Source organism: Cupressus sempervirens, chromosome 6, assembly GCF_028749045.1.
Source record: "Cupressus sempervirens isolate cs-2001-9-10 chromosome 6, ASM2874904v1, whole genome shotgun sequence".
Lineage (NCBI taxonomy): Eukaryota > Viridiplantae > Streptophyta > Pinopsida > Cupressales > Cupressaceae > Cupressus > Cupressus sempervirens.
The window spans coordinates 178,775,846-178,920,024 of record NC_143123.1 but is presented as its reverse complement, the minus strand read 5'-3'; the positions used below and the strand labels follow the sequence as shown (position 1 = coordinate 178,920,024).

Here is a 144,179-nt window from a genome sequence, read left to right as displayed (position 1 = left end):
CTCATCTCACCATTCATACTCATCTTAAACTCATTTTCCATTTCATCAACAAAATTATCACTTGCTTCATCATTGCCTCCAAAGATTATATCATCAACAAATATTACAATGATCAATAATATTTTTCAATTTCTTTCAAATATAAGTTAATGTTTGTCTTACCTTTAGCAAATCCCAATTTTTCCAAATATTTATCCAACCTTTCATGCTAAGTTCTAGGTGCTTGATTTAGATCATACAATGCTTTCTTCAATCTGCATACCATGTTTTTTTCTTTTTCCAAAGGAAATCCTTTAGGCTATTTAATGTAGACTTCTTCTTCAAGTTCTCAATTCAAAAATGTTAACTTTACATCCATCTGATACATTTTAAACTTCTTACTTGTTTCATAACCTAGAACATTCTTATTGCTCCCATTCTAGCAATAGAGGCAAATGTCTCTTCATAACCCATACCTTGTTGTTGTGAATATCCTTTGCATACCAATATTTCTTTATTCCTCACAATTCACCTTATTCATTCATCTTATTTTTTAATACCCATTTAGTTCCTATAACATTCTTGTCTCTAGGTCTAGGAACCAATTTTCTTGTCTCATTCTTCAAAATCTGATTTAATCATTTCTTCATTTGTTGAATCCAATGATCTTCCTTGCATGCCTCATCTGTGTTCTTTGTTCAACTTGAGAAATCAAATATAAATCCTCATGTACTATGTTTCTTTTCATCACTCCATTGTATTTTCTTCCAATAATATTATCGGTCAAGTGATTCTTTGTCAAATTCATGTTTGTTGTAGGAGTCGCTACTTCAGTTCTTATCTCTTCTCTTGGTTCATATATTTGTTCTTCTCTTTTTTCAATAGTTTGAACATCCTTTTGTAATTCATCATTTGTCTCAGAGAAAGTTCAATATTCTCTATAATGGGTTTAGAATTATCTTCTTCTTCATCAATAATAATTACTAAAGTTGTTTCTTCCATTACTTCCTCTTTCTCAACCAATTCAAGCTCATTATCTTTATTATCACTATCACTCAAGAATATTTCCATACTTTCTTTAAATTCTTCATCATCATTAGAAAATTAATTATTTATACTGTTCCTTACTCTCCTATGACATCTGGATGAAAAATAACCAAATTCTTTACATGTCTAACAAAAAAAATATTCATACCTTCTGACTCTCTTTTCATAAGTAGAGAAATTCCTTCTTCAATCTTCTTCTTTTCATTAGATCTAGATCTATCTTCACTTGTGCTTGCATTAGTAGGTTTATCCTTTTGTATGTGACAAAAAGACTCTCGATCTTGAAACTTAATCTTCTATTCTATACATAATTCTAATATCTCACCAAGGAACTCCATCATATAAATATCAAAGTTAACTCTATCATATTTAGGACTTTCTTTTCTAAAGTGACTCACCATTTATCTCCCAAAGTTGTTAAGATTTTTTTTCAAGGACCTAATGCTCTAATACCAATTGTTAGAAAGTAAAGTTCACCAAGATAACTAAGAAGGTGGGGTGAGTCAATTATTCGACTAATAAAACATTTATCAACCTTATTATTCCTTAAGCATTTGAAGAATATAATTAGAAACCATAACAAGATACTCATAAATAATAATACCAAATATGTTAACCAGGGAAACCCTTGATCAAAGGGAAAACCTTGGTGGGGATGGTACCCACAAAATGATGTACTAATATAAATGTTCCTTGTAAGAGGATGGACAATGTTGGAAGCTAATGAAATACATTCAGTACATATCAATCCCTGTTAGGAGACTTTGAATCCCTATTAGGTTACTCAAACTCTATTAGGAGTTGTAGAAGATAGATGGACCCATTGTAAAAATAGCTTCATGAGCAAGACCACTAAAATCACTATCCAACTAATCTATATATTATTCCTTACTGAGTAATAGAAATCTATAGCTCCTTCTATTTCCTCTTACCAAACTTATGCTCTTCTGATATTGATACTAGATCAAAAACTTCACATTCAATAATCCCTTGGATTGCTTACTTGCATTTACCAAATACTTCACAAATCACACACTTGAATACATTCATCATACACTTCTTCACAAGGAAAATAACCTTCCCTTATACTATATCCTTAAAACAATTCTTTGAGTTGGCCTTAAGACTTTCCCAATTAATTATAATAGGACATCGTTAAGACATTACAAAACATTACATCTTTTCATAATTACAAATTACTGTCGGCTCACGGTCTTTACAACTTTCCATATGTGCAACCTCATAACTTATGCACTTGCTGACATCATCATTAGGCTATCTATTGTCACTATATAATTGCACTCATCACAATTATATATCAGTAAAGATATACAAACTAATCATCATAAACTACTTATCAAGTACTCTATATGCTTATTATCTTCTATAAATCAAGTATATCTCCTACATATCTTTGACTCTCTGTATATGTACTTATCCACATCAGTTAATTAAATCTCTTGTCACAATCATTGTTTCATGTATAGGTGGAATCTTTATGAAGAGTTATGGTAAAGGGTTGTGCTTTGTCTTCTAGTTGTGATATGTATCTTCTAATAAATTTTAGTCTCCCTTGTAACCCTCTCATTTGACTAATAGTACAAGGTGGTTTCATGTCCATTATGGATTTTACCTTTTCAATATCTATTTCAATTCCTTTAGTCAAAAAAATGTATCCCAATACCTTACCTAATATGACACCAAATATATACTTCTTTGGATTGATTCTCAATCTAAATTGTTCCATTGAATCTAAGATTGGACTTAAACCTTGAAGATGTATTTTCCTTTGCATTTCTTTAGCCAATATATTATCAACAAAACCTTCCATGGTCTTGTGCATCATAACATAGAAGATGGTCATCATTTCTTACTGGTATGTTCCTCTAGTGTTTTTCAAACTAAAGGTCATAAGACTCCAATAGAATGTCCCCCAAGCACAAGTGAAAGTTTTTCTTTTCCTAGTATTATGGTGCTATGTTTATATGGCTATACTCATGGAATCCATCCCTTAGTGAATATATTTCATACCCAAATATCATATCCATTATCATATCTATGTGTGGTGGTGGGAAATAATCCTTGATACATTCCTTATTCGGATCCTAAAAGTTAGTGCACGCTCTTATTATTTGTCTACTTTGATACTAGCCCTATATTGGAAATCCACTCAATTTAGTCAATTTCTCTTGTGAACCCTTCTTTTAGCAACTTTTCCAATCTTGTTTTATTAATAATGCTACATGAGGATGCATTTTTCTTAGCTTCTACTTTACAAGTTTCACACCAGGTGTAATAGACAAATGATGCATTATGAGATCAAGATCAAGACCCAACATATCAAAATATGCCCATGAAAAGTTGATCTTCCTTTTTCTTGAAAAATATTGTGAATTCTTATTTTTCCTCCTTGCATAGGGATTGAGCCAAGTGTATAATTTGTGGATTTTCATCTATTGCAAGGTTCACTAGTTATGTCAATTCTATCAAAACTAATGATCACTCCTAATAATGACTCAGGAGAAATCCAAATACCTCATCTTAAGGTGACTCAATGAGGTTTTCATCTTTAGAAACATATTTTGTTTTTACTATTTTGGGTTTGGATATTTCCACAATATGGTTTCCTCAATCAAAATACTTATCATTTTCCTTCTTAATTGTGTGACTAAGATATTTGATATCTTCTTTTTTCATGTTCACTCTAAGTTCTTTGATAGGAGATGTTATAAGTTCGATTTTTTTTAGGTAAAAAGTGACAGCATAATCATTTTGGAACATAGGGACTTCAATGGACTCATTTTGATAGGTCTAATTAATTATCTTGAGATAGACAAGTGGAAGATTGTTGACCAGTTCTAGTGCATTCATAGTAAGATTATCAAAAGTGTCGGCTAACAAGTTGAGACCTAGAGTGATCTGATCCAAAGGTGTGTTAAAATCACTTTGGGACCTAACATCATTAGTAGAAGACATATTAGTATAAGTAGAATCTAACTTGTTAGACCTTTCACCTACTTTGAATGGTTTTTCATAGCTATGAGCCATATCTGCATCTTTCACACTAGTAGCATCCTAAAATGAATCAAACTCATGTTCATGGGAATTAGTACTATAGGGAGGTAAATTGAAGTGCTCTACTATAGTCATGGGTACTCATTCTCCAATTTCATTATCTGTTGGATCATGTTCAATTCCTTTAATGTGTTGAATGTGGCTAGATTCCCTCATTTGAAATTTTTGTGGTACATATAGTTCACCTTAATACCTTAGGTTATTTTTTTGTATAGTATGCAATTGTTCTTGAGTAATCTAGTAAACTAAAGTTGTTTCATCAAAGTCATCATCTCTTTCATTTGTACTGACTTGAGGAGTTCGCTCCTCATGGTCATGGAGCATGTCATAAATGTTTCTAGAAATAGGATAAGGAAAATGATCTTCCTCATCCAAGCTCTCCAATTGGTTCTCAAGGAGTGGTATAAATTTTTTTCTTCCTAAATAGAATGATGTTATTTTGAAACCAAGACCTATTGTATCATTGGGCCTTCACAATTCAATCTCAATCAAGTCTATCAAGCATTTTGTATTCCTCCCTACAAGACCCTTTCCTTGATATCCCATCCTTTTAATTACTTTGTAGCCTCTTCCATATTTCTTAGAAAATATCTCACAATGCTTGACCTCTTTATCCATGTCTTCCTCTCTATAGAGATGTGCTAGAATAGATTTCTCTTCATCTTCATCTTCTAGAGGTATAGTTTCATGTATGAAAGTTCCATTGTGAATAATTCTTGGTTGAGAAGTAGAGGAATTCTTGTCATTCAATGGTCTTTCATAATAACAAGGAGATGGTGGGAGTGATGTTAATGAAAAAAATTTCTAGTTTGTATTACTCCATTCATGTGTCTTTTAGTTTAAGAGATATCTTAGCATCTTTTAGCTTAGCCATATGGTTATTTGTAGATTCTCTATTATGTGGCACAAGTGTATCAATAGATTGTTTAAGTTCATTACAAATATAGCTAGAATCTATAGGTACAATCACTTCTACTCTATTATAGGAAAACTTAATGTATTGATGGTACATATAAAGTACCACTTACATCTCATATATCTAGAGTCTTTCCAGTAGGATATTGTAGGATAGTGATAGATCTAGCACCTAACATATTACATATCACTCTCCACTGGTCAAACTCTAACAGGTAGCACAATCGGTCTTTTGGACAACCTCTCTTCTTTTTCATAATCTTTGATAATGATTTTTTTATGAGGATCAATTTCATGTTCATAGAACCCAGGTTGGTGTATTAGATTATGAGAGTAGATGTCAATCTCATCTTCTCTATCTACTAAAACACATTTGATGCATGACTTATGGGTCATGGCCTCAATATGAAATGCATGGTTATTCATGTAGGAACATCTAAGGTCTATTCCATTTACCTTAGTAGTTTAATGCATGGGCATCCTAGTCATCGCATTATCTTGTTGATTCTATTGGTTGTTGTTGATTTAGAGACATTGCCGAGTGCTAGTAATTATTTAGTCATTGCCAAGTTGAAGTTTTTTGACATCGTGTTAACATACTAGTTAGTGTGTTATCCCATTTATTCTTCCAGTATTGCCCAAGTGATCTTTCAAGTGCTGAGTTGGTCAGTTGTAGTATTAGCCGAGCATGCAGTGTTTGTCAAATCGTAGTATTTGCTAAGTTGCAATGTTGGCCAAGTTATCTGGTATTGGTCGAGTGTTCCTTCATGTACTGAGTGTTCCTATTGGTGTCGATTGATCCTATATGTGCTGAGTTTTAGTATTTTTCTTGGTCCTTCTTTGACCAAGTTTTCTATGCCTATTTCCAGTTTTGGCCAACCTTGTGCGTATTTAATTTTGTGATGGGTATTTTATATTTGTTGAGAGCCAACTTCGGTCTTGGGTATGCATTTAATGTAAGGGTTTATTTAGTTGGTAATGTGTAATAGGATGAATTTTGGTCGTGCAAGTATTTAAAAGGATCTTGGGTAACCATAATTTTAGGATTCATGAAGAAGTTATTTTGGTTGAGGAGTCTTAGTGTGGAGTAGCTTGAAGATAGAAGTTTGTATTTGAGTCTGCAGATCTATTCTTCTTTGAAAGATGTATTCTTCTTTGTAATGGTCATAACCTAGAAGGTTTTAGTATAGGGCATGTTGGATGTAAACTTCTTGATTCAAATATATGAAATATTGTCTCTCTGGATTTGAATCTTATTCCTTTTGTTTATTTTTTGTTGTGTGTTTCTTTGTTGGTTTCTAGTTTCTAGATTACCTGGTTTTAGAGCTCAGTGTTCTTGAGTGTGCAAGTAGATCATTGAAGTGCGAGGTAGTTTGTGTTAGGACCTTGGTTGGATGAATTTTATTTGAGAAGATTTTAATTTTGAAATTTCTATCTCATTGGTGAATTTGGCGTAGGGTGGTAGATCTGTGGATCTGGCATGCACTTGTAGAGGATTTACCAATTGATCATTGTTTTTATGTGTAAAGATGGTTTGTGGAAGGAGAGATTTGGATCTAGAATCAATCAACATGTTGAGGAAACCTGTAACTAGAGTATAAGCTATTTAGTTAGTGCAAGACCACAAGAGAAATGAGTATGATGCTTTTTCGGATGAATTACATGAAAGTATTGATGATCTGGAAGAGTCTAATTTGAGTTGACATATGAGTATTAGAAAGAAGGTTGTTTGGCCGGTTAAAGAGATTATGAAGAGAAGAAGATAGATTATGGAAGTGCATGATGATTTTGTTGAAATGGATGAAGTTTCTTTTGGTTTTCACAAGAAGATGGATAGATCTGACATGGAAATTGCAGAGCATCTTGTTGTGCACAATGAGATTGTTGAAGAAGAGAATTTTCCTTATGTTGGTAAGGATTTGGATGTTGTTATTATTCAGGATGATGTTAATATTGAAATGAATGTGATTGGGGACTTATTTTTTGTTGTAATTGCTAATCCAGAGTTATATGTTCATTCTATTATGGATGTTATTAATCTAGATGTTGCTTGTGGTAAGAAGATGGATTTACTTTCTAGTAATATGGTTGAGGGTTTCAAAGGTGTTATTGATGTGGATTTATATGATGTTTTTTTTGCTAATATGGATTTGAACTTATATATTGTTGTTGAGATGTTGAAGGATACAGATGTTGTTACTAATGTGGATTTTGATGATGTTGTTGATCTATATGTTTCTAGAGAAATGAATGTTTTTCTTATAGATTTATATGCTGCCATTATTATGGATCTAAGTTCATATATTATTACTGATTAGGTTTTTTATTTGGATGTTGTTGTTGATTTGGTTTTCATATATGAGGATTATGTTATGGATGATGGTAATGATAAGTTGTAGATAGAGCATTGTTCTTTTCAGTTGATTCTATATGTTGATTGGTTGGATGAGATTCTAATTTTTGGATGGATGAAGCACAGATGGTTGATTTTCAGATTTGATATTTTATCCATGATGGAGTGGAAACCTTTTGTGAAGATGAAGCTGTGTGCAAAATTTTCTTTTGGATGCAAAATGTGGGACACACTTTTTCAGATACTCGATGAGTCTGATGTAGGAGCATCTAAGGTCTTTTCTATTTACCTTGATAGTTTGATGCGGGAGCATTCTAGCCATCATGTTATCCCACTAATTTTGTTGGTTTTTCTTGAGTTACAAACATTGCCAAGTGCCAGTAATTATTCAATCATTGCCAAGTTGAAGTTTTCAATGTTGTGTTAACATACTGGTTAGTGTGTTATCTCATTTATTCTGCTAGTATCAACTGAGTGATCTTTCAAGTGTTGAGTTGGTCAGTTGCAGTGTTAGCCAAGCATGTAGTGTTTTCCAAGTTGCAGTGCTTACCAAGTTGCAATATTGGTTGAGTTATCTAGTATTGGTAAAGTGTTCCTTCATGTGCCAAGTATTCCTATTCTAGTACCGAGTGATCCTATATGTGTTGAGTGCCAGTATTTGTCTTGGTCCTTCTTTGATCAAGTTTTCTATGTCTGTTTCCAATTTGGGCTAACCTTGTGCATATTTAATTTCATGATGGGTATTGAATATTTTTTGACATTCAACTTGTGGCTTGGTTATGCATTTAGTATAAGGGTTTATTTAGTTGGTAATTTGTAATAGGCCAACTTGTATCCATGCAAGTATTTAAGGGGATCTTGGGTAGATTCTTAATCATAATTTTGGGAGTCATGAAGAAGTCATTTTAGTTGAGGAGTCTTAGCATGGAATAGCTTGAAGATAGAAGTTTGCATTAGAGTCTGGAGATCTATTCTTCTTTGAAATATGTATTCTTCTTTATAATGGTCGTAACCAAAAAGGTCATACTAATGGGCATGTTGGATGTAAACTTTTTGATTCAAATATATGAAATATTGTCTCTCTGGATTTGAATCTCATTCCTCTTGTTCATTTTTCATTGTATATATGTTTGCTAGTTTCTGGATCACCTCATTTTGGGGTACATCCAGATTTGCACTAAATCAATTATGTAAATAACTCAAGCAGTTATCATCTTCAAAAAAAAAGGTTAGCAATGTGGTGAGGTTAAATGGTCTACCATAGATTTAAATTTATCCAAATTTGAGTTTTTAGGTGCATTTTTCTCAACAAGGACTTTGTTTAAGATTTCTCTATGTAAAGGTTAGATTTTGAGAAGTTTAACAATCTTGATTTGAGCAGTCATGTGTTGTAATGTTTCAAGAATATTTTAACTAGTTGCATTAGATGAAGACCCTTTCCTTTGAAGTCTTACTTGCAGTCATAGTAATCTATTTCTCTCTAGATTGTTCTAGACTAGATGATGAAGATACAATGTCTTTGATAAAAATCTTAGTGTGTGATCTAGTTATAACATTTTCTAGTTTGCAATTTTTTCCTCCTCCTCTTATGGTGACAACATTGCAATATTCTATTCAACTAGTTCTAGCATGTTAATCACATTCTCATCATTGTTGTACATGTAGTTTTTTTTAGTGTCATTTTTAGATTTAGATCTTTCTCCTTGCTCATATTTAGGAAGTAGATATTTGAATTCTTTGTGATCAATTTCTCTATTGTGTCCATCAACAATTACATCTCCTAAATCTGTGAGGTCTTATATTGTGTACTTTAGTTTTATGCAATTGTTCATCTTGTGCCTTTTTTTTTGGTGATATTCATAGTAAGCATTATCATCCCACAATTTAGGTTTAACTTCTAGTTCATATAGTCTAGAGTTATCCAGTATGGTGAGGATCTTATTTTACAAAGGAATTTTTAAAATAGTTTCAAGAGGCTCTCCCAAAGGTATAAAATTGTATTTAGGTTTAGATACCCAAGGTTTTTCTTTAAAGATATTTCTAGATGATTTATTTGTTGAAGCAACCTTGTTTGTCTACATGGTACTTGTCAGATTGAAAATAGTTTTAGTGAGTTTAGAAACTAGTGTATCCACAAATCCATCATTCACAACATCTTGATTCTTGTTCCAATTTTTTTTGTCCTTGCCAGAGCTAGATCCTTGTATAGTTTCCTTCTATAAGGTTATTTCTCCCTTTTTACTCATAAAGTATTCTATTTGTACAACATTATTTATCGTATCATTGAATGAAGAGGGTCCTTGTAGTTTTATCTTATATCATAACTAAAGTTGTTGGCATTATGATTATATTGTCATTAGTGACAACACTTACTCAATTATGTATTCTTACCGGGCATCAAGTGGTTACCTTGTAAACTTAGCAATTCAGTAGTTTACACCAAGCAAACAATGGCTATCAAGCAAATATAGACAATGTGAAGTTCGGCAGTATCTACCACGTTTCTCAGTATCTACCATTCTTTAAAGTGTCTACCGAGTAGATAATTTGTGTCATGAAGATTTAGTGCAAACTGAGCAATGAAAGATTTAGTATTTACTGAGTGAAGCAAGGTAAACTCAATGTATAGTATCTACCGAGTGACACTACATCTATAGAGTCACCAGTGGTTATCGAGTTCAAAACTACATCGAGTGATTAGTATGGACTGATCCTTCACTTCTACCAAGTGCATGAAAATGTTGAGTAATCCAGTGGACACTGAGTATTAGAAGGTCATCGAGTCAGTTTAGTGAACCCGAGTTATTTACTATTGGGCCGACTCTGTAATGTATTTGTTTACTTGTATTTTGGCTGACCTTGTAATTTTGTAAGATTGAAAGGTATATATGTAAGATGTATTGTAAGATATCATGTGTGAATGTATGTATGATGCAAGGAATGAGAAGGAATTGCGAAATAATGTGAAGTATATGCGAAAGATCATCAGCAGCAGTTCAAGGTACACAACAAGGTCAATTCAGAGACTAAAAAGTTATATCCATCACATGAGGTGATCAGTGCATAAGGGATCTTATCAACAATAAATTGCAAGTAGATCCACTACTTCATCCTAATAGGTGAATCAGATTTTTCAAATCCTCTAACAAGGTAGACTTAACAGTCTTTGTACAAATCTCCTAATAGAGTGCATACTTCATTGTATGTTTGTAAATCCTCTAACAAGGTGGACCTAGCAGTCCTTTGTGCTCCTAACAGGGAAGATCACTAGAAGTGGTCAATGTAAGCCTTAACCTACCAACTTTATACTACAGTATTGAAGTTTTGTGGGTATCATCCCCACCCTAGTTTTACTTTCTATTTGGAAGGTTTCTGGGTCACCAAATATTGTGTTCACTTGTGTGATGATTGTTTTATGTTTCAGAATTTATGCATGCAGTAGTCTAGATGGATGTATGGTAAATTAATAAAAAGTTTTAAGGTTACTGATTCACCCCTCCCCTCTCAGTAACCTATCATATCCTGAATATTTCCAACACAAGTATGAGTTTATTCATGAATATTTCCAAATTGTCATATTCAGGAAGTTATTGGGAGTATTTCAGATGCATTATTCTCCATCTCTAAAGTAATTTCAGGAAGGATTCTCCCATTCTCTACTTGGTGTTGCAAAGATCTATCATTATTGCAAGATGTTGTAGATTGTATGAGTATTGTTGTAAATAAAACTTTTTAGGTTTGTCAAAAGTTTTAATCCCAATATGTTATCAAGAAAACCATTCCTAGCTTGTCCACATGAGCTTTTTGGAAACAAGCACATAAGGTAGGTTTGACCATGCATAAACTTGATAGATAAGGAAAAAAAACTCTCTAAAATGATCTTGAGGGTTAGATGTACCCAATTTCTTATAATATTTTGGTACCTCTACTCCTTTTAAGAAAGGAGACATAAAGATGTTATTATCAAAAGGAATGGATAGATGGTTTCCAATGAGTACTGCATGGTAGGTTTATCCTTTTCCTTTTTCATTTTTTGTAGTTGAGCTTGCATGTCTCATAATTATTTGGTTAAGATAGATATTTTAGTTTCTTCCTCCTTTGTGATAATAGTTTCTAGATTGAAGTGTTTGGGTAGTTTAGCTCCTTCAAGAGTGAGTTCCAGGAAGTACTTCTCCTTCTCTTGTTTGATCACTATTTCCATCATTTTTTCAAAATATTTTGCATTCTAACTCTTCTTAATTTTTTCAAGTGGTATCTCAAAGTCATTTAAACCTCCAAGAACAATGTTGTCAACTTGATCCTAGGTATTTCTTCTATGTTCCTCATCATCTTGGTTGTGTTCAAACCTTGTTTTTGCTAGTTATCTTACTAGTTGTATGTTAATGTTGATTCCAACCAATGTATGTTTTCTACTCCTAGTGATATACTCAAGTTCAAGAGATCAGTCATCAAAGATTATTTATGTATATTATTCTTAGAGCAGTTTTTTATAAGCCTATTTGAAGTTTGGCTAAAAGAACACTTTATGTAAGAATTATTCTCAAATGATGTAGATCACGAAGAAGCATAACTAGAGGAAGAATATTCCAATACCCAAGTGGGAGCCTTTCCTTTATTGGATCTCTCTATGGTGAATTTTCTACTACTCCTAGTCTCAACAACCATTCAAGATGTGTAACAATGGTAGGTTTAGATTAAGATTACATTTTGAATTTCATGTTAGTTTAGATGAAGATAACAATGGGGGTGAAGCACACCAAGATACGAACCATTAAAGTAATGGATAAATAGCCTAGTGAGTTGAATCTTGCAGCAATTGGTGTGATGAAAAATTAGGTAATAGGATATAGATTAGAGGTACAAGACTAGTTTTTATGTGAATTAAGATGTTTAGCAAGGTTTCTAATTTTGCCAGTATTTTATCAATTTTGATATTAAAATGCTTGTACGATAGTTTGTAGACTTAGAAAACAAAATAAAACTCTAGAAAAAACTTTTCTTGACTTGAACAACAAAACGCAAGGTTTTAATAGATTTCCTAACAATTTTGGCAGTGACTGAGCATATGCTTATACAACAAAGAACTGAGTACCAAACGACACCAGGTAGGTTCCCAAATGACTAAACATAGATAGAAAATTCTAGAATCTTGACTCATGTGATGTTTCATGTTGGACCAGATGAAACTTCAAATAAAATGTTCATATTTCTCAATTTTTGAGGTAGTTTTGATAGTTTTTAGTTTGTTCTTTAGATTGTTTAACAATAGGGAATGATGATATAGGAAATAGTCTCAAACAATCTAACCAGGGATGAAACAACTTGGAAGGAAGAGTATAAGATTTGATTATTTTAGACTCATTTGGACAAGTGTGGACAAGCTTTGTCATGTTTGGACTAAAAAGGGTAGATTTATCCCTAAAAATAAAATGGTTGAGAAGGAAAAAACTCTATTCCACATCTTATGCATATATGTTCACCTCATACAATCTTGTCACCCCTAAATGTCACCCATGTTTTTGGTGTTTTTAAGGACACAATAGATTATGTTCAAAGGTTACCCTATGATAGGGGCATGTGTGATATTTCACCTTTAAATGTACAAGTGTATACCTATGGTGAGAATCTAGAGGAGAGATTCTTCCCTCTCCCTACACAAATATTATTTCTCCCTTGTAGAAGTGAACGGAGTGGCAACTATTTAGAAGTATTTAATATGTTTCCATTCATATTAACCCGTGATCTTCTCACAAGAAATATTGAGGCCTCTCAGCCACAGTGACACCTACAAGTGTACACCCTTGACAAGAAAGGCTAGGAGCAACACCACTCAGTGCAAAAAATAAGGGATACTTAAGATATGTGATGATCTTGAATCAAGAGGGTTGAATTAACATGGTGTTGGAATATTTGGAGTCTAAAAAATGTCTTTATTATAGGGGGGTGGAATCACAGACGAAAAGTGTGTACCCACTTGGTTAGTTCTTGAAGAGATCTTTCCCTCATCTAGAAGGCCCTCTAAAGGTGATTCATGGACTAACAAGTTCATATTCAAGGGATCTGAGTTTTTATCCTTTTAAAATGAGAAGAGCATACTTCTCTATCATTTTAACTTCTCCCAACATGGAAAACATGTTTATCATTGAGCTAGCTCCTCCCTTAACAAAGTCCAAATCTTTGAGGTTTCTCATTTTCCCTCAATAAGAAAAGAGCATACTCCCCTCACTAATAGACAAGTCAAATGATTTGCTATCTTTCCTTGACTCCCAAAGGATCAATCACTTAGAAACATCTAGGTTATTGATTTATCCACGGGAATAACTTTCATGTAACAAAGAGAATACTCCCCTGTTTTGCTATCAAGACCCTTATAGAAGTTTTATCAGTGCCCTAATTAAACTAATTATTGAGAATAAAACTAAAGAAGATACAATATTTCAAGTTCTTGATGCAACCTACACATAATTATCGACAGTCTTAGAAGTTTTGAATGATAGTCTTTGATCAAGGTATCTTCTACAAAAATCTTGCAAGAAAGTGTCAGAAGTTTATGTATAGTATCTTTAGCAAATGTCTTGCAAAAAAGAGTTTTGTTGTTTTAAACCAAGAGAATAGAGAACCAAGAAAGGGTCAACATCAGTAATAAGCCAAATGTAATTGAAAAACCTCTAAATTTTCCCTATGCTTGTCAAATGATACCAAAGACTAATTGTAAAACTGTACAAGGAAAGAAGTTACCAGATGACAGAATATGTGTTCAAAAGATTCTAGAATGGTTTCTAGACAACAAATCAAATAGATCAAATACTTGTATGAGTGAGGATCCACACTAATACATTAAAAAACATACCTCAAAGGACAAAAAAAAAAATCCCAATGATAGTTCAATACAATGTACAAAAAATTAAAAAATTAAAGAGACAAATTTAAATGCAAATGAGGCCAGAAACCATATTTTTGTGCCCTATAATGGGTGCCAGAAATTTGTGTGTAAAATGTGGTCTCGCAACTATAACAACACACTTCCATAAATCATTATATGTTAGACTAATCAGATAATGTAATCATAAGATTAAGTCATGATCAACCTAAAAAGACAACTTATTATCTTCTACCTAACATGAGTGTGAATGCTCTCAAAATAAAAAGCCATTAGTGACTATAGACAGCATTAGAATATTGAAGTGATCAAAAGAAAATTGTACTAAAGCTATTTATTTGTATTTTTACAATACAAGTAAGATGAATGTATCTAGATGAACAAAAAGTAACATAGTATGCAAGGTTAATCAAAATGATAACAAATAAGGCAATGTTCAAATTCTCCAAATTTGATGCACAATTTCTCCAAAGTGATTCCAAAAGAATCTCCTAGCTTCTTTAATTATGTCTCCCTAAAATGAGAGGTGAGAGGCCTTTTATAGAAGGTTGAATCAAAATTGAGTTAGAACTGAATTAACATATGAGTGAGAACTAAGTTAAGAGATCAATCAAGGAAGTTAACATAATAATCAAGAGAGTTAACGAAGTAATCAGATCTTAGAAGATCAGTTTACAACCATATCATATTTTCATGATTAGGAGTGATTTACAGAGTTCACTTATCCATCTGATTAGAAAGCTTAATTAACAAGTTAATTTCCCTTTTTTGATTTTGAGTTAAAATATCTATCACCTTTTTTTTAAAGCTCATCTTTTTCCTTAAATTTAGGATTTTAAAGAACATTTGGGAGAATATTTATCTCAAATAATTAGATTTTCTCAGTTTATAAATATTTAATTCACTAATTGATATTTTGAGATATTTTAATTCAAATTAATTATTTTTTCATGTGTAATTAAAAAACGGGTTCAAGTTGAATTAATGTGCTGGGATATTTAATTTAATTAATTGATTTAGGATTATTTAATTTTCATTTAATGTTGATATTTAGGAATTAATATATTTTTCAAGATTATTGCAAGTTAATAATTTTATGCAATTTGATACTCAAAATCAAACAAATCTTAGAAATTGAAATACATTTTTGGTTGGGACTTTCATTTTTTTTTTTTTGATAATTGATATTGGGGGCATCTAGTTTAGAAGACCATTTTTAAGTGATTACACTATGTGGACCACATGCGATAATGTTTGTGGTTCCATCAATGATTTTTGTACACTTCATATTGAAATTGATGTTGACTTCCTTACTACCTAATTCCTACCCCTCTATTGAGGATTTTTTTTATGAAGTTTGATTTACTTAGGTCACTTTTACAAGGTTGTGGTAAGAAGAAAATTGATACCAAGTGTATTAGCCTTATTCTTTCTAAGCTTTGAGGTAACTATCACAAATTTTTTCCTACATTCTACTCTATCATATATGTGTTGGATCCACAATGTATCATGCCTTCCTTTGAGGTATTTTGTAATTGTTTGACTCTAGAGAAGTCCAAGCTCACATAGTTGGCTTCTCTTCAAGGACCATAGAACTACACATCTATAGCTAAGCTTGAGAGCTCTTTGGATTAGTTTTGGTTTTAGTTTGGTGGCACTTTATTTTCCTTTTTGTAGAAATTTTATTTCTTTGATAACAAGAATTTAAAAGATCTATATCATAGGGGGAGAAATTATTTCATAAAGTTGACATTGGAACCCTTTTCTATTGATGTCAAAGGGGGGTTAGATCACATGAAAAAAATCCATCTGAGGGAAATATTTACTAATGGTATGATATGTTGATAATATTCAGAAAGTCATATTCAAATTCTACTTTTGGATTGATAATTTTTCACACAAGTATCTCCATCAATGCCAAAGGGGGGGACTACTGAGCATTAGGAAGATTTTTGGATATTAGGAGAGATTGCTAACTTGGAATTATTATTGAGATGTGGTTTTAATCATAAGCTATTTATTTATGTCAACATATATTTTGTGGTTTCAACATGGAGTTAGATAAACTTAGATTTTGTTGTTACATGTTATTGATCATAGTAGTATGGATAGTTTATGACATTCTTGAGTATGTGGGATTGGATATGTATTTCAAGATGAGTGCAAACCTTATACCTTTGGTTGTTGTTATTTTTGTGTTTTTTTTGAGTAAATTACAATTGTTTTGGTGAGGACTAGTTAAAGGAAAGTGATAGAGAATGCTATATTTTAAATATAGAATGTTGACCATTTAGACTTAAGTTTTGCAAGAATAATACATGGTAGAAGAATGGGAATAGTTCATGCTCTTCAATTTATGGGTCACTTGGTTTATGTTGGGTTAATTTCTAACATGTGGCATGTGGATTATTATTCTTGTGATCTAATGAGATGGTGCAGTGTGTTGTTTAATGTGGTGAGCATTAATTATCGATCATGACATATAAATTGATTTTTGTATTTTTTGTATAATTATAAAAGTTTTCATGTGCATCTTAGCATGGGTCTATTTATTTATTTTTGCATTAGCGAAGTGCTAACATGTCAACCTAATTTTTTGGTTGTAACTTGTACTAAGGGAAGTATCTCCTTGGTTGTAATGTATGGGATGAGTGGTATGGTTGTTTTATTTGTGAGCCTTGATGTTGGATATCAAAGTAGAGCTAAAATATTGTCAAATTCTTTGGTAATAGGTATGAGTGGAATCTTTAATCATTCCTATGTGTTATTATCATCAACTCTTAATAGGGTTGTGTTGACTTGTCATTTTGCATGATGTTGAATGGCAAGAATCCTTTCAAACTCCTCTCTCAAAAATTTGATCAAGGATCAACTCCAAGGTTCTAGGTGGTCTTACAACCTATTGAAATCTACTCAATTGAAGATAAATGTGTATATTCATGAGGAGGCCTTTGTTGGTTTGAACCAATTTCAAACTATCTATTTGAGCTATAGCTATTTGAAAAGTAACCACAAAAGAGATATATAATTGATATTTTCAATTTTATGATGAATGCAATTTAATGATGCAACTATATGAATTCCTCTTTTAATCAAGTGTTAGAAAAGAAAAAAAAAACAAAAATAGGGTTACGAGAGATTAAAGAAAATAACTTGAAAGGGAAACTCCTAATGGACATAAACCATGGTAACAAAATGTCTGCAAATTAAATCATCAAAAAGATTGGGTAGGAAACCAATGAAATTAGGAGCAGCACTTCCTCAACTCCACTGATGTAATTGTCACTAGGGACTCAATATAAAATGAAATATTTTTCACATCACATCAAATTTTAATCCCATATAAAGTGCACTCATGTAAGACAAGACACTATGCAAGAGAAATAGGTGATCCTTTCTCAAATTCGTTACATTAGTGGAATTTGTTAACATGAGGTGAACGCCAGAAGTAAAAGATCACACATAAATACACAATAAAATAATTGGCTCCATTATTCATGAACATGCATTCATAAAAATAGCATACTCTAGCAAGAATAACTACACTCAGAATGAGAGCACCAATAGCATATATTATTGCATCAAAATAATGGCCTAGAATACATATTACATCCATTTCTTTATAATAAATCATCTACCCCTTTGTGTTAGGAGTGAGATCTCTTACAATGAAAACTCATGCTAAAATCTAATAAAACAAATCTAATTATATACAAACTAACTCTCTAAATGGTGCTAAGTAAGTCTCCACCTCTATTTATATTTATTAATGGGTGCATTAGCCTTGACATGACATAGAAGAATAAAAGAATGTAAAGCTAAGAAGAATGCAGTTGTAAGATGATTTGGGAGTCTCTAGAAGTTCTAAAAAATGGAAGCTCAACCTTCTTTAGGAATTTCTTGGAGTTGAATTACCATAAAAATGCATTTTTAGTGCATAGAATGCTCTAAATTAGGAACTAGAAGTTAACTATTGGCACACTACTTCTTCTTTAAAACTATCAACACACCTCTATGAAAAATGCACTTGCACACCTTGGTGATAGGTTCCAAAAAATCTAAAATTCTTCTAAGTGTTCAAACTAAATTTCCAACATCTGGCTTTGCTTCCTCTTTAGACCAAAATGATGTCTGGATGTTTACTCTTAAACTTCTCTATGATCTCAGCCACTAGGTAAGTCTTGGGTAAATCCAAAGCTCCATACTTATCCTTTACTACTAGCTTGTAATTGCTTACTTTGATCCTTGTTCTACAAAATCCTTAAGCTTGGTGTCCAGCTCCAATAGTGCTTCTTTAGTTTTGAAGTCTTGTTTGATGTACTCTTCTGATGAAGCTTCTTCAAATGTGCCTCTATACTATTGGACAATTGTTTACACTACAAAAAGATTGGTCTTGACTCATCCTTAATAATCTCAAGGATAGTGGTGTTGCAATACCTCTCCACTTCCAAAAACTACTCTTGAGCTTTATCTTTAATCCACTAAATCTCTTGGTCCAATCTATCCATAACCTTATTACCTGCCAATATTCTCTCTATCAAATCATCAAGCTTTTCAAGCTCCTTAGCCACATACACCCCCATCAACATCTAGTATCTTTGACATTTTATTAATCTCAAAGCCTCTACGTCCTTGGCCCAAGTATGTACCTCACCAATTAGTCCAAAATCTTGGTTCACTATGGAAACCAACCTGGTGGCACTTGATTGGATGTAGTGCAATAGGTTCAAATTATCATGTATTATCTACATTCCCTTCCCTTCAAAACTATCATGCCATTGCTGACATGCTTCCAAAGATGGATCCAACTGTTTTCCTATTCCTTTTCTTTCTAATGTCACTACAAGAGTGATCTCTATATTTTCTAGGTCAATGGGACCCACAAATTTGTTCAAGTAGCCTCTTAGTAGCTCATTCTGCTTCCATAGCATTATCAACTTTGATTGATCTTTTCCACATGTCAAAACGCCTCTTTCATACCTATAGTAATCATCACTTTGGTTGTATCCACTATGGGCCTTCTCAACATGACCTCCTCAATTTGGTAATCTTTAGGAGTTAGTTCTTTAGTGTCAGTGTAAGGAGGAGGAATGACAATATGCACAAACATGTCCTGATCTTGGTGCTTCATTTTAAAGGCCAATATTGTTGCATCACCCTTAGATAGCTCAGGCCTATTTACTACTTTGATTAGTTCATTCATTCTTTTCTCTACTGTCAGTTCTAGTTGCCTCTTTTGTTAGAACATAACCTCCCTCTTTAGCCATGATGGTGTTATGCCCATGGGTGACATGTACTTGGATGAAGAGGTTGGTTCTCGAGTAGGCTCATTTCCCTTATCACTTCTCTTTGGAATCTTCTTATGTTGAAGATCTTTAGTAGCAGTCTCTGCACTCTGTTGGGCTAAGGTCCCAACCTTTGTATCCAGAGGAGTTCACTAATTTTCTTATATTATTTGTCCTTACTTGAATACTTCATTAGAATTATATTAGAACTCCCCTTCCTTGGTTTCTTGTTCTTCTTCTGCTTGGGTAATCAGAGGAAGTGGAGTTACCAACCCTTTATCCAAAATGACCAAATCTTAGATGGTTGCGGTGGAATTCCCAGAGGTCCTTGAGGCAAAGGAGGCAATTGATTCTAATCCTATCCTAAAAGCTCACTCATGGGAGTATCTCTTATTTTCTCTCCCACCATTACAATTCCCACTGGCATAAAATCAAAGTTAGAGTGGTCAAAGACATCAGTTCCTTCACTCTCCATCTCTACTATCCATTTCCATTATTCATCTTTTGAAGTTGACACTTGGATAGCTTCTGTTCGAGTGGATGGAGGTGTCATTGTAGAGTTTTTTCTCTTCTCTTCCACTATGGCTGAGCAAGTCCTTTGGCTTAAGGGAACAATTTTCTATTTTATCCCCTTCTTCTTCATCCTTAGCTTCCAAGATGGTCTCAAGAACCTATGGGGATAGATTAATTTTCTTCTTTAGTCTCCTCCTTTGTGTTCCCAACACATTTGTTTCAATTCTTTCCTTCTTTGGAGCTAAGGGGGAGGCTTCTTCCTTATTAGTTTTCATTGGTGGATCGTCTTCTCCTCTTCTTGTTCATCCTTTGATTGTTCTAGTTGTGCCTACTATTGTGGCTCATGTAGCTCTTGTAGCTCTTGTAATGGTTATGCTTGAGCATGTATAGGTTGTACCTTTTGTGGAGGTTCTTGAGTTGCATGTCTCTTTTCCCTTGGACGTACCCTTTTCCTTTTCTTTCCTAGATCAAATTTTAAGTACTCAATCTCTTGCTCATGTTGATGTACCATTTCTAGCCTTGCTAGAGATTGAGTGGGGAAGGTTGGTATGATGACTTTTGAACCTTTTCCTTTGATTAGTCCAATTTTGGCTTATAAGGTTATGGCTTGAGGAATCATATCCATTCTAAATGGCTTCTTGATCCATTTCTTTGTCAATTTGACCACATGTCTAGCCTAATGATTTATATCATCTTTCTCATCCCTCCCTATTTCTGCATTCATAATCGACCTATCATAGATTTTATCTATGTTATACAAAAGATCTATGACATCATTGGCATCCTTTTCAATGGCCTTAAGAGGGATCTTCATTTTTAGCACATTTTCTTCTATGGATAGAGTCATCCTACAATAGTCCCTTATATGGAGATCATATTCATCTATAGCGTTCATCCAATCATCCTCTAATGCATCAACATGTACAAATTGTTTACTTTCTATATGTTGTACCATCCCAATTTTATCAAAGAATGGGCAATGGGATTTTTATTCTTCTAATGGATATTGATCCCACTTAGAGTTGAAGGTGGAAATATCCTACTTTTGCTTCACCTCAAAGGCACCAATTGTGATGGGCTAGACCCATGTCTTCTTGTGTTGTTTTCTCACTCTATAATATGAAAAAGTGAGTTGGTGTGAAATATCTAGGAGTATGAGCCTTTCTAATGGGTATCTTGGGAGCTTCTTTTAGCACAATATAGCACTAGCTACCCGAAGATAGGTGAAGGTCTTGAACTAAATTTAGTAGGCACTAATCTCTATGATTCTAGCTACTGCCTCTACTGACATTCTCTTGGAATAGTCACCTTCAATAAACCTAATGATTGCAAAGATAAAGTTGTCATTCACCACTCTATATTCCACACTTTGCAGTGGGAGCTTCTTCTTTACCAATTTTGGATATACCACATAGAGGCAAGCATTTGCATCCTACATGCTTCCCTTTCTATTAAGGCCTGGGTAACCTATGATTCTAGATGCCAGTAAATACACCATGTATGATGTCATATAGAAGTGTAGGTCATCTTTGATGGCTACTAGTTTCTCATCCAAGTCACTTAGCATGGTAGCCCAATAAATTGACATCTTTGTTGTTATGATGGTCTCAATGAAGTGGACCATCCAAGTTTGAAGGTGACCTACTACTAGGAGACCCATGACTTTAATCAATAGGATAATTTCATATCAAATATCATCCTTCATGTATCCACTTGTCATATCAAATTTTCCCACTCTATGACCCACTGGTGTCCTATCAATCAAGAAGGAGGATTGCACTATTTCTACCCTTGGAAGGTGAAACACCATTTTTATGTTCTAAGGTCAGAGGTCCAAGACTATCTCTCCTTGACACTCTTTATGACCTCTTCAATCATATAGTGCTCTACAAGGGCCACTATGAGTTATGAGGATTTTACTGATATTGGGTGAGATGCTACATTCACAAGCCCTAACCAGATGAGTGTCGATGTCATTGCCAACTTTTCCCTTGGTTTGCTACATATTATGAGGAATGTGTTCCGGTCTATGTATCTTTAATTTTGATGTGTCTATCTTAAAACCTTGACTTCTTTAGTTCCCCTTAGTATTTGAATTTGATTAGGTTTGGATCCATTTTCTATGCCATGGAAGAGGACGAGGATGCCATTTTATTTTCATAAAAGAGGAAAGCATTAGTTCAAAGGTAAAAACTTAACCTAAAATAGACTCCAACTAAGTCCCAAATAGGTCAAAATGATTCAAAACACATTAAAAATTAGTTCCCCTCCCTTAGAATTATTTGTTATGCACTTTAGCACACCTAGTGCACCCTTAAAGGTGCATTGGTGCACTGAATTAGCCTTAAAAAGGCTAATTGTATAGTTGTGCATGTGCACACCTTGGTGAGGTATCAATAGAGGGGGGAAGAGACTTTAATTCATTGCTTCTTCTAAAAGAATGGAGGTGTGCACATGGTGAGCATGTGTGCACCTTCATGAAGGTTTGTGCCTTGTGTATTTTTAACTATCTTTTATGATTGGGAAAGTTTGCATGTGTGCACCTTCATTAGGTCTAGGACTCTTTAAGTTTTTCTTTTTTAGGTTAGTTTAGGTTTATTTTAGGTGGGCCTTTTTTTTTTAGAGGTGTGCACATGTTTACCTTATGTAGGTGTACATGTGCACACCTCATGAAAGTGCTAACCTTGTCTTATGTTGTACAGGAGGGGGAACTATTCAACAGAGGAGTGCAGAAGTCTATGGTGCGGTAGTGCACTCCTCAAGGGAGACTAAATGAAAATGAGAAAATTGGAGGGGGTTAGGGTCTTATATAGACCCCAAACCCAGTGTGCATCCCTATTAGTGTGCACCTTCATCAGTGTGCACACTCTAGGGTTGTGCACATACATAGGTGTGCATGTGTGCATGTGTGCACTTGAAGTAATTTGAGTACAAAATTTCACTTTTTCTAGTTTTTGATTCCTTGGACCTCCCTAGTCAAGCATTTAGGTTTTTCCCAGACCCCTAAGAGGGTAAAAAATTACCAGGGCTCCAGACTAGGAACCTAGTATAGACATTCTAATTAGGAGGTCCCCATTTTCTATGTGAATATGGGGTGTATGTTGTGAAACCACAAAAAATAGCCCCAATCAAAGGGAGGAAATGACAAAAGCATTTATTCATCGGAAAGGATTCTTCCAAAGTGTATCAAGTGACAACTAAATTTTGAACTCTTCAAGCATCTTTTAAGTCTCTTGATAGTCAAAACTTCAGAATCTTGAATCTTCAAGCTCAATGTGTGCTCCATGTATTCATTTTCTTTTGCATCTCAAGGTGTAGTCTATCATGAACTTCTTAAAACTTGGAGAAAATATTTTGCTACACTGGTCGATTTATCATGAATCCTTGTAAGACATGTTTATCAATCATTGTCTAACTGGATGAGAGAATCTATTCTAAAGGCTCTTGATGAATTATCAATTCTTCCATTTTAAGTCTTTGATAATCTCTTTTGATTTTCTTCATAGAGCTCACATGTTTCCACTTGATTCTTCCTTGAAATATTTTATATAGATAGTGGATAGCCATTTTGGAGTGCATATCCCCTTTGTTTGATTACCTTTTAGGATCTTCTAGAATCTTTAAATTTAACACCATATGTAATTATTTTTCTTTCTTCTATACCCTAACCATTCTTAGACAATGTGACAAAGGCATTGGTGTCTTTTCCCAAATTTGTTCTTTAGTTTGATAACCCTTGTGTTCCTCTTTTAATGAACTCTTGGGATATTCTTATGCCAAACAATGATCTTAGCAGTTTGTTGAAGAGGCCCTTTGTCTGAAGCAATGATTTTGGATTATCCCTTGCTACTATCAGCCTAAATTAAAAAATCACTAGGATGGTCATTTTTAAAAATTTGTAAAGTGTTAAGAGCTATCAATCTACAACTCTGATTTTAAGATTGAAAGTCCTTTACAACTGCAAGTCATGTCTATTTTTCAATTGGTACAAGAAACAAAATCACCTGAATGTTTTGAAAAATAAATACTTCTTCCTTAAAGTCAAAACCAAAAGGAGTGATCTATTTGATGCATCAAGAAAGAGTCTCGATTGCATCTAACCCCCAGACTGACAAGAGAAGATTGACATAACTAAAAGAAAACATACTTGCATAAAGTAAACACAATTGCATAAAGTCAAATTTATTTATTTATTTTTACTTTTATGCCTCGCAATAATGTTTCAGAAACTATTCATTGACTAGAAATGGGACCAATTCCCCTTATAAAGAACTTAGGCTAAAATAATTTTCAGCCAAAATCTTCACAATCTGATAAGGGCCAATCTACAAGTGTTGAAACTTAGTGTAACTACTTGGCTTTTCTTTTTCCTTGTCCCATAGGAGAACAAGGTTAGATATTCTAAAAGATTTAATTGTAACTCGCTTGTTGAACCACCATTTGATGGCAACATGATTTTTTTCCATATGCTCTAAAGAATTTTTCCTTTTTCATTCAATTCCAAGAGATTCATCAATCTGATATGAACTCTATCAGCATCCTTAGAATACCCCCTCATGAATTTCAAAATTGGAATCCTAATATTGAGTGGTAATATTGGTTCTTGTCCATAGATGAGTAAATATGGAGATGTCCCCATGACATTTTTAATCCTAACTCTATTTGTCTATGATGCATACTTCAGTTGAGTGTGCCAAGCCTTTGGGTGCTCCTTTAACAAGTGCTTTATCATTGTGATTAAGTACTTATTGGTGGACTTAGCCACCCCATTCCCTTGGGGATAGTAATTAGATGAGAACTTGATTAGAACTTGATTGTCTAATTTCCATTGAGTAAGGAAGGTTGAAGCAAAAGATGACCCATTATCACATACAAGGAAGAATGACATTACAAACCTTGTGACAATGTGTTCTTCCAAGAAATTAGTAACTAGTTTTGTTGTGAAATTTTTTTAAAAAATCATCTTCTGTCTAGCACATGCAATAGTCTATAGTTGTGAGGATGAACATGTGTCATCTAGATGATGGTGGGTGTACTAGTCCAATAAATTCTAGCCCCTACTTGGCAAAAGAGTGTACCTCAAAGACTATTTGTAGTGGTATAGTTGGATGTCTCTCTCTATTGGCACTTGTCTAACAAGTGTGGCAAGAGTGTACATGTTCAAATGTACCCTTGAAGATTTTAGGCCAAAAGTAACCTAATCTCAAAATCATATGGGTCATAGCCTCTACTAATCCATGTCACATGCCATACTTTTCATGATACTATTCCAATACCTCCTTTCCTTCTTCACATCCCAAACACTTCAAATAAATTACCTTGCAATTTATTTTTACAAAGTTTCCTATCTTGAAGCATATAGGATTCACATTTCATCTTGAGTCCTCTATGTTGGAAACTATTCATCTAGTTAGGGTATTGATTCTGCAAGAGATTGTACACAATATCTTGATACCAAACATTTGTGATTATCCCTTGGTCTATGTCTACTTGAGACACTATGGTCTTTTTTTCATCTCCAGTATTGATTTCATCATCAAATTTGATTTCATTGTTAGTATCAATCTCATTATCAGCTATCATCTTAGTTATTCCTTGTCCTCTCACCATCTTCATTGGTTGAATTTCCAAATCAAACTCTTGTAATACAACCATCCATTTTCCTCCTCTTTCACCCAATTCATTCTTCATTGGAAATTATTTGACTCTAGGATCCAACACGATAGCATATACCTTGCTCATGAGAATGTAGTGATAAAATTTCTTAACTTTCATTATCATGGTGAAGGATTGTTTGTTAAGATTGTAATTGTTTAATTCGACATTCTTTAGCAAACAACTCATGAATTCAATAGGTCTTTCATCTTCTTTATCCTTCTTTTGACTAAGAATCCCCACACATGAATGTTCTGAGGCAAATGAATAATTTTGAAAGGCAAACTATGGGTAAAAGCATAGATCTGTGTCACCGTTTGTGATACAAAAACCTGTTTTCATCAAATCTCATTTCTGTATCAAAACTCAATTTTTTTCAAAAACTAAAAATACCCTTTTATAGATCTCAAATTCAATATCATCATTATATAAATTTTTGAGTGTTTTGATTAGTTATAATATGTTATAATCTCAAAATATTATAAGTCGATATTTCAACATTTCAAAAGATGCTCTCTTGAAAAATGAAAAAAAATAGTAAATCATATTAAAAAAATAAAAAATTTATATTTATCACTAGAGGAGAGAATCCTTTTCACGAATATGTAATTTTTTTCCAAGAAGGTATAGATTTGATAGGGAAGTTTTGACGGGAGGAAAAAATTGTTGGATTCTGACAAGGTCGAACTTAAGTACTTATAACAAAGAAAATATACATCAAAAATTATTGTTTCTTTTTTTGTTCACTAGCTATACATGTCATCTATAAAATATTTTCAAATCAGAACAAAAAAAGATGATTTGCACATACTTGTTTGACGGGAACTACATCCTATATTTTTTACAGTTAAAAAAAGGACTTCAAAATAAAATAAAATGAAAAAATTCTTAGTCAAAAAAATTATAAAAATCATAGGCATAAAATTCATACAATTCTACACATTTCATCAGTTTACATCATCTTCATATTTTAAACACAAATACCATTTTTTTTGTCATTAATGTTAAACTATCACATTCTAATATCATGTTTCTTTATAAAAGGTGACACAGGTTTGTGCTTTTACCCAAGTTGTAATCTAGACTTACAAGTATTAGAGCCATGGAGATAGCTACTTTGGTGTCTTTGAAAGATTTCTTTATTTCAAGAACTCATTCAATTTTTGCTCCTTTTTAATAAAATCAATGAGGGAGCATGCTATCTCAGAAAATCCACTAATGAACTTACACACAAAATTAATCTTCCCAAAGAAAGATTTGAGTTCTTTATGACTACAAGGAGGTTACAAATTTAGAATCACTTCTATCCTTTCAAGATAAATGGGTATCCCAACTTCATAAATAATGCAACCCAAAAGCTTTTCCTTGGTGACCCTGAATGAACACTTCCTAGGATTAAGTGATGTGCCATATTTCCAGCATTAGTTGAACAATTGTCTCAAATTAGAAATATAAATACTCTGATCTTTTGAAAAGATAGTTAGGTAATCCATATGGATAACTATACATTTATTTATCAAACCTTTGAATGCTTCATCCATCACTCTTTGGAATGTGGCTCCTGTGTTGATCGATCCAAAAGGCATCCTTCTATATGCAAATGTTCCCCATTTTTTTATGTTTACAATCTTCATGCTTTCTTCCTCATCTACCATCACTTGGTTGTATCCTAAATATCTGTCTAGAAAAGGCATCATTTTGGATCTGTCCACAATTTGCAATATTTTATCAAGTGATGGATAAGGGTAATTATATTTCTGAGATGCTTGGTTTAAATTGCAAAAATCTATGCAAAGAAAAATTTCTTCAGTCTTTTTATTACTTGAACTAAGTTAGCAACCCATGTAGAATGTCAGATTTGAAAGATAATTTTAGCATCAAGAAACTTCTAGACCTCTTTCATTATTAATGGTTCAATAATTGGATTTATTGGTCTCTACCTTTGACAAAAAAATTTGGCATCTAGTTCCAATGGAATGTCATGAGTGATGATTTTAGGATCATATATCTTGAGTTCTTCATAACTCCAAGCTATGACATCTTTTTATTTTGTAAGCAATTGAATCATACTTTCTCATTCTTGGGGATTACATGTCTTTCCAATTCTCATCATATTAGGATCTTCTTATGTGCCCAAATTATATGAATCACATTCTTCAATCCCTTTTTCTTCAATGGATCTTTTATTATGTGTTGATTCATCTTGATAAAAGATGTGTCCCAACTCTATCATCCACTTAGGAAGGGTATTGGTCTTCAAATTTATAATCGCATTGTCCTTAGGTCTGTCATTGGGAGTATCATCTATCTCTTGTCCTTTGAAAAGACCATTGCACATTATGAACTTGAGAATGTGTTGGTTGTCTTGGAAGACTAGGAAGTTAGTAATGTTATCCAAGATAGATGGGGTAGCAACCAATTCAACTAAAAATATTTTTAATTTTGTGCTTTGAATGGGTTGCAATGCACTTTTTGAAATGGAGAGGCCATTGGATAACATGTTCTTCTTTCTCAAAAATGGACCTTATGTTCAGGGCCTCAAAATCTTCCATCAAGTCCCAAACTCTTTTTCGATACACAAGTAATCTTCTATCATTGCAAGAGTAAATTGATTTCATGTATCTAATCACCAACTGTGATTCTCCTTCAATTATGAGAGCTTTGACATCTTTCTCTAATGTGAAGAGAAGTCCACAAATTAAGGATTCATACTCTAAAACATTGTTAGTACATCTATATTGTAAATGCTATACTACATAAAAAGACCAACCTTTGGGATTAATTAATTAAATAGCTGCACCAGATCCTAATTTGCATTTAGAGTTGTCAAACCTAAGTGTCCAAATTGGTTATTCTTTGGGCTTTCTAGACTTGTGTTTATTCATTCAAAGTTTTTCTTTCACTTGAACTTTGAAGGCCTATTTCTTCAGGATCCATTGCAATCTTTCATGTGGTGGACTTGGAAAGTTTCCATTGTTTACCTTTTTTGCCCATTTCTCTAGTTGATCTTGAATCTCCCCAATCAATTCTATGATTTTATCAACTTTTCACTTAGGATGAACAACTACCAAGGTCCAACCATGGCCTTTTACAAAATGTTTTCTCCTTAGAACTTTGATGATCCCTCATGGGGGACAAGACAAAGCTCCACCATCTAAGGAAGTATCACTATATGACGCATTGAGATCTTCTTCTTCCTCTTCAACATTGTTCATGACCTCAAATATGCATGTGAAAGTCAAATTTTATTTTGGTGTCTCAATTGGAGTTTGACCATTTTTTCAATTGTATTATTTGAGTTAGTACTCATGCAACTACCCGTTGGCAATATGAGCACTCAAATTTTGAATGACTTACTTTGTGTAACCTATAAAATCCTAGAAGGAGAAAAACATTTGAGTATGCTTCTTCTCCTAAGCATTGTAAATTTGCAACCATGTTGTCTATAAACTGAGTCACAATCTCTTGTCTTGGGATAGGGAGCATGGATTCTTTATCCAAATTGTCTAGTCTCTTGGCTGAAATTATGTCAAGATCCATTACCTTGTAAGAGCCTAAATTTGATTGGAAGAATGCTACCTCGTTTGGTGTGGTGTATTCTGTGATCATTGTCTTCATTTTTGGCCCATTGTCTATCTTGATCTGATTATACAATCCTTTTGAAGGTAACCATAGTTGGGTAAAATTAGTCAAGAATCATCCTCTTAAGCATTTTTTCCATTTTCTACTCAACAATAATCTGTATGTTTCTAGAATTTCCACCATGTGTATGTCTATGATGTCTTGAATTTTGGTTTCTATAGTCAATTGTGTTCGAACATCTTTCAATACCCCAATAATCTTTACTTCATTTTTGTCCAATTATATCACTATTTGATTTGTAGGTTGAGGAGTGACTCCCAATCTTTGAGCTATCAAAAGTGGCATGATGTTACAAGAAGCTCATGAATCTATAAGAAAATTGTGTAGGTTTCTTCCAAAAAATTTAAGTCTGAGCAAGAAAGGAGGCACTTTGACCTTGTCTCTATGCATGGTTAGCATAGCCTCAAAATTGTTGACTTGTTGTGATACTATCTTTTGAGTACCTATATTTGCATTAGACATTGCCTTTGTATGATCAAGAGTATTTAGTAGTGCTTCCCTCTGATTAGGAAAATTTTCTAACATGTTGAACAAGGACATGTTGGCCTTCATTTATTAAATCTTCCACTGCACTATACTTTTCAGTTGACCATACCCTATGCTTGAGGTTTGTAGGCACATTTCCTTAGTTTTGATTTTTTTTTCCAACATAGGGTGCTCTGGTAGGCACTGGATTGTTGTTTTCTCTTAGTTCTAGAGGAGGTGGTTGCAATGCGAGAGGAATTCCATCAATCATGGGTTCCTTTTGATTCCAAAAATTGTAAGTATTTTGATTCTAATTTTGAAAAGAAATCACCTCTTTTAGTTGAGGATTTGATTCTTGATTGAATGAAAAAGTAAATTATTCATTGACTTGTTCTTCCATTCCTAAATTCTTAACATCATAGTATTGAACCGCATAGGGAGCTCATTGTTATTGCCTTGTGAATTTTGGTTCACTTCTAGATTTCCATTGAAATACGAGTTATCATCATTGTGTACATTTTGATTACTATCATATTGATTGATGTCCATAAATTGAGCATTTTTTTTATCAACAATGGTGCTTCCATTCTTTGGATGGGTGTTCCATTATTAATTCTATCTTTGGAAACTGTTGTTATGATCTAGAGGATTGAAATTGTTCCTTGTATTGTTATTTCCACTAAAATTCTTATTTTAATTCTGACAATAGTTGTTATTATTGTAGGAGCCCACATTCATGGCAATCTGGGACATGGTATTCCTCATTTGGCCAATCTCAAATGCAACATTATTTTCTACTTCAGCAGATGTTGTTACCTTCTGCTCAAAGAAAGCAACTTTTGGAGATTCATATCCTGGGTAAGTTATGTTTGGAACTTGTATAGCTCGTACCTATTGTAATAGAATTGAATTCATTGGAATTAATTGACTATACATTTCTTGTGCTTTAGTGGGATATGTTGGTACTATTGTAATAGCTTCAGCTGGGACCATCAATCCTCCTCCATTAGGATTGACTTGTTTAGTAAAGGTAATTTCTTCTATGAATACTTTTTCCAATGTGTCATGTTTGCAGCAAGCAGTCTTCTCAAGAAAATAGTTGTGAGATGGTCCATAACATTTAGATAAATCTAGATTGCAACTTCAACAGGTATAATGTATGGTGTTTCCAACTTTTGGTAGGCCATGTGAAAGCGGTGATTGAAGTGTGAAATGGCCTCCGCTAGATCCCTCTTTATTGATACAAACTGGTGATGCATCACAACTAGGCTAATGAATGTTTTAGATTATTCAAGGAATAATTTTTCAAATATGGTTCAATTATGGATACATCTTGGTGGAAAATTCATGTACCAGTTAAAGACAACTTCTCCCAATTAGTATGGGAACAAAAAATAACCACATTCTCTTCTAGAATCTATTTTGGATTGTGTATTTCTTTGAATACCTTGATATTGTCATTAACTATTTGTGTTTCTTCATAGATGAAACTTGGGCAGAATTTTTCAAGATTATTGGGAAGGTCATTGAGTGCACCTTACAAGTTGATTGGTGAATCTATTGCATTAGAAAATAAGGCCATCCATGGAGGATTGGTCAGAATGATAAGTGGAGGTTGGTTTGGAGGTGGAACTAAAGATGATAAAATTTAAAGTGGAAGTGGTAGAATTCTTGGTAATCTATTGTCACTGCAAGGCTTGCAAAAATGATTGAGTTCTAGGAACTCATATGCATTAGGTGAAGATTGTAAAGCCTTATAGAATAAAGATGGTGGATCAAGATCTTCCAGTTTGTGTCAATTCTTTAAAATTGCAACTCTACAAAAGCACACTTCTTCAAAATAGAGCACATGTACACCTTATGACAGAGTCAGATAGAAAATTTTATGAAGTTCTAAAAAGTGCAGAATTTCCAAATAGCAATTTGTTTTTCTTATCCCAATGGTTTGTAAGCCCTCCTTCTAGTACCACTTTTTTTGAGCTACCATTTTGCATGATGTTGAACAACATGAATTTTTTCAAAGTACTCTCTTGAAAAGTTGATCGAGGATCAACTCCAAGGTTTTGGGAGGTCTTGCAACCTACTCAAATCTGCTCAATTCAAGATAAATGTGTATGTTCATGAGGAGGTCGTTGCTGGTTCAAACTAATTTTGGATTTTTTTTTATCTATAGCTATTTGAAAACTAACCACAAAAGAGATATATTTTTTGTATTTTATGTTTTATGATGAATGAAATATATTGATGCAACTATATGAATTCCTATTTTAACCAAGTGTTAGAAAAGAAAATAACAAAGATAGGGTAATGAGAGATTAGAAAAAATAACATTAAATTAAAATTCATAATGGACATAAACCATAGTAACAACATATCTACGAATTTAATCATCAAGAAGATCAAGTAGGAAAGCAATGAACTTAGGAGCAGAGCTTCCTCAACTCCACGGATGCAATCATCAATGGGAACTCAATATAAATCAAAAGATGTTTCACATCTCATCAAATCACAAGGTCATGAAAAGTGGACTCATGCGAAAAAAGATGTTATGCAAGAACAATAGGTGATCCTTTCTCCAATTCATTATGTCAAAGGAATTCATTAACACAAGGAAAACACTAGAACTAAAAGATTGCACAATCATAAAAACACACTAAAACCATTGACTCCATTATTATTCATGAGCATGCATTCACAAAAATAAAACACTCCAGAAAGAATAACTACACTCAGAATGAGAGCACCAATTGCATATATTATTGCATCAAAATAATAGCTTGAAATACATATTACATCCATATATTTATAATAAATCATCCCCTTCCTTTGTGTTCAGAGTGAGAGCTCTTAAAATGCAAACTCGTGCTAAAATCTAATTATATACAAATTGACTCTCTAAATGGTGCTAAGTAGGTCTCCACCCCTATTTATATTCATTAATGAGTGCATGAGCCTTTACATAAAACAAAATAATAATAAAAATGTGAAGCTAAGAAGAATGTAGTTGTAAGATGATCTAGGAGTCTCCAAAAGTTCAAAAAATGGAAGTCTAACCTTCTTTATGCATTTCTTGGTGTTGAACTATCATCAAAATGTGTTTCTATTGCATGGAATGCTCTAATTTAGGAACTAGCAGTTAACTGTTGGTGCATTGATGCTTCTTCAAAACTATCAGTGCGCCTCTGTTAAAAATGCACCTGCACACCTTGGTGACAAGTTCCAAAAAATCCAAAAGTCTTCTAAGTGTCAAAATTGAATTTCCAACATCTGGGTTTTATTTCCCTTTAGACCAAAATGATGTTTGCATGTTTACTCTTAAACGTCTTTATGATCTCAGCCACTAGGCCAGCCTATAGTAAATACAAAGCTTTGTACTTATCCTTTACTACTTGTCGGTAATTGCTTACTTAAATCCTTATTTCCACAAAATCATCAAGCTTGGTGTTTAGCTCCACTAGTGCTTCTTCAATTTTGAAGGATTGTTTGATATCCTTTTCTAATGAAGCTTCTTCAAATGTACATCTAAACTATTTAAACTATAAAAATATTGGTCTTTAACTCATCCTAGAAAATCTCAAGACTAGGGGCGTTGTAATACCCTCCACTTCCAAAAATTGCTCTTGAGCTTTATCTTTAATCCGTTGAATCTCTTAGTGCAATCCCTCCATAATCTTATTACCTACCATCATTTTCTCTATCCATTGTGAAATCTTGGTGCATATGGAGGTGTCATTTTAGAGCTCCTTTTATTCTCTTCCTCTACAGCTTTGGCCAATTGAGTCTTTTGGCTTAAGGGGAAAAAATCTATTTTCTCCCCTTCTTCATCCTCAACTTCTAGGATGGTCTTGCGAACCTATAGGGATAGAGTATTTTCTTCTTTAGTCTCCTCCTCTATGTTCCTACCATATTCATTTCAATTATTTCCTCATTTTTTGTTGAGGGGGGCTTCTTCCTCTATAGTTGTCACTGCTAGGACCCTCTTCTCCTATTATTGTTCTGGTTGTGCCTGCTCTTGTGGCTCTTGTAGCTCTTATGCTTTCTCTACTTGAGCCTATTTAGGTTGTACCTATTTTGGATGTGCTTGAGTTGCTTGCCTCTTTTACCTTTTAGGTATCCTTTTCCTTTTCTTTCCCTGATCACCTTCAAAGTACTCAGCCTCCCGCTCATGTTGATGCACTATTTTAAGCCTTACTAGGGATTGGATAGAGAAGGTTGGTATAGTGACCTTTGCACCTTTGCCTTTGATTAGCCTATTTGTGGCTTGTAAGGGTATGGCTTGTGGAGCTAGATCCATTCTAAATGGCTTCTTGATCCATTTGACCTAATTATTTATATCATCATTCTCATCCCTCCCTATTTTTGCATTCATAATCTACCTATCATAGATTTTATCTCTATTGTACAACGGATCTAGGACATCATTGGCATCCTTTTCCATGGCCTTAAGAGAGATATTAATTTTTAGCACATTTTCTACTAAGTATGGATTCATCCTACAATAGTCACTTATACAGATGTCATAGTCATCTATAGCATTCATCCAATGATCCTCTAATGCATCAACATGTACAAATTGTTTCTATGCCAGGTGTTGTTGTTGTGATGTGGAGCCTAATCAAGCTTAGAGGTTTATTTGGCATGATTTCCCTCTAGATCATTTCTACAAGGGTTTGGGGGCAATGCCCCAAGATGGGGTCAAGTGGCAAAAGCGTCGGCTACTATTTTTCTATTATTCTAGCCCTGATTTTGTAAGTGGCAAAACCTTGTATAAAAAGGCTTAGGATTAGGGATTTCATAATGAATGGTGATATTGTAGCTTCTTGTGGTGGTATTGAGCTATAAGGGATTATGGATTGTAATCAAGTTGTAATCACTAGATAATAGTAATATTGGACTTGTTATTGGTGGGCATAGTCCAAGGATTGGGTGAACTATATTAAATCTTGGTGTCTTGTGTTCTCTTTTATGTGGCCTACTATTTTTTAGAATTAATTATATTTGCATGTAACTATTATTTCTATCTGAGGTTAATTCTAACAAGTGGTATCAAAGCCAGACAATCGTCATTTTTTAAATTTTTTTTTAGCTACACTATCGTCATTTTCTTTAGTGATCCTATGTAGGAAGGTCTTGTAGTTGAGTGTGAGTCTCATGGTTGAGTGGGAACAATGGAAGATGAGGGTAAGCTAAGGGTTGACAAGTTTAATGGGCAGAACAGTCAGTTATGAAAAATGAAAATGGAGGACTATCTTTATCAGAAGCATTTATGGAAGCTAGTGGAAGGAAAAACCAAGAATCAAGGATCTATGACAAATGACAACTAGGATCTTTTAGACAAAAAGGCACTTGGAAGCATTCAATTATGCCTTGCACCATCAGTGGCATTTAATATTAGAAAAGCAAAGACAACAGAAGAGTTGGTGCAAACGTTGGAAATGATTGAAAAAATCATGAATGAAGAGTAATGGAACTGGTAAAGAATGTTTTCAATCATTGTTTTGTCATTGACGTCAAACTTGCTACTTGCAGGAATGATAATTGCTTTAGTGATCCAAATACTATCAATTGGTTGACTGACAAGGAGGTGGAAATCAATAAGATGTAACTAAAGTACCTAGAGTAAGGTTGAAGTTATGATGTTGTAATGAAGTATAAGGATCAGTTAAGCTATTGATGAAATAGTGTATTGATTATATATTCTAAGACACAGAGGATGGACACACTGAGACACATCAAAGATGTAAGGATTAACTAAGTTCATTGGAGAGAGCCAAGCTAGCTAGTTAGTGTCGAGAAGATTCTCATTTGAAGGTGAGAAAGTTCAACTTAGTGTGTGTCGAGTGATCTTCAGGTATCAAGCAGCCTTCAGGTGCCGAGTGAAGATCAGGTGTTGAGTAACATAGAATTTCTTCAGGTGCTGAGTGCTAGTAAAATAACAATAGAAGACGAGTAACACAGAAGGAGCTGAGCATTAGTAAATCAATGATGTTAAGTTGCTGCATTATTTTTTAAGTTAAAGATTCACCAAATCAATAGCGATAAGTTTGTTACATCGAATTTTGTGAATTATCTGGATGATAAGGATGATGAGTAGATGTCAAAGATTTTTTATGTAAACCATGCAAACCAATTCAAGGAAACTGCTAATGGACTTATCATGAAGTTTCTAGAAGAAAAAATTTGGAGGGAAAACAATATTGTTTTCTCAAGATCAAATTAAGATTTGAGCAGGAAATGAAGAATAGAACTTTTTTATAAGGATTTATAGGTCAGAGATCAAATGCGCATGCATGAGAGAGAGTTGGTCATAAAGTATGGTCATGTGAAGAAGCCAAGAGGAGTAAGAATAGAGAATCAAGACTCTGAGTTGATCAAATGACCATGGAGTGCATTGGCATAGCGAGTGGAAGAACTCAAGGAGACATATCTTGAAGGGTGAACAAGTTTTCAGCACTGCAAGGGAGGAAAGCCAAGCAAAGAAAAGGACTGAAGAGCGATCTAAAATCTACAAAGTTGAAGTTGCAATATGTATCAGGTCAAAACCCTTCTAATACTTTCTTACCATTGTATTAGACATTGAAACCCTACATTGCTAGGTTAGCTTAACAGCTAGGTGGATAAGCCCTAGGAGAAGGATAAAGAGATCCTCAGGAGAAGGATAAAGAGATCCTTAGGAGAAGGATAAGAGATCCTTAGGAGGAGGATAGGAGATCCTTAGAGAGGGATGAAAGATTCTTTTGATAAGGTGACTATAAATCCCATGGACTTGGGTGAGCCTAATAACTCTATGTAAATCCTTTAACAAGGTGACATTCGAAGTAGAATGTTCTTAAATCCTCTAACAAGGCACACTCCTAACAGGGTGTAGAAATCCTTTAACAGGGTCACATTTAACAGTGTGATGTAGCCTTTAACAGAGCAGGCCTTTAATAGGGAAAACCATCAAAAGTGGTTGAAATCAATTGCGCAGTTATTCAGTTGGTATCATCTCCACCCTAGTTTTACCTTCTTATTCCTGGAGGGTTTTTGGGTCATCAAAATCCTTAGTGTTATGGTGTGATGCATGTTTACTTTTTGTGATTGTTTAATGTTCAATTGTATGCATGATAATTTCATATATGTGTCATTAAGGATTAGAAGAAAAATTTGTATTGGACATCATTAGACCTTGGATAACTGATTCACCCCTCCTCTTAGTTATTCTAAATAATTCTAACAATTGGTATCAGAGCACACTTCTGATTTGTTTCAAGGTACTAGTAGCAAAAAGATCAAGATATCCAAGAGAGAAGTTCCCAAGCTAAACAAAGACAACTTTGTTGCATGGAAAAGTTTGATGAAGCTACACCTCGGATCAATAGGTGACCATGCATAGACCTCAATCATAGTTGATCATGTAGACCCTGTAGGACCCCTCACTATAGATGACATGAGCAAGAAGAAGGAGCACAATCAAGCGATGTTAGGTATTGCTTCAGCTCTAAGCTATGCCGAGTATGATGACATCAAAGGATGTGATAATAAAAATCAGATGTGGGAAACATTATCAAGAATCTATGGAGGTGATGACAATGTCAAGAGAGACAAAAGAGAGAGCCTAAGAGGAAATTTTGATGACATGAAAATGGAAGAAGGAGAGAATGCTGCTAAATATGGTGTAGGGATGAAAGAAGTAGTAAGTGCCATAAGAAGCCTAGGAGGACAGCTAGCAGAAGAAATAGTATGTAGCAAATACTTTAGAACTCTGCTTCCTATCTATGCTATAAGAGTATCAACCATCCAGGAGCTAAGGTGTGTACCAGGAAATGCATTGTCATTTGAAGGAATAATTGGAAGACTCATTACCTTTGAGCTATCCAACTTTGATAACTACAAGCTAGAAAACTTTAAATTTGCATTCAAAGCCAAGATAACATTAAAAGACAATTTAGGAGATGCAAACAAAGAAAAAGAGTGGAAAAGGAAAGTATGTATCTAGTGACAACAGGATTGATGAAGATGATGTGGACCAATTGGAGGCATTACTAGCAAGAAGATTTCACCGAGGAAGAGGCAAATTCAAAGGTAAGCTGCTAATCAGTTATTTCAATTGTAATGAAGTTGGTCACATTGTAGCCGGATGCACACAAAAGAAAAATTACAAGGATGGAGGAAACTTCAAGAACAAGAAAGAGGACAACAAGGACTATAGAGGTAAAGGAAAAAGATGTTACATTGTTGAAGAAGACTCTGACGAGAATGATGATGAAGTATTCTATGTGGCTATGAAAGATGAATCAGATGAAGATGAAGCAACTGCCCTGATAACCTACATAAACAGGAATGATAGATGGATCATAGACAATGGATGCTCTTGTTGAGATAATGGGTGTTGCACACATTGCATAATATTGTTATTTTATTATTTTATTTTTTATTATGTAATGTTGTACCTAGATGGACGTGCAACATGTAAAGATTCCCATGGAATATTCTTGATGAGTTGTATTGTAACATTGTGAAAATATTTCATGTAATTGTTTAATATTGGGGAAAAGAATTAAATACCCAATATTAAATGTTGGGTCAGTGGGTTAGGTAGCACATGGTTTTAGCACATGGCTTATGTAATACCACTAAGTGGTTTTGTGGGACTTGCTACTATATAAGCAGCCACAAGGGTAGTTGTTGTAGAGAGAGAGTGACAAGGAGAACAGAAAGGCAAGAGTCAAGCGGGACAAGGCTTGAGAGGTTAGCCAAGGGAGCATTTGTGAAGGTTGAAAGCATGGCATGTGATGTGTGGATTCATGCTTGTTCACATAGTTTTCTCAGTTGTGGCTATGGCCATGAAGGCTTCCATGGTTGTATGGCAATGGTATTTTTGCTGAATAATACATGATGATGGATGCTTTTGGAGGGTGGGTTTTTCCCTCAATGAGGGTTTCCTAGGGTATATGTTGTGTCACAATTTTGTGGGTATGTTGTCTATTCTCCTGCATGTGGATTTTAATTCCATATTTATTTCAAATCTATTATGGGTTATGTGGAAATGGTTAGATTCTTTATTGCCAAGTTTCCTTACAAGTGGTATCAGAGCTATGGTTTTATTATTGTAACCCTAGATTGAATCCATGGGAATGCATGAGAGGATAATAGAAAGGGCAAGATATATGAATGATTTATTGCAAATTTGAGGGTTTTGGGTTTGCTATTATGATGGGATGTTAAAAGATTTGGGCATGCGAAATTTTTGGACAAAAGAGTTTTTTGGATGTTTCATTTAAATGAGGTTTTTGGGGGGTAGCATGCAGAAATGACCTCCTGGGTAAAAATAGACCTCACCATTGGATCCAGGTCGACATTTCCATAAAATTTGATATATAATATGCCCTAGTTTGGCCATGTTTAGAGGAAATGAAAGATTTTTTTTGGTTTTAGCCCATGATGCCCGTCAAATTTAATCCCGTTGGAATTTTCGTCACTGAAAAAATAAAAAATGAAAAATCGTACTGAAAATGGTAAAAAGATTATCTTAGTAAAATGGCCATAACTTTCTCTCAAAATATCAGATTTCAAAGTTCTTATAGGCGTTGGAAAACTAATTCAGACCACTACAAGATGGTGTAGGTTTGGTTCTATGATTTTAAAAAAAATTCAGGTTTTAAGAGCCCTAAAGTCAGATGTTATTTATTTTGAGCACGGATTAGGGCATAACTTGGGCATACGAAGTTAGATTTTGGACTTCGAGTAGTCAACAAAAAGCTATTGGAGAGCTCTACACATTGGTTTAGATTTGGTGTAAGTTTGGCATGATTTATTTGTTGATATATTGATCTGAACAGTTTATAGATATATTTTGACTATGGTAACATTGTGAGTTTATGGCATTAGAGATTTAAGATTTGATGTCATTGTATACTCAGTTCATATTGGTCTCATGATGATATGGTTATCAATGTTTGGTTTGGATATGTGTGATGACTTGTTGGGTCTACAAATTATGCAGTGTTGTAAGCGATCTATACTTACAAGTTGCATTTATGGCTTGGTTATGGGTTGTCTTTGCCCATTGATCTTTCATTATTGATGCATATTCAGATTGGTGTCTTGGATTTGGGTTGTCTATGCCCTAAGTCACATGATTTTATGATTTTATCTTCATGTAGAAGGGATGAATGTTGTTACTAGGTATAGTCATGGCAGAGGATTGTAGTTGACTATGCTAACAAGTTGGACATATTGAGAGCCAGATGCTCGATTCATGGATGTGATCATGGTGTCATGGATTTTGGCATGACATGATTGGATATACAGGTACATCCTTGATGTTCATTAGCTTGGATTTCTGATATAGTTATGGTGGTATATCTTCTTAGTTGAGGATCATGGTTATTTGGTTTCTTTTGAGGAGCTCATGATGTGCACTTTGAGTTCTTTGATGGTTTGATGCCTTGGTTGATTCTCATGGTTAGAGGATGGGTTTTCATCATGATGTCATGGATAACTTGGATACACGGTTTAGTGGGAGCTTGTGACAGTGATGGGGTGACAGTGCATGATTAGTTCCTAGTTTGGTTTATATCTTCTTGGTTTGAAGAGGATGGATTTTATGATGCCATAGGTGACTTGGTACCATGGTTGAGTGGGAGTTGTTGGCATTGATATATTTATTGAGTGTTTGCAGATGTTGGAAAAGCGTCTTTGACATTTGCATGGTGCACTTGTTATCTTCATGGTGTTTGAAGATGGTTAGATGTTGAGGACTCATGGAGTTCTTGGTTATCTTCATGGTATGTGGAGATAGTTTTCTTCATGGTGTGTGGAGATGGTTGCATCTTGAGGACTCACAGGGTTCTTGGTAAAGGTGTGGTTTATGCTTTTATTTGGCATGTTATCCTTGGTATGAGGATGGTTTCTTTATTATGTCATGGTATACTCTTGATACGCATTTAGAGTTGTGACATGTTATGGTGTGTTCATGTGGAGCATGTTATCTCTTTGGTTGAGATGGTTAGATCATGTTGTCATGTTTATGTTCCTGAGGCCATGGTTGGAACTTTTGACATTGATCTTGGTTTAGTTTCTTGGTATTGAGTACACTGATCATAAGCTCGATACTTCATGATATTGCTATGTTTCATTTGGAGTTGGCATGGATTGATTGGTTATAGGTGCTCATGGATACTTAGAGACGGTGGTGACGCTGATTTCTCTTGGATTAGAGAAGTATTTGTTGGGATGATTGATGGTTTCAGCAGGAAGTTCGAGGGGCAGTCACCTGATATGGACTTGAGAGGAGATTGTTCTTAGATGAGTCTTGGTTGGAGACTTGGGTATCTTGATGAGCATTCTCATTCCCCACTCTTGGTCTACTCAGTGGTTTGCTAGTTGAGAGGTATAGCCCATTGTTTCTCTCAGTTGCATTATATTTATGCTTGTCTTTCATGGATATGGATCTTGAACTATGGTACATGAGTTAGTTCTGGTGGGTTCATTTGAGAGATGGTTTAGCATTGGTTATCTCCATGTGCATATGTTGTTATGTTGGTTAAGTTTGGGAGATGGTTTTATATTGGGCATTTTCCTTGGATTAGGAATGGTTATTCCTTGGTTTAGGAATGATTTTATTGAGTTTGATCTTCTTGTGAGAGGCTTACATCCATGATGAGTTATATGGTATGGTTTGGGTGTTGTTGAGGCTTCTTGTTGGGGTTTTATGGAGGAGATCATACTTGCACAGTTTACATCTAGAGGTGTGTGTAGAAGGACATGATACAGGTTATGATTTGCATGGTTTCTCTTGGTCTTGGTTATCTTCTTGGATGTTTAGTTTTTCCTACATTGGATTTGAGATTGGTTAGAGATTGTGATTACTAGTTTGTGCTCATGCATGTCATGTGAGAGATGCCATGGTTATTTCTTTCTCTTTCCTCTGTTGGTTGTGGAGAATTTGAGAGACTATTGGAGACTTGTTATGAGAGTTTTTCTTGCAAGATATCAATTTATGTATTGTGTATGTCCTTGATACTAAATGGATTCACTTCTTTGAGATGTTGTGAGTGGGTTGGTTATAGATTTGACATTATCTTTTGCAATGGGAGCTTCTTGGTATATATGTGGCAGGTATTGCTCTTGAGGCTTGTGATTGCAGGTTATAGATTGGATATGTCAGTGATATGAGATTCACTTGTTATACCTTTGAGGTATGGATAGTTGGATGGGTTTGGCACTTGCTGTGGGTGCTATTTCAGCTATGGATATTTTGACAACTATGGATACATGTGATTACCTTTGGATCATGTTATTGTGCTTGGAATTTCAGTTGGTACAGGATTTTATGATCTTCTAATGCGACAAGTTGGGTGGCTTTCTCTTTGGATGGCTTCTATGTATGTCCAGTGAGAGTGGCATAATAGGAGGTGAGATCATTCATGTTCGAGATGCTGGATACTTTGATTTTGTTGTGAGTACCAGGATGGAGCACTTGGTGTATTTTGATCCATGATGGTGGATGTGCTAGGAGGGATTGTTCCCTTGTTCATTTATGTGTCTACGGATTGACCCTATGCAATGTATACAACAAGTGGGAGATTGTTGAGATAATGGATGTTGCACACATTGCATAATATTGTTATTTTATTATTTTATTTTTTATTATGTAATGTTGTACCTAGATGGATGTGCAACATGTAAAGATTCCCATGGAATATTCTTGATGAGTTGTATTGTAACATTGTGAAAATATTTCATGTAATTATTTAATATTGGAGAAAAGAATTAAATACCCAATATTAAATGTGGGGTCAGTGGGTTAGGTAGCACATGGTTTTAGCACATGGCTTATGTAATACCACTAAGTGGTTTTGTGGGACTTGCTACTATATAAGCAGCCACAAGGGTAGTTTTTGTAGAGAGAGAGTGACAAGGAGAAGAGAAAGGCAAGAGTCAAGCGGGACAAGGCTTGACAGGTTAGCCAAGGGAGTATTTGTGAAGGTTGAAAGCATGGCATGGGATGTGTGGATTCATGCTTGTTCACATAGTTTTCTCAGTTGTGGCTATAGCCATGAAGGCTTCCATGGTTGTATGGCAATGGTATTTTTGCTGAATAATACATAATGATGGATGCTTTTGGAGGGTGGGTTTTTCCCTCAATGAGGGTTTCCCAAGGTATATGTTGTGTCACAATTTTGTGGGTATGTTGTCTATTCTCTTGCATGTGGATTTTAATTCCGTATTTATTTCAGATCTATTATGGGTTATGTGGAAATGGTTATATTCTTTATTGCCAAGTTTCCTTACAACTCTCATCACATGACTAGAGATAAAAGTAAGTTTATTTTCTTTACTCAATATGAAAGAAATAGTGTTAGATTTGGTAACAATGCACCATGTTAGATTAAAGGGAAAGGTAGTATCAAGCTTATTGAAAAGATATCATGTGATAATGCATAATATGTTGAAGGCCTAAATTATAACTTGTTAAGTGTCTCACAGTTAGGCAACATAGGATGTAAGATTGAATTTGAAAAAGGATTTGCTAAGATCTATGATTCTCAAGGAAGTCTAATAGGAAAAGGTGATCAGACTAAGAGTAATTTTTTTTACCTTGACATGGAAGATGCTTCTTGTCTCATTGTTCAAACTGATGACGTATGGTTATGGCACAAGAGGCTATGTCATGTAAATTTTGACAATCTAATAAGCATTAACAAAATGAAGAAAGTCATAGGTCTACCAAAGTTGAAGAAACCTGATAACACCATGTGCAAACAATGCCAACTAGGGAAGATGACCATGTCAACTCTCAAAAGCAAGGCTTAAACTTCTAATGAAGTATTAGAGCTAGTTCATACTAACTTGTGTGGTCCTATTGAAGTGCAAAGCTACAAAGGTGAGAGATACATAATGCTATTTGTAGATGACTATTCAAGGATGATGATAGTCATGTTCCTATAACTAAAATCAGATGCATTCCAAATGTTCAAATGGTACTTGGCCAGAGTAGAGAAAGAGACTAGAAAGATCCTAAAATGTCTCATATCTGATAGAGGAGGTGAATTCACATAAAGAGAATTTGAAGAGTTCTGCAATGAAAGAGGAATCAAAAGGTAGACATTAGCACCCAGGGCTCCACCGCAGAATGGTATAGCAGAGAGAAGGAATAGATCAGTTATTGATTGTGTTAGGACCTTAATGATGGAGAAAAATGTTGCACTCAAGTACTAGAGAGAAGCTGTAAGTACTGCAGTCTACACACTCAACAGAGTTCAAGTCAAGAAAGGTACAAATGCAACACCTTTTGAATTATGGTATGGGCATTCTCCTAATGTAAAACATTTCAAAATATTTGGATGCAAATGCTATATATATAAAGATTCTAGAAATAGAAAGTTTGATGCAAAGAGTGAGGAAGGCACATTTCTTGGTTATTCTACTAGAAGCAAAGCTTATAAGTGCTTGAATGTTAACACTAACAAAGTAGTAGAAAGCACAAATGTGAAGTTTGATGAGCTTACAGAAGTTCAAAGTGTTGAGAATACCAAGAAAGCAGAAGAATACAAGACCTTTGTATACTTTTATGAAGGTATACCTAATAATGGTGAAGTTGCAACTCAGAATGACAATCATCAACAAAATCCAGCATTTGTCGAGTCACAGACAGTGAATACCAAATAGTAGACACATTCAGAAGCCAAGCTATAGAATACAAAAAATGTTCATTTAGATTCTAAGAATAGCCAAGAAAATGAACAAATACCTGATGAAAATATACATGAAGATTCAAATTCTGAAAGAAACAATATGCAAACAAGGAAAGAACCAGTATTGGCAAAGTATGTAAAAAGAAATCATCTTGCAGATCAAATTATTGGAAATAAAGAGGCAGGACCAATGACAAGGAATATACTCAAAAGCAAAACATGTCTGCTTAGCAAAATGGAACCAAAAATAGTAAGTGAAGCTATAAAAGATGATGACTGGTACAATGCTATGAAAGAAGAAATAGAACAAATTGACAAGAACAAGACATGCACCTTAGTCTCAAGACTAGCTGACAAGAATGTAATTGGAACCAAGTTGGTGTTCAAAAACAAGTTAGATGAGAATGGTGAAATCACAAGGAACAAGGCAAGACTAGTTTGTAAAGGGTATGCACAAGAAGAAGGACTAGACTATGGAGAAACTTTTGCTCTAGTTGCTAGAATGGAAGGAGTAAGAACCTTATTGGCATATGCAGCCTTCAAAGAATTTAAAGTCTATCAGATGGATGTAAAGTCTGTATTTCTAAATGGAATACTTGAAGAGGAAGTCTACATAGAGCAACCAAAAGGTTTTGTTGATGAAAAGAACAAAAATAAGGTATGCAAATTACACAAGCCTCTATATGGATTAAAGCAAGCCCCTAGAGCTTGGTATGAGAGACTTCACAAGTATTTAGTGCAAATAGGATTTGAAAGAACTGACGATAACAACAACATGTACATCAAATTAGAAGAAGGTAAGGATATTCTTATATCTGAAATATTTGTGGATGACATAGTCTTTGGAGGAAAGGAAGTACTTTGCAAAAGTTTTGCTGACAAAATGAAACATGAGTTTGAGATGTCTATGTTTGGAGAAATCAAATTCTTTGTAGGATTGCAAGTACATCAACTAAAACATGGCATATTTGTGACACAGTCAAAATACATCAAAAAGATACTCAAGAAGTTTGGATTAGAAGATTCCAAACCTATCAACACACCAATGGCAACAAGATATAAGCTATCCAAAAATGATGAATCAGCTAAAGTCAATCAAATAATGTACAGATCCATGATTGGAAAACTACAATATGTTGTACATAGCATACTAGACATAGCACTAGTAGTTGGAATAGTGGCTAGATTCTCTGCTAATCCTAGAGAAAATCATCTCATGGCAGTAAAAAGGATAATGAGGTATCTCAAAAGAACTGATGATTTTGGCCTATATTATAGAAAGAATGAGAAGTTTGAGCTCAATGCATACACAGACACAGATTGGGGAGGCAAAATTGATGATAGGAAAAGCACAAGTGGAGGAGCATTATTCTTAGGTAAAAGGCTAGTTACTTGGACTAGCAAGAAACAAACATGCACATCTCAGTCCACTACAAAAGCAGAATATGTGGCAGCAGCAGTCAATTGCACAAACATTGTGTGGCTCAAACATCTATTGAAAGAAATGAAATAAGAGGTAACCAAACCTGTGATATTGTATTGTGATAATATAAGTGCTATAAACATATCCAAGAATCCAGTAATGCATGCAAAAACCAAGCATATTGCAATCAAGTATCACTGTCAAAGAATTGGTGGAAGACAACAAGTGAAGATGGAGTATATTCACACAAAAGAACAAACTACAGATATCTTCACCAAACCATTGCCCAAGGATTCTTATGAATATCTTAGAGGCAAGTTGGGGGTAATGCCCCTAACTCAAGCAGTCTAAAGGAACAAAGAAGCTGCCCTGCATCGACAAGAATTGAACATTGAAATATCAAAACAGTGATTTAGAGGATGACAACAAGAATAGAAATTCCAGATCATTCACAAGCATGGTGACAGGGGAAGAAAACATGAAGATGCAAATCTTATATTTAGCATGTTGAAGATGCTACATCTTTGGAATTTATGTCAAAGAGGCAGATATATGAGACACTGATCAATACAAAGTAAGAGGGAGATATATATATATATATACATATATATATATATATATATATATATATATATATATATATATATATATATATATATATATATATATATATATATATATATATATATATATATATATATATGAGATGTATATGTATGAAAAGAGAGATAACAGAAGGAGATTCAGAAGAGATAAGAATCAGCAAGCAGCTATGAAGGATCAGGAATACAAAGTAAGGATGGAGCAATCCAAAGGGAGAAGCAGAACAAAGGATTCAGTTTGTATCAGTTTGTATGTAATCTTGGTGGTAACTAAGTCGATCAATTGATCAGTTTGGTTTTCCATCAATGCCAAAGAGGGACATTGTTGGAAATGATTGAAAAGATCATGAATGAAGATTAATGGAACTGGTAAAGAATGTTTTCAATCATTGTTTTGTCATTGATGTCAAACTTTCTACTTGCAGGAATGACAATTGCTTTAGTGATCCAAATACTATCAATTGGTTGACTGACAAGGAGGTGGCAATCAATAAGATGTAACTAAAGTACCTAGAGTAAGGTTGAATTTATAATGTTGTAATGAAGTATAAGGATCAGTTAAACCATTCATGAAATAGTATATTGATTATATATTCTAAGACATAGACGATGGACACACTGAGACACATCAAATATGTAAGGATTAACTAAGTTCATTGGAGAGAGCCGAGCTAGCTAGTTAGTGCCGAGCAGATTCTTAGTTGAAGCCAAGAAAGTTCAACTTAGTGTGTGCCGAGTGATCTTTAGGTGTTGAGCAGCCTTCAAGTGTCGAGTGAAGATCAGATGCCGAGTAACGCAGAATTTCTTCAGGTGCCGAGTGCCAATAAAATAACAATAGAAGACGAGTAACACAGAAGGAGCCGAGCATCAGTAAATCAATGATGCCAATTTGTTACATTATTTGTTAAGTTAAAGATTCACCGAATCAACAGTGATAAGTTTGTTACATCAAATTTTTTGAATTAGTTGGATGATAAGGATGATGAGTAGATGTCACAGATTTTTATGTAAACCATGCAAACCAATTCAAGGCAAATGCTAATGGACTTATCATGAAGTTTCTAGAAGAAAAAATTTGGAGGAAAAACAATACCATTTTCTCAAGATCAAATTAAGATTTGAGTGGGAAATGAAGAACGTAACTTCTTTATAAGGAGTTACAGGTCAGAGATCAAATGCGCATGCATAAGAGAGAGTTGGTCATAAAGTATGGTCATGTGAAGAAGCCAAGAGGAGTAAGAACAGAGCATCAAGACTCTGAGTTGATCAAATGACCATGGAGTGCATTGGCATACGTGTGGAAGAACTCAAGGAGACATATCTTGAAGGGTGAACAAGCTGTCAGCACTGCAAGGGAGGAAAGCCAAGCAAAGAAAAGGACTAAAGAGTGATATGAAATTTGCAAAGTTGAAGTTGCAATTTATATCAAGTCAAAACCCTTCTAATACTTTCTTACCATTGTATTAGACATTGAAACCCTACATTGCTAGGTTAGCTTAACAGCTAGGTGGATAAGCCCCAGGAGAAGGATAAAGAGATCCCTAAGAGAAGGATAAAGAGATCCTTGGGAGAAGGATAAAGAGATTCGTAGGAGAAGGATAAGAGATCCTTAGGAGGAGGATAGGAGATCCTTAGAGAGGGATGAAAGATTCTTTTGAGAAGGTGACTGTAAATCCCATGGACTTGGGTGAGCCTAATAGCTCTATGTAAATCCTTTAACAGGGTGACATTCCAAGTTGAATGTTCTTAAGTCCTCTAACAAGGCACACTCCTAACAGGGTGTAAAAAACCTTTGACAGGGTCACAATTAACAGTATGTTGTAGCCTTTAATAGGGCAAACCATCAGAAGTGGTTGAAATCAATTACGCAGTTATTCAGTGGGTATCATCCCCACCCCAGTTTTACCTACTTATTCCTAGAGAGTTTCTGGGTCATCAAAATCCTTAGTGTTATGGTGTGATGCATGTTTACTTTTCATGAATTTTTAATGTTCAATTGTATGCATGGTAATTTCATATATGTGCCATTAAGGATTAGAAGAAAAAGTTGTATTGGACATCATTGGACCTTGGATAACTGATTCACCCCCCCCCCCCCCCCCCCCCCCTCTCAGTTATTCTAAATAATTCTAACAGCAAACCCTACCAAAACTATATAAAAAGCCCTCCACTTCAAACAAGGTATTTTTGATGAAGTGTTTATTAAAATAAAAATGATAGAAGGTGGATCTATTGTAGATCATTTAAATGAGTTTAATACTATTACTAGTTAGTTATCTTCTATGAGTATCAATTTTGATGAAGAAATTAGGTCTCTCTTGATTTTGTGTTTGAAATGGCTTGGTAATGACTATGAGTAATAATATTTTTGGATCTAGTACCCCAAAATATGATGTGATCAATGTTATTTTGAGTGAGGAAACTCATAAGAAAACCTCAAGTGGATCTACATCAGGAAGTTCTTTGAATGCACAAAGCAGAGGCAAAATGACTGAGAGGGGAAATAATTCCAAAAATTATGGAAAATCAAGAGTAAAGTCAAAGGGGAAGAGGTCTCAATCTAGAGGACCGAGAGACTAATGGTACTATGGGAAATCAGGGTATAAGAAAAAAGATTGTTGGACTCAAAAGAACAATGAAGGAGATAAACCAAAAGGGAACAAGGAGGCAAATGTGGTAAGTAACAAATCCAAAGAGGATTCCTTGCTTCTGTCTTTAGAAAGTGTTTCTTATTCATGGGTTATAGATTTTGGTGATTCATTTCATGCTACACCTCATAAAGGTTATTTTATTAAGTATGTCCAAGGGGATTTTGGGCTTGTTTACTTAGGGGATAATGAACCCTGTCAGATTATTGGAAAGGGAAAAGTTAAGATTAAGTTGCAGAATGGGAATCATTGGCTACTACATGAGGTAAGACATGTTCCAAGGCTGAGTAGGAATTTAATTTCAGCAGGGCAACTCAGTAATGAGGGTTGTGCAGTTACTTTTAATGATAAAAATTGGAAGGTTTCAAAAGATTCCCTTGTAGTAGTAAAAGATGTGAAATTAGGCACCTTATATCTTTTTATAGGTCATATTGTTCCTTCTACTTTCATTGTTTCAGAGAAAAATGAATGTTAAGGAACAATTGCTACAGTTAGGCAAGGACAACAAATAGTTGCTCTAGATTTTGATACAGCGCTATGACACAATAGACTTGGGCACATGAGTGAGAAAGGTATGAAAGTACTTCATTCAAAGAAAGTTTTACCAAGTTTGAAATGTGTTAATATGAATTTATATGAAATTTGTGTGTATGGAAAATAAAAGAGAGTGAGTTTTGTGAAGACTGGGAAAGAAAATAAAAGTGAGAAATTAGAGCTTATGCATACAGATATATGGGGATGAGCTCAAGTATCTTCCCTTGGTGGATCTCATTATTATGTTACATTTATTGATGATACAACTAGAAAAGTATGGGTTTTTTTCCTTAGATAGAAATCTAATGTATTTCAAACTTTTAAGAAATGGAAATGCCTAGTTGAAAATGAGACTAGTAAGAAATTAAAATGTCTCAAATCTGATAATGGTGGTCAGTATTGCAATCATGGGTTTGAATATTATTGCTCTGCTAATGGTATTCATAGACATAAAACTATTCCAAGGACTCCATAAGAAAATGGAATGGTTGAACGCATGAACAAGACTATAATGGAGCATATAAAAAGCATGAGGTTGCATGCAGGGTTGTCCTTAAACATGTGGGGTGGAGGTTGTTAATACTATTGTATATTTGATTAATAGAGGTCCCTCTACTTCTTTGGATTTTGGTATTCTAGAGGAAGCATGGACTGGTAAGAAGGTGAGTTATTCTTTTCCCAGAACCCTTGGTTGTGAAGCATTTTCTCATATGGATTCTAAAAATAGGACCAAGCTCGAAGCTAAGTCAAATTAATGTGTATCTGGTGGATATGGCATTAATGAATTTGGTTATAGGCTTTGGGATTTTGAAATCATAAAATTATAAGAAGCAAGGATGTCATATTCAATGAGAAAGTGTTGTACAAAGATCTATTGCAGCAACATGAGAAAAAAGAAAATGATTATATAGTACTTGATGATACTCCAAATGTTGATGTTCCACCAATTCCTCATGATGTGCAATAACTACAGCAACAAATACCACACACCCTAGTGAATGTTAGATGGTTAGCAAGGATGAGTAGACCTCTAGAAAGATTTTCTCCTTCCTTGTACTCTATTTTACTTAGTGATGCTAGTAAACCTGAATGTTATGATGAAGTTGTGCAAATAGATACAAAGATTCAATGGGAGTCTGCAATGAAAGAAGAAATGGACTCTTTGCTTAAAAATAAGACATGGGATTTATGTAAGTTGCTTGTAGGTAAAAAGGCTTTATAGAATAAGTGGGTTTATAAGTTGAAAGAAGAGGATGGAGGTAAGAAAATATTTAAAGTCAGGTTAGTTGTAAAAGGATTTGCACAGAAAAAAGTCATCAATTTTGATGAGATATTCTCTCATGTTGCTAAAATGACTTCTATTCACATTGTTTTCAATATTGTGGCTACTAAAGATTTTCATTTGGAGAAATTTGATGTTAAAATAGCCTTCCTTCATCGTGATTTGGATGAAGAGATATATATGGCTTAGCCACATGGATTTGAGTTCAAAGGTAAGGAGAACTTAGTGTACAAATTTAAAAAAAGTTTATATGGCTTGAAGCAAGCACCTCGGCAATGGTATTTGAAATTTGACAGTTTTATGCATGAGCATGGATATAAAAAATGTCATTCAGATCATTTTGTTTATTTTAAGAGGTTGGATGATGATAGCTACATTATTTTATGTTTATATGTTGATGATATGCTTGTAGTTGGGTCTAACATGGATCATATTAAGGGACTGAAACACTAGTTAGCACATGCATTTTCTATGAAGAATTTGGGGGTAGCAAAACAAATCCTTGGTATGAATATTTGAAAAAATAGGAAGAACAATAAATTGACATTATCTTAGGCTAATTATATTAAGAAGGTATTGCAATGTTTCTCTATGAAGAATGCTAAAGTTGTCATCACACATTTACCTGGTCATTTGAATTAAACTAAGGAGATGTGTCCCAAGACATGAGAAGAGGAGGTTGAGATGTTTAAGGTACCTTGTGCTTTAGTTGTAGGAAGCTTGATGTATGCTATGTATGTACTAGGCTATATATTGCACATGTAGTGGGAGTTGTTAGCAGGAATATGAGTCATCTGGGGCTTGAGTATTGGAATGTAGTTAAATGGATTCTCAAATATTTGAGAGGAACATCCAGTAATTTTTTACACTTTGGGGGCTCTACTATTGATTTATAGGACTATGTTGACTCAAATTTTGCAAGGGATATTGATACCAGGCGAAGTACTACAAGTTATGTATTTATTATTGGTGGGACAGCCGTGAGCTGGGTTTCTAGGTTATAGAAGGTTTATGCTTTATCCACTATAGAGGAAGAGTATTTTGCTGCTATAGAGGTAGCTAAGGAGATGATATGGCTTTAGTTCTTCTTGGAAGAATTAGGACACCATCAAAAGGATAATTATTTGTTTACAAATAGTCAAAGTATCATTCATCTTGCAAAGAATTCAGCTCCACATTCAAAGACAAAACACATATAGTTGTGGTACCATTTCATTCAGTAAGTTTTGAATGATGGATAGTTAAAGGTAGAGAAGATACATAGAAATGATAATCCAGCAAATATGTTTACAAAGGTTGTGACAAGGGAGAAGTTGAATTCCTCTTTGGCTTCAGTTGGTCTTCTAGACTGAATAGAATAAAAGAACAACAGAGTCCAAAGTGGTTTGATATATTCTAGTGGGAGCTATAGGTTTAGCAATGCTATGATCGATCTCTAAGTGAGAGGTTATTATTGTGGAGTCTGATCAGTCTCCAAGTGGGAGATTGTTGTGATATGGAGCCTAATCAAACTCAGAGGTTTATTTGGTGTGATTTCCATCTAGATTATTTCTATGAGGGTTTGGGGGCAGCACCCCCAAGACGGGGTCAAGGGGAAAAAGCATCGACTACTATTTTTCTATTATTCTAGCCCTAATTTTGTAAGTGGAAAAAGCTTGTATAAAAAAGCTTAGGGTTAGGGTTTTCATAATGAATGGCAATATTGTAGCTTCTTGCGGTAGTATTGAGATGTAAGGGATTACAAATTGTAATCAGGTTGTAATCACTAGATAATAATAATATTGGACTTTTTTTTTATGGATGTAGCCCAGGGATTGCGTGAACCATGTTAAATCTTGGTGTCTTGTGTTCTCTTTTATGCAATCTACTATTTTCTAGTATTGGTTATATTTGCATGTAACTGTTATTTTCATCTGAGGTTAATCCTAATAGTTGTATCATCCCAATGTTATCAAACAATAGGTGAGGGGAGTTGTATTCTTCCAAGGGATATTGATTCTACTCAGAGTTGAAGGTGGCAATATCTTGGTTCTGCTTCACCTTGAAGGTACCAATTGTGATGGTCTAGACCCATGTCTTCTTGTGTTGATTTCTCACTCTGTCATATGCAAAAGTGAGTTAGCATGCAATCTCTAGGATTATGAGCATGTTTGATAGGTATCTTGGGAGCTTCTCTGCACACAGCATAATACCACCTACCTGAAGATAGGTGAATGTCTTGAATTGAATGTAGTAGGTGTTGATCTTTGTGATTCTGGTTGCTACCTCTACTGACATTCTCTTGGCATAGTTGCCTTTAATGAACCTAATGATTGCAAAGATAAACACATCATCCACCACTCTATATTCCACACTTTATGGTGGGAGCTTCTTCTTTACCAATTGTAGATATAGCACATAGGGGAAAGCATTTGCATCCTGCATGCTTCCCTTTCTATAAAGGCTTGGGTAATTTGTGGTGCTAGTTGCTAGTAAATATACTATGTATGATGTCATATAGAAGTGCTTATCAGCTTTGATGGCTACTAGTTACTCATCCAAGTTGTTACATAGGATGGTAGCCCAATCAATTGGCAGCCTTACCTTTCTGATGGTCTCAATGAAGTGGACCATCCAAGTCTGAAGGTGACCTGTTGTTCGGAGACTCATGACTTTGCTCAATAGATCAAATGTATATCAAACATTATCCTTCACGTATCCCCTTGTCATATCAACTTCTCCCACTCTGTGGCTTGTTAGTGTCCTATTAATCAAGAAGGAGAATTGCACTATTTTTGGTGCCTCTTTCAAATTATCCTTGTACGATTATTCTAATCCATAATACAAGATATGAAAATATTGATCTTTCCTTGGTAAGTGAAACACCTTTTCTATGTTCTGGGATCAAAGGTCTAGGACTATTTTTCCTATAATACTCTTTACGACCTTCTCTTCGATCACATATGTTGTGATATGGAGCCTAATCAAACTCAGAGGTTTATTCGCTGTGATTTTCTCTCCATATTATTTCTACAAGGGTTTGGGGGCAGTGACCCCAAGATGGGGTCAAGGGGTAGCACCCCTGCAGGGTCTTATTGGACAACTTGTTCTAGCCCTAATTTTGTAAGCATCAAAATCTTGTATAAAAAAGCTTAGGGTTAGGGATTTCATGAGGTAATGGTGATATTGTAGCTTCTTGCAATGGTATTGAGTTGTAAGGGATTACAAATTGTAATCAAGTTGTAAGGGATTACAAATTGTAATCAAGTTGTAATCACTAAATAATAATAATATTGGTTTTCTTCTGGTGGACATAGCCCAAGGATTGGGTGAACCATGTTAAATCTCGGTGTCTTGTATTCTCTTTTATGCGATCTACTATTTTCTAGTATTGGTTATATTTTTATGTAACTATTATTTATGTATGAGGTTAATCCTAACAAGTGGTATCCAAGGGAGGTAGTCATCTTTCTTTTTTTTAAGCCAAACTATCATCATTTTATTTTTAGCAATCCTCTATAGGAAGGTCTCACGGTTGAGTGAGGGCAATGGCAGATGAGAGTAAGCTAAGGGTTGACAAGTTTAATGGGAAGAACTTTTAGTTATGGAAAATGAAAATGGAGTACTATCATTATCAGAAGGATTTATGGAAGTTGTTAGAAGGAAAAACCAAGAATCGGAGATCTATGACAAATGACAACTAGGATCTTTTAGACAGAAAGGCACTTGGAAGCATTTGATTATGCTTGGCACCATCGGTGGCATTTAATATTACAAAAGTGAAGACAACAGAAGACTTGATGCAAACTCTAGGGAAACTGTATGAAAAGACCTTCACTTCAAATAAGGTATTTCTCATGAAGCGTTTATTAATATGAAAATGATAGAAGGTGGATCTGATGTGGATCATTTAGATGAGTTTAATATTATTACTACTCGGCTATCTTTTGTGGGTATCAATTTTGATGAAGAAATTAGGGCTCTCTTGATTTTGCGTTATTTGCCTAAAAGTTGGAATGGTTTGGTAATGGTTGTGATTAATTCTATTTTTGGATCTAGTACCCTAAAATATGATGATGTGCTCAGTCCTATTTTGAGTGATGAAACTCGTAGGAAAACTTCGGATGGATCTACATCAAGAAATGCTTTGAACATACAAAGCAGAGGCAGAACGATTAAGAGGAAATAATTCTAAAAATCATGGGAAATCAAGAGGAAATTCAAAGGGGAAGAGGTCTCAATCTAGAGGACCAAGAGATTGCTGGTACTATGGGAAATCAAGGCATAAAAAGAAACATTGTTGAACTCGAAAGAATGATGAAGGAGATAAACTAGAAGGGGATGAAGGAGGCAAATGTGGCAAGTAACAAATCTGAAGATGATGCTTTGCTTCTATCTTAAGAAACTATTGATGATTCATGGGTTTTAGATTTTGGTGTTTCATTTCATGCTACACCTCATAGGGGTTATTTTATTGATTATGTCCAACGGGATTTTGGGCTTATTTATTTGGGGGATAATGAACCCTATCAGATTGTTGGAAAGGGAAAAGTTAAGATTAAGTTGCAGAATGGGAATCATTAGCTACTACATGAGGTAAGACACGTTCCAAAGTTGAGTAGGAATGTAATTTCAATAGGGCAACTTAGTGATGAGGGTTGTGTAGTTACTTTTAATGATAAAAATTGGAAGGTTTCAAAAGGTTCCCTTGTAGTAGCAAAATGTATGAAAGTAGGCACCTTATATCTTTGTACAGGTCATATTGTTCCTTCTAGTTTGATTGTTTCAGAGAAAAATGAATGTTTAGGAACAGTTACAATAGTTGAGTAGGGAGAACAAATAGTTGCTCCAGATTTTAATATAGCATTGTGGCACAAAAAACTTGGGCACATGAGTGAGAAAGGTATGGCAGTACTTCATTCAAAGAAATTTTTATTAGGTCTAAAATGTGTCAATATGGATTTCTGTGAAAGTGTTGTGTATGGAAAACAAAAGAGAGTGAGTTTTGTGAAGACTGGGAAGGAAAATAAAAGTGAGAAATTAAAGCTTGTGCATACAGATGTATGGGGACCAGCTCATGTATCTTCCCATGGTGGCTCTCATTATTATGTTACATTTATTGATGATGCAACTACAAAAGTATGGGTTTATTTCCTTAGATAGAAATCTAATATATTTCAAACTTTTAAGAAATGGAAATGCTTGGTTGAAAATGAGACTGGTAAGAAATTAAAATTTCTTAGGTCTGGTAATGTTGGTGAGTATTGCAATCATGCATTTGAAGATTATTGCTCCACTAACGGTATTCATAGACAAAAAACTATTCCAAGGACTCCATAGGAAAATGGACTGGTTGAACGCATGAATAGGACTATAATAGAGCATGCACAAAGCATGAGGTTGCATGTAGGGTTACCCTTAAACATGTGGGTGGAGGTTGTCAATATTGTTGTATATTTGATTAATAGAGGTCCCTCTACTCATTTGAGTTGTGGTATTCCAGAGGAAGCATGGACTAGTACAAAGGTGAGCTATTCTTTTCTCAAAACCTTTGGTTGTGAAGCATTTTCTCATATAGATTATAAAAATAGAACCAAAATAGAAGCTAAGTCAAATAAATGTGTATTCTTTTGATATAACATTGATGAATTTGGTTATAGGATTTGGGATTTTGAAAATCATAAAATTGTAAAAAGCAGGGATGCCATATTCAATGAGAAAGTGTTGTACAAAGATCTATTGGAGCAACATGAGAAGAAAGAAAATGATTATGTAGTGTTGGATGATACTCAAAAAGCTAATGATCCAACAATTCCTCATGATGTGCAACAACCGCAACAACAAATACCACACACCCCAGTGAATGTTAGATGCTCAATAAGGATAAGTAGACCTATAGAAAGATTTTCTCTTTCCTTGTATTCTATTTTACTTATTGATGCTGGTGAACTTGAATGTTATGATGAAGCTATGTAGGTGGATACAAAGATTTAATGGGAGTCTGCAATGAAAGAAGAAATGGACTCTTTGCTAAAAAAGATGACATGGGATTTATGGAAGTTGCCTATAGGTAAAAATTCTTTACAAAATAAATGGGTTTACAACTTAAAAGAAAAGGATCGAGGTAAGAAAAGATTTAAATCCAGGTTAGTTGTAAAAGGATTTGCATAGAAAAAAGACATTGATTTTGATGAGATATTCTCTCCTGTTGTTAAAATGACTTCTATTCGCATTGTTCTAAGTATTGTGGCTAGTAAAGATTTGCATTTGGAGCAACTTGATGTTAAAAAAACCTTCCTTCATGGTGATTTGGATGAAGAGAGATATATGACTCAGGCACATGGATTTGAGGTCAAAGGTAAAGAGAACTTAGTGTGCAAATTGAAGAAAATTTTATATGGCTTGAAGCAACCACCTCGACAACGATATATGAAATTTGACAGTTTTATGCATGAGCATGGATATAGTAGGTATCATTTAGATCATTGTGTTTATTTTAAGAGGTTGGATGATTCCAACTACATTATTTTATGTTTATATGTTGATGATATGCTTGTAGCTAGGTCTAACATGGATCACATTAAGGGTTTAAAGGAATAGTTAGCACATTCATTTGCTATGAAGGATTTGGGGGTAGAAAAATAAATCCTTGGTATGAATATTTGTAGAGATAGGAAGAATGAGAAATTGACATTATCTCATACTAATTATATGTGAAGGTGTTGCAATGTTTCTCTTTGGAGAATGCTAAAGTTGTCAGTAGACCTTTACCTAGTCATTTGAAGTTGACTAAGGAGATGTGTCCCAAGACACAAGAAGAGGAGGACAAGATGTCTAAGGTACCTTATGCCTCAACTATAGGAAGTTTGATGTATGTTATGGTATGTACTAGGACAAATAATACACATGTAGTAGGAGTTGTTAGCAAGTATATGAGTCATCCAGGAATTGAGCATTGGAATATAGCTAAATGGATTCTTACATATTTGAGAGGAACATCCAAGAAGTGTTTACACTTTGGGGCTCTACTAGTAATTTATAGGGATATGTTGACTCAGATTTGGTAGGGGATATTGATACTAGGCTGAGTACTATATGTTATGTGTTTATTGTTGGTGGAGCAGCCATGAGTTGGGTTTCTAGGTTATAGAAGGCTAATGCTTTATCCACTACAAAGGTAGAGTATGTTGTTGCTACAGAGGCAGCTAAGGAGATGATATGGCTTGAGTTCTTCTTAGAAGAATTGGGATACCCTCGGAAGGATAATTATTTGTTTACAAATAGTCAGAGTGTCATTCATCTTACAAAGAATTCAGCTCTGCATTCAAAGACAAAACACATACAATTGTGGTACCATTTCATTCAGTCAGTTTTGGATGGTGGACAGTTAAAGTTGGACAAGATACATACATATGACAATCCAACAGATATGTTTACAAAGGTAGTGACAAGTGAAAAGATAAATTCCTCTTTAGCTTCAGTTGGTCGTCTCAACTGAATAGAATAAAAGAATAGCAAAGTCCAGGGTGGTTTGATATATTTTAGTGGGAGCTATAGGTTTAGCAGTGCTATGATCAGTCTCCAAGTGGGAGGTTATTGTTGTGGAGTTTGATCAGTCTCCAAGTGGGAATTTTTTGTGATATGGAGCCTAATCAAACTCAAAGGTTTATTTGGCGTGGTTTTCTCCCCATATTATTTCTATGGGGGTTTGGGGGCCAAGATAGGGTCAAGGGGCAATGCCCTAGGTGCACTCCCTGTTGTAGTACAGGGTGAGTTTGAGGGACAACGCTCCCTCTGGGGTTTTTGAGGGTAGTGTACCCAAAGCCAAAAATGCCCTTATATTGTAAAAGGCGTTGGCTACTATTTTTTCTGTTGGACAACTTATTCTAGCCCTAATTTTGTAAGCAACAAAAGCTTGTATAAAAAGGCTTAGGGTTAGAGATTTTATGAGGTAATGATGATATTGTAGTTTCTTACAATAGTATTGAGTTATAAGGGATTGCGGATTATAATTAGGTTGTAATCAATGGATAATAATAATATTGGACTTGTTGGTGGATGTAGCCCAGGGATTGGGTGAACCATGATAAATCTTGGTGTATAATGTTCTCTTTTATGTGATCTACTATTTTCTGGTATTGGTTATAGTTGCATGTAATTGTTTTTTTTGTCTAAGGTTAATCCTAACAACATAGGGCTCTGCAAGGATCACTATGAGTTATGAGGATTGAAGTGACGTTGGGTGAGATGTTGCACTCACAAGCCCTAACCAAATGAGTGTTGATATCATTGCCGACCATTCCCTTAATTTGTTTCAAATTGTGAAGAATGCATTCGAGTCTATGTTTTCGAGATCTGTCTTTAATCTCGGCATGTCCTTGAAACCTTGACTTCTTCAATGCCCCTTAGTATTTGAACGTGACCAATTTTGGAGCCATTTTATCCACCATTGAAGAGGATGAAAATGTAATTTTATCTACACAAAAGAGGCAAACATTAGTTTGAAGGTAAAAACTTGACCTAAAATAGACTCCAACTTACTCCCAAATAGGTCAAAAAGAGTCAAAACACACTAAAAATTAGTTCCCCTCCCTCATAATACTTTGGTATGCACTTCAGTGCACCTAGTGCACCCTTAAAAGAGCGTTGGTGCACTAAATTAGCCTTTAAAAGGCTAATTGCACAGTTGTGCACCTACGCATGTATGCATCTTGGTGAGGTGTACACGTGTGCATTGGTGCAACTATGCACATGTGAAGTGCATAGTGCATCAATAGAGGGGTAAGATATTCCAAGTCCTTGCTTGTTCTAAATGAATGGAGGTGCACATTTGTGCACATTCATGAAGGTTTGTGCCTTGTGTATTTTTAACTATCTTTTATGATTGGGAAGGTATGCACATGTTCACCTCGTGGAGGTGTGCATGTTTGCACCTTCATTAGGTCTAGGAGTCTTTAAGTTTTTCTTTGTTAGGTTATTTTAGGTTTGTTTTATGTGGGACTTTGTGTTTGTAGAGGTGCACACATGCGCACCTTATGGAGGTGCACATGTGTGCACCTCATGAAAGTGCTAACCTTGTCTTATGTTGTGTAGGAGGGGGAGCTATTTTGGGGAGGAGCATAGAGGTCTATGGTGCGGTGGTGCGCTCTTTGAAGGGGGACTTAATGCAAATGAGAAGAGTGGATACGGGGACTTAATGCAAATGAGAAGAGTGGATGGGGGGACTTTAGCAAGTGTTCAATCCTTTAACACAGACTTTTCCTTTACTAGGGAAATATGTACTAAATGTATTTTATCAACTCCTGACATGGTGAGGTCCTTTAAAAGGTAAATGTTTGTATTACTGCATGACCTTGTCGGTAGCATCCCCACTAGGGATTTTCCCTTAATGGGATTTTTATCAAGAAAAAAACACCTTGTGTTATGATGTTAGCTTTCATATTATGCATTTCCATATTATTAGTTAATGATTTATTCAAGAAGTTTGAAGTTGATAACTATTGTACACAACTAATTCATGCCACCACCCTCATAGTTGTGAGGGGTGGACAATGATTACTAACATGGTCTAGCAAGTTTGTGTTCCCAGTATTTGATTCTACAAACTTTTACACCTTCTAGTAACTTTTCATGTGTGCACCCCCATGATATAGTACTCCAATATCATGAGGATGGTTTGTATATACTAGGATAGGTCAAATGGTCTAGCAGGTTGTGTTATGCTAGTCAACCAATCCAAAATATGTAAATAGGGATCCCAACAATTTATGTTGTGCTAGTGTACTCTATGTATCATGCTTGAAATAAAACAAATATATATGCAATAAGGAGGCTATGTATTCACCCCACCTTGAGATGGAAAAATAAGTGGTTATTTTGGTATCTTTAAGGAAGTGACAAACAAGGGTAAAGAAATTTCAATATCAAGATAATATTCACAAGAAAAACCCAATACAAGCCAAAGATATCACATCTCCTATCATGACATGCAAGGGACAAGTGCAATGAGATACCATGCAACAAGTAAAAATGGTCCTTGTGAAGGACCACGCTTTTTAGGCTCCAATGTAATGGATTTATGATGGAAACCCAATAAATATCACAGTACAAATAATTATCACTTAACCAAGGGAAAAGTGGATCGTCAAGAGAAAGAGAAAGTTGTGATACTCTTTCCCCCCAAGCATAGAGACAAGAATAAAAGTTACTTATTATGATACTCACAAAGTGGACCATGCATCACAATGAGCCCCCAAGGAATAGGCTAACAATGTTACATGGAATGGAGAAATATAATAGGGACTTAAATATTATTTAGAGAAGTAAGGATTAAGATAGAACTCATTGTGACAAGACATGTGAATATCCTCTATATCAATGAGTTATTTAATTTTTATATTATAAAGCATGATAATCGTTAGTAGATTTATCATGATAGTAGTGATACATTCAAAATGGAAGATTCATAATTGTTTTTACTATGTTTCTTTCTGTGTTTAGGTCTAGTAATCACCTTAGCACGAAAAAGTTTAGGAAAAACTATTTATTGATTAATAGGAGAAGATATGTTAGATGATAAAGAAAGAGGATGTGGACAAATAATGAGATTCAAAACTTTGTTGCACACATCTTGAATTATGATTGAAAATGGTTTCAATCATTTTCGGTTGCTTACAAGGATTGAATCATGTCCATGAGAATGTTCATGCCCCCTATTTCCTAAGGGCACTTGAAATATTTGTTCATGTTTTTCACATCCATTCCCAGTGAATCCATGTTTCATTAATAAATAATAAATAGGACCCTAGAAAGAAACCACATCAAAAGGATATAGTTGAGCTTCCTTGGTCACTATGTCATCACAATTAGGTTTGCAAATTCATTAGGAGAGGAAACAACAACCAAATTTTTACTAAGATGTTTAGAAAGAGGATTAGATTTCAGGTTTGAAACCTTATACTTTCCAATAAAATTTGGTGTGAAATCTAAGGATTCCCAGTTGTCATATGAGAGAGAACTAGTGGAAGGAGGATCATTATTAGATTCTTGATCTTTTTTTCATCGATAGACATAGAAGCATTGCTTCATTTAGCAATCAAACAATTATTTGGTCTATCATCTATGTGAAGAGTGTACTTTACATTATGACTTTTTGATGAATAGTGGAAGGAATAGAATGCATAAATGTAACCAAGGTCTGTCAAAAAGAAGGTTGTAATTAAGAGGTTTAGGCATAACATGAATAGGAGTATCCAAACTAACTGGACCTACTTTAATAGGTAAAGTGATCACTCGTAAGGTATTTTTATAAACGTTATCAAAGTCGTGTATAGGGACATTATCATGTTGAATAGTAAAAATATTGGCTTTAATCACTTTGAATATGTCCATATTACAAACATTAAGCTCATGCCCTTATTAATCAAGGTCCTACGAATGAAATTGACATTTATGAGGACAACTACCATAAGAACATCATAGAAATCTTAAATTTCTTTAGGAGATAACTCATCTTAGGTATACACAATTTGAGGTTGATTAGGGCATTTCAAAAAGGAATTTATAGTATCATGATTAGATGTAGTTGGAAGCATAACTAAATCTTTTTGCAAGGCTTCAATATATGTAGGAGATTTTTGAAGAATTTCTGGAAGAGAGATCTTAGCAAGGATATTACATAATTTCTTTACTAAATTGTAGTCATTTTCAATATTTTGGGGAAGATGGGGTGGAGGAGGACGAATGGGTTGTAGAGGTAAGAGAGAAGTAGTAGGTTGATAATTATCTCTTGTATGATAGGTGTGAGAAACTGCATGATAATGTGAAGGATCTCTAGGTTTCCCTTTGAAAGTGATTTGAGAACAACCCTTAATGGTCATGAAAGGTTTATTGAGATCTTGAGAAAAAGTTGATTGAGGATAACCTTTGACACCTACCACGGACTTTTTTTACTATCATGGTTCGGGCATGAATATTGACAACATTGAATTGGTCAAGCTTTAGAGTCATCATTGGTTCATGACTAGAAGGGAGAGCATTAAAGATATTGTATATTATTCTCATCTTCCAAGGTATCGTTAGAATAAGGATAATTGAATTCTTTCATGGTGTCATCTCTACCAAGAGTATCAAATGAAGCTCTAAAATATCCCTAGGAGGTGGCTATGTTTTAGGAGGAGAAACATCAACTATGTCAGATTGGAAGGAAATGGAAGAGGTTTCAACCATTGTATCATCCTTTTGGACTAAGGTTATTTCATGGGGAAGAGTGTAATTTATTTCATTGCCAAGGGGTTCATCCCAAATAGGAGAATCATCGGATATAGGAAAACTGTATCATGGTTAGTTAAAGTGTGATCCATAAAAGGGGAGAAATTAAAAGAAGGTATAACATTATCATTAGAAAATGTTTCCCCAAAGATAAGGCTTATATTATGAAAAGTGTATACGTTAATCCTCAACTCTACTCCACAAAGAGAAAGAGCATTGAGAGAAAGGTTAAAATCATTATGTACATCATATTGACTCTTTTTAGGGGGGACATATTGTAAAGGAAAGTTAATAAGAGGATGTTAATTTTATCCCAAATGTGATATAATGGTGGTGGGAGAGTACTTTAAACAACTTTTGCAACATGAGAAAGAATGAAGTGCATACAAATAGATCTAGATATATCTAAATGCATTCAAAAGAGAATCTAACTACTACTGCACACAAAATATATCTAGATAAAAAAATGGTCAAACATCCAAAATTATAATGTAAAGAAGGTAATACAAGGAGTATCTAACTAATTAATCAATAGGTATATAATGTAAGTGTTTTGTGTTAATTAAGATGTAAGATAAAAATTAGGAGGCACTAATATGTCTAGATAGGTAAGATAGGAAAGAATATTGATTACCCCAAATGTAAAATCTCACACTAGGGAAAGTGAAAGAAATACCTTCAAGCATAATCTCCCAAAGAGACTCAAACTAGATCGACACAATCCAAGGAAGGTATAAGGGGTATCAATGTTGAATCCAAGACCCTTTTACGATGTATACTCAAATGGCTACTTTTTATATGATGTTATTTCAATTTACCATAATAAGGGGTTCTCCCTTAAAACCATGGGTGTCACTCTCATCCTCAAGTGTTATCATGGTAGGTGATAGAAGACTAGATCTCTATTATCAATGACAATGCTTGAAACAAGCTCAATTCTTCACAAAGCTCATAAATCTGATTTTTTTAATTCTTGAAAGCTCATCAAAGTGTTTCTTCAAAGAATATTGAATAACATTAAGTTCTTTAGCAAGCTATTCTACCTCTTCTTATTTGCCTCGCATCAAGTGAGATCTCACCAAGCATGAAAAGATTATCTCTATCAAAAAGTAGTTCTAGGTAATTGTTCTTCGTTACCACTATTGCTTCTTTAGGTGCATATAAATCTAAAAGAGGTGGTTCTTCACCAAAGTCTCTAAAGATCCCTTAAAACCTCCAACACATTTTTTTCCATTAACTTATGGGTATGATCATTGAAATATTTAATGGCTACAACAATTTAGTCTTTTTTAAGCTTCATATGTCCTACTAAATGATAGGACTCCTAAGACCTATCAACCCTATAGAGTTTTTGTATTTATCATCATCATCATCTTGCAATACTAAATTATTTGTTTTCGAGGTCAATTTCAATATTATCAATCTTATTAATGTCATCTTTCATGTCCGACTTTGTATATGTATTGGGAACATCAATATGTCAAAAGTATATCCATCTCAAGCATGGCTCATTCCATATGTAGGATCATTTCATCTAGACCAATATAAGCATCAACACCCCCATAAGTTATAAAGTCATCATCATTGGTTGATTGAAAAACATCTTCATATGGGTTATCAACATGCATGTCATATGTAGTAGTGTGATCAACCTTATAGGATAACTTTACTTCCAAGCTTCCTAACAAGAAAATTATTTAATCATTACCTAAAACTAAAAAAGTTCCAATGACCATGCTTAAGCTTGTAAGTCGCAATTAGTTGGTTCCTTTTCTTTGACATCACATCGTCAATGACAACTTGTGAGTTTTCTTCTTTCAAAGATGTTCCTTTTGGCTTCAACTCTTTACTATTATCATTCATTTCAATTTGTCCATCTAATTTTCCTTGAAGACAATATCACATACTACCTTGATGTTGACTATCCTTTGATTCGTCATACTTAGAACTTGTGTCTTCATGTGGTTGCTCATGATGCTTATTATCATTGTTGTCCTCTAATTTTATCATAGATATACTTATCTTCCAAGGTCTTATTTGCCCAAGGTGATTGTTTGTGATGTGAATCCATTGTGCATGCTTCACCTTTAACATTTAGCCCCTAAATACCAATGCTTGGAGACACTCTGACACTAACATCTTGTAAATTAGTTGTCAATTCACAATCAAGCACGTAAGTATAACTGCTACCACAAAGTCATGAAACCAAGAACCCCAAGTGGTTGATCCTTTTGTAGCTCCTGTGAAACCAAACTCCTACATGGTGATTGCAAATTTTGGCATTTTATAGGCTGCATATGATCATCAAATAGATCATTTTTATTTCCTTGTTCATGCACCCTTAGCTCGTTTTCTTGCAAATTATTTTCTCTACTATCTTTTGATTCCTTTTTTCCTTCTTTGTTGTCGATATGAACTTGTAAATACCAAATCATAATCATCCTCATATAGTATGCACATAAAATGCATAGGAAAGGTTGTGTGTCTCCTTAAGAAAAGTGCAACACTTACAGTAGTTGCTCATAATTACATCATCAGTTGCCTTGGCATGAGGCCTCTTACTTGTACTCGTTGATGGTGATGAAACTTTAGAATGCCTAGCTTTCCTTGAATATACATCATCTAAACGTCGTAGTTTTTTTTAATTTTTCTATTGTAGTTCTTCTTTACTTTCCATAATCCTTTATTGTTTTCTTCCAACTAGGCACATTTTCCTTTGATGGTAAAATAGGATGCAAAGTAGGTAACTACCTACCATCCTTGACTTTAGTCGTTAATGTAATATGCAATTAAAGAAGATTGAATTTTACCCCAAGATGGCAAAATTAAGGCTGTAATACCAAATATAAGACCCTGCTAGTTTTGATATGTTTTTCTTTCAATTTTGGATGATTAACATTTTGGCAAACACTTTGCATGGAAGGCGTGATTCCCAACGTCTTGTTTTGGTTTCAATGCCCAATAATGAGGAACATGTAGAACAACAAATACTAAATGCATAAAACATATAAATCAAGTTTATCAATTAAAGTTTACTTTATTAGCAGAAAATCAAACCTAATATAGGTCTAATACAATGACAATATCATACTAATATTTTAAACTTCAATATTATTACAAATCAAAATAGACACAAACATGCCTAGAAGCAAAGATAGAAGCCCAATATTGAGAAGGTATGGCCGTCTCAAATGGCGACCAAATTGGTTGATAATAGTATAATATATTCTCTAGAGATCTAATATGAAGTATTGACTTTCAAACACTGGTTTTGCATTGCCCAACTTGCAAAATATGCAAACCCTTGTGCCAAAAGATTGTTAATTATAAAAGTGAGAATTTTAAATAGGGTTTTAGAAACTTCATGAGTACTAAAATTCTCACTTTTATAATTAAATATATAACATGCATATGAGAATTAATATTAATGTGATCATCTTATCATTTCTTCATTAATATAAAGTCGCTTTAATATTCGTATAACATTGAACACCATAGCCATCTCAAGCTAACCAAATGGAATCAAACCCAATAAACAAGCCAGCTAGCATATTGCCAAATATTTTTATTAGTTGCATGCCACAATTTTCAAACCAAATCTCTCCAAATCCAACTGAACCATGAATAACATTGACTGTGACATTCTGATAAACTGAAAATGTATACTACTACACGAATTTAAGTTTGCTTTATAAGCTGGAAATTCATGAATAGATTCAGAAAAGCTGTTTCAGGCTGACAATCATCAAAATAATTTTGCTCTCAAATTTAAATTTTAAAGCCTCGACAGTAAGAGTTTCTGAAATTTAAATTTCATGCTGTTTGTTATTCAACAAGATGAGGAAAATGGGAACTCCCTGTCATCCAAGCTACAAATTTGGCATGATTAAGAAAAATATAACAAGAATAGGAAACGAATAAATTTAGCTGAAAGACAACCTTCTAAATGAATAGATCAGTATTGTTAATTTCTATCTTCTGAAAGACAACCTTTGTGAAGGAACAGGAAATGAGAGCATAGGATGACAATTTCAGGCTGCTTTTGCAATGCACCCTCTCACGTGTTGAACAAGTTACAAAATTAAATGCTTCTATTGAATTAAATATCATAATGCTTCCATCTCTGCATTAATTTGTTGGTCGTTATTGCTATTGCCTGGATTCTTGTTCTCAGAAACCATTTCTTGAGGAGGAGGGGGATTTATAATTGTCATTGGCATTGCAATATCATCTGACAGACGCCCTTTCATTTCACGATGCTCCTGACAAAGTGCACACCAGTGCATGCAGCAATGCACCAAACAAGGATCACAAGGAGAATTCTGCACAATGTTTACAAAAATGTCAGAATAATAGCATTGGAATCTACCAATACCTTTTCAGTTGAAAATTATTCTAGTAGTATCCTAATGTAGTCATCCAAATGACCTTGGCAAGAAACAAGCAAGGGAATGGCATATGTTAAAACTTAAATATAAATATACAGATTGCTACCAACATCACAAATCATGCCATTTCTACACATTCCTTGATACAAAGTTCCAAACATCTTATCTGGCATACTAAAACAGGGAAAAGATTATTAATCTCTAAAGAGGATTTAGTTGTAAACCATTCACCTTAAGATGATATTTCTTTTGCAACTCTTGCCGAAAGAGTCCTGTGTAAATGCCACACATCCACCATGCAAAAAATAGACCTTCTCCTATCAGGAAAGCAACACGAGGATTCACACCATGGAATGCTGCTGTTGCTACAGCTAATGCCATACCACCTTCAACACAAATTGCATGGCAAGTACATGGTGTCACCCATGATATGTCCATGTCTTTCTTCATATTCTCAATATTACGCCCAAATAGAACACATGGACAGAACAAACCAAGCAAACCTAAAAAAGAGAAGGTGAAGTCAGAAATATTTTATTAACAATTTTCGAACAATTTATTAGTGAAAGTTTACTAAGACTAAATGAACCTTTTAAAAACAAGCTTCACATCTCAGAAACATATTCACAATAACAAAAGGAAGTAACTCTTTTATCCATGTGTTTCTGGAAAACTTCTGAATTTATTGTTTTTAAACTTAAAACAACATTTGTGTCAGGGGATGTGTCCATAATTGGAGTTCTTAAACACCTTTTCACTCGAAGAAAAGACTGAAAAAAACAGATATTTAACTAATAAAAGCCAATTGCCTTTTCCAAGATGCGGAATCATGTTCTGCAAAATGCATGACTACCTAAATCTAGAATAAGGCAAGTAAAAAAGAAAAGCTCCCTAATACTTGGTAAAAATAGTACCTGTATTAAGAAAAATGAGATTGCAATCACGAGGACAAAATTTTAAAATTTCCTCTACTCCATCTTCTTGATAGGTGATATTAAAGTAGATAGAGATTAAAATTACAAATTTAGGCCAAATATGAAAAATACAAGCTAAGGGGCCATGAATGATATAAGATTCTGCCATAACAGGCATAGTAGCTGGACCCTTACATGGCAATGACATAGTGTGGCTCAAGTATTGGTGACTTACAATTACTTGGTAAACTAGCAAGATCTTGGAAAACTAAAACTAACTTTATTATTTCGAAAAAGAACCAAAATACCTAATAAAGGGTTAAGTTCAGTTAGGGCCTGAAATCCTGTGATCTTTTAGTCTCTTCTCCAACATAAAATTCAACTCAAATTTAATGGTTAAGTTAAAGGTAATCATAGTCTAGCAGAAATGGGAGAAGTTTTTTGAGATAAAAATTGTCAAATATGCCCTGGATGTGGGGTGAGATTCTAACAAACGACCCAAAGCTATAGAATTATTATTAGGTATAAAGTATATCATCAGAGGATGGACGAAATTGGTTGTGAGAGATGTCAGATCACAACTAATGCCATGAATTGTGGTAACATAGATCCATGGAGCTTGCAGGCTGTTACTGAGGAGACTAACTGGTTGGAAAGTATGTTGTTAGCTCTATCCACCCGACATCCATTTGAGTGGTTTAAAAATTGCAGACTTGGATGCTAATAAAAGTCTCTTTGTTTTCAGGTACTGCACCTGATAAATTGTGATATGTTCCCTTACACTTTTTGATGGTCAAAGGCTCCTCGTAAAGGTTGCCTCCCCTTTTCCTATTCCCACCAATTTCATAATTAATTCATCCATAGTCCACCTTCTTCCCTCTTCTCTCATTATCAAATTTATCATCAACTCACTAACCCCCACTTAAGCATTACTAAATATTCGATTAAAAGCATGTCCATAAAGCAGTAAGTACTGGGAAGATATGAATCAATATGTGAACAACACAACTTCCCTTAACCAGAGAAAATAAAATAGTATTCTGCTTTGTATCCTTTAGTTCTCATTTCCTACTTTGGCTTTTCGCTATATTGGTGTTTGCAGGTTGCTTCTTTTTCTTCTAAAATGATGGCTACACAGGAAATATTTAACTATCAAAGAAGTGAATTTAATTTTTTCAACTTCTTTGTCAAAACAAAAAAGAAAAAAAGAAGTTTTGAAGTTTTGCTATAATGTCAATTTTATTTTTTCTTTTTAAGTTAGGGCTGTAAATTTGTAATGCTTCTCTGCTTTATGTTGACGAAGAATAGTTTAGTTCCACAGCACATTGATTTCATTTAAATTAGATGTAGCATCACCTCCTTGGTGATATACAACATATGATTGAACAACTCCTACTGGTGGGGGTTATTATTGTCATTGTAGCCAATGTAGAATTGAGTATATAAGAGCTTGTATAGTTGAGTGAAATCTTGCCTATGCACTATGACTAGCTTGGGGCCAAATAAAAAAGGGTTTCCAAAGAAACAAATAATGGGGTATCTTAAAGAAAATGAAGATGCTGACATTGCAGGTAGAGTAGATCAAAGGAGAAAGCACATCCTCTTGCCAAGAAAACATTGCAAAAACCTCCACATCATTTCATGCCATTGTCACCATCCAAGTGCATCCCTCTTTTCTTTCATGTGGAAGAGGCACATTAGAAAAGGCCTTCAGACATGAAGAAAGGAAGGTTGTTAATGAGAGCACTGCTCATTGCATTTGTGGTAAAGGCTTCCTTTCAAACTTGTTATATCACCAAATTGGAGGGACATGGTGATGGTCATTGCCAATGCACCTCCTGATGGAGAAAGCTTTAGTAGAGGCATCATTGAAAGCGATAAAAAATGAAAGGACTGTAACAAGTGTATCCATCATCAATATCATTATAGGGTCAACTAATGGGATGATGTTTTCTTAAGGTAAAGTGAAGGATGCAATTTTCATTGTCATTATCCTTGTAGAATCTATTAAATGGTGGACCCTAAAAATGTTGTCCAAGTCATAAGAGACAACACTAAAATTTGTGAGGTAGTTGGTTTATAGTGGAGGGTATATTAGGATATTGTAATATTTCTTTAATGGTCATCTTAGTTAAGTCTTTAGTTTATTAGGTAGTTTCCATTTTCATCTTCAACTCACAATTTTTTCCTAATAGAAACATCGTCTTTGTAAATATATATAAGGAGCTTTCATCTCTCTTGTTAAATACAACTCTTTTACTGTAACATGGTATCAAAGCTAGTCAATGGAACTTCATAAAATTTGGTGAATTTTTCAAGGAAATTTTGAAACTCTTCTGATTTGGAATTTTTTCTAAAAATTTGTTTTTTGAATTTTTAAAATAAAATTAGAGAGAATCTAAGAAAAATTTGTGATTTGTCTTCAAAAAAAATCACTGAAACTCACAAGCCTAGTCAAGGTTTTTGATCGCGCAACTTCCCGGTTTGAGCAAAAGTATATGATTTCCTGGTTATGTGTTCTTGCATGTGCATTTTGTGAGTTTCATACACTTGCATGTTCTTGCATGTGCTATTTTACCATGCAAATCTCTTGTTTTTCCACTTGAAGGTTTCTGTAATAGGTTAAGCACGACTCATGGTTGCAAAAAACAAAGATAAGAATTTGCTCTTCGTGCACTCCAACTTGCAACACTAGTCATATAAAAATCTTGAGGTGGTGACAAAGAATTGAGATCTAACTTGTGTGTGTGTTAATTTAGATGTTTTGGTTGCACAGATCACCTTAGTCTCTATAGATAGGTCAGCTGTATCAAATGACATGGCTAGTCGGAGAGACAGTACAACTGACTGGTTCAAATGAAATTGAGCCAAATGTTGACTTTGGTGCTCTAGATGAAAAGCATTAAGAAGAATATTACATACGCATTGTAATTTTTATTGTGTATTGATATCTTAATTTGGATAGAAGAGTGTAAACATTAGCCTTTGGGATTACTTCTTCCTTATGTGAATGACTATTGTCTTGATGAGTTTTGACCTACAGCTATTTTTAGCAGATTGTATAACAGTAGCTTCTATCATCTACATGGTGGAGATGCCATCTAGTCCAGGCAGCCATTCTGACTTGTTTTACCTAATACCTTAGTTTTAATCAAAGTAACAAGAATCGGAATCGGATCGAAATCGGCAAGGCCGAATCAAATCGTGAATCGGCCATGAATCGGAATCGAATCGACCATGAATCGGAAAATTTAAAAAACCCTTGAAATTTAGTGAGTAACTTATTTCATAAACCCTTTATCACTGATTCGATTCACCGATTCACAAAAAATCGTTTGGCTTGAATCGAATCGCCAAATCGCGTGAATCGCATGAATCGCCATGATTCTTGGAACTATGGTTTTAATGGATGGTATTAGAATTAGCCTTTAGGGTTATTCCTTTCTGTAGTTGATATGGGGTGATCTAATGCCTGCCGGGTCCCTGTAAAGCACACCAGTGTCTCTCTAGCCACACAGCCACTTCTAAAACAAGTTTACAGTTCCATAAGTAGAGAACCATGGAAGCTCATAAGCCAAGAATAGAAATCTTTGTACCAACCAGTTGGCCATCAGCCTCAAACTAACTTCCACCTTAAATCCAACATTATCACAGTTAGAAGGTTTAAAGAAATGTTCAACCTGATTCTCTTATCCTGAAATGATCATGGCTAGCCACAAAGAAACTTCTTTGAAAAATGTGCACCTCAATCAGTTTGGCTGGCTTGATTGAAATGTGAAAGCATGAGAATTTAAGGAAGGCAATGGTCAATTGTATGCTTACGATCATATGTTCACACCCAATACACATTACATAACCATCTGTTCTGTTGGTGTCAAGAAGAAAAAGGCAAGGATTTAATAAGAATCCCAGATTGATTCCTATCATGTACTTACTAGGTACATACACAACAGCTTGCAGCCTCAATCCAGGTTTGGATGCATCTGCGGGACACACCCAGCACTGGGGGTGAGCCAGGGTGCTTAAGGGCAGAAATTTGTATATAAATATAATATTTAACTAACACACTTTAAGTTATGATGTATATAAATATCGTCAGAAATGTTTGAGAGTGGTTTCAGATTCATACGAGTTATAAGGGAGATTTTAGATTTTAAGTGATTCTAAAAAATTCCAGACTCAGCCAAAATTCACAAATCAGCACACCTCCGTTAGTGTTATCTTCCATAGCTTTTCTTAACTTTTGATAATGGAGCAAAGTTTTTCCAAGGATTCTTCATTTCATCACAAATCTCTCGACTCCAACTCCACATCCTTGACTAGCTTGGACCAACTCTCACTCATGTCCATGAATGACTTGACTGCCTAGTGAGCCAAAGCTGCTCAAACTCATCTCTAACACTCGGAGACTTGAAAATTACAACTAAACTAAGACTACCTGGGATAACTACCCCATTGAACTAAGAAATTTGTTAATCTTAAGGGTATTGAGTATTGAGTATTCTCTTTTTTTATTAGTAATCCGGTATTCAAAACTTCAATGTTCATTGTTCAATGTTCGAGTATTTAGTATTTGGTATTTGCAATGATCAAGAATCACATTATAAGATTATTGGTTTTATAATTCTACATGTTTCTCTTATTATTTTGTGTATAAATATATATACACACACACATACATACATACCCATACGCACAAAAATCCCTAGAATATATTTCATGCACCCACATACCGGGTCCACATACCCACACCCATCCCTGAATATCAGAATATAAGAATAAATAATTGTATGAATGAATAGGGTCATATATTATTGCCTATATTCCAGGGAGTTTTGAGGATGAGGATGGCATGGACTGTGGAACATGTATCAGAGACAGCGCAGACCAGTGGCAGTTTCTAAGGGATCGCAATGGATGACAATTAATAAAATAGAATATTTAAAACTATAGAAAATTTAAACTTTTCATAAAGTGTATGATGCACTGTAGAACCATATTATATTACCATTAAAGCTAAATTGAGAATTCACATGAGAGTCTATAAACAAGTTAACAAAATTTCATTGATTTCATTATCAATTTACATTAGATTATATATAATATAGAGGTAAAACAATGTTTAATTGCTTTCCTTGCTTGCTTTCAATCGCCAAGTCTAAAAGGAACAATCTGTTACAAGCTATGACATACTAAAATTCTTAGGCATAAATTAGACTTGCATAAGCACTATTAAATTAAATGAAAAGGGCCTTGACCTCAAGGTCACTGGGTAAGCATAATTTCACTTTAATCATGTAAGAGTTCTACAACATAAACCTCTTCTCTGTTGTTTCCTGAAGAAATACCAGTCATAACTATGCTTACTTGGATATAAGCAATTCTCTGTTGTTCTCTGTTGATTTTAGGCCTGATTCAGATTAATTTGGATCTCACTTGCTTCTCTTATTGATGTCTATAAAGATGCAATCTAAATCAATTCATTAATATTATTATTATAAAGGTCTAATTTCCTGTTTGTGGCTGGTCCTTCAATGATTTTTTCAGATTTCTTCATTTGTACCTGTATGGAAAGATACAGTAGAGCTAACTTCATCTTTCAGGGCAGTTTGTACAACCTTAGTAATTGGTCAAATTTGAGTTGTCTGTTGAGCTCAGCTAACTTTGGCCCTTGGGTTTCTGTTCACAAGAGTCCCATCACCAAGCCCATCTCAGATACTAGGTGCTTGCTTGTTATATGGTTGTTGATTATCAAAAACTAACTTCTACATGAGCATTGAGTTGTACAGACATGATAAGTATGAACTATACAGAGGTACATCATTTTATGAGCAGGTTTATCATTTGGTGCTAAAAAGTCTGGCTTGAGTTGATAAAAAAAAAAGAGAAATAATTCTACAAAGTTGCTGGAGTTTTTTATTCACAAAAGAAAAGTACCAAGTGAATGATTTGTTTAAAGTGTAACTGCAACTGCATACTCTCACAAGGAAAATTAAAGTTTTATGGTTTATCCCATGTAAGGCACATTATTAAGTGTGCATATATACACTGCATAAACATTGTCTTCTTTTACAAGATTCACTGTAATGTATTTCTTGCTAAAAACTTGCTCAATGATCAACCATGTGTAAGCCATACTTGTTTCTTTGCTTTTATTTTGCGCTAAACATGGACATGCACTTTAATCATTTGGATAAAATATTACAGATATAAAAGCTTAGAGCTATGTTAGCTGAACTAGCAGTAAAATGTGTTAAACCTAAAAGATGTTGGGTTGATGTTTAAAAGGCTGAAGTCCCGAGTATATGTAGATGCATTGATAATAGTATGTCTAGTGGCATGATCATTTGCCCTAGAGATTTTGGCACATTATGATACCATCCATATTGTTATATTTTGCATTTTGCATTCTCCTACATTACAACGATGTGGTAGGGGCATTTTTAGAACATCCTAAATACCATAATTTTTTCTTTGTTTTACAGATGGGCACATTGATATTTGATTATCTTTGTGACTGTATAATTGGAGCTATCGGTGAATTTCATGCTTCATCTGGCAGATAAGATATAAGGAAGTCTAAGAGAAGGTTGGAGAACCAATAGGAGAATATAGGATCATTCACATCTCCAATTAACTTCACTTACAGATCATTTTTCATTTCCAATTCATTGTGTGTTGCAATTCTCGCTTTCAGTCTTCTCATTATGGTTTTCAATTTTTTAGATTTGACGCAAATTAAAGGTGGTGTGAATGCTATCATTTTAAGCTCATGATTAATGAAGAGAGATTGAAGGTATGTTGTTGTTCAATAATTCTTTTTGACTTGGGTAGATCTTGCCTAAGGGTTACATGCACAAGGCAATCAGCAAAGCAGGGTCATTATGGTTGAGCAGCTTATATATTATCATTTACACCACATATAGGGTATGGAATCTGGATTGTCAAAGTCATGTTGAATTAATGATACTTCAAAAATCATGTGAAGGCAAAAGGATAGATTTGTGAATGCTAGTTATAGGAAGCCAAGCTTGTAAAGATGCAAAATACTAATTGGGTGAAGCAAAGCATCTGGTTTTCCCTGTAAGAGTCAATATGGCTTTCTTGGTTTTCATGATCCTTATGATCAAAAATTCATCCGATGTTTGAAATTGTGTTGACCTGTTAGGTATGTTAACACATCGGTTATAGTTATAATCTCTTGTTCTTTTGTGTCAGTGTTGTGTTTGATTGTTATACCTAGATGTTATATAGTATGGTTAGTTGGGTACTCAATAAGTTAGCTGCTTGGGAAGTAGAAGGTGGTTGTTTGGAAATAATGGGCTTATATAAGCCACTATATGTTTTGCAATTTATTCCCCAGCATAATATAGCTTGAAATCTCTAATTTTCTCCGTACATGGAGTAATCATGTCATCCTATGTTTTCCTGATAATTACATCCTGCGATTAAACAAAGATTGAAGTAAACAGTTGGATGTTGAAAGTTAGAGTTAGATACATGAAATGTAATAGTAAGATTTTTCGTCTAAAATATAGACATCTTTGTTAAATATCCGTTCACAAATATAATTGTACGATTTCCACTATGTTTACAAGAATTGTCAGCTTAACTATTTAATCGTTAATTAACAATTTCTTAAAAGCCATAACTATCGTTAAAACCAATAACAGTCCTGAGAAGAGGGCGCACATGAGAGACGAATAAGAACCTGCTTGTATAAGAAACAGTGAAGATTTAAAATACCCAAGGTGCAACTTAAGGACAGAGGAATCATATATGGGTTAGATCAATTGCAACTCATGAATATGTGAAGGTGATGATAGAATGCTTGAAATCAAGGAACTACATGAGATATCCTTTCTATTGCAGACTTGAGTTTGAACCATAACTCAAAAGCTTCAAAACAACACTGCCAAATATATAAATTCTTTCTCCAAAGATTAAAAAATGCTTACTGACAATCTCCTTAGATTCTAGAAGGTAGAAAGTGACTAAACCCATGGAAGCGAATGAAAATGGAAACAAAATTTAATGAAAGCATTGCTACAGAATGGTACAGGAGCACCTAAGTTACAAACACACTAGGAGGATTAAGATCACAAAAAGATAAAATTGATGGTATTTCAATGTACTTGGGTCATTTATGAAATTATGATGTATTTAAGTCCGCTGAGTCAAAATGTAAAGGTTATGAGCCATAATTGTAACAAGTTGTCAAAAGTTTTCAAAAGATCGTGAAGGTTGATCCAAGGGTCAAAATGTATAATAAAGCCTGTGGAAAGGCAAAAGGAATGTAATTTGTCATTTCTAGTCCATTTGGACATGATTTGAAGGTCCATGTCAAGGTATGAGCTTGAGGGTATGAGAACCAAAAATGCAAAATGGCTCAAAAATTGCAAAATATGAAATGCAATTTTGCAACATTTGCACCAAAAGGTGTCATGTGATCAGTTGGTTGGTTTGAAGGGTGTTGGTTGTTTTGAAACTGTCAAGACTCAAGAACCATCATGATATTACGAGGTAATTGGTAAATACTTGCTTGTTAATAACAGAGACCGAAAGGTCAATTTATACAAAAGAATGAGACGATGTTTCCTTAGGAAACGATCGTAAAGAATAGAAACATTCTATTCCAGAGAAAGCAAAAAAACGAAAGCAAACTAAAGCTAAAGATATTTACAAGATAACCATTAACTAATAATAGACGTCTTATCTATTATTGTAATACCCTCCCTTAATGGTTAATCTATCTAACACACCAAGCTATCCTCAGAATTTGACAAACTTATCAGGACCAAGAGGCTTGGTGAGAATGTCTGCAGTCTGATCTGTGGTAGGAACATACTGCAGATCTATAGTCCCGTCTTCAACCAGCTGTCGTATGTAATGACAATGAACATCCACATGCTTGGTTCGTTCATGGAAGACTGGATTCCGTGCTAACTTGATAACGCCTTCGTTATCAACAAACAGAGTAGTCGGTCCTGCTGGTGACATCCGCATATCCCCAAGCATCCGACAAAGCCAGACAGCTTCACATCCTGCCTTAACAGTCCCTCTGTATTCAGCCTCTATAGAAGAGAGAGAAACTGCCTATTGCTTCTTGCTGGTCCATGTGACTGCACCGGATCCCAAACTGAACACATATCCAGATGTTGACTTTTTATCATCAACAGAGCCTGCCCAATCTGAATCTGTGAACCCACTGAGTTTAGGATTAGAACTCCGAGAATACAGAAGTCCATAATCAGAAGTGCCCTTCACATAACGAAGCACACGCTTTGCTGCCATCCAATAATCAGCCTTAGGAGCTGTCATAAAGTGTGAAATATAACTAACTGCGAAGCTGATATCAGGCCTAGTAGCAGATAGGTAGATGAGGCTGCCTACTAGTTGCCTATACGTAGTATCATCGACGGAAGGAGAATCAGACTTGGCTGATAACTTGAGACCTTTCTCCATAGGTGTAGATGCAAGTTTGCAATCTTGCATTCAAAATTTGTCTAACAAGGCCCTGGCATATTTGGACTGAGAGATGAATATACCAGAAGATTGTTGCCAAACTTCAACACCTAAGCAATAATGCATGAGGCCAAGGTCAGTCATATCAAAAGATTGGCATAAGTGTTGTTTGATTCCCTGAATCAAAGATGCCAAACTGCCAGTGATGATCAAATCATCCACATAGATAACCAGAAGGATGATGTCACTGTCAGTAGTCTTGATGTACAGATTTGAGTCTGAAGAACTCCTCTTGAAGCCTTGATCACTGAGGTACGTATCAATCTTGATGAACCATGCCCGAGGGGCCTGCTTCAAACCATAGAGAGCTTTTACCAATCTGAGAACCTGATGGTCTTTACCAACAACCTTGAAACCAGGAGGCTGCGTCATGTAGACCTCTTCATGGAGATCACCATTCAGGAAAGCACTCTTTACGTCCATCTGATGGACCTTCCAGCCAAACTGTGCTGCCATGGCTAGGACTAATCTGATGGTGCTCATCTTTGCAGTAGGAGCAAAGGTCTCCTCATAATCAATGCCCTGACGCTGAGAAAAGCCCTTTGCCACTAAACGAGCTTTGTACTTATCCAAAGTACCATCTGATTTGTATTTGATTTTGTAGACCCATTTGCAGCTAATGGGTTTCTTCCCTGGGGGAAGATCATAAAGGACCCAAGTGTTGTTCTTTAGCAGGCTCTGGTGTTCAAATTGCATGGCCTGTTCCCACTCTGGAATTCCTTTAGCCTCGGAATATGTTTGAGGTTCAAACACACTGTGAATGTTGGCCATAAGAGCAAAGTTAACAGAATCTGTAGTTTTGCTCTTTTTCCGAGCAGTTCTCCCATCAATGAGCTCATCATCATGAAGATCAGCAAGTGTCTTAGCCCACCACTTAGGCCGGAGAGGAGAATGACCAACAATAGTACTAGGAGATGCTTGATCAGCAGGATCCTCATCAAAAGAATTTGGATCAAACTCAAGTGAAGCATCTTCAGAACGAGGTGATCCTGCAGGAGAAGCCGGAGGTGTCTGTACAGGTATCACTGACAGGACTGGAGCTGTAGGAGCTACTGGAGCCCTCCCATCAAGTGGACCTAATGGAAGCCGAACTCCCAAATCATGAACCTGCATAGGCTGGTCTGCTGGATCAGGAACAGGAGAAACAGGCATGAATGGTCCTCGTTGCTCATCAAAGACTACATCGCGGCTGTATATGAGACGAGATGTCTCAACATCAATAAGGCGGTAGGCTTTGTGAAGACTGCTATATCCAGCAAGCATCAGTTTCTGACTCTTGGCATCCAACTTGGTGCGTGAAGCATTAGGGATCCAAACAAAAGCAAGAGAGCCAAAAACCTTCAGGTGACTGATTCTGGGCTTGCGACCTGACCAAGCCTCTTCCGGAGTTTTACCTTTGACCGCCACTGTGGGTGACCGGTTCAATAGATAAACTGCAGTGTTAACTGCTTCTGCCCAAAAACGCTTCGGAACATGTCTGTGTTCGAGCATGGAACGAGCCATCTCGGTGATTGTCCTGTTCCGACGTTCAACTAAACTGTTCTGTTGTGGCGTGTGGGGTGTGGTGAACTGGCGTTGGATGCCATGTGTATCCAAGAAGGTGGAGAAAACATTAGAACAAAATTCCCCCCCATTGTCTGATCTAAGAGTAATAATAGATTTCCCAGACTCTTTTTCAACTAAGGGTTTAAACTTCTGAAATACAGTAAAAATGCATCGGATTTCTTTTTAAGGAAATACACCCACATTTTTCTACTGAAATCATCTACAAACAACAGAAAATACCTGTACCCAAGAACAGAAGGAGTGGCCATAGGGCCGCAGATATTAGCATGAACAAGCTGAAGTACTTGAGAAGCTCGCCAAGAATCGCCACTGGGGAAAAGTGTGTGATGTTGCTTCCCAACCTGACATGCGTCACAAACTTCAAAGTGTTGGGTTTGAATCTCTGGCAAACCAAGAACAAGCTCATCCTGAGCAAGTTGTGAGAGATAATGCACATTTAAGTGCCCATATCGCTGATGCCAAAGTGTGCTGATGGAAGATCGCCGAGCAGCCATAGCTAAGTCCTGAGAATCACCAGAATCAATAAGTCTGAAAAGACCATGATCCTCAAGACCAACTGCAACAGTAGACTTAGTCGCCCGATCAGTGGTGGTGCACTGATGTGAACTGAAGGTGACTGCCAAGTGTGGAGAATGTCGCAGCAACTGACTGACCGAGAGTAGATTTAGTTCCATCCCTGGAACGTAGTACACATCAAGAAATATGAGCTTCCTCCCAACAGACTGAATTTGAATGTTGCCTTTACCAACAACCGTGTACTCTTCTCCACCACCAAAGATAACAGAATCTGAATAAGGCTGGTAGTCAGTAAACCAGTCTCTGCGGTGAGTGAAATGTCAAGAGGCACCTGAATCAATGTACCAGGCAGATGACTGCACATGATCTGCGGGTCTTTTAGCCATGAAGGCATAAAAGGCAGATTCCGCCTGCTCTGTGTGCTCTGCACTGTTCGCTTTGGGTTGCGAACTTGATTGCTTAGACTGGGCAGCTAAGCATTTCCGACATGCAACCTTCATGTGACCATACTTGTGGCAGTAGTTGCATTGAATGTTCTTCTTTTTGGTACCATTGGATGCTGGAGCAGAAGACTTCTGCTGAGATGGTTGCTGAAACTTGCCCTTATCCTTCTGAAAGGATTTCGCAGCAAAGGCTTGCTCAGTGGAGGTGGAACTGGAGCTGCTACCGAACTGTTGTTTCCACCGATCTTGCTGAAGCAGCAGGGTGCAGAGATCAGTGAACTTTAGATCAACACCAGTAGATGTGATGTTGAGAGTCTCGATAAAATGCTCATAGGAATTTGGTAAACTCCGAAGAGTGATTACCACAATATCCTCTTCCTCCATCTTGCGACCGATAGCAAGTAACTGATCACGGATTTCTTGAATCCAATTTAGGTGTGCCTGGAGCGAGGTGCGCTCATCCATGACAATAGAAAACAGAGTGTTTTTCAGAAAGAAGGCTCTGCTCTTGTCGGAAGTCTCATGAAGACCTTTGAGATGTGTCCAGATTTCGGCAACTGTCTTGCCGGATGGAATCTGAGAAAGCTGGTTATCAGCTACGGATAGTTTGAGAAGCATTATCGCCTCTCGATTATTCAAATCCCATGTATCTTGATACCATGTTACAAGATTCAAGAAGAGTTGGCAGATTAACGGATTTCTGGATGATTCATTGATTAACAGAGGAACAAATGTGTTCCTTATAAAGAATTACAAGGACATTGTTTCTAAAAGAAACAACGTAGACTGAAGACGGAATTAGAAACAAAACTAGAGACAGGATAGGAAACATTCCTATTTGGACTGAAGAAAAAAGAGACGGGATAGGAAACATTCCTATCTAGACTGAAAGACAAACTACAGACAAGTAGTTGACTATTATAGATATTATCTTAATACCCTCCCTTAATGGTCAACGTACGGATGTCGGAACATTCTGTGATAATTGAGACCCTCCCTAGATCTACAAAATGCTGAAACCAAGAAGCTTTGCCAGAAGAGTGCTATGACTCAAAATAAGTTGCATTTACAAAACTTCATTTTTGTGGAAAAAACAATAAAACCCAGAATCTCACACAACCTTGCGTATTACAGACAACTTGAAATGATTTTTGAGGAGAAAATCAACAAACCCAGAATCTCACGCAACCTTGCGGATTACAGACAACTTGAAATGATTTTTGAGGAGAAAATCAACAAACCCAGAATCTCACACAACATTGCGTATAACAGACAACTTGAAATGATTTTTGAGGAGAAAATCAACAAACCCAGAATCTCACGCAACCTTGCGTATTACAAACAACTTGAAATGATTTTTGAGGAGAAAATCAACAAACCCAGAATCTCACACAACCTTGCGTATTACAGACAACTTGAAATGATTTTTGAGGAGAAAATCAACAAACCCAGAATCTCACGCAACCTTGCGTATTACAGACAACTTGAAATGATTTTTGAGGAGAAATTCAACAAACCCAGAATCTCACACAACCTTGTGTATTACAGACAACTTGAAATGATTTTTGAGGAGAAAATCAACAAACCCATAAAAACAGAGACAGATTCAGAAGGCGAAAAATGCAGCTTCGCCTTGATCAAGACCCGGAGAAGTGGGACGTTGCGTAACACCCAAAACAAGTTGATCGATGTTTCGATATTTGAAGATTGCGATGATGCGTTACTTCCAGGTTCCATAATTGCGACCATTGAATTTGGAATTATGTTCGAGCAAAATATTTGTCAGAGATGCCATGGCACGTTTTTCAATGAAAAACTATGAAAATCTGTGAAGGCACGTTCTTCGAGGCAAAAATACGAAAGACCCAGAAGAATCAGAGAATGACCCAGAAGAGAGCTCGAAAAACCCAGAAGGAATCTTCTGTCATTTTCTAGATCCGCTGGCTCGAAAATTGAGGCACAAAAATCGAGGCACCCAGAAAAAACGGCCAACCCAATTGAGCTCTCCAAAAACCCACCAAGAATCTACAAACAAAATATTTTTTCGACCCCAAAAATTAGGGTTTCGAAAAAAAAGGCCCTAGCTGAAAAAAGCTTGAAAAAACTTCAGATTTCTTGATAATAAATGGCAGATTTTTCTTCAAGGATCGATGTGCATGGACGAATGGGGCTAGAGTGTGCTGAACAAACACAGGCAGATCCGAGTTCGGGAATTTCTCTAGGCCGAAAACCCTATGCGGGTTTTAGAGAAATTCAACAGAAATAATTTTGAAAAAATTTAAACAAATAATTTCACGAAGAAATTATAAATTTTTTCGAAAAAATTTAAGTAATAGCTCTGATACCATATTATGAGGTAATTGGTAAATACTTGCTTGTTAATAACAGAGACCGAAAGGTCAATTTATACAAAAAAATGAGACGATGTTTCTTTAGGAAACGATCGTAAAGAATAGAAACATTCTATTCCAGCGAAAGCAAAAGACGAAAGCAAACTAAAGCTAAAGATATTTACAAGATAACCATTAACTAATAATAGACGTCTTATCTATTATTGTAATACATGAAACCTATGCCAGGGTCAAGTTTGGTCATGGTGCCAAGTTAGAGAAGTGTTTAGAAGATCAAGCAAATAATCGTCTAACTGTCATTTCTGCAGAGACATTGTTGGGTACTCAATAACTTAGCCATTTGGGAAGTTAAAGGTGGTTGTTTGGCATAATGGGATTATATAAGCCACTATATGTTTTGCAATTTATCTCCCAGCATAATATAGCTTGAAATCTCTAATTTTCTTTGTACATGGAGTAATCATGTCATCCTATGTTTTCCTGACAATTACAGCCTGTGATAAAACAAAAATTGAAGTAGACAGTTGGATACATGAAAATAATAGTAAGATTTTTGGCCTAAAAATATTGACATCTTTGTTAAATATCCATTCACAAACATAATTGTATGATTTCCATCATGTTTACGAGAATTGTCAGCTTAACTATTTAATCGTTAATTAAAAATTTCTTAAAAGCCATAACTATTGTTAAAACCAATAACAATCCTCAGAAGAGGTTGCACATGAGAGAAGAATAAGAACCTGCACGTATAAGAAACAGTGAAGATTTAAAATACCCAAGGTGCAACTAAAGGACAGAGGAATCATATATGGGTTAGATCAACCGCAACTCATGAATATGTGAAGGTGATGATAGAATGTTTGAAATCAAGGAACTACATGAGATATCCTTTCTATTGCAAAGTTGAGTTTGATATGTAACTCAAAAGCTTCAAAACAACACTGCCAAATATATAAATCTATGTACCCCAGGACGTGTCCCCACCTGAAAAGCCAAGGTTTCCGAGACGGGGACGTCCCCAAGATGGGGATATGGGTATGGGACGTCCCTCGTCATCCCCAATTAGGCAAAAAATGCAGGGGATGTCCTCGGTACGTAGGGACTTCTAGGAGAAAAAAAGGAGACGGCTGGCCATCCCCGGTACAAAAAGGGGACATCCAGAAGTCCCATAACTATACCAAGGACGGCCGGTCGTCCCCATTTTTTGTGAAGCTTAAAAAAAACTTAACAAAAAACTTTATTTTGTTTGTCCCTACTTGGTCGTCCAATGGGCTCTGCCCCTCCAAATGCCCTAAAAGGTCAAAAAAGACCATTGTGATTATTTTGTCATTGTTTGGTTCGCGTGTGAAGTTGGAGTGTGTTGCGGTTGGCTAGGGTTTTCATTGCAAGAAGAGGAGGTGATATTTTTGTTTCCAAGAGCTCGAGCACTAGTCTATTTCATTTTTTTGTATTTTTGTTTTCTATGTTGTATTTGAACATAATGATGAAACTTAATGGCAGCCCTCTAGACTTTGGGCATATTTAGATTTCCAAATTTTTATGATATTGTTCACTGCTAAACTTATATTTAATTATTTTTGTTCACATATTGATACAATGATAGGCATATTGACAATTAAGCATTGAAATCAGTTATTATTTCCTAGATGGCATTCAAATGGTGTCTGTTACAGTTCTATAATGTTTAAATGACATGCTTTGTGCTTAGTTTTATATGAATGACATGTATATTTGCAAATTTTGGTGTATATTTTACAATTTCCTTATATATATAGCTATCCCTGTTTGTCGTGCGCCCTACCACACCCCCCAAAATCACCAAAAAAATTGCCATCCCGGAAACCCATCTCGTCGTCCCCGTCCAGGAAACTCGAGGGAACATAGATATAAATTCTTTCTCCAGAGATAAAAAAATGCTCAATGACAATCTCCTTAGATTCTAGAAGGTAGAAAGTAACTAAAGCCATGGAAGCGAATCAAAATGGAAAAAAAAAATAATGAAAGCATTGCTACAGAATGGTGCAAGAGCACCTAAGTTACAAGCACACTAGGAGGATAAAGATCACAAAAAGATCAAATTGTTGGTATTTCAATGTACTTGGGTCATTTATGAAACTATGATGTATTAAAGTCCACTAAGTCGAAATGTAAAGGCTATGAGCAATAATTGTAACAAGTTGCCAAAAGTTGCCATAAGGTTGTGAATGTTGATTGAAGGGTCAAAATGTATAATAAAGCTTGTGGAAAGGCAAAAGGATTGTAATTTGTCATTTCTAGTCCATTTGGACATGATTTGAAGATCCGTGTCAAGGTATGAGGATATGAGAACCAAAAATGCAAAATGGCTCAAAAAATGCAAAAAATGAAATGCAATTTTACAACATCTGCATCAAAAGGTGTCATGTGATCAGTTGGTTGGTTTGAAGGGTGTTGGTTGGTTTGAAACTGTCAAAAACCATTATGAAACCTATGCAAGAGTCGAGTTTGGTCATGGTGCCAAGTTAAAGAGGTGTTTAGAAGATCAAGCAAATAGCCCTCTAACTATCATTTCTGCAGAGACATAATGACAGTTAGGAACAGGGTCAAGTTTGGGAATGGATCCTCATGAAATGACTTGTTCATGTAAAGGGAGAAAGAAGACATCCTGTGTAACACTGCAATGTATTAGTTTTATGAATTCAATAACGAGTTTTCATTTTGTGGTTTACAAGTTGACAGTTTTACTATGACAGACACGACTTTCTCTGATTGTAAAACACTTTCATTCATTCAAATGGCTCTCAAATTGATTGGAGTATGTTTCGTTATGAGTTAACTTTGATTTAAGACCAACTAGACATCTGGCCATCAGATTTGTTGAAAGATACAATGGGATTTCTAAAACTGGTGCTAAAAAGTTTTCAGACCTGTTCATGAGGGTTTGCAGATATCTCATTTTGTAATCAATGAAAAATTATGATGCCTTAGCAGGCAGTGCACCATGAATTTGTTGTTTTTGACAGTATTTTTAATGTCTGATTGCTTAGATTATCTTCTAATGTTCTTAGAAGTTGTTACATGGGTGGATAATGTTAAGGAAGAACCCAATATCATAGTTCCAAAAATTGCCATGAAATCGCCGAAATCACGATAAGATTCATGGCTCCCGATTTTTTTGGAATCGGAAATCGCTGGTGGCGATTTTTTCCTGTGAATCGCCTGAATCGCCAACATCGGCGATTCGTGGCAAAAATCGCCTAAATCGCCATCGTGAATCTCCAGAAATCGGCCGCGGCAGCAAGGATAGAAAGTTCAATTTTAAAAAAAAAACACATGTTTTATTTGCTTTCTAAGTTGACTTTCCTCTTTGTTATAACCCTAAAGAGCCTTCTATTTGCTTAGTATGAGTAGAAGAGAGGAAGAGTGAGAGAGAAGAAGAGAAAAGAGAATCCATAGGTTTCCAACCGGCAAGAAGGAAGAGCACCAAAGATATCAGAAGTCCATCTGGGGAGGCCATAAATTGCATTGGGAGCATTAAGGAGTCAATATCAACACTCCTCAACTCATTTGCAAGAGGTAAGTGTTGGTTGTTTTTTTGCATGTTAGTGTAGTATGCATTTTTTGTTAAATTTTTTTAGTGTTCATTTGCAAATCTTGAATGTTTTTTATTTTTACTAAATTGCAAACTAGGGTTTGTTGTTTTGTAGTTTTTGTTTATTAGTTGCAAACTTTAATTTTTTACATGAATTTTTTTATTGCAGCAGCCCTTTGCTTTCATTTTCCAATTTCCACAATGGGTAAAAAAGATGAATGCTGGAAATATAATGAAAAGTTTCCTGGGAGAACCAAATATCAAACAAAATGTATATTTTGCAAAGAAAAAATAAATTCGGGAGGTATCTATAGATTGAAATACCACATTGCTGGCATACCTGGCCATGATGTCACAGTTTGCACTCATCAAACCGCTGAGGCAAAATGCACTTGTTTAGTGGCATTAGAAAAAATTGAACAAGACAAGTTGACTAAGAAAATGCAACTTGAAGGGTTAAGAGGTATTGGCTCCCGTGCTCCCACATCCGCAACCGCATCTACATCTGCAAGTGCATCTGCATCAGCTTCCGCATCCGTAGGTTGTGTTGGAGAGGGTTCTTCTAGGCCTCCTTTTCATCCTAGTGCTAGTGCTCATGTGAGTGTTAGTGGTAGTCGGTCTCATACTGAGACAGAGTCCAACACCAACCTATTGCGGCCTAGAGTGCGGAAAAACAGAATGGATAGTTACTTTGTGCCCCGCACTACTCCTGGCTCCCAACCCATGCTTGAGGGCATGGGTTTGAACAAGGAGATTCATGATGCTGCCAGAAAAGAGATTTGCAAATTCTGGTACCTTTGCAACATTCCATTTATTGCAGCCAGGTAATTGATTCTTTTTTCTTTGTTATCTTCAAAGTTAAAGTTAAAAGTAAAAGTAAAACTTTAATTATATCTACTTGTTTTATGATTTTAGCTTTTGACATCTAAATTTCTAATCAATATCATTATCTATTTGTGACAGGACTCCTTATTGGCAGAACATGATAGATGCAGTTACTATTTGTGGTCCGGGGTTTAAAGCCCCAACTGAGGCTGAGTTGAGTGGATACCTCCTGGAGAAAATGGTTGAGGATATGAGGCATGAGCTTGAGGACAACCGAAAGGAGTGGATCGAAAAGGGTTACACCATCATGACTGATGGTTGGACAGATAGGAGGGGAAGAACACTCCTCAATTTTCTTGTATCCTGTGGAGGTGATTGATCATTCTACTTTCCTACATACATAATTTTGAATCGTGATTGACTATTTCAAATTTTGATTTGTTGATTGCTAATAGTAATTATAATTCGTTGTTTTGTTACTTGTAGGATATACCATGTTCCTCAAATCCATTGATGCTTCTGCTCATGTAAAAAACGCCACATACTTATGTGAGGTTATTGAGGAAGTTATAGCAGAGGTGGGGGAACAACATGTGGTGCAAGTGGTGATGGATAATGCAGCAAGTTATGTTGCTGCAGGTAAACTTTTAACTTTTTAAGTTTTGAAAATAAATTTATTTGAATTTTGAACTTTTTCTAATTCTAACTTAGAATTTCTAAGTTTCCTAAGTTCTAACTTCTAACATGTTTGAAATTTGAATTTCTAATTATCTTAAAATTGTTGTAGGCAAACTTTTGATGGAGAGGCACCCCACCATATTTTGGTCCCTTTGTGCAGCACACTGCCTTGACCTCATGTTGGAGGAAATTGGCAAACTTGAGTGGGTCAAGTCATGTGTGGAAAGGGCAAAAAACATATGCAAGTTTATTTATAATCATTCATTTGTCCTTAGCACAATGAGGAAGTACACAAGAGACAAAGAGTTAGCTCGTCCAGGGATCACAAGGTTTGCCTCGAATTTCATCACCTTGCAGTCCTTGTTGACATCAAGGGATGATTTGAGGAGCATGTTTGTTGGGCGGGAGTGGATTTCATCTTCCTATGCTACGACCACTGCAGGGATAGATGTGGTGGATTGCATATTTGATGATGATGGTTTTTGGAAACCTGCTAGAGAAATCCTTAAGGTAATTTTATTGCAATTTAACATTTAATATTTTACAGTTTACTATGCTAATTGTTTAATGATTTAGTTTTACCTTAAGTTATATTATTGAATTATTCTATGTTTAAGTTTTGACTCAAATTTTTGTTTTACTTTATATGTAGGTCACTGAGCCCCTTGTATCTCTCCTACGAACTGCTGATGGGGAGAAGCCCTCTATGGGCTACATATATGAGGGCATGGATAGGGCCAAGAAGGCCATTAGAGCTCAGTATGCAGGAGTGCAGGAGAAGTATGCCCCTATTTGGGACATCATTGATAGGAGGTGGCAGAATCAGCTCCACAGACCCATCCATGCAGCAGCTTACTTTTTGAATTCGGCATTTCGTTTCCGTCCTGACTTCAAGGCGGATGATGAGGTTCTCACCGGATTATATATAGTGATCCAGAGGTTGAGCACTGATGAGGATAGCAGTGCTGCAATTATTGAGCTTGATAAGTTCAATAATAAAGAAGGGCCACTTTTCTCTAGCAGGGTAGCCATAGATGCTCGGGAAACAATACAGCCAGGTAAAAATTAAATAATATATTCAATGTTCATGAATCTAGATTCTAAACTTAAAGTTGATTATGTAAGTTTAGAGTTAACTTGTAATTTGTAATTTGTAAATGAGACTAATTATTTTTATTTTTCCTTATTTCAGATAGATGGTGGCAAATGTTTGGGGCCACAACCCCAAAACTTCAAAAAATTGCCATTCGTATTCTGAGTCAGCCAAGCAGCGCTTCTGGATGTGAGCGCAGTTGGTCCATGTTCGAGCACATCCACTCGAAGAAGAGAAACAGGTTGACAGTGCAGAGGTTGAATGATCTTGTCTTCGTTCATTACAACCTCCATCTTAGGATCAGACAGATTTTGGGCACTGACTCCTCTCCGATCATTCTGGAGGAGATTGATCCAGAATTAGAGTGGCTCACAGAGGTTGTAGATCCAGTCTTCACTGAGGAAGACCGTGCGTGGATTGACCAAGTGGATATAGAGGCTGAGGCAGCTATAGCACGTTCTTCAAGCATTGGTAGACGCACACATGCACGCACAGACACAGGCCCTAGCGACATTCGTGAGCCCATCTTATATGCGGGAGATATGGCTCGACAATCCTCTAGGACCTACATTAGACGCCTTGCTACTAGGCAGACTGGATACTCAGAGGCTGAGGCTGAGGCTGTAGCCGAGCTTGTGGATGATGTTGAGGATGATGATGACTATGAGCCTGAGGCTTGAGCCGGAGCCTTGTTTTTATATTTTGTTTACAGATATTGATACTGAATCATTGATAGACATATGTTTCAAACTTTCATGGATCTTCATCTTAGATTCTTACATACATTTATGATTTGATGTCTTATGGATCATCTTACATACATTCTATGATTTAAATCATTATGATCATTTGATTTCTATTTACTTCAGCTAGCCTACAATTTACATTTTAGATAACATAGTTACGTATGTGATGGATTTTATGTTCCATGTTTATGTATGTTAAGTTTTAACTTCTATTTGATGATGTTATAGTGTGCTTAAGTTATATTCAATAAAGGGTGCATGAAATAAGTTTTAAATTGTTAAAATCTTTAAATTTAAAGGGTTTTTTCAAATTTGCCGATTCATCGCCGATTCATTGCCGATTCACGATTCGATTCGGCCTTGCCGATTCCGATTCACGTTTCTTTGCCCAATATCATTATGAGATTGCATAACAACTAAAGGATGAATAAGGGATTGTGTCAGAAGACTAAATAAACCCAAGGCAGTGTTGAGGATCCTTTGAAACATGCAGTGAAACGTGGTCTCACTAGCCCTCTTGCAAAATGGCAACAACATTAAACCTACAAGGAGTTGAATGATGATCAAGATCTGATCAGTTTGGTTATGATGTGGAAATTGTGATCAGAATAAAAGCTGATTGAAAATGAATATGTAGTCATGTTAGGAACTTGGGAATGGATGTATAGATAGGGAATAAAAGATAAAGTTTATTGCTACTAACAAGGTATCTGTGCTCCTAATGGAGATGTGGATGTGGAACTATGTTGTGATCAGCTTTTTGAGTTCCTGATCTGAGCTTGGACAAGTGTGTTGTTGCAGGTATGATAAAGGCAGGACTCAATATTGATATGTGATTGGAGATGAATGCAGGCCTAGAATGGCAGAACCAAGGTGAAATGGTGAGGTATAAATACCTAGTGAACAGGGTAAAGATAATGTTTGGGTTAAATATTTGTAGATGATTCATGGAGCAATGGAACCAAGTGTAAAGGTGTTGATGACTGATTTAATGATATAATAACACATAAGATTGAACTTCCTTGTTGATGGAAGAAGGTTAATAAATTGATAGTGTATGTACTATCATGTTTATATTGAGTTCAAGATTTTGATGGATGTGGAAGAGGATTGAGGAACCTATCAAGGTTTCACACTGAAACTGATTATGTTGATGAAGATGTTGATTAAAATGCCTCTGATAAGTTGTTTGTTTGATGAAGGGAAGAAGATTGGATCAACAGGATCCTAAGTGACGAAGGATGTTGTAAGATTCTCTGCATCACAGAATAAAATCTATATTGTACAAAATTACAAATTATAATAAAAGAAACAATAGGGACATAATATGTATTCCAATCTCTATCCCATGAGCAACCTAACCATCAATAAAAGCAGTGTAAACAAGGCACCCTGGTACAGTCATGGATCAGAATTGAACTCACAACTATCAGTATCTTCAGCACAGCCACAGATTCCAGTTGTCCAAGGTTCATTAGCAGGTGGCGCATAACTTTCAGGAAGTGGCTGCCCACACTCTCCACATCTGTGCACAACCAACTGTTCCATGTAAACACGGCTTACTTTTAGCATAAGTTGTGAAGGTAATTGGAGAAAATCACCACAAAAACATCACAAGAAACAGTTTAATCATAGATGTTTAATAAACAAGAACAGGTTATCATTTATAGGATATTCCATTAATATTTCACAATTCATGTTCCCTTATTCTGGATATACACAATCAAAAGGGGCCAACTTGCATCCCAATGTATTATCATAACTGCTACACTAACAGACGTCCCCAAAAAACATTAAACCGTCAGATTCATATAAGAATTGAAACTTCACAATAGAGAATATGTAATTTCAAGTAACCATCAAACATTACTTTCTAACACAAAAGTTTGAAAGAACTTTTCAACCTCACTTCAAGGAAAATGAGCCATGTAAGAAAGAAAGAAAACAAGAAATTCGTAGCAATCAACATACTGGACAATCTATGCAAGCCAAGAAATTCAAACCCTGTTGTCCAAGATATAACAGGAAGCATGCACAAAGTTAGAGATTGTGAAGCTTAGAAAACTTCGAAGATAGAGAAACAAGAGTGACTAGCACACGCTGCAAGGATTTAAAAAGCTTAAGAATAAAACCTCAGAAGTCAAGAAGTTTGATAATACTGCTCTCAAAGACTTCAACCAACCAAACTCTTCCTCATCAAAGGTTAAAAACAATTTAGAATCACATTTGGTAGGCTTGCAATGTGTTTGTAAACTCTCCCTAGCTAATTCTCAACAGTGGAGACAAGCTTCAATTGCAAAGTAGGATTACGCAATTCAGACACTATTTAAAACTGGGTTACCTATGAGTGCATCATAAAAATTTAATGAAAATCCAACAATACAGTAACTAGTTAGATTTTGATACAATGAAACAATGAAAACAGAAAGATTAAAGATATTAATTCGTGGATGCAAACAGTATACAATGAAAGTCATGACTGACACAAGGATCATTCCCTTGAAATCCAGAAATATAGAAAAAATCAAATTCTATGGAGATACTGGAACCTTAACCATAAATTCAGTATGGCATATTCAAGTTAAAAAAATATATGAGTAAATATAGCTGTTATTACATAGTATTAAAATAAGGAAACCTTTCCACAGAAACAAGGATGGTTTCTCAAACAATTGCTTGGACTTCAACCCTAAATGGACATAGGCCATCATATTGAACTTGAAATTCATGCTAAACCAACATTTACTTCCCCTGGTAAATTATGCTACAATAAAAAACATAAGTTCAAAATGCATGTTCAAGAACTATCACAAAGAAACAAGATAAATAAACAATCTCCATTCGGCACATCTACCAGATTTGGTCAAAAACAAAAAGGAGATCATGTGGATGTTTATAGATTGAAAGTATGTATAAGATCACAACAAGAGACTGATAAGACATATTAGCACAAGCTGGTGTAAGTTCATAAATATAGTTGGATGCATTAGTGTAATTTAGTAGAAGCATAGGATTAAAATATCGCTCGTTAAAGTTTCAAACTAATTTAGCCTGTTTCTAAATTTCTATATTTGTGCCTTCCATTTCTAAACATTTCATGACCTATGCTTTTATTATTTTTTCTTTCAAGTTAAGGATTTAAACTAATTTAGTTTGTTTCTGAATTTCTTTATTGAATTTCTAAATTTGTGCCTCAATTTGTATGTGTAGGCTAAATCTTCATTAAAATGGCACATATGAATACCTCTAAAACTGGGTCAGCTGCAGGTCTACTAGTGCTCCATTAGATGTGTGTCCATATGGATATGTAGGCACGTGCCCTATTTTTAAGTTCCCAATTATAATATTGTGATATGCATAAAATGTGAAGGACCAATTAGTGGAGGTATATCTCATTTGAAATACCACCTTGGAAGGATCACAAAGCATGATGAAAGGCTTTGTAAATTCAACACTAAAGAAATAAAGAGAGATGAATGTCTTGCTCACAATCCAAGAAGAGAACAAGTTGAAAAGGGAAAGGGCAGAATTAGCAATACAGGCAGCCATTTCTGAAATGCAAAGTATCTCACTGCGACTCCTTTTTAAGTATATTTTTTATTTTCTAATCACGATTATTAGTTTGGGTCTAATGTTAGAGAAAGTTACAATGGAATTGGAGGTTGATAATGTGGTACAAATCATAACCGACAATGGATCAGCATATGTGGCAGCGGGTAGGATCCTCCAAGCTATGTATAGCACACTTTTTTGGTCTCCTTGTGCAGCACAAGTCCTTGACCTTCTTTTGGAGGACATGGGAAATTGAATTGGGTGAAACAGGTTGTAGAGGATGCATGAAAGATAACAGAATGTCTACAATTACCCTTGGGTTCTCTGCTTGATGAGAGAACACGCCCACGGGAGCGAGTTGGTTAGACCTGCAATCACAAGGTTTGCAACGATTTTCTTAACATTGCAAAGTGGTATTACTTCTTTGACCTCTTTGAAGCAAATATTTGTCAGTCAAACATAGCTAGACTCAATTTATTCAAAGAAGCCTGATCAAGCCAGTGTTGCATACATCATCTTTGACAAACAATTTTTACAAACTGCTAGAAAAACTGTGAAGGTAACTTGTAAACTTCAAAAGTTGAATATTTAAATTTTTTTGTATTCGAATCGAGTATTTCATTATTAATTTGTAACTCGTCTCTAATGATTAATGATAATCTTTATCTACTTTTCAATTGTAGGTGACGGAGCCCTTGGTTAGAGTTCTCTACTTGGTAGATGGGATAAGGTATCTTTATGAGGCCATGAATAGGGCCAAAAAGGCTATCAAAAATTACTAGGCTATCAAAAATTACTACAAGGGGGAAATTCGACCCCATATAGGGAATTATTGATAGGAGGTAGAACAATTAGCTCCACCAACCCATTCATGCGACAGGGTACTTCCTCAACCCTCATTTTAGCTTTTCTCCATCCTATGGGGATCCCAGTGGAGAGGTCATAGAAGGCCTCACTAATGAATTCAGAGGATGGTACCCGAGGTTGTGGTGAGAAACCTCATTGTAGCTAAGATGGAAGAGTACTAGAATGCAATGGGAAAGCTATTCTCCTTAGACTTTGCAAGGAGAGGAAGAAACACTCAAACCCCACGTACAATATTTGGATTTTTAGATTCTTTCATATGCATGAAAAGTAGATAAAAATTAAGTTACTAAAATTGGTTTTACTTTTCACCTTGCTCTCTAACTCTTTAACAATTTATTTTGCAAATGTTCATTAGCTAAATTGGGGTGGTCGTTGACATTCCACATGATGATGCAGTTTTGCACCATATTTGAGTTTATATATATTTAGATCAGCTTGTTTGGCTTGTTTACTAATTTAATGACTCATAAGATGAATTTAAGCAATGTTTTAAGTTCCCAATATTTTTCTCTAACTCCAAATATCTTGATTTTTTGCCCTCAGTGATAAATTTTTGATAACAATATTTTGAGTTGTTTAGAATCTTGCAAGAGAAGATACCGAACAATGGCCCAATGATAAAACCGCATGTCCTTTTGTTAACCAATCATAAAAGAGTGTAGTTAGAAGCTTGTAGAAAGGAACTTATAAAAAGAGGCCACCATTTAACGAACCAATAAGATGATGCCACTTGTATTTACATTAAGTCGTCTATAAGAATATTCTTTCCTTTATCTTTTCTCTCTTGACACACATTCAATGAATCTAGATACAACATGATGAAGCACCCCTAGTGGGACACTTGGCATGTTCTCATTGGTTGAAGAAATGGGCACCACCTGAGCGTGCTCACCCTATAGGCTTCATAAATACCCCTCTTTGATGATGGAAAATATTTCATTTTGATAATCTCTTCCTTTGGCTGGTAGATTTAGTCACTATTCTGTACTTATACCTTGAAATCCATCTTGAATGCTACCACTGAGTTTACATTTCTACTTTGATTTTCATCCTTCCTGGTAGCCTTAGACTTTGAACTTTTGACATCCTTTGCCTTGATTGCTATCATCCTTCCATACAGTATCATCCATTAGCACTGGTGTTTTTAAATAATTCATGTCAAGGAAATATTTAACAAACTAAGGGCTGCATCTCTCATACCACAGACTTAGTCATGGTCCTGAATCTAAAACCCAAAATGCTCAAATGAAAATGGAGCCTAGATCTACAAGATTTCCTTCCAATACTTATTCAACAATAAAATCTGATCGTGAATTGTAAGGTATCAGCCTTAAATGCCATATGAAAAATTAATGAGGCATCGTTGCTTACCTCACCTTGCTGATACCAAAACATTCTGAGTTTCACACAAAAATCTAAAACTAAATTTTCTTTGAAATTTTTGATACCCATGCCAAATACAAATTGAAATTTTACCTAGTGCTTAAAAGTCTCTGAGTTTGATCTCTGATTCTAATGTAATCACCTCTCCATTTGCAGCTCTGTTTTGCAATTTGTAGTACTGTCTGATTTTCTCAAGATTTGAAGTGTTAGCAGCCCAAATTTTGATTAATTTGATTGTTCTTCCATGTTTCTTTCAGCTCTATCCTTGTGTGATATCAGAATCTGGATCGCTATTCCCAGATCTGCAAAATAGAAGATCTGATTTTCTCTGATGATGGACCCATATTTGAAATTTGCAGCCTTGTACTACTCTGAAATTGTTGAACTTGGAACACTTGGCTGCCCAGGTTTGTGTACTTAAATGATTTTGAAAACATTTTCCTTCAATTTTGACCTGCCACGATGGGGAAAATTTGTCATGACTCCATGTCGAGGTCTGATTTTCTCTGATTTTATAAATACTCAGTAAACTTAGTAGCAGACTGTTGTTTATTTCAGACTTCTGAATTTCTTCTTCTTTGACAGGTATAGATCAGCGATCTCAAAGCTATGAAGATACTCGAACTTTGAACAGTGATTTCTGGAAATGGTAATTTACCTTCAATGGATATCAAATGCAGAGATAGTACGATTTGTAGTTTCCAATGGTGCTTTCTCTTGCATTCTCCATCGGATATATATAGAACTAAGGCAAAATAGACATGTCGGTTCAACCGCATTTGTTCGAAGAGGTACATTAATAACTAATTGTTAACTATAACACATGTCCTATTTAGAGTTTAGTTTGGATTAATAAAATCATGATTGATCATGAGTATAATCAATAATACATTGAATTACAAGAGATAATCAACAGCTGCATACTTGTGTAAGGGGTGATCAGTCAAATTGCAGATGGAAGAACTGTCGGATTTGATCATATTGTTTCCAGGCTGACCGACTCTATCACCTTTATCACTCCCTCTTAGCTAGGGAAGACAACAAGGTGTGAATAGTTTAGATATCAGCTAGCACTTGATATCAAGGAGTATACAGAATATCAAGTCAGCATGATACTTGTATATCCTAGTTATGTTATGTGCACTGACACCACGTCGCATGATGTCTACATAACATGTCATGGCATGTCCACGAACAATACATCACATAGTGTCCACCATAATCATCTCATTAAGACAGAATTGATCTACAAGAGATATCAAGTCAGCATGATATCCATCAATTTGTCTAAGAGATTAACTATCAAGTCAGCATGATAGTAGACATTGTAAAGTTGTCACTTTGCAATGTTAAATACAAGTGTACATTATCAAAAAGATTGTCAACTTTCAGTAATATATATAGGTGAGGCCCATAAAGCTCATACATATGACAAAAGAGTTTACACATTAATAATCTTTTTTTTAAATATATTAGTACAAAAGAACAATTTTGAAATTTAGTCTCAATTACTTACATTTCAACCATACCAAGTTTCTATCTAAGATGCTCCACCTTAACTCTAGAGAGAGGCTTGGAGAGGATATCTGTTGTTTGATCATTTGTACATATATATTCTAACTGAATTGCTTTTCTTTCAACCATATCCCTCAAGTAGTGATAAGGGATTTATATATGCTTTGATCAATCATTAAAAACAGGATTAATTGAGAGCTTGATGCAACTTTGATTGTCACAATGAATAGTAGTAGGTTTTAAGGACTTTCCAAACAGTCCCACAATCAATTTTCAAAGCCATACTGCTTCCCTAGCTCCTATGGCAGCTGCAATGTATTTGGCTTCGGTAGAACTTTGTGCTACAGAAGGTTGTTTCCTGCTTATCCAAGAGATCAAGGCTGATCCCAAACTAAAACAACATCCAAACGTGCTCTTACGATCAGTCACACTTCTGGCCCAATCTGAATCTGAGTATCCATGCAATTCTAGATCAACATTCTTATGTTTGAGTCCATATCCAATAGTACCTTGTAGGTGCCTCAAAATGTATTTCGCAGTAAGAAGGTGTATTTCATGTGGTTCACACAGTAATTGACTCAAGACATTCACTGCATAGCAAATGTCAAGTTGTGTGTTAACCAAGTACATTAGGGATCCAATGATTTCTCTATATAGTAGGATCTGCAAATCTGGATTCAGCTACTTCTTCCTTCAATTTCAGTCAGTTTGTGTTCATGGTGTGGGCATAGGCCTACAATTCAGCATTCCAAACCTCTTTCAGAACGTTTATAGTATATTTTCCTTGATTTAGTAGGATACCATCAAGTTTCTACCAGACTTTCAATCCCAAAAAGTAGTGTAGTAGACCTAGATCCTTCATTTCAAATTCTGAAGCCAAGTCCTTCTTGCATTGAGCAATTAGGTGATCTTCTCTAGTGATCAGTAGGTCATCAACATATAGAATTAATATCAACATGTAAGGTATGTATCAAATTCTCTCGTACCAAGCTCTAGGAGTCTATTTAAGCCCATAAAGGGCTTTCTTCAATTTGCATACATGGGATGCTGCATCATAAATCACAAATCCATCAAGTTGTTCTAGATAGACTTCCTCTTCAATAGTCTCGTTTAGAAATGCCGTCTTTACATCCATTTGGTGTACCTTCCAACCCTTTGCTGCAGCAATGGCTAAAACCGCTCTAACAAATGTATATCTGGCAACTGGTACAAATTTCTCCTCATAATCAATTCCCTCCTTTTGTGAGAAACCTCTTGCAACAAAATGTGCCTTATATTTCTCTATACTATCGTCTGCATCATGTTTAATTTTGAAGAGCCATTTAGAGGAGCCAATAGATTTTCCTTTCGGTCTAGGTACTATTTCCCACACGTCAATTCTTAGAATGGACTGATACTCTTCTGTCATTGCATCTTTCCATGCTTGGTGTTTAAGAGCTTCAATTACATTAGTATGTTCTGAATTTATAATCTCGTTCATTAGTGCTACATAGTTTGATAATATATTAGGCATCTTACTCTCTCTAAAAGTGCCTTTAGGTGCAGCAAAGTTTTCCGCTTCCTCAACAACATTTCTAGCCCAAAGTGGTTGTTTCCTTTTGTTGACATTATGATTTTGCTCCCTCTAAATTTCAGGATCAGTATGGTTTTCAATAGAGTTTTATTCTCGTTGCTCCCTCTAAGTCTTAGAAGTAGGTTCTTCCTCCATGTTCTCAGGTGAGTCCTAACTTTCTAATTGATTTGAACCTTTTGATCTTTTGAAGACAATGTCTTCCTTGAGGTGACACCTCTACTTAACTGTACTTGGTCTTGATCGGGTAGATATATCCTGTAGCATTTACAAGTTTCATTGAAACCCACAAAAATCCCTTTTCTCCCAAAAGGTTCTAGTTTTGTCCTTTTCTCTTCAGGCACATGTATGTATACAAGACATCCAAATATCCTAAAATAGCTTAGATCGGGTTTTGTGCCAATAAAGGCCTCTTCTGGTGTTTTATTATCAAGATGTGAGTGAGGACATCTATTTTGTATGTAGACAGTTGTTCTTGATGCTTCTGTCCAAAACGATGTATGAAGGTTTTGATCAAACATCATTAACTTTGTAGCTTCCATAATGGTTCTATTTTTCCTCTCAGCTACTCCATTTTGTTGAGGATTATAGGGTATAGTGAACTCCCTGAACTCCCTCTTAATCCTAGCATTAATACAAAATTCTTTCAAGATCTCTGAAGTGAATTCTTTCCCATTGTATGTTCTTAGGGTTTTAATTTTCTTTCCAGATGAGTTTTCTATTAGGGCTTTGAATTCTTTAAATTTCTTAAGGATCTCTTCTGACTCTTTGCATTTCAGGAAGTAGATCTAGGTCTTTTTAGAGAAATCATCCACAAAGATTACATAGTATAGAGATCCTCCCATCAATGGGGTTGACATATGTCCACATAAGTCTGTGCAAACTAATTCCAATACATTTTCAATTGTGCTTCAACTATTTTGGAAGTATCCTTTAGTGTTCTTCCATAAAGCACACCCCTTACCTTGTCCATTATGGGTTACGTATAGCTTGGGAAGTCCTATCACTAATTTTTCCATAGATTTTAGAGCTTGAAAATGTATATGCCCCTAATCTTCTATGCCAAATTTCATGGGAGTCATGGGTTTCATGAATGAGTGCTTATTTTGACTCAATGTAGAGTTTGTATAGGCATCCATGTCTTACACCTATTGATTTAGCCTTCTTAAACATAGAATTCTTTGGCCATGCCAAGACTTTTCCATTCATGAAAGTGACTCTATATCCACTATCTTCTAGGTCAGATATAGATACTAGGTTTCTTTTAATTCCTAGTACAAATAATGCATCTTGTAGTTGTATAGTGATGCCAAAATCTAATTTGATGTTACAGGTCCCTACTCCTTTTACAGAATGTGCGTAGTCATCTCCAATGGTTACTTCTTTCTCAATTTCTTCAACCATCATATCTAGATGTTTTTTCGGAATCCAATTATGTGTCTAGAAGACCCACTATCAATCACCCAAGTATTAACTTTGTTTGATACATGATTTGATAGTGCTAAATAGAATAGGAACTTCTCAGGATCTTCTTCTGTATTTGCTTTCCTAACTTTCGCATAGGTTGCTTGTTTCTTAAGTCTATTAGGGCATTTGGCAGCATAATGTTCATATTCATCACATCTAAAACATTGGCCTTGTGGAACATCTCTCCTTTCCTTGCCCTTAACATGAAAAAAAATCTTCCTTTTGAAGTTCTTCTTCTTCCTTTCTTTTGACGTTTAGCATTCAGAACATCAAGATCTTCGTTTATGAATTATTTTTTTATTCCTTTTGGTAATTGCCTCGCTTCTTGTAAAAGTTAGATATTAGAGGAGGTCTAACTTTGGGAGTTTTGACCTTGCACTTATGCCTTGCTTGTATGATTTCCATTAGTTGGTAACCCACTTAGAGCTATAAGGGATAATTCTTTGCTTTCTATCTCATGCCCTATGTTTGATAGTTGATCCCACAATTCTATTATTCTCTTGAAGTAGGCAGTCACATATTCTCCTTTATTCATACTTATAAGATTCAACTGTGTTTTGAGTGCTAGGGTTCTCCCTATATTATTTATCTCAAAGGTGCTCTCTAGAGATTTCAACATAAGGTATGCGGTTGTTTGTTTTGCCAGAATAGGTACCATGTGGTCTCTCACAGAATCCACTATCAATTTCATAGCTTTCTTATTATTTTCAATCCATTGGGATTTTTCAGGCTCATCCGTAGGTTCTGACCCTTTATCTTTCACATATGAATCCACTTTGTGCTCATCCAATATCATCATGATTCTTAGTTTCCATGCTATGAAGTTGTTGGCTACCTCAAGGCGATCTTCAAACATGATTGGATTTGTCATTTTGAATGAAAGAAGTGTGGCAGAACTCTATCAGCGTAGGTATTCAGATTTCTTAAGTTTACCTCTGATCTTCTGGCCTAGGCTCTGATACCATATAAATGCTCAGTAAACTTAATAATAGACTGTTGTTTATTTCAGACTTCTGAATTGTTTCTTCTTTGACAAGTATAGATCAGCAATCTCAAAGCTATGAAGATATTCGAACTTTGAACAGTAATTTCTGGAAATGACATTTTAAATTCAATGGATATTGAATGCAGAGATAGTACGATTTGTAGTTTTCAATGGTGCTTTCTCTAGCATTCTCCATTGGATATATATAGAACTAAGGGCAAATAGACATGTCGGCTCAATCACATTTGTTCCAAGAGGCACACTAAGAACTAGTTCTTGACTATAACACAAATCCTATTTAGAATTTGGTTTGGATTAATAAAATCAGTTCCATCATGAGTATAATCAATACGAGATCGAATTACAAGAGATAATCAACAGCCATATACTTGTGTAAGGGGTGATCAGTCAAATCGCAGATTGAAGAACCGTCAGATTTGATCATATTGTTTCCAGGTTGACCAACGCTATCACCTTTAACAGATTTTTTCTTGTACCCAGGTCTAGAATTCGAGGCCCTCTCTTGCTGTAATCTTCTTGGATATATAGCTTACAAAGCCTATATTTGGTATGGGTCAAGCTTGGAATTCGAATCCCTTCTCCTGACTTGGAAATTCAATGGCAACCAGAGACTAAACTGCTCTGCCCTTAGTTCAAATTGTCTTGCAAGTGGTTTGAGACGATAATGAATGGATTAATACTTGGGTCGAACTGTTTGGGGTAAGCAATTATTAGATTAAGGCTTCCATACTGAGTTCATAATCGGATTTAGGGCCTGTGTTATAAGCTTAAGGCCATAAACATTAATTCCAGGCCCACACGTTACACATTAAGCCCCACGAGTTTGAATTTCAGCATATACGAGGCAGATTTAGGACTATACTATTAAATTTGGGGCCACAGTGATGCAGAGCATCCTACAACGTCCTTCATTTGCTCAGGATCATGTTGATCCAATCATCCCTTCATCAAACAAACAACTTATTACAGGCATTTTGATCAAAATCTTCATCAACATTACAAATTTCAGTATGGAACCTTGATAGGTTCCTCAATCCTCTTCCAAATCCATTAAAATCATGAACTCAATACAAACATCATCCCACAAACACTGCCAATTCATTAATCTTCTTCCATCAACAAGGAAGTACAATCTCACATGTTACTATATCATTAAATTGGTCGTTAACACCTTTATACTTTTTTCCATTACTCAGTGAATCATCTACAAACATTCAACACAAACATTACCTTTACCCATTTAAGTAGGCATCCATACCTCACCATTCCACCTTAGTTCTACCATTCTAGACCTGCATTCATCTTCAATCACCTATCAATATTGAGTCCTGCCTTTATCATACCTGCAACAACACACTTGTCGAAACTCTGATCACAAACTCAAAAACCTGATCAGAACATAGTTCCACATCCACATCTGCATTAGGTCCTGCACACATACCTTGTCAGTAACAATATACTTTATCTTTTATTCACTGTCTATAAATGCGTTCCCAAGTTCCTAACATGACCACATATTCATTTTCAATCAGCTTTTATTCTGATCACAGTTTCCACATCATAACCAAACTGATCAGATCTTGATCATCATTCAACCACTTGTAGGTTTAATGTTGTCGCCATTTCGCAAGAGGACACATAGGCCTGTTGCGAAATAGTGAAACCAGGTTTCCCTGCATGTTTCAAAGGACCCTTAACACTGTATGGGGGCTACTTACCCTTTTGACACAATCAACTCATCCTTTAGTTGTCATGCAGTCTCAGAATGATATTGGATTCTTCCTTAACATTATCCAGCTATGTAACAACTTTTAAGAACCTTTGAAGATCATCTAAACAATCAGACATTAAAGAATACTGTCATAAGCAACGAATTAATGCTGCACTGCCTGCTAGGGCATTAGCATTCTTTCACAATACTACACCATTCAATTTGAAACAAAGTATAACGTTTAGCCATATGAGTCTACTTTAAAATGAAGTGGGTTTCATAATTTTTCATCACTTACAAAATGAGATAGTTGCAAACCCTCGTGAACAGGTCTGAAACAAGGTTTTAACACCAGTTTTAGAAAACCCATTGGATCATTCCACAAATCTCACGGCCAGATGTCATATTTCAAATTGTTGCCAAACTTGCTCTACCACTTAAACCTATCATAGCAAAAAAGGGGGATCCTCATTTGCAATGGGGCAATGGCGTAAAAACCTCACAGCAAGACCTACTCTTCACAGAGGTTTCCATCTTTTCCTTCTTTCATTAAATTCACCAAGTTGAGTTGCCTACTCTGCCCAATAAAAAATGTAGTAAAAGAGGATATGACAGGGACACATATCACAATGCCTTACCAACACTAAAACCTTTATATGCTTTGGCGATTGGCTAAGGCTTCCTACCTTTCCCCTTTTGCATTATTTCTTCCTTCTTTCATTAAATTCACCAAGTTGAGTTGCCTACTCTGCCCAATAAAAAATATAGTAAAAGAGGAGATGACGGGCACATTTCACAATGCCCTACCAACACTAAAACCTTTATATGTGGGATCTGGCTTTATCAAAACTCATCTTTCTTTTCTAATTCAACTTTGCATCATGCAGTGACAGTTCTACAATTTATTGTTTGTATATACACAAAATACCATCTACCAAGAGCTTGGCTTTTCCAAGGTTTAGTCTTACTGACACCTGCAGTCCATTTACTAAAGAAGTTTAGGATTGAACAACTGAATAAGCCAGTGGACTTACGATTAGTATAACATCCAAACATATTATCAACACAAAAAGAAAGCATTTCTACAGAGAGGTGTCTTCCCAGATTGTAACTCTTCATAGCCAGCACAGATTGTAATCCCTTTAGTTTAACTTAGACTGGTCTGCATTTAATCAAGAGTCTTCATTTAGCTATCATTCTTTAACATTGATTTAGTTTAATGAATCGGTAGTACTTCCTTCATCAATCCTCCTATAGTATTCAATTGCCGTTTTACCTGAGTACATTGATTTATCCACTCAGTGCTTTACTTGTTGTTACCTTTGATTGGTTTGTTGATACTGTGATACCAGATTCAGTTCTTTCAAGGAGTGTTGTACTGTTTCTTCACATTAGAATCTTTTCTTGATATAGTTGACAACAGAAAATTGTGAAGTCATACAGAGTAAAACAATTTTCGAAATCTTTTCCTAATTTGATTCCTCCATGACAGGGTCGTGACAGGGATCAACGAGCTTGTACAAATGCTTCTCACGAATGCTAACTGCAATCACCTTGTCATTGTGGAGAGTTTTGACCATAAGTGCCTTAAAAGTTGACTCAAAATTTGAGCATCTTGGTTATTCCATTATTAGGGAAAAAATAGATTTGTGTTCATGTCAAGGGCGTGTTAAACATTATTGAATGTATAAACAACATTATTCAATGTGACACAAACATTACCACACCCTTCAACAATGAGACCACCCATCTCCTTAAGTGGCATATTCACTTCTACTTGTATCCTTAGCAAAAGATACTTTGTGATACTATATGTCTAAATGTACACAAGTCATAGTACTAGAGTGCAGACGACATGCATTGAAATTGTGATGTAACAAATGTGAATCCATATTTTATTCTGGTTCATTCACTTCATGCTCTTCACATTCGACAACAGTTGCATCTTTTGATTCATGCCCTTCACATTGTGAGTGTCTTGTGAATCCATGGGCTATAATCCTTTCATGTCATCTTTTGACAGTTGGTTTTAATGATTTAAACCCCTTCAAAACCACTTCCTAGAGGAATGAACAATAAGACAGAATTCTCGGAGATACATGGTCTCCTCATCTGCAAGGATTTGGCTATCAAGAGGAATTGAAAAAGAAGGTGATCATCCTTGGTCATTAATGCTCTTCGATTGGGGTCTACACAAAATTGGAAACTGAAGACTCTTTTGGAGTGAATTGAGGAACTTCAGAGAGAGAAAAGGAGAGCTGACAGATTAGCAGATGACACAGCTGACAGAAATGATCACATATCAACAAAGGCCCAGTTGGATCCTAATTTCTGCTTTTGACAAGACAGTCCATATGGGGGAGTTTTGATGGCTTTCCAATATTTATTACGATGCAGATGGAAGCGGATCTTTGCCCTATTTGAAGGAATGACATCCTTTCAAGCATTGGCTCTCTAGCGGGCAAGCAATGTGGCACTTAGATATACCCTACCAAACAACCACATTAATGATTATCTTTTCCTCCATGCCGATAACTTGTGTGAGTGGCATTTCTCATCCAATTTCCCAATGGACACTCCAATCAGACTAATTTGTGATAAAAGGAAAATGCCATTCCTTCACTACATTACCGACCAGAGATTGAAGATGGTCTACAAGGAGTCATTCTTACTATCTATGAATGCCATTCAAATGGTCCTCGACTGAGAGATTTTGGACTCCGAACAATTACAGGGACAATACAGACATTCATTCTGTTTTATTTTTTGGCCTCCCTCCTAGATTTCAGTGATCTAAAGATGCAAAGGTTGCTTCTCCTACATGAGGTTTTCAAGCATTGTGGTTCTCGATGAACTTGGGATGAAAATTCCATGGCCACAAGATATTCCAAATTATTCCAGACTGGAGCGATGGTCAATAGACAACCCTTCCTTTTGAACTTGGATGCACAAGGGCCAGCCTGGCATCGTCAATGGGCTAAATTGGGCTGAGATTTCCTCCACCAAATAGTGGGCATAGACCATGAGGACAACCTGCTGTGGCTCAAGCAATTCACATGGGCAGTTCACTCTGATGAAGCTTAATGGAATGTGGAATAATTCAATGAGATGATATTTATGCTTTTTTATTGCCTCCTTTGCTCCTTCCTATTCATATGGTTATTTCTCAAAGGGGAGGCTTCATTCGTCGAGCTTTGACTATGGGTCTCAAGGCCATGTTCTTGTTTTCAATTTTTCAGGAATTACTCTTTTCTCAAGCTTGTCTGCTCACTCGTAAATTAATTGGCTTTTCTGTTTGGAATTGTGTATGCATCCTTCCATGTAATATTGCCCCTACCAACTATGGATGAGCACCTAATGTAAAATCCTATGTGAATTTTACATAATTAATAAGAAATTCTCACAACCTCGATAGTGTTTTATGGATTAAAAAAATATATATCAGAATTGCTAGCAAAAAGCAACTGTGTATAAACCCTTTGCCAAACGTTGAACTCAAGCATCCAACAAAGCGTGGCGTAGCGTTTAACACCTGAACCTCATCAGCTCAATCCAAAAATTTACAAACATATAAGTGTCGATCCAATGCACTTCTGATTCACATCTCTATACTTAAAATCCTAAAACACATTCCGTTTGCTACATATGACACATCGCCCACAATTAAAGCAATGGAACCCAATTAACCGAAAGCTAATGGGTGCCCCTGTAGATTTCATAATATTAAATCCATTTAATCATCTCGCATCAGTGCCCATTTCGGCAAACAATGCTATCCAGCCACATTATTTCGATGGAACTACAACAGCAGATGTCTAAATTCTATAAACCTAATTCGATGCCATTCACTGCTTCCGCATACCTAATAATCATATAAGAATAGTAATGATCCAGATCTGACCGTTCATACCCAAGGAATTTGAATCGTGGCTAAGGAAATTGAACCGCTGGGGTTAGGCCAAACTCAATTGAACAAACCCAAGATGCAAAGAGAAGAATCCATACATTTCGAAAACAATTGTTTTGTGATCAAATTAATGAGAATGTAACCAACCTGCGGAACGTGCACAGGCTGATTGAGCTCCCCGGGGCGTATTTCTTCCAGAGGTGCAGCGAGGTCCTTCGATAGCTTCACATAACGCGATATGTTACCGTCCTCTGCCATGTTTTCCCCAATTTGCCCTCACAATGCTCCAAATCTAATCAAATTCTCAAAACTTGCGAAAACTCTTGGGTTTGTCCCCAGTTTTATGAAATTTTGAACAAGATCTGAAAACCAATTATCCCTATTATAGACATTGATAATCCGGCCACGATTGTAAAGAAGGAAGCCTAAGTGATTTCAAAACGAGGAGTTGCATCGAAGAAATAAATGCGTAGATTAACGGCAGTTGACTAAGGAAGGATGAATGCGCTCCTCATTCCTTGCCTGCCTCATCGTGTGCCGAGGGGCATTGACAATACTTTCATTCGGCCGCCGGCACCCAATCGGACATACTTTCGTAATTTTTGTTTGGTGGCAGGGTAGGTCCCAATCAATCCCCTCGGTATTTGGTTCAATGCCATTTGTCTGAGTGTCTATGCTATTTATTTTTCATGTAATGGGTATTTAACCCTCAAATATTTGTTTAGTGTGAAAAACTATTGAGGTCCTACGTTGTTTTCCCAATTGTTGAACCATGTAGTTCTCAACGTCTTCATTGGATTATGATTTATTATTAGGATGACAAGGAGAATCTCTTCCGCACATCTATAATTTAACACTTCTTTCAAGAAATGAGTCTTTGTTTCTAGTTAAGCATGCTTACAAGGAAAGATTGGTATGTTTTAATAAGGTTGATGGATTTATCATGTCCCCATTTGTTTATAATTATGTTTTTGCAAGTGTTAACCTATTTTGTAATTTTGTGGGTTTATTGGGCAAGCATAAGAACGATAACTAATTTAATAATAATAAAAAGTCATCGTTATTGTTAAAATATTTTTAATATCATGAGGATAATTAAATATTAAATCAAACTTTTCTAAAGCTCATATTAGTTGTTGGGTTTTGTGTTTTAATCATGGTTATGTAGCAAGAAGATTCTTGAAATATCTAATTGTTAAAAATGGAGGAGTACATGACAACTCCATGAGACATAGCTTATGACAAATTTCATAACCAAAAATAACAAGAAATTATAGCGAGAGCATTGGAATTTGAACACCCAAACTTTTGCATGTTGGATGGATCAAATATTGTGAATTTGATTATTTTTCAAGTTTTATTGATGTCTCTCATTCTTTCATACTTTCATGTAGAATGCTTATTTAATAAAAATCCTCCATTGGAGTAGAAGTCTTGTGGATGAAAACCCATGATAATTTTGGTGGTTAAAGGATGAAACCCCTTTGTTTCTAAAACACGTCTCATTTCAGAGTTTGTGTTTACGTTGAAGGAACTTGGATGTTTTGGCTTTGTTTCCATTATCAATGTGCATTTCTTCTTGGGTATGTTCTAATGTGTTTTTTTGACATACCTGTGTGAATATTTGTAGTTTTTACTTTATATGAGATTTTTAACAATATAGTTTTTTATTGAGATTATAATTAGATTAGTATTTCCATTTGGAAATCAAACATTTATATTTAATGGTATTTAGAGAGAATCAAATGGTTTGGTTTATAATAATTTTGTGGGTGTTGCTTAAATTTGAGAGTTCACAATTATAACATATGTTACAATTGTAAATCAAAATTTAGACCTAGTCATATATTATCTGACATCAAAAAATTAGTTCAATGGTATTTTATGGAGTTTCATTTAAAATCCATGACCTTTTGAAGAAGGTTGGTTTGTTAATTTTAGGTAATATTGAATTTTATCACAATATATATTGCAAATATAATTATTAGATTGGAAGTTATTCATTAAATTTTGGTTGAGGATATTATAGTGCCATCAAAACTGAAACCTTTATGAAGGAATCTAGAAATTTAAAAAACTCTTTTATATAGATGAGAGGGCTTATAGGAAAAGACTTAGATTTCAAAGAGTAATATCATTTCCTAAAATACACTAGTTCCAAGACAACAAAAACTTATTATAGCCTTAGGATCAAGTGGATGTTATTCCTTCTAAATATCTTGGTCTACCTCTTTTTCCAATGTCTGGTTCTTGATTCCTTTTGGAATGATCTTGAGGATGGGTTTTAGAGAAGTTTGATTGGAAGGTATATCTTCTTTGCGAAGTTGAAAATTTCTAGCTTTTAATTGCAAACCTTCTATAATTACATATCTATGGTATGAGTGCATTGATAATCTCTATAAGGATTGACAAAATGATTGATTGCATTCATAAAAAAAAATTGGGACAGGACAAAAGAATGAAAGACTTATTATGTTTGTAGGCTAAAGAAGGAAGCTTAAGGATTAGAAAAATAAGGGAATTATGTTTAGCTCTTCATCCTTAAAGTATGTGGACTTCAAGGTAAAAGGAATGAAGTATTATCATAAAATAAAAGTATCTCTACCGAAATAAAAATGTTTTGGAAAGCTCAATATGTAACTCCTCAAATATCTTGCATATAAAAAATTAGAAGAATGTCCAAATATATTATAAATAAAGGAAAAGATGGAATTTTGGAGATGGGGTCATTATAATTTATTAGAGGAATATTGGTTGGAGGACTTAACTTTAAGTGATTGTGACTACACTAAACCTATTATTAAACCTTGTAAGAAATTCAAACATTGTATTAAGGAAATGAAAGGTTTCAAATTTTGGAAGTCTTTATTAACAATTTTCGATTCCTAGAGAATTAGTGAGTTCTCTTGTCAAAATTTAATCTTTATGCCCATTTTCCATATTACTCAAGCTCCTAGAAAGGATGCATTCATGTGAAAGAGATCTGTAAATGTTATCTATTATGTGATTTCAATATTTGAGTCTTTGGAGAACCAAATTTATTCTAATCCCTTTAGGATAAAGCTTTAGGTTTCATAGTTTATTCCTAAAACTAATATCTTCCTTACGATTATAGAATAAAATATAATTGTCCCAATTGATCATCTCAAGAAAATAAGGTTTCATATTTTCAAATAAAAGCACCCTTTTTGAAAGGGAGGGAGCTAGTGTTACTAACATTTTTTGAGTGTGACTTCTATAGAGAGGTATCAGTGATCAATCTCTCACTTATCAATGTTAATTGGTTCTTCCTTGATTCCATTCACAATATTTTTATGTAAAGGGCTTCCCCTTTTTAAATCCTTCCACTACTTTATTGTGGTCCCTCTCTTTATGTTCATGTTGCTTGGAGAATTCACAAAGAAAACAAATAATATAGTATTTAAAGAAAAGAAAAAAGATGTCAATATGATTTTGGATATGATTAACTTAGTTAATAAGGAATACTCTTTCACAAAATCTAAAGATAAGTTTTTGAAGGACACAAATCTAAAAATTATTAAATATGGATTAAGTAATCTTTAAGGCTTGAAAACCAAACTTTGATATCTCCATCCCTTTCAAGGTTTGAAAACATGGAAAGCCTTCCAAATTGGTGTCAAAAAGTTACTATGAAAGATTATTTATTAAACATTATAAAATACCTCTAAGGAACCTAAAATACTACTTGGACTATTGTGAAGTTCATTAAAGATGTCATCATTCTAAGTAACAATTTGAAAAGATGTTACTAAGAGAGAATGTTTATATCTATATATAATTTACCATTTTTTTATCCTAATATATTTAGGCATAAAATGAAGGTGTCATTTTCCTATTATCTTCACTCATCCCTAGAGACCCAAATAAAGAACTAAAACCAAGACCTTAAATCTACTCCCTTACATCAAGGGCTTATGTTCCTTCTAGTAGTTTATGTGAAAATCCAACATTTGAACCCAAAATCCTTACAATTGGTGTTAACACAAGGGAGGTCCATGTTAATAGAATGATAAATTATTTTAACAACTCTTTTTTATGTTTTACAATTCTTACAAATATTTTTGGTGAAGAGGAATAATTTAATGTATATACCTATTCTAAAGGGTCTCTTTCATGTGAAAGAAATCCAAATCCTCATATTGAAGATTAAATTTGAGGACTTTATATGGAAGATGAAATTTGAGGACTTCAAAAGTTTCAACATGCATAAAAGAAATAGAGGGGTCATGAAGATCAACATCCTAAATTATGAGGGGCAACATACAACAAAGAAAGGAAGAAACAATGTTATATATGGAATTATTGATTCTTTAAAGATAATATTTGATATAAGATGAGAAAGGTGATATTTAACTAGAGGATTTTAGGGCTTGATGGAAATAAAAATCAAAGTGTGGCATATAGTCTTTTGCAACAATGCTCTTCCTTAGCATCTCAAATTCATCTCCCAATATCCCTACCCAAATCTTTTTCATTATTTCCATTTTTTCATATAAAGAGAAACTTTGAAAGATTGTTAAGAATGCCTTGGAAGTCTTGGAAAGTTATATGTTAACAAAGTGGTTTTAAGTAGATATTTATAGGTTGAATTTGTGGATGGTCTCTTTGATAGGAATATTGACCAAGGAGGAGGATAAAATTGTATTGGTGTATTAAAAAATGATTCCTAACATGAAGAAACTTCAACTTGAGGAGACAAAGATGAAGAAAAATAGTGACAATAGGTTTATTTCTATAAAGAATTAGAAAAAATTGTTATAAAAATAGAGTGAGTAATTTAAAAAGGAGTTAACATGTATGTACAAGAGCCTCAAAAATGTCAGTTAGGTTGGTGAGTGTTGTATCTAAAGTAATTTCCCTGGTATTATTTTTTTAACTAATATTTTAAATAGTTTCTAGCTAAAGATCATGAAGTCCATTATATTGGGTGATAAAAATAGTAACGTGATAAGATGAGCAAGGATGGACCTAGTGATAGAACTAGAAGTAATAGAATGAAATCCTTCGATGAGGAAAATAAAGATATGAGAGACTCTATCAATCTACACAATAATTTCCAAAAAATATGAGATAACATTTGCTAATATAATAAAGCTAGTTGGGTCTATGTTGTTCCCTATTTTTCTCGTGTTTTGGCTCCTATATTTACTTTTTTATGTGGGTGCCTAATTTTGTTGGATGTGAACATGTTCATTGTTTATTGTTATATTTTTGTTGATGTAAAATGTAAGAAGGTTCATTCAGTACCTATTCTACCTTTTTTTATTAAGTATAATATGAAAACAAAACCATTTACATTGTATTGAGTTTCAAGATGTCTACAAGTATCATCTCATCTAAGGCTTACATTACAACTTACATAGACCTATTTATACATATAAAGAATTTGTGGTAATCAAAATAACAAAATGGTATATCATCATTGGGAAAATAAGATGATTATACCCATGATGTCCATGCTCTAGGACCATCTGACCATTTCAAACTCTTGTCATTCTAGATAAAAATAGTATATGAAGACAGTTCCAAGGTAAATTCAATGCCTTTTTATTTTTTTTTAAGTAAGCATTTTTTGTAGGAAACACAGATACTAACAAATTAGCTAGAGGTAATAAAATTACAAGTTGTTGTAGTTGAAGAAATGTCATCTCAAGAATAGGAGAAATCTTACATCAACCCAAAAGTTTTGTTTATTATGGTCATCTTATTCTCGTTTCAAATGTATTTTCTTGCAAAAAAAAAATTATCAACATACAAACTATTAGATTGTAGTAATTTATACAATGATAATGGCTCATCGTAATCCATTTAGAACTAATCAAAAATATTTTAAAGGTTTCATATGCATGTTTATATATTTAGTTTTGTGTTTTATGCAATATTACATGAATTTTATGATTTTTTACATCTATAATTAAGGAACTATATTGAGTTATACATTGCATGTTAATTCCAATAAATCCATTAGTTATCTTAGAGAGAACTTTGGCTAAGGTCACATTGAGTTTGAAAGTGTTGAAGTTGATGAAAGATCAACCCCACAGATCCTAAGAATCACTTGCATGCAAACACATGTCACTAAAAAAGAGAAACAAAATCTATGGAGGTTGGAATTCCCAGATCCACAGAGGAGACATTCTTGGTGAACAAAAAGAGAGATTGCTATTAATAAAAAGGAATGAATTATTACAAAGAGATCATTCCTTATAAAGGAGATCAGAAAACCTAAAAGGTAAAATCTAGGTTACATTTTAATAATTAATAAAAGAATTAATTATTAGATGCCTAAAGTTTAGCTTAAGTAGAATAGAGTTAATCAAAAAATATCTAATTACTCTAACTGTAGTGTCTACCCTTAGTTTACATTTTGTTATCATTGTTGAACTCTTTTAGGCCATTTTTATGCTTGATGATTAGTAGCATTGTTTTTGAGATTATCAACTATTGTTTCATATTTAGTTGATTTTATGATGGGACTACTTGATACTATATACTTCATGTATGCATTATGATTATTACAGTGATTTCAGTTATTGATGATGATTAGTTAGATGGATTATTATATGTGTTTTCTTATGGATACTTACCCCATATTGCATGTGTATGGTGTGCGTGTATATTTTCTTTATGTATGACATTTCTGATGTGGTTAAGGAAGGGAGTCGTAGTCACCTGCTAGTCAGGATCTACATGATGCACCACTTCCTGCCATTGCCTATTTAGCTTAGTATATATGTGTTTGTACATGTGTGCATTTTATGCAAATTGCAGGTACTGGGTATCGACTCCACTGAATTGCCAAGATGAGCGTACCCTATTGCATTATCTCAATAGAAAGAGAGAGGAGATAAATTCTTAAGTCCAAATCCTAACCTGTAAACCCATTTGTGTAGTGCCTGCCCCTATGTTACATTTTGCTATCATTGTCGAACTCTTTTAGGATAGTTTTATGTTGATGATTATTAGTGACATTATTTTGAGATTTCTCGTTACTCTATATTTCATGTATGCATGATGATTATTCAATGCTTTTAGATATTGATGATGAATAGTTAGATGATTTATTATCATATGTGTTTTCTTATGGATACTTACCCCATACTTGCATGTGTATGGTGTGCATGTTTGTTTTCTTTCTATATGGCATTTCTGATGTGGTTAAGGAAGGGAGTCGTAGTCACCTGCTAGTCGAGATCTACACGATGCACCACTTCCTGCCATTGCCTATTTAGCTTAGTATATATTATGTATGTACATGCGTAGATTTTATGCAGGTTGCAGGTACCAAGTATCGACTTCCTTGAATTGCCAGGATGAGCGTACCCTATCACATTATCTCAATGGTAAGAGAGGGGAGATAAATTCTCAAGTCCAAATCTTAACCCTTTAAGCTATTTGTCCTAATTGAAAATCAAGAGTCGAGTACCCTCTGAATGCGTTGGATGACGTAATTCATGATATTAACCTTTAGTCTGATTTTGTATGTGTTTTGCTATGATGGGTTTTTGTATTTTATTTCATGAGTCTTTGGCGTATTTTCTATTAATTAAGTCTAATTAAAAAAATTAATTAATGATTTAATTTAATGGAAAAATATTACCACAAACCCTTTTGAGTTGTGTTTGCACTCTAATTATGCACATGTTGTCTACACTTGGGAGTTAGCACATTATTTGAGCACATGGTGTCTACAACATGTTAGAGACCTCATCATGTTTATCTTCTTATCGTGGAAGATATGTGCTTAGTTGTCATGCTTATCTCTTAGTTCTTTCTAGACACATTCTAGATGCATTTTAGAGGCCTTTATATATAGGCTCTCCTAGTATGCTTCTCCATCCTCATATGCTTCTACATCCTCATATGCTTCTACAAGCACTCCTAGTCACTTGGGGGGGGTTTGGTTCTTGGAGGAATTGCAAATGTTGGAGAAAGAAGGAATTTTCAGAAAGGAGAAGGTTCTAAGAGGAGGAGCTTCTCTACAATTTTCTGAGGTGTAGCGAATTAGCATCAGTGTCCAAGTAGGCACTCATGATTATTTCGCATATTTTATTATGCTCTTTCTCTTCCTGTCTTCATCGTGTCTGTTATATGTGTCTGAATAATTCTCTATGAATGAATCTTCAATTTTGTAATTCGGGCATGCATATTGTTTCATCTAGTTATGGGAATTAAAAATATTATTGCAATCTTCCCTTAGTAGAATCAAGATTTGAAAATTGATTTGAGTTTGGGTTCGAATAAAAGTAGAATCTTATTATGCATTAGTTTTATATGATTTGTTAACTAATCTAATTTAATTTAATTTAATTAAAATTAGTTAATAGTAGAAGAAGTATAATTAATTATTAGTCAATTTAAGTAAATGGATTTTTAAATGAGGGCAAATTTTTTTAAAAAAAGATATTAATAAGTGTTTAGTAGAATTAAATAATTGAATTATTAATGAGATTGATTTTACTTAAAATGAATGAAGATTATTTTAAATAAATGATTGTAGTAGAAGTGTTTAAAGGAAATTGTATTATTCTAATGTTTAAAGGAAATTGTATTATTTTAAATAAATGATTGTAGTAGAAGTGTTTAAAGGAAATTGTATTATTTGAAATTTGATAAGTATTATTCTAATGTTTTGAATAATGTGAATGATTTTATCTAAAAGTCAATGAGAACTAGTTCAATGATTTAAATAAGTAAATAATTAAGTAAATGGATTTTTAAATGAGGGCAAATTTTTAAAAAAAAAGATATTAATAAGTGTTTAGTAGAATTAAATAATTGAATTATTAATGAGATTGATTTTACTTAAAATGAATGAAGATTATTTTAAATAAATGATTGTAGTAGAAGTGTTTAAAGGAAATTGTATTATTCTAATGTTTAAAGGAAATTGTATTATTTTAAATAAATGATTGTAGTAGAAGTGTTTAAAGGAAATTGTATTATTTGAAATTTGATAAGTATTATTCTAATGTTTTGAATAATGTGAATGATTTTATCTAAAAGTCAATGAGAACTAGTTCAATGATTTAAATAAGTAAATAATTATCTTCTGATTATTTTAGAAAATTGTTTAAATTAATGGAGGAATAATTCTATGCATTATTCAAAAAATAAACAGGTTGACTTGTAGAAGAATCTTATACTCTTGAAATATACTTGAAACAAAATCTGAAACCTCATATTTGGCTTAACCATGTGATTGCAAAAGCAAACCAAAACATGTGGTTGTATCTTGTTTCTCTATGCTATATGGGTTTTGGAGTTCTGGGGTTTGTCCTAGCTTTAACTAGTCTTAGGTTGTTACCAGAGGCTCGGGGGTTATGTGTTTGCAATGTCATGCTGATGTTGATCTCGATCTTTTAAAAACCCAACCATGGTAATGCGATGGCATGCTCTATGATGTGTGTGGTTTATTGATTGTTATTACTTTCTAGTCTTCTTGTGTGAAGCTGAGGTGTGTGTATATGAGATACTTGACCTAACCATTTTTGAGTCATCGATCAGTTATACTTGGATTACTTTCTAATCGCCTTGATGGGACTGAAGTGTTTGTTTTGATTTTGATGATGTCATGCTATGATTTGTTTGACTTGACCATTTTGGAGTCTTCGATCAGTATTATTTGGAGATACTTTTTGGTTGCTCGTTGAGAACCGTTGGATATTGTGATTTATCATTAATGCCATCAGTTGCTTATAGAGAGCTATTGTGATTATTATGATTATCATTGGATACTTTTCAGTTGTCTGTGGAGAACTGATTTGATTATTTTGATTATCTTTATGATGCTTTCCAGTTGCTTGTATAGGGGTGAGGTGATTTTGTGATTTGTGATTTCTTGAGCCTAGGGTAGGTTATCTACTTGTAGTGTTGGGAAGTGGCTTGCAATGGGGGCCGAGGCCCTAAGTGGCTGCTAGGGTAACTCATTGTAAGTTATTTAATAAGTGAAAACATTTACACTAAATGGGGATTAAAATGAACCTAATAAGATAATTGTATGTTCTCGCCCATGCCTTGAGTGCTAGTACAGACTAGGATGGGAGTAGAGAGAACACTTGGTTTCGACCTTGCATTCCGTAGTATGCCTCGTCAGTACGAGAGGATACTAGTGGCTGCATATGGATCACTATGAGGTTGGGGTCTATTGAGAGACTACCAGGGTAACTCTAGCATGATTCATGCGATGACACTTTCTCGCTTACATAGTAGGTTTCCTACGTGTCTTGTGTGTCTCTAGGTATAGGTGTCGACCCTTTATGTTGGAACCTTTGAGTTAGTATACTTTTAGAATTCCTGAACTTAGAGAGTATTTGTGTTATGTGATTTGATATCTCGTTTGGGACTTGAGACTATCTCCTCAGCGCGGTGGGAGTGGGCCATTTAGGTTCCACGCAGTCGGGTGGTAGTGCTTTTTCACTCTTACCATTTGAGGTTCGTCTGAGACACCGTGACTGGAGCATTCTTGGTTGGTATTTATCTTCATTCTGTTATTGGATCTTATGATGGATGTTATTTACTACTATGTTTCTTTATATTGATGATTAGTATGTGATAGATGATGTTATCTACTTTGTAGGATCATCTTATGCTTTATTCTTGCATGTTAGATTTCTTTATGCATATGTTGTAGCATGTTAGATTTCCTTCTGCATATGTTGTAGTATGTTTTAGGAGTAACATCCCTACTATGATAATGTCAATGATCTCTTCGGTGACTTGGGATGTTACGCGCAAAGGGATGGCTAGGGCCCACGATGGTCTAATGATTCTATTGACGATTGGGAGGAACCGTGCACTTAGATTAGTTGTGTTTTATGATGTATGAATATCTTCTGTGATGGTTGATATATCTTTATTGATGGATGGATGTATCATGTATGTTATTAGTTTCATTTACTTTATTGCACTTGTATCATGGATTCAATGAGGATGATGTATCTTTATTTTTACATATGTTTAATCTTTTAAACTTTTCATACCTTATGACATGTATAGTGGATGATTGAGTATTCTGAATTTAATTGCCAAGAGGCATTAAGAACAAATGTATATTATGGACATTGGACTTTTTAATTATTCTTTCATATGAATGTGGTAGTTCTTAGACTTAGTATTAATTAGATTAAATGTGACTCAACGTCTTGGGATCCTTAAGGAATGTAACTTGTTATGTATGCTTACAGTTGATTGTATGTTATTGCTTTTGCTACTACATGTTTAATATGAATGGCTTATCTTTCATGATTAAAAAAAAATTGTTGGGAAAACTTAGTAAAACTTTAGGTTTATTCTTTTGGATCCCTTGGCGGGGCATTACAATTTGTCCTAGAAAATTAGGACAAGTATTTGAGCTGATTACCCTCTGAATGTGTCGTATGATGTAAATTCATGATTATAACTCCTTACTTTGATCTTGTATGTGTTTTTCTATGATGAGATTTCGTATTTTTTCCTATAGGTCTTTGGTGATTTTTCTATTAATTAAGTCTAATTAAAAGATTAAATTAATGGAAATTATTATAATATTTTTAATATTTAACTATATTTAATTAATTGAGAAATTAATTAAATAAAACGAATTAAATTTAAAGATAAACTTATAAGTCTAATTTTAAAGCTTAATAATATTTATTTAATTTAATAATAATATATTTAGGAGATCATTTTTATATAAATGCTAAATATTATTATTACTTAAGTTAATATATGTTTTATCAATTAATGCTTCAAAAATAAATTAAAGAATGGAAAAGATATTAATTTATTTTAGAGGTTTAAGATTGCATAAAATATGTATGAGTTAAAGATTTAATAAATTAATTTAAAAGAGAAGTCAAGCGAATTTAAATAAAGATGTTTTATATTGCAATAAACGTGCATGAAAACATTAAAAAAAGATAATAAAGAGTTAAAAAGTTGTAAGCAAGAAGTCATCTCGAGTGATCGCACAATTAGTGGCCCAAATTTAGGAGAGAACTCTTTATCAACAATAGAGGGTTCATTTTCGAGGGACCATGAATTTTGGAGAAGGAATTTTCAGAGAGAAGGTTTTGAGAGAAGAAATTTCTCTCACAAATCTTTTGAGTGTTTGTGATTTTAGCATCAGAACCAGGTAGATTCTTGTTTTTTGATTCATCCAGCTAATTGTGTTCTTTATTATTGTTGTCTTCTTCATGACTGTGAATTGTTTATCTGAATTTCTTTTGTGACAAATATTTCAATATTGTCTGAAAAAGAGGGGTAAAAATTTATTAAGACAGAGAGGAATACAACAAGGAGAGCTCAACAAGGAGCTCGATCCTAAGCAACAAGATCATCAAATTCTTGCACCATCTCAAAGGATAGTTGCCTCCTATCCCTAATATTCCAACCCGGATCATGACTAGAAGCCCATTTGGCTAAACAATCAGCAGTTATGTTCCATTCATGAGGAATATACGTGAACCTAATGAACTGAAAAGAGGTAGAGAAGAGAATAATCTGCTTAACAACAGTGGCCAGCTGCCAACTAACATCCTCAAGCTCTTGCGAAGAAAGCATGTTCACCACCACCCAGGAATCAGACTCACAGATAATCTTATTCCATCCCCGCAAATAACACTGTTCCACAACATATAAAATAGCCTGAGCTTCCATGAGATTGTTAGTATAATCACCCTTATGAACTGAGAAGAAAAATTTAACATCCCCAGAACTAGAACGAGTCACTCCTCCAATACCAGCAGGGCCAGGATTACCACGGGAAGAACCATCAGTGTTAATTTTCAAAACTCCACAGGGAGGAGGAGTCCAATGCCCATCCTGGTTAACCCGACCCTTCCTTTGATGGTGAAGCTGCCTAGACATAGAAGGAAACCTATGAGCTGCAGCCCCATCCGAAAGATGAAAATTGAGGCGATTACAGATAGCAAGATCAACCGGATCCATACCCCCATCAAGCTCACACTTCACAAGAATAGTTTCCTGAAGAGAATGTGATATTTTCCACCAAAGATGCAAAACACCAAGCCGAACATCTTGGAATATGCGACGATTCCTCTCCAACCAAATATGCCAAAGCATGAAAGATGGGCCAACAATCCAAGCAGCATGGAGAGAAGAAGACTTGGAGGGAGCACTACCCAAGCGGGCCTAGAACTCAGGCAAAGAGGAAGCATGCTGACAAGAGCAACCCCAAGCGCTCCACCAAAGGTGTCATATCTTAATAGAATAGGAGCAATGGAAGAACAGATGGGAGACAAACTCCTCTCCATGACCACACAAAACACAATAAGAGGGGCCTTGAAATTCGCGTTTACAAAGATTATCCCAAGTAAGACAACGGTTGTGAGCCACTAGCCACATGAAAAAATTGCACTTGGACCAAGAAACTTTATTCCAAACTTGCTTCCACCAAGGGACCTCAGCATCCCCAAATAATTGTCTAGTTATCTCCTGATACCCAGCAGAGACATGATATTTACCAGACAAGGTACCGCCCCAAGCCAAAACATCTGGACCAAGCAAAGAAGAACACTCTCTAGAGGCCAGAGTTTGAGAAAGCTCCTGACGATCCATGTCTGTACCACCAGGAGGCCAATTAGAAGAATGCTTCCATCTGTAACCAACAACAGGTCCCAATTGATAAGGAGTCTTGTAGTGAGCCACTTTATCCCATCCAGCGGCAAGAAAAGAGTCACAAAGAGGCTGAAGATGAGGGTATATGGATAAAATGGAAGGGAATCCATCCCAAGCATATCAAACCAAAACAAAGCCTGAGAACCTCCTTTACATATCCAGAACAAACCCCTCTTCACCAACATCGCACCTGTCTTCAAAGTATGCCAAACCATTGAGCCACGACCTTCAAGAGGAAGTGCAGAAACAGAGCAAGGATCAACACCATGAAAATATTTATGAGTGATAATACGAGCCCAAAGTTGATGTTGTCTAGAGCACCATCGCCAATAAAGTTTAGCAGCCAAAGCTTGACTACTCAAGAGAGCAGATCGAAGACCAAGACCACCCTCCTTTTTAGGCCTACAAACAGTTGCCCAATTAACCAAGCTCCATTTAGTACTACACAAATTACCACTCCAAAGGAATTGTCGAGAAAGAGAATCAAACTCCTTGAGAAAGTAAATAGGTGCAGCCTGAACCATGCTTCTATAAGTAGGAAGAGCTTGGATAACAGCTTGAAGAAGAGTAACCCGGGCAGTAGTAGAAAGCCATCTATGAGTCCAATGATTTACCTTATCCTGAAGCTTGATAATCAAATTTTTCCAGAAGAGACGTGGGTGCCTGGAAACAGCAATAGGAATGCCAAGATAAGTCAAAGGAAGTGACCCAATCTGAAACCGTAAGATACCAACAATCCTATGCTGGATAGAATCAGGAGTGTTAAAAAAGTAAATGGAAGATTTGTGCTCATTAACTTTTTGGCCTGAAGCTGCCAAATAAACGTCCAAAGCATGTCGAAAGGCTTCAGCTTCCTTGATCCTAGCAAGACCGGCAAGAGCAGAATCATCAACAAATTGAAGATGGGAAAGAGAAGGTAAGCCATTACCCCACCGCTAGCCTTGAATAGAATTCTGGGACACCTGATGCTTAATGAATCTGCCCAAGCCTTCAGCCATGATGATGAATAGATATGGGGAGAGAGGGTCACCCTGGCGGAGGCCTCTAGAAGCACCAAATAGTTGAGAAGGTTGACCATTAATAAGAACAAAAAAAGAGGCAGAAGTAACACAACTCATAGTCCAACTCACCCAGTCAGAGCTAAATCCAAAAGAAAGAAGAATACTCCTTAGGAAGCTCCATTTAACTCTATCGTAGGCCTTAGCCATATCCAACTTAACAAACATGGCTCTCTCCCTTGAAGTAGCCATAGAGTGAATAGCCTCAGTAGCAATAACCACCCCATCCAAAATTTGTCTGCCAGCAACAAAACCACCTTGTTCTTCTGAGATAATAATGGGAAGCCACCTTTTCATTCTCTCAGCAATCAACTTAGTAATAACTTTGTAAACCACATTACATAAGGCAATTGGTCTAAAAAACTCCAATTGATTAGCACCCTCTCTCTTAGGAATAAGAGTCAAGAATGTAGAGTTCAAAGCTCGAAGCATCTGCTTGCTAGCATAGGATTCCTTATCCACCTCCAACAAATCATGATTAATGATGTCCCAAAATTCTTGAAAGAATTCAACTGGAAAGCCATCAGGACCAGGAGCCTTCCCCTTAGGCATGCCAAAGACCACCTCCTCCAGCTCTTCCAAAGAGATTGGATCCATGAGATAATCATTCATTTCCCGAGTGACAAGGGAAGGAATACATGACAAAATAATATTTTCTTCATTATCAGCAGGAGGAGAGTCCTCAAAGAAGAGGGTAGAGAAGTACCAAATAGCCTCCTGGAACAAAGCTGGCAAGAAATTTAGTTGGATACCTTGAGAATTAACCAAAGAAGAGATAGTGCTCTGATTCCGGCGAGATTGCATTGTTTTATGGAAAAAGGCAGTGTTTCGATCACCTTCCTAGAGCCAATCAACTCTAGCCTTTTGCTTCCAAAAAATTTCCTCTCGAAGTTCCCATTCTTCTAGAGCTCTAGAAGTATGGGATTCAGCCTTGCCAAGATCCTTTGAGAAACCTCGATCTCTAATCTCCCTTGTGATGACATCAAGATCTTCTTGAGCAAGCCTCTTCATATAGTGAAGGTTCCCAAAGCATTGCCTATTCCATATCCTGAGCTGCCTTTTAACATATTGAAGCCTTTTAGAAAATGAGAACATTGCAGTACCATATGCAGGAGCACCATCTTTCCACCAACAGAAAACAAAATCACGAAGAGAGGAGTCACGAAGCCACATCAACTAGAACTTAAAAGGAGGATGCTTCAGAACACAAGCCCCTATAGCAGAAAATTTGATTGGCCAATGATCTGAACCCCTCCAATCAAGGATTTTTGAAGAGATAGAAAGGGTGCCACTAACCCAGAAGCAAGAAACAAGAAATCTATCCAGACGTTCTGAGATAGCAGCAACACCGGTCCTGCGATTATTCCAAGTATAGAGACCATTAGAAGGCTTAACATCAGAGAGATGTAAAAGAGATATGTGTTGCCGAAGAAGAGAAGAAGAAGGCCCCAATCTAGCCAAACCACCATGCTTCTCCTCCAGACTTAAAATTGAATTGAAGTCCCTTGCTAACATCCAAGGATGATAAGGATGGCAATTTCTAACATATTGAATATGTTCCCAAAGTTCCTCCTTTCCCGCAAGATCAACAAGTGCATACACATTAGTAACCATGATTACCTCTCTTGAGTCTACATCAGAAGCTACCATAGAGAGAGCTGAGCGAGAAGACATCCAGCCAAGGGGAGAAATTTTTTGAGGATCCCAAAATATAGCTAAACCACCAGCACTGCCTGTTGCCCCAACACACTGGCATTGGCCATGAGACCAAATACTAGAGGCATGTTGGACCATAGACTCCACAGAGAGCTTAGTCTCTTGGATACAAAAACATCAGGACTATGATCAACCACCAAGTTATGAATAGCCTTTTGTCTAGGGATGCTATTCAACCCCCTTACATTCCATGAGAGTATAATCATCATTGGGTAGAATTGGGAAAATGAGAACCCAAATGTTTCATTGAACCAGACTCAATCAATATATCTATTGTGAGTTTTATCTTCTCTTGGTCTGTTTTGCGCCCACTCCTTAGAGGGGGAGTAAAAGAAACCTGCTTAAAGGGTCGAAGCATCAACCCCAAGGGGAGAGGAGATCCCTTGCCCTTACCTGATGGTAGAACATCCTTAACCAAGTCAGCCAAAACAACATCATTATCCTCCAACACTGCAAGAGTGACCAGAGCCTCTGTCACAGGAGCTACAGGGACCTCACAGTTCTGATATACTACAACTTGGGATGCCCCACAAGCATCATTAGGAACAGATCTCTCATCTGGGCAAATTGGCTTAGAAGAGAACCATACTATCCAGCACCTCAAAGCGGTTAAAACCTGAATTAGATAATCTTTCTTTCAAAGGCCTCTTTTGACCACGTCCCTTAGCTCGAGGGCGAACAGGGGTAAATCCATCCTTATCCTGTGTTTGAGGCTTACCCTTACCTGTAGTATCTTGCGGATTCATCCCCTTGGTAGTATTAGCCATCTGAGATTGTCCTTTCCCTGTAGTATCTTCCAAACCACCAGCATTGCCAGCTGTAGAACCATCCACTCCTTTGAAACTCGAGTTACGGGGGCACTGACGCTGTAAATGACCATACTCATGACAAATCCAGCAGCGGAAAGGGAGGGATTCATAATCTAACTGCTGCACCCAAGAAGAATCCCCCAGAAAAATTTCCAAAGAATCTGGTAATGGGTTATTCAAATTAATTTCAACACAAATTCTAGCATAAGAAATAACCTTTTTATCGAGGGATTGATGTGCGATCGCAGCCGGCTTCCCCAACAAAGCAGCAATTTGTCGAAGGATGTCTTCACGCCAAAATTCCAAGGGAAGACGAGGCAAGCGAACCCAAACTAGCATTGTTGAAGGGAGATCCTCAGCAAAATTAAAACCTGAATGCCAGGGTTTGACAAATAACCCCACATGGTTGTAGAAATAAGGGCCTCCTTCAAAAACATGATCACGATCAGACATGCAAGAGAATACAACAAAAAAATAACTATTCCCTGCCAACATAATCTCTATATTGCCTTCCACCTGCCATGAGCGGCAGATCCATGCCTCAAGAGCAGATAGGGAAATTCGGATTCCAAGAAATTTGCATATCAAAGCATGCTTGGTCCAATAATCAATGTCCTCCATTACAGCTGTTGGAGGAATAACCAGAACAGGGCGATCATGGCTACGCGAAAAAAAATCATTAACTTTTTTCAGCTTGGAGCTCTCCCTTAAATAAAATGATTCAGATTGCATTGCATGCATAGTTGGAGAAGAACCATCTGTTCTCACCAACGCAGAAGAAATCTCAGGCCCTGCCATGCAAACAATAAAACCCCAATCCAAAATTGACTGTAGAAGATTTCCAAAAACACCCACGCAAATTATGTTCAGTAGCTAGCAATCCAAACAGAATAGAAAAAGTAGTAAAGATCAAACAACAAGAACAGGCTAGGGGAAAAACCCTAGCCCAGCCGGTAGCCAACGCTTCTCCACATTCTCCATAAAAAATAAATTTCAATATTTCAATATTGTAAATTACTAGTATGCATGTTGATTTCTTCTATATACATAAAGATTAAAATATCGTAGAATCCTCATTCAGTAATTTTACAAATTGGAATTTAAACTAGGAAAGGTTTTTGAATTTAAATTGAAAATTCGATTGATTGGCCATATTTTCCCTATCAAGATACTGCTAGAACTTTATATATATATATATATATATATATATATATATATATATATATATATATAGGGAATTGAGAAGGGTTTGATTTGTTTTAATAAAAAAATTTAAATAATAAATTTTTTTAAAAATCAATAATATTGGAAGGGGGTGGGGAATCCCCACACCTCCCCCACCATACCCACTGTCATTAAATCGCGACAGCAATAGTTAATATTGTTGCCTGCGGTAGCAATTAGACCTACTACCACAGGTCAAAGGTCGGCGGGCCCTTTTAATAAAAATGCATGCATCTATATATGCGATTTCATTTTTAAAATTATAATTTAAAAAAAAAATTATTTTATTAATAATTATTAATATTACATTTTAAATTATTAATTATTAATAATTTTATTAATATTTATAAATTTAATAAATGATTATATATAGTTTTTTATATAATTATTAATTAATTTAATTAAATATAATTTAATTAAGTTTAATTGATAATAGAGGTTAATTAATTGAGTTGTAAATTTATTTAATTATTATTAATAATTTTGATTTTAATGAAATTATGAATTATTTTATTTAAAATCAATGAGTATTATTTTAATATTTTAAATAAATAATTATCCTTAAGTCATTTGGAACAATGAACTTAAAATCGAATTAGAATAATTGTGTTTTTTATTCAAATATAAGAATGGGGTAAATTGTAAGGGTTAAATTGTAAATCATAGGTACTCGCAAACTTACATTGAAGAAAGTTGAAACCTTACTGTTAATTCAACTATGTTTTTTCAAAATCAAACCAAAATATGAAACTACTATGTTATTTGTATGTTGTTTATGTTTTGAATTTGGGTTGACTAGAGTGTTGACCAGTTGTAGGACATCTACCATAGGCTTGGGAGTTTTGTGATTGTGGTATTATGTTGATTTGATCCTTGATCTTTTAAAACTCAACCATGTAATGTGTTGGTATGCTCTTTGATGAGTTTGATTATATTGTTGGTTATTGTTTTCAGTGTTATTGTGGGATAACGGGATGAATGTTATGACATACTTGACTTAACCATTTTGAATCTTTGATCAATATTTTTGGGATACTTTCTAGTTGCTTGTAGAGAATTGATGGGTTATTGTGATTTATCTTTTGATGCTTTCCAGTCACTTGTATAGAACTGAGGTGAAATATTATGATTATTTGATTTGTGCTTTTATGAGAGCTCAGGGTAGGTTATCTATATGCAATGTTGGGAAGTGGCTTGCAATGGAGGCCGGGCCCATCGGGAAGTGGCTTGCAATGGAGGTTGGGCCCCAAAGTGGTTGCCAGGGTAACCCATTATAAGTTGTTTAATAAATGAAAACACTACACTAAATGAGAGTAAAATGAACCTAATAAGATTCTTTGTATGCTCTTGCCCATGCCTCGAGTGCTAGTACAAACTAGGATGGGAGTAGAGAGAACACTTGGTTGTAACCATGCATCGTTAGTATGCCTTGTCAGTACGAGAGGATATTAGTGCCGCATAGAGTCACTAGGGGGTTGGGGTTAAGTTAGATTGCCAAGGTAACTCTAGCGTCGATTCATGCGATGACACTTGTCCACTTACATAGTAGGTTTCCTATGTGTCTATGTTTGCCTCTGGGTCTAAATGTTTATTTATCTTGGAACCTTTGAGTTAGATTACTTTTAGGGTTTCTTGGACTTAGAGATTACTTTGATTTTTGGATTGATATCATGTTTGAGACTTGAGACTATCTCCTTAGCGCAGTGGGACTGGGCCTTTTTGGGTTACCACACGGTTAGGTGGTAGTGCTTTTTACTCTTACCATTGAGATCCGTCCATTGATGTTGTGGATGGAGTTCTTTGTCTACTTTTCCTTTCATTTTATCTTTGTGTATTATGATGGATGGTTATATATTTATGATGGATGATTATATCTTTATGGTGAATGATCTTTACTTGTTGTATTGTACTTTGTTTCGTGGATCCGAAAGGGATGATGTAATCCACTTTAAATGTATATTCTTTTAGCCTTTCATACCTTGTGACATGTACAATGGATGATTGAGCATTCTGAATTTTATTGCCAAGTGGCATTCAGAACAAATGTATATTATTTAAATGGACTTGGACTTATAATTATTCTTTCATGTGGATGTGGTATTTATTAGACTTAGTATTATTTAAATTTAAATGTGATTCAATGTCTTGGGATCCTTAAGAAATGTAATCTGTTATGTTTGCTTATGTATGATTGTATGTTATTGCTTCCGCTACTTTATGTTTGATGTGTATGTTATTCTTTTTTTTTTTTAAAATGTTTGGCAAACTTAGTAAAACTTTAGGTTAATTCTTTTGGATCCCTTGGCGGGGTGTTATACTAACACCCCCCTTGAAGATAAACTTAGGGAGTAGCTAAAAACCTAGAAAATTACTATTGAAAGTAGAATTGGGTCCTGACAACAAAGTTTGGTGAGGTACCCAAGCACAAGTAAATCTCTGTAAAGAGGAGAAATAGAGAAAATCACATGGGAAAAACCCTGCTCCAAGAAGAGATGGAAAGAATGCTAAAAGAACTAGTGAAGGATTGAAGAAGCCTCCAAACTAGAGAATGTCCCAAAAGATAGGAACAAAAGGATGATCATGTAGAACACTGTTGAAGCATGTAGAAGATACAAAGCTCTGTCAAAAGTAACTGTTGATCCGAAGAACCTCTAGTGAAATAGAACTTGACTAGGTAGAGAAGACTATAATTTGCATAAGTGCTCTTAGAAGACACAACTCGAATCAAGAGGCACACAAAAGAAAATAATTGAACTCAAAGATACAGATTGCATAAACCACCAAATCTTGAAGAGTCGATCAATTGATCATAGAAGGCTACAACCAAAGTAGGAACGAAAAGAAAACTATCTATATGGTAAATGATCCATCTCACTGAAATGCATAGGTACCCAACCATTGCATCCACCTAGTACATAGGAACAAATATTGAATACATAGCTCACTCCATTGAACCAAGGAAGCATAAGAACAACAAAAGAACCCCCATTAAGACAGACAAGGGTGAGGTGATGCCAATAGGAACTTGGGCCTGCAAAAAAAACGTTTGCCCAAAGTCAAAAAGGCATGGGCACATTTCAAAATCATAGCCCATATTAAATATCACATGCAAAGTAGTGAACAAAATGGAGGGAGCGACAATAATGAAGTGAGAAAGAGGAGTCCATGGTGGTAATGTTCCACCAAAAAAATATCATCCACTACAAGCGCATGTGATATCTAAGGTCCTCAATGAGTGGGTCTAGAAACCATAGGTAAAACCTCTGTCCACATGCCAAAAACCATCTAGATGTACGAAAAACTGCCTGAAAAACCAAAAAAAACCACCAATAAGGGGACTTGCTGACATGTCCTTGTCAAATCATAGGTGGAGTTGGGAAAAACAAGGCCAACATATGGTAAAAGACTCATTGGCAGGTGAGGGTGCTGTGGGAATCCACAAAAAAACGTGTATGATCTCAGCACATTAACCGATGATTCCAAAAAAGTGTTCCCAAGCACCAAGTTTTTTTTTTAAATAAAACTTTTAGTACATGTAATTCCCCAAAATCAAAGGCACTCCATAAAACTAACAACTTCAAAAAAAACATGTGAACTTTTTGTTAAAAATAAACCAAAAAATTGTCGCTCCTCAATATTATTTAAAAAAAAAAAAAAAATTCTTGATTTGTGTGCTTAGGTCTCCACAACCAAGGTGCAATTGTTTTTTTGCCTCAGAAGTCAACAACATCCAACTAGACATGTTTTATATAGAAATAAGGTTTCAAGCGTTCTATGCTCAATAGTGATGTCCATTTGGACTAAAAGTACTCCAAAAAATAGGTCCCCCAGATTCTATACAAAATCCTCTGAAAGCCACAAATTTGAAAACCAATGCTAAATATTTCACTAATAGAACAAGGGCATGAAAATCTAGTGTTCTGATACCAAGTTGAAGTTGATGAAAGATCAACCCCACAGCTCCCAAGAATCATATGGATGCAACCACATGTCACAGAAAAAGTGAAGCAAAATCTATGGAGGTTGGAATTCCTAGATCAACAGACGAGACATTCTTGATGAGCAGAGAGAGGTTACTATTAATAAAAAAAGAATGAATTATTACAAAGAGATCAATCCCTATAAAGGAGATAAAAAACCCTAAAAGGTAAAGCTTAGGTTGCATTAAAATAATTAATAAAAGAATTAATTATTAGATGCCTAAATTTTGGCTTAAGTAGAACAGAGTTAACTAGAAAATATTTAATTACTCTAACATAAGCTTATATCTTTTTACACTTGTGTATAGAGGGACATATCATGCTTCACAACTAGACATCTATTTATAATGTCTCTAGTTAGTTAATGTTAGTTCCATGATCTTTGTCTCAAATAATGAACAACGCTCTTAAGATTCCTAAAAAGAATGTTATTATGTTGATCTAAATCTCATATAAATTTGAGGAGAGAGATGTAAAAGTGTTTAAGCTTCAATATAGTAGACTTTTACAATAATTGCAAGAACACCCTTTCTTTGATAGCTTATCCATATGATTTGGATTGACTCGTTGAATATTATTTTTTACACCTTGCAAAATATAATTACACTATTTGTTGGATTTAACCCGAAGATGGGAATATTAAAAAATGAGTGACCTTAATATTTGTAGTAATTGATCTCCAAACATTGCATAAATGCCAACTTAGGAGATACAATTCATATTCAAAATCATTTAATATTCTCATGTAGTGTTTCACATTACAACATGTTTTACAATAATACATAATAATATTACTAGTAGCCATAATAATTTAAGATTTATTTCAAGAATTGAAATAACAATGAAGATTGCCAAAGTTAAGGGTGATATCATCATCAATTAGTAACATTGAATGATTTTAATGGATGGGTGGAACAAAGTGTCACCAAAGTATAAATAGAGATGTAGGCTTCATGTATTGACTCACTAACTTATAAATATACCTTATCTTCCACATCTAAATATTGCTTAAAGGCACTAGGCACCCATATGAAATCAATGGGATGTAATCATTTATATCTAAATCTATGACATTTGTCTCAATTTTTATAAAAAATGAAATAGATTACCTTGGCCTTTTTAGTAGCAACTCCTCCCAAGATGGCTTGTCGATAGTGGGGGGGTGTTTTCTTTATCCAGGGCAATCTCATTTTTCCTAAATGAATAAGAAAAAATTCTCAATTTTATCGAGCTATAATCATGACTTCATTATGAGTGTGCTCCCCTTAATACCACAAACATACAACAAAAATAGAAAAACAACATAATGTTTGCAAGAACAGAGCATGGGCTTCTTATTATCTCCACAAACATAAAATTAAAAATTTTAAAAAAATACAATATGCAAATCCGCATGCATGTTTCTTTACAATAATCTTCAAGAAAAAGTTGTGAACTATCACCTAGAATTGTCCTAGGCAACTTATAGGTCTTCCTTGTTTAGGCAATTTACCATAGCTCCGAATGGTTCTAGAAATTTAGCCCTAACCCTTGAGGCCAACCAACCCTAAAATTACATATGGAGTCAACTTAAAATAACTACAAATTTTATTTCATGATTTTTCAGGTAGCCCAACTTTTGAAGACCATAACTTGTGAATTGTTGAGTTGATTGGCCATTATGACCCTAATTTTGGAATCGTCATCTCTTGTTCTACAATGTCTAACTCGCGCAAGCTCCAGTCAATCAAGTTTCAACCCTCCTTCAGGGCCTCTAAGGCCTTCAAAATTGAGCTCAAAGTTTTTATGTCAAAAATTCATTCCAAAAATCTACAATAATTTCACAAATATTCATGATTTGGCAGTGAAGCTCAACCGACAAGCTGATATATCCAAAATGAATCTCCACCTCTGAATTATAACATTTTAAGCTTGTACAACTAGCTTACTACGTAGAAATCTTCCAAAAATAGAAACTATACACTGAGACAACCCTTATTCAATAGATAGAAATGAAATGTTTTTGGGTGATGCAAGATTGATCTTACACCTAGCACACTTATGCATTAGACACTTAGGGTAATTTGAGAAGTCACCTTGTCATGTCTTAGGTGTTTAGACGAAAACCAAGATGATAAACCTCCTCCTTGGTCAGCCATGATGAATCATCTACTAGTCTCCCTTTTCATTTGACTTGATATTCTTCATATGTTCAGTTCCTTGTACTTTTGTGAATATGATTGTCTAGTATCTCCTTAATCTCCTTTGTAGATGAAGTAGTTGTTGGATACTCCATTGCATTTTTGTGACTTCATCTCCATCACCTCCTTCATTGACATTTCCATAATCATGTCTTTTCAATATCTTGCATGGTCTGAATTTCTTCATTTTTAGCTTGTTATATGTTCCCACTAGAAAATGCTATTTCCTCAAATGAACCATAACTTTATCCTCATCCTAAATTCCTTATACCTCCTTTTCTCATCTACCTTAGCCTTTGTACTATGTATTCATCCTTGTAATGTGCTTCATCGCCTCCTCATGGATGTTCCTCAAATGTTCTGAAAAATCCTCATCCTCAACACTACTTATCTCTCCTTTATCCAACTTCCTCAATTTAGAAGCATTTTTGGGTCTACTCCCATATACGATCTAGAATGGAGATTTACCAGTACTCATATTGAAAGAATTATTATATGCAAATTCCACTTGTGGTGAAATCAGATCCCATCCTTTTGGCTTATCTCTAATCAAGCCTCTTAACAAGCTCCTCAAACTCTAATTCACCACCTCTTTTTGTCCAGTCTGTGGATGATGTGATGAGCTAAACTTCATATATATCTTCAACTTTTTTCATAGTGTACAATAGAAATGCCCAAAAAACTTGGTATATTGATTTGAAACTACACTACTTTGCAAACCATGTAGTGTCACCACTTCTCTAAAAAACAAATGTGCTACATAAACAACATCACTAGTCTTCTTGCAAGGGATGGAATGTGTCATATTTGAAAACCTGTCAACCATCAAAAAAGATTGAATCATGATATATTATATATGCATAATTATGATAAAAGCCAATAATTAGCATAAAGCTCATAATGTACTATAACATCCACTTTTCCCGGTTCTTAACTAACAACTAACAGATCAAAGAAATACAATTATTACTTCATTTTCGTAGGAAGACAGTTATATCAATTATGTTCATGTGAATGAGATTAACGGTTACAATTAGTTAAATGAAAATTTCATAACTAACAATTGAAGACACCATCAAATGAATTTACCAAGGAAATTAAAATCTATGTATTGTAGAATTCGAAATTGAAATCTGTCTAGGGATGCTTCTACAAAACCCAGGTTAGTCCATAAATACCACTTAGGAACAAATGGCAATTAACATCAAACACCACTATATCATTTAGGGTATCAAATACCATTGTATCATTTAGGGCATCAAATACCACTATATCAATTAGGACATCAAATACCACTGTATCATTTAGGGCATCAAATATCATTGTATCAATTAGGGCATCAACTACCATTGTATCATTCCATTGCTAATTATGGCAATGACATTCAGTTAGACAATACACTCATATTCATTATTCAAATAATAAAAGACTAAAATAACAATCCATGAGATAAACCTATCTCTTGCATATAGACATATTCCATGTTCATTAGGAAGATTGACCGATCTAACTGGTTGCCAATTACATTGACAGTAAGAGTTGCTTTCATTTAAGGAAATAATTGAAATGATGATATAAACAAATCCATCTTATCTTCTACATGAATAAACATTATAAAAGTAAAATACGTGTTACCAATAAATGTTTGAATGCTCAATTTCTCTTTGTTTGATGCACATCTTGACATCTTGTGGAGAGGGGAAACATTTTTAGGGGCTTAACCTCCCAACCTTAGACCATAACTTGTCCCCACGCAATCTCTAATGAGAAAGGCCCTCCCTGCCTGGAAAAAGACATGGAGCAACTTAACGAATCACTAGGCATCCTGGTACTTAATTCCACCACTTGACTAGACAACAAGATCTAAACAATGGATTATCATGAGCTGACTCAAATATTTACATGTGATTATTCGTTTCTAATTTATGTTTACTTTATCATGCAAGAATATTTTCATTCTCACCCTTCATCTTGACCATGTTGGTCCTTGCGGATGAATTCCCGAGTGATTCCGTAAAGGAATTTTACTATTGTTTATAAGGTATTGATATCTCATTAATGCTCAAATCTGCTCTATGACATTATATATGAAAGCTTATAATCCTTTCCAATATTAAACATTTAAAGAGGGATCATGAAGATCATACACATCAAACAGATTATATAGATGTAGAAATTAAATGCCAATACCACAATGATACGTAACACAAGGTATCAATACCAATCTAAATGCATATGAATGTTGCATGTAAAATAACCACCAATAGAAGCGAAAAGTATTTTAGACATCCATACATGTCCACAAACTATTGTATAGATAGCAATCCAACACATGATCGATAACAATAAATATAAAGAAGCAGTAAAAATTGAGGCTCGATAGAATCATGAACAAACAAATAAATGGTTATACCATGGAAGCCATAAAAGAAGTCATCAGGAGTTGAACCGTATCATGGATCAAGCTCGGCTAAGCTATAGGTGTTTGGGCAATGGTCCAAACATGACATGAAACGAATATGCCTCGATACTCTCCAATGTGAGAGAAGATTTCAACTTCATTCAAAGAGAATACAAATCATTATCACAGGGTTGCGATCAAATTTCACACATAACCAAATAAAGGATCAAATTTTAATGGTTTGCAATAAGGAGTAGGTTGATGTATATCTCCCCACGGCAACAAGAGTCTCAAACTAAATAAGTAATCCATGCTCAGTTTAAAGAAAGAACAAGAAGGTGGCGGTGGAGGAGTTACAATACCAACAATAAGTCATCGACATAAATAATTTAAAATGGCCATCTCAACTTATAAGTCTCGATGGAAAATAAAAATAGAATATGAAAGGTTGTTACACATGAAATAATATTAGACCACCGCCAAGGTGAAAGAAATAATAATGTCTTAGTATATAACATCATGGTATCTATAGATACCTATATATGTATGTATGCATATATGTGTACATGTGTAAACCCCAACCATATATTTCTTACGTATACACCAAATATCAAGTATGTGTATATATCTTTATATATATAAAGTTGGTTTACGTATGTACATGTATAGATATGTAGGTATCATGATGTCGACATGATAAGACATGATTATACATTAGAAGGCTCCAACCAACAACACAATTACAAAGGTACAAACTCGCTCAATTTCCAATTCATGCTTAGTAATCTCTTTTACTATTAAATGATATGCAATTTAACAAGTTAGCTCATGGTCGTCTAACGTACACTCTTGCTTGCCTAGTCATTATCCTTAGCCCTAGTGGTTCAGGGCTTGTACCTATTTTCTCAATGATGGTGGTGCCCCTCCATGCCCAATTCCTTTTTGGAAATGCTTCTCCCCTTCGACATGCTCCTCGAAGGGAATTCTCCACGATTATATTATATTCCTCAATATAATAACAAATTACCATAACAAATTATTATTCATAAACCACCATCCCACTTCCCATGATGAATAACCAAATTTCTAAGCTTTCAAGATAACAATATAATAGCATCATAACGATTAACTAGCATGTTATCATCATATGAATTTATAACAATTAACCATCTTACCATTTCACATGATTATAACAAATTTCAACTGTCAACTGACTTCAGGTGAAACCTTAACGACCATATGAACATTTTAGATTGGGTCAAAATTGGGATGTAACAGGTACCCTCAAATTATTCTTGATCTACCAAGAATCTAACATTTTCTATTTTCTCTCTCTTTTTTAATCTTGCTAAATCAATATTATGACCTAATTATGCAATCATATCAAAATGCATTTCCCTCTATCTAAAAAGTACCCTAAAAGTACTTTATACTACAAATAGTTTTTGGACAAAAATTGCCAAGTGGTGACATTAAGAAGGTTAGAGATAATTGACATAAACATATTGAGAAGAATATAATAAATGGAGAGGAGCTTATTTGTGTGGAGGGACATACTCAAAAGGAGAAGTAGAATCCACACAATCAGGGATGTACCTATGGAAAGGTCAAGTGTCTAAGGAATGCACGAATGGTTTGTAAAAACCTTAGACATCATTTCAATCACATTTATCTTAGTCACAATCTACCAAGAATCTAACCCTTTCTAATTTCTCCTTTTTAATCTTGCTAAATCAATGTTATGACCTAATTATGCAATCATATCAAAATGCATTTCCCTCTATCTAAAAAGTCCCCTAATAGTACTTTATACCACAATTAGTTTTTTAACTAAAATTACCAAGTGGTGACATTAAGAAGGTTAGAGATAATTGACATAAACATGTTGAGAGGAATATAATAAATGGATAGAAGTTGATTTGTGTGGAGGGACAAATTCAAAAGGAGAGGTAGAATCTACACAATCAAGGATGTACCTATGGAAAGGTTAAGTGCCCAAGGAATGCACAAATGGTTTGTCAAAACCTTAGACATCACTTCAATCAGATTTATCTTAAAGTCTCTTTATCATATATCCAATACAATTTTCCAAATCTTTATCACAAACATTTTTTAATTGTCAAAATTAGCCTTTAGAACTCTCTTCTCAATTATTTCAAGTTTAATTTTGACTTTCTAGTTCAAACCTTTGTTATTCAAATCTTGACTTGCTTAAACAAATCTAAGGTTTGATCTAACCAAGTACCTTGGTTAGGATTGCTTGATCCCCTACATTTTGATGCATATTGCTTAAGGTAGTTTTAAATCTTCAACTTGTCATATCTAGAATTACTCCTTTTAAAGTCATCATTTTTAATTGTCTTAGAAGCTACCCTTAGGTTTTTTGTTAAAGCGCTAAGTTCAATAATAACCTAGCGGTTGACACTTCAATCTTCCATTGTGACATATCTTCAAGTACACCAAAACATCATTGATTTACATGCCATTATCTTTGAGAACACTCTCATTTTCACATTAAAATGTCCTATCAAAGAATCATAGACATTATATCGTCATATACAATATGCTAACATCTTATAGACGCTTGCATACTAATGTATCTTTACATAATCCATTAACAAGAAAGCTTTGATTCATTCCTTTAAATACGACTCCTCTATGGAGATCTTTAGCATCAAGTGGAAATAGATACATAAAAGACTAAATATACATAACAAAACTTTAAATTTAGACAAAACTTCCCTACAAAAATCTGCATGCTAAAACATAACAGATTTATTAACATGATATTATCTTTTGAGAATACTCATCAAAAAAATTATCATAATCTTACATTAAGAAGTCATTTCAAAGAATCATGAAGCGTGCATAAATATTATTACTAACATATAGAATTTCATTACATATTAGAAACTTTCACAATTAAGATTTCTTTGCATAAAGAAATAAAGATGACCAATGTTTTAACAAGGAAGCTCCAATCAATCCATTTTTTCAATATCATTTGATTTGGAAAGTAAAATTAACAACACACAAACAAAATGATCCGTAAAAGATAGAATATACATAACAAGACTCTGCATTAACAAGGAAGTTCTAAATCATTCTATTTTTTCAACATCATTTGATTTAGATAATAAAATTAACAACACACAAGATGAATAAAAGATTGAAGTTCTAAATCATTCTATTTTTTCAACATCATTTGATTTAGATAATAAAATTAACAACACACAAGATGAATAAAAGATTGAATATACATAACAAGACTCTACATTAACAAGAAAGCTCTAAATCATTCCAAATTTTTTCAGCATCATTTAATTTAGACACAAAATACACAAAATGATCTGTAAAAGATTTAATATGCATGACAAGATTCTACATGAGAGTAGACTTTCCCTACAAAGATGTACATGGAGGTCCTGTTTAAAAAACAACTGACCAGATCGACTCGGATTAAAGATCCAAATACAGAAAATCCAAATCACAATAATCAAACACAATCAATATATAATTGTGTTGAATTGTCAAACGGAATTAGAGCCCCTTCCAACCCTCTCATTTACATTTATAAATATCAACTCTATAATCAATTTGAAGACTACAGCTCAGATTTATTACATCAAAAGCAAACATTATGGACATATGAAGAAGGCTGTAATTCTGAGGAGGGATCAAATACCAGGTGCTGTAGTAGCTATGATTCATACTCGAATCAAGAGAATATTGCATCTATGATTCATACGAGAATCAAGAGAATACTGTTTCTGGGTCAATTGTGTTTACAAATTTTGCATCAACATTTCAGATGAGAATAAGTTTCTGGGTCAATTGTATCACAAATTTTACATTTGTGATAAGACTTTTGTGAGCCATCATTCTGAAATGCTTGCGAAAGCACACACGGTCCAGGACATCAGTTATTTGAGCAGCTTCAGATAATTTAAAACAAACAAACGAGAAAAACAAAAAAATTTACAGAAACAGAAACAGGAAAAAAAATTACACAAACACCTGGCCTCACATCCTCACGACACAGCAGTGGCTGCAGATCTCCTTACAGATATTCTCCTCCACAGGCTCATAGCTCTCCCAACGTTGCTCTTCCGCATTAGGAGACATATCAAACACATAAACGGTGGACATATAACGCGTATAGTCCCGAGGAAGTCGATGGCCCCCGAAAAAATAGAGCTTACTCCCCACGGCCGCCATTGTCACGTAAAGCTGCTCACCTCTGCCTTGCTCTGGAGTTGCGTTTCCAAGCCCTGCAGGGCTCTGCATACTCCTCAGATGAGATCCCTCCACAATCTTCCACATATTAACCTTACTATCATACGCCTCAATATGCCCTTTCCACATATTCAGGCAGTCGCCTGAACTGTAAAGCCACTCATTTACAGTCACGATCTGATTTGGCGGGACATCCAGCTGCCACATGCCATGAATCAAGCTCCACCGCCCTTCCGCCGGGTCGAAAACCTCGACAGAGCTCCGATCCAAATAAGGAAAAATCATCCTTTCCGAATCTTCCGGCGCTGCAAACCCTCCGACTATGTAAAGCTTCTTTTCCCAGGCCACTCCTACGGATTTATACCTCCCTGTGCTCATGCTCGGCAAAAGAGTCCAGGTATCGAGCTCAGGATCGTACACCTCGGCGCTGGAAACCCCCTTTGCGTAGCTCGTCTGGCTACGGCCGCCAGCCACGTAGATCTTCCCGTCGTAAACACTGCAGGCGAAATCCACCCTGGCTGTATTTAGATCTGCACAGCGGGTCCAGGTGTTCGTCTTGCAGTCCAGCTTGTAAAGTTCGCTGCTAACTCGGATGTCGATCTCCGACGGAGGGGAGGGCATGGCGTCGGAAAGGTTTTTCCGGCAGACGCGACCCCCTGCGACGAACAGAGAAGCTCCGATCGACACCATACCGAAACCCTTGAGGATTTGATCTTCTTCTAAGCCCGGAATTTCCACAACACGCTGCCAGATTCTGTCTGCCGTGTTATATGCCTCGATCCAGGTCGACATTCCGGTATTATATAACCCTGACTCTGAAAGTTTCGGGCAAAATGAGGCGTACACCCAATCTTCTGCGCCTTTTCGAACTTCCTTTACCCCGGGAGAAGCCGAGGTCTTCTGTTTGCGAAGGAGGCCCATGTATTCTAACTAGGATTTCTGGAGAAACTAAATTGAGGGCGCTTTGGCACTGCAACTTGGAGCAATTTTTCCCAGAAGTGCAGATTGGTTATTTATTAAGGACGGGTTGCGAATAAGGGCAATGGCTGCCGCCCTATGTTTTTCGGTCTCTGCGAGTCTTACGAGGCAGAATTGAACTTGTCCGCGGACAACCTTAGGGTTTTAACCTCGAATTGATTATTTTTTGTTGCAGATTTTGTCTCGCCACGTCCCTTCGGCGGTCGATGCGGCTGACGATGATGTGAAAGGACGAGCTCTCCCATGGCGATCGCATTGGACCTTCCTTCGCCTCCATTTTTCCTTGTTTCCCTATGCAATTTTTTTCACAGCTCTGTTTTTTCTTCCGTGGCCGCCTCCGTCGTATGCTCTGTTTGAGAGAGCGAGGCTATACAATATCGTAAGCTTTGAAAATTAAAAATTCGAAAGTTTTTATATTGAGATTTGAATGAGGAGAATGAAATTTCGTTTTGGTTGAAGTCTAGTGGGCAGATTAGTATGGCGCATTTTTGTTGAGGTTATTATTATTATTTTAGTAAAAAAAAAGATTTTTCTTTTATTCGTTCAATTTTACATATCTATGTTGGATTGAAAATGTCATTTTATATTAATATAGAAAGTCCATCATATATATAAACTCCTAAGATATTCATAATTTCTTTAAGCTACAATAGTGCACACCATATGAGGAAAAAAATGTACTGCAACTCCTAGAAACACTTGTCAAATCACTTTTCAAACATCCACAATTTTATCAATTATAAAGCTATCAATAATCAATCAAGTTGCACAAACTTCACACAAAATAATTTGGTTTTCTTCTATCATCGTAAACTACTATTTTCATACAAAATATCCAATAACAATAATAATAATACTATGATATCATAGATAGATCCTATTATAATTATTTTTAAAATTGTTTTCTAAGTCTGTTTGTATTTCTATTTTGAATCTCTTATCTCATCGAAATGGATATTTTGGGTAATTCTTAGTTGAGTTGAATGGGGAAGCTTTGAAAACTACAAAGGTGTTTTGATATGAGAATGTGAACGATCTTGAGATTATTTTGAATAAGACTGTATAAAATGTAATGTCCCTATCTTTTTAGCAAATCAGTGGAGTTCTTAGCTTTTATGTTCTCCAAAGGCTAAGTGGGGGAATAAGAAATTGTTTTATTTCTTATAAAGTCATTAAATAAATTAAAAATTAAAAGATGACTTTATATTTAATCAATTTAATTTTCTAGAAGCACAATTACTTATTGTATTGCAAGGAGAAGCTTCTAGACAGCGCATTATTTATTGGAAAAGGGGAAGCCTCTAGTAATTTCATTTTCTAGAAGCATAATTAATTATTGTAGTGCAAGGGGGGAGTTTCTAGAGAGTGCATTAATTATTGGAAGGGGGCAGCTTCTAGTAAATGCAATTAATTAATATTTTATGTCCTTCTAGAAGGGTGAAGGAAAAGTATAAATAGCGGTGGGAGCTTCATTGTTTAGCATCAGATGATTGTGAATTGCATTTGATAAGAGCTTGGAGGTGTGAGTTATAGATTTGTTCTTGGCATTAGAGGACGTCTATCCTCTCTTGTAACATTCTAGACATCATTCCCTTGGGGTTTGGCCTTTGGAATTCATTGCTATGTAGTTGAGAACTAATATTATTTCAGTAGTGGCTCAATCTTCATGTTAAATTCCTTCTTGTTCATGTTATATGGTTTCAAAATATATGCAAAGACATTAAAATCTCTTTTAGTAGCTGGTTCAGTTCTTGGGCATTTCCTGGGTGCCTATTACAGTGGTATCAAAGCTTTAAGTCCTACCATCTTATGAAAAAAGGGCTAAGCATTTATAATTGAGCATGCTTAATAATTTTTGCAAAATTAAAGCTTTAAGTCCTACCATCTTGTGGAGGTCTTATAGGGAATTTGGGACAGTCAGATAGAGGGAAAAGTGTTTGACAAAATGTATATCAGTCCAGATCAGGATGTGATGTTCAGACAGTTACTGGGTACATTAGAGGAGGGACAATGTATGCAACAGGAACATAATAGGCAAATGGATATGATGTTGCAACTTATGGCTTGACAGATGGGCATCAATATTGACGATTTGTATGTTGCTCTAGTGTAGGAGGTAGTTGATTCCTCATGTGGGATCGAGGCATGTATAGAGCCACCCAGCTATGATGTTGGCAATGTGGGTGTTTCAACAGAGTCAATAGATGTGGGTTTATGCTCTAGTACTATTGATTCACAATCTGGTGTTGAGTCATGTGTGCAAAGTCAAGAGTCCACATATGAGACTTTGTCAGGGGATGTCAATGCAACAATAGTGGGATTAGGAGAATGTGAGGATATTGCCATATTAGCAGCCACTTTTGTGTTAGTTGAACCATCCAACAAGGAGTTTAGCAGTATGCATATAGTGGTTGATGTGTGTTCTAATGATGACACACATGTTGATAATTATGAGTTTTCATCAACTATAGATTCGGTTCAATTTTCTATTGCAGCAGTTAGTGTTGTTCCTATGTCCATAGATTTTGATGTGCCTACACCTATTATTGATACAATTGGCATGAGTGCATATGGTTCGCCTGTAGCTACATATTTTTCAATGCATGTTGGTGATGATCAGGATTCCAATCCAATATATGTTATGTGGGTGGATATAGGGAAGAAGAGGTTTCATAGATCTTCTACGGACTTGCCTTCTGGTGACATTCTGACTTCTACATCATCAACACAAGTTTTGGGTGCTAGGCTACAGGACATGTGGTTGGTCCTAATAATGTTGGTTTGTAGTTGGTTTAATGTCCACAGGGATGTCACATACTACTTCATTTGGGATCCAGGTGGAGGTTGGAGTTCATTGTATTGTTGGATTGCTTGAGGACAAGCAATTTCAAGGAGGGGGGACTGTAATGTCCCCATCTTTTTAGCAAATCAGTGGAGTTCTTAGCTTTTATGTTCTCCAAAGGCTAAGTGGGGAAATAAGAAATTGAATAAATTGATTTCTTACAAAGTCATTAAATAAATTAAAAAATAAAAGATGACTTTATATTTAATTTATTTATTTTTCGAGAAGCACAATTAATTATTGTATTGCAAGGAGAAGCTTCTAGACAGTGCATTAATTATTGGAAAAGGGGAAGCTTCTAGTAATTTATTTTTTAGAAGCACAATTAATTATTGTAGTGCAAGGGAGGAGTTTCTAGAGAGTGCATTAATTATTGGAAGGGGGAAGCTTCCAGTAAATGCAATTAATTAATATTTTATTTCCTTCTAGAAGGGTGAAGGAAAAGTATAAATAGATGTGGGAGCTTCATTGCTTAGCATTGGATGATTGTGAAGTGCATTTGATAAGAGCTTGGAAGTGTGAGTTATAAATTTGTTCTTAGCATTAGAGGACGTCTATCCTCTCTTGTAACATTCTAGACGTCATTCCCTTAGGGTTTGGCCTTTGGAATTCATTGCTATATATTTGAGAACTAATATTATTTTAGCAGCAGTTCAATCTGTAATCGCATAAAAATGGTCACTTAGACTATTAGCCCCCTTCTCAACATTTTGGCTAAATTAATTTAATCATTTACTTAGACCAAATTGCTAATAATCAATTTATTTGATTATAACCTATAGTTTGACTATGCTATCCTAAGTTCATTATTTGATTAAAAGAACATGTCCCCTTTTAATTAAATAAAAGACCCCATTCTTCTAACTCACTTAAAGTGCACACATAAAGTCATTTTTCTATTTTACAATTAAAAGAAAAAGCTTGTGAGACTTTTGTCTTATGTGACAAGTCAACTTATATTCTATTGGTTGACTTGTGTGTGCACATGGATCACTCCTCTTTTCGAATTCCACCATTGATCATCCACCATCTTCACCTTGATCTCTATCGTCCATAAGACTTTAAGAGGGAGAGAGCTTTCCCCCTCAAAGAATCCATCCATATTTTGAGTATTGTCATGCTGTAGGTTTTCTAACAGGTTTATTTAGAGCTTTTTGGAGAACTTCTCTTTCTTGTCTACATTCTCTCATCCATGGCATTTTAGCATAGCTTAGCTTTCATTTTTACATGTAGCTTAAATCATATAGTCTAATAGTTGGATTGTAACACTCTCATACATGTTTTAGCATAGCTGCATTTTGCATTATCATCTTAGCTTAGTTTCCATACTTGCATTGCATTCTTGAGGAACTCCTTGAAACATTTGCATTCTTGCATCTTGTCTTTGGAACCTCCCATTGCATAGTTTACTAGCAAGAAGACTATTCCTAAGGCTCAACTGAGAGCCCTTGAACTTGAAATACACTCTCTTGCACTCCGTGGATAGGGAGCTCTAAGCTAGCATCCAAACATTCCAAACTCAAGGAATTGTTTGGATAGAAGGGTTTAGAGTGGGACACTTTCAAGTGTACATTTTTGGCACCCACCGTGGGGTAGAACATTTAAGTTTTGCTCTTCTTTTCATTGCCTTTTTGCATTTTTACATTCTGTCCGTAAGTTTCTTCTTTTACAGTCACAGTTTCTAGGCGACATTTTTCCAGTGTTGTACGAGAGTTCACATAACTGTTGTGCGATACTTTTTGAAAACAGTGTCTCACGGATATACTATACTCTGTCGCCCTAGTGTAGTAAACTATATCGCCTAGATAAAGAAGAAATATCGCATAAGAGAAAACTGTCACACGTATAGTTTGAGAAGTATTGTGCTACAGTCTTCCAGCATAAACTGTCGCCCAGCTAGAATTTGTTGTTTGTTTGGGTGATTTTGTTAGTTTTTCAGTTGTTGTTTGTTGGTTTTTGGTTTTTACAGGTCTGTGACTATCTGACAGAGGTTCATTTAGCAGATTTCCCTTTTGTTTTAGAGCTAACTTGTGTTGCTAATAGGTTGTGGTTGTAGGTTGCCATGTTGAAAACTTGAAACATTGCCTAAAAGACCGCATGTCAAAGCTTCGAATGCACAAGGGCTACTAATCATTGTTTGCAGGGCTGCCCAACGCATAAAAACCCCAAAATGTTTGTTTACTTTTATTCAATGTGTGGCTTATACTAGTTTATCTTTCATAGGCACATTAAAACTTGCAATTGGGGTCCTTTGGCAATAGGAGAGTATGCTCTTCACCCTTGTGGTGA

At 35.1% G+C, this 144,179-nt stretch overlaps 4 protein-coding genes across 5 annotated transcripts; 2 read left to right on the top strand and 2 right to left on the bottom strand.

Annotated features, from left to right (window-relative positions):
• Positions 1–66,970: 66,970 nt before the first annotated feature.
• On the bottom strand, positions 66,971–107,500 carry LOC149551832 (cell number regulator 6-like). The gene is made up of 4 exons (XM_089787337.1): positions 106,973–107,500; positions 91,272–91,386; positions 67,848–68,119; positions 66,971–67,550 (listed from the first exon to the last, which is right to left on the bottom strand). The coding sequence occupies exons 1-4, from the start codon at positions 107,081–107,083 to the stop codon at positions 67,335–67,337; spliced, it is 714 nt and encodes a 237-aa protein (XP_089643463.1). The 5' UTR covers positions 107,084–107,500; the 3' UTR covers positions 66,971–67,334.
• On the top strand, positions 87,533–88,667 carry LOC149551834 (uncharacterized). The gene is made up of 3 exons (XM_089787339.1): positions 87,533–87,701; positions 87,817–87,969; positions 88,118–88,667. The coding sequence occupies exons 1-3, from the start codon at positions 87,569–87,571 to the stop codon at positions 88,543–88,545; spliced, it is 714 nt and encodes a 237-aa protein (XP_089643465.1). The 5' UTR covers positions 87,533–87,568; the 3' UTR covers positions 88,546–88,667.
• LOC149551833 (uncharacterized) lies at positions 88,715–89,940 on the top strand. The gene is made up of 2 exons (XM_089787336.1): positions 88,715–89,066; positions 89,201–89,940. The coding sequence occupies exons 1-2, from the start codon at positions 88,715–88,717 to the stop codon at positions 89,779–89,781; spliced, it is 933 nt and encodes a 310-aa protein (XP_089643462.1). The 3' UTR covers positions 89,782–89,940.
• A 29,671-nt stretch (positions 107,501–137,171) lies between the features above and the next one.
• On the bottom strand, positions 137,172–139,466 carry LOC149551831 (F-box/kelch-repeat protein At1g16250-like). Of its 2 annotated transcripts, none has more exons than XM_089787335.1 (2): positions 137,852–139,466; positions 137,172–137,725 (listed from the first exon to the last, which is right to left on the bottom strand). In XM_089787335.1, the coding sequence occupies exon 1, from the start codon at positions 138,989–138,991 to the stop codon at positions 137,858–137,860; it is 1,134 nt and encodes a 377-aa protein (XP_089643461.1). In that variant the 5' UTR covers positions 138,992–139,466; the 3' UTR covers positions 137,172–137,725; positions 137,852–137,857. The 2 variants fall into 2 exon arrangements, with proteins under 2 accessions (XP_089643461.1, XP_089643460.1); XM_089787334.1 differs by having other exon boundaries at positions 137,172–137,717; positions 137,852–139,465.
• Positions 139,467–144,179: the final 4,713 nt, after the last annotated feature.

Bases quoted from the DNA above. Each gene is read 5' to 3' on its own strand.
- LOC149551834 (XM_089787339.1), top strand. From the start codon at position 87,569: ATGGTTGAGGATATGAGGCATGAGCTTGAGGACAACCGAAAGGAGTGG. The intron at 87,702-87,816 runs GTGATTGATCAT...TGTTACTTGTAG, and splicing joins TTTTCTTGTATCCTGTGGAG to GATATACCATGTTCCTCAAA. The intron at 87,970-88,117 runs GTAAACTTTTAA...AAATTGTTGTAG, and splicing joins AGCAAGTTATGTTGCTGCAG to GCAAACTTTTGATGGAGAGG.
- LOC149551833 (XM_089787336.1), top strand. From the start codon at position 88,715: ATGGGCTACATATATGAGGGCATGGATAGGGCCAAGAAGGCCATTAGA. The intron at 89,067-89,200 runs GTAAAAATTAAA...TCCTTATTTCAG, and splicing joins TCGGGAAACAATACAGCCAG to ATAGATGGTGGCAAATGTTT.
- LOC149551832 (XM_089787337.1), bottom strand. From the start codon at position 107,083: ATGGCAGAGGACGGTAACATATCGCGTTATGTGAAGCTATCGAAGGAC. The intron at 68,120-91,271 runs GTGAGTTCAATT...TCTCTTTTTTAG, and splicing joins TGCTGAAGATACTGATAGTT to GTTTGCTTGGTTTGTTCTGT. The intron at 67,551-67,847 runs GTGAATGGTTTA...AACATTGTGCAG, and splicing joins AAAAGAAATATCATCTTAAG to AATTCTCCTTGTGATCCTTG.
- LOC149551831 (XM_089787335.1), bottom strand. From the start codon at position 138,991: ATGGGCCTCCTTCGCAAACAGAAGACCTCGGCTTCTCCCGGGGTAAAG.